Genomic DNA, 141997 nt, shown 5'->3' on the forward strand with positions numbered 1-141997 from the left:
GTCATCTAGACTGGTTGGTAACAGAGTTTACAAAAGGTACATTACTTACTGACTTATTGATTCATTAGCCCATTGATTCAACAACCCCATTTCTTACTAGCACTGACTTTGGGGGGAAAAAGCCTGATATGCAGTTGACTCTAAGCTGTATTGGATGAGTTTACACAGGCAGCCCAATTCTGGTCTTTTCACATCGGAATTAGTCTGCCTGTGTAAACACAGCCCTTAAGATGAATGCACCAACTGTAAGTCACTCTGGATAAGAGTGTCTGCTTAATGACTCAAAATAACGTTACATTTTTTTTAGAATAATATATAAAATGATCTGTTCTATAATCATGTCACTCAAACAACAATTTGAGGCCCTTATTACTACATGTGAAACAAATAGATTCAGGCAAGCCAGTATTTCATATAACTGACTTATAGAACTTAAAGCTGAAATATGTAACTTTTTGGGTGTCCTGACCAAATTCACATAAAAACGTGAGTAATAGATCTGTCATTCTCATGAAATGCAAGTCTAAGAAGCGGTAGATCTGTTCTATGTGGGTTATTTCTATGCTTCCATTTTTGCATCTTACTTTTGGTTTTGTACACCAGTACAATATTTTTGGTTATGGAAAAGATATTTCACAGTGGTTTAGATGGTACAATGATTCTCTACACCAGGTATTCCCAAACTGCGGTATGCGTACCCCCAGAGGTACGTGCAATGCCCTCGGAGTACGCCAAATAAAAATGTGATTCACATTTTAAAATATATATATTTGTTTTTAATGCTTCACATTCTCCAACGGGGCTATAAATTTGGGTGAGTTTTTTTTCCCTCACCTGAGTAGCCTTGTTTCACTGCCAAAAATAAAATTAAACCATCTAGTGTTCAGCAAAATAACAACACAATGTCAAATACAGGTAGCCTAGTCGAATAATTAACATCCAATCACCGTTACTCTCTCGCGGAAATTCCATTAACAGTCTGTATGTAGCCAAACGTAGCTGCTGCTCATTCTGTTTGCTCGAAAATTGATAAATGGTAAGGCCTGCGTCTATAGAGACACATACCAGCTCTACTGTTAGTACTGCTACTACCAGCAGTACTACACCTGCACCTGTCGACGACACAAGTCGTTCTGCTTCCACGAGCACATCCAATGTTAGCATCAGTAATTCTACATTTGTTGTTAGCCCAGCTAGCATGGACACTGACAGTTGTGAATCTGATGCAGCTGAAGAGCTACTGCCCCCTTACCCAGGAAAGCACCGAACAACAGACAGGGACGTTGAACCATCGAAGAGGTGTAAATATGATGAAAACTACATTGATTTATATTGGGAGTAGTGCCTTTCCTCGGCCACAGTGTGTTATATGTGCAAAAGTACTATCTCACAACTCAATGAAACCTTCACTCTTGTGCAGACATTTAGAAACAAAACATGCCCATTTGCAAAATAAGCTACGGGAGTAATACATGTATAAAAGCAACAAATACCATTAATAAGAAGTGGTTAGAAGCATCTTATATGGTGAGCTACCGAGTAGCTAGGACAGGCAAGCTCCATACTATTGTGGAGGACTTAATTATTCCTGCTGCCGCGGATATGGCTGGGACAATGCTGGGGGAAAAAGCCCAAAAAACTATACAGACAATGCCTTCATCAAACAACACTGTTTCACGATGCATCAGTGACATGGCAGGAGATTTTTGAAACAATTACTGCATGCAAGCCAGTGAATTATATGCGATACAGCTGGATGAGTCTGGCACAGCTCCTGGTATATGTCAGTTACGTTTATGGGGGGGGGGGGGGGGGGGGTCAATTAAGGAAGACATCCTCTTCTGGAAACCAGGAGAGGATATTATTAAAGTACTGGACCGCTTTGTGACATCAAATGGACTTTGGTGGTCAAGATGTTTTGGTATCTGTACTGATGGTGCAAAAGCCATGACAGGGAGACATAGTGAAGTGGTAACACGCATGCAAGAAGTTGCTCCCAATGCCACTTGGGTACACTGCAGCATCCACCGAGAGGCTCTTGCTGCCAAGGGAATGCCTGACAGCTTGAAAGACATTTTGGACACTACAGTGAAAATGGTTAACTTTGTTAAAGCAGGGCCCCTGAACTCTAGTGTATTTTCTGCACTAAGCAATGATATGGGCAGCGACCATGTAACACTATTACAACATACAGAACTGTTTTGGTTATCAAGGGGCAAAGTATTGACCTGTTTTTTTAAATTGAGAGAGAGGAGCTTAAACTTTTCTTTACTGACCATAATTTTCACTTGTCTGACCGCTTGCATGATGACGGGTTTCTCACACAACTGGCCTATCTGGGTAATGTTTTTTCTCGCCTGAATGATCTGAATCTATGATTACTGGGACTCTCCCTAACTATATTCAATGTACGGGACAACATTGAGGCTATGATTAAGAAGTTGGAGCTCTGCATTAACAAGGACAACACACAGGTCTTTCCATCATTGTATGATTTTTTTGTATGCAAATGAACTCAAGCTTACGGACAATATCAAATGTGATATAGCGAAGCATCTGAGTGAGTTGGGTGCACAATTACGCAGGTACTTTTCAAAAACGGATAACACAAACAACTGGATTCGTTATTCCTTTCATGCACTGTCTCCAGTCCACTTACCGATATCTGAACAAGAGAGCCGCATTGAAATTGCAACAAGCGGTTCCGGGAAAATTCTATTCAATCAGAAGCCACTGCCATATTTCTGGATTGGGCTGCGCTCAAGAGTATTCTGCCCTGGCAAACCCCGCTGTTAAGACACTGATGCCCTTTGCAACCTATACCTATATGATAGTGGATTCTTGGCCCTCACTAGCATGAAAACTAAATACAGGCATAGACTGTGTGCGGAAAATTATTTAAGTGTGAGACTCTCCAATACAACTCAACATTGCAGAGTTATGTGCATCCTTTCAAGCACACCCTTCTCATTAACCTGTGGTTAATTTTTGATTAAAAAATAAGGTTTTATATGTAAGATGGTTAAATAAAGAGCAAAGTTATTGATTGTTATTATATTATTATTTGTGCCCTGGTCCTATAAAGAGCTCTTTGTCTCTTCCCACGAGCCGGGTTGTGACAAAAACTAACACTCATTCTTACGTTTAATAAATGTATCGTATCTTGTGTGTGTAGCAGGCTTACAATGATGGCAAAAAACAACATTTGAGCATGCGCTGACCCTGGTGCTAAAGGGGGTACGCAGCTGAAGGATGAATGTTTGAAGGGGTACTGGACTATAAAAAGTTTGGGAACCACTGCTCTACACTATACTTGCTTGTTTTGTCACAAACTGAAATGGGGCGAACAATTCGAATTTTAGCAACCAGGAAATGGCAGGGCGATTTCTGCATATTGCATCTTTAAGGCTGAGCTCTATCTTAGTTTTTTTCTTATCTTTGTCTGTACCAGACCAGAGGAACATTAACATTGATCTTTCATTATGCAATCATCATAGAATTAAAAACTGATCGATAGTCAATCACCATAGCGACTATATCACTGCATGACTGTCATATCCCTATACCAAACACAGATTGGTAAGGCTAAGTGGGAGGCTTTTTCTTACCAATTTGAAAGATAACATTGAATACATTTATTTTGTAACTAATCTCAGAGCCATATACTGTATAATGGATCTGAAGAATATGTGACAAGACTGTCCCCTAGTGGTGATCAGAGACAGGATAACAATTCAACTACTGCTTGAATCACACCTGACACAAAATACTGCTCCTTGACAAACAGATTTGGGATGACACAGAAGCTGCAGTGTTGTCATAGTGCAAGCAGAAGCTAACCAAAGCATCAGGTATAACACTGTGTGTAATATGAGGATAGGCTGGCTCAGTATTAACCATTAGAGAGACCACAAAGAGGTCATTCATTGTCCTGGCCTATTAAAATAGCTTTTAGCTATGGCTTTTGAGTCCAGCATCCGGCCTGTTGTCTGTTTTGAATATTTATTTTGTACTGTTTATTTATATGCATGGATTTATTGTCATTTATCTGACATCAAACAGAACTACCATAATGTTCCCTCTCTTCCACACCCTTCCCATCCTCGCCATCAACTCCCACCATGGAAATTGCTTAGACGCTGCTGGACTCTGTTAAATTCGGTACTTAGAAGTTTACAGACTACGACAATGTATCAACATCCTTCAGCCGTGAGAATGTGTTGGTGAATTGATTGATAACATCAATACGATAAATCAAGGTTTACTTTGTGAAACAAAAAGAAACAAATCAAATGTATTTGTCACATGCTCTGAATAAAATTAGATTTCATTAGTTTATTTTTGTTTCACAAAATAAACATTGATTTATCGTACCTGAATATCAATCAAATACTTCCCTTGACCTCAGTCAGATGACTTGTGTGTTAATGAGCATTAAAAACAATCACATATGTACACACACATACAGTCAAAATCCTGCTTTTTCTGCCTAATCATTCAGCCAAGATTCTAGTTGGGTGCTGAGAGGAATGGCCCACCTACTCAGCCTCTGTGGGGGGGCAATGTGAAATCTATGGTAGGTCAAAAAACACGCCTCAGACAAGACCACAGATAAGACCCAGCAAGTCTTCTTCCTTACCTTCCTCAACCTTACATTTATCAACTCCACTGACGCACAATCAAAACGAGAAACAAATGAATTATTCAGCAAACCATAGCACATAGATCCCAACACCAAGTGGACACCCATTCTTGTAACTCAGACTTGTGCACAAATCTCCCACAAATCTTCAGTTCAATCAGGTTATGTGAGCCAGATCTTAAACCCATGAACGGTACCTGTGAAAAACGATGCACTATTCTGTTTTGGAATGAATTTAGCCGTTTCTATTTTCACATATCCTTACTTATGAGGTTAAGATGGTGGTTCAGAGGGACTCACCTTGGGCCACTTGGGGTTGAGTAGACAGGCCTTGACAGCGTCGTCCAGGGAAGCCTGGTAGCGTCCCAATTTGAGAAGGGCTGCTGAGCGGTTGCTGTAGAGGATGCAGTTCTGTGGGTCGGCTCGAAGGGCGTCGCCATAGAGACTCACGGCAGCCTGGAAGTCACCGCGTTGGCAGGCCTCGTTGCTCTGCTGAACTCTCTCCATGAACTCTGCCTTGTTGAGGCCACATCGGCCCCCTTTCTCTTCAGCTTCACGCTGCGCAGCTCTGCCCACTGTCCGGGAGCCGAAGATTGAAAACTGGAGATAGAGGGCAAAGAGGTGGAGAAGTTCCATAATGAGGAAGGTTGAAAATGATAACCTTATAGAGTGAGGCAGGTCAAAAGCAGTGCAAAGTGAAATCATTAAACAACATTTAAAAAGAGGGAGATGAGAGCAGAAATGAAATAGTTTTCTGCTTTTACAGAGGATTTGGGTATAATATAAACACTAAGACAGAACTTGTCCTATCATTGATTCAGCCCATTTCAAAGCCATCTTTGCAGACCAGCAGAAACCCCTGACTCAGCATTAAATAAACAAAGTCAATATCTTCAGGCAGTAGTTCACTATAAACCAACTCAAGATTTAGAATTACTCCATTACCATTGCAGATCCCCAAAATTCAGCTCTGTTTAGGTAGCAGAGGAGATCCAAGTCTTATTAGAAAATGACTAGTACGGAAATGTGTCAGCTGACCAGAGATGTTTTGTTAAGCATTATTCTATGACAAAACCCTCTGGGTTGTCCATCTGATGGAACAACTTCCACAATACTACAGTCATACCACACCTCCTCCAGCTGAATTCTGGGATAGCGCCGGCCTCCGGCCTGGTAATTACTTCCAGAGGTTGAGAGAGTGAAAGGGTAACACAGGAGGAAGGATAGACATTGGCTATGAGTGAACTACAGTCAACATCACACTATTGTGGAAAGTGTGGTTTTGCTATTCCTTACTTTACATCCTTTCCCTCTGAAAATGTAATTACTGCAATTACAGCATCACTTAGGGCAGTAAAAATGCAAGAGAACTCTGATCTGAACAAACCCTATGCTAAATAATGTCTGCTGTTATATGTCCTCCTTCGCTATGTGTTGTTTGTTTTGCATGCCGCCTTTGAGTGTTGGAGAGAAAGCATGTTGTAGTAGGATAAATAATGGGATTGGGGTAAATCTAGGCTAATTGGGAGTGTGCATAGCTGGTGCAGCCACCCACTGGTAAGGACATGGTTTAAGATAAGAGCTGGTTATGATCTAAGAATGCACATCAACCATTGGTAAATAACAGACTGGGTCCTGGTGTGGTTTGGGGGGGCTGTTTTTTTCATGTCTGGGTGCATGTCAATGCATTTATGTTGTGAGCTTGTACATGAGAGTGTTTCTCTGAGTGTCTAAGGGGAGGTGGACAACTGGAAGCTGTGGAGTCAGATTTAAATGCTTAGTCATCATCGGAGGAGGCGGATTGGCAGGTTTGCATTCAAATCTAGTGACATCAAAAATAATACTGATGACAAATAACGTCTGCTGTCATTCTATTCATATCAACCACTTTGGCTGATGGATGTGTGAGTGAAGGTCCCCTCTGTGATCTAGACTACACTCTTGCAAAAAAGGCTTATGTTGTCCCCATAGGAGAACCCTTTTTGGTTCAAGGCAGAACCCTTTTGGGACAGAAGAAAAAGGAAAAGAAAAAGGACAACAAAGTGAAACCTCTAAAGAAACAAGAGACCATAATACAAGAAACAGCACTATAGAGAGATAGAACAACAACAACGCAGCCACTGCCAGCTAGCCTACTTCAGCAGTACTGTATCATTTGAATTATTTTAGTCAATAAGATTCCTGCTACGTAAGCTTAACTTTCTGAACATTCGAGACGTGTAGTCCATTTGTCATTCCAATCTCCTTTGCATTAGCGTAGCCTCTTCTGTAGCCTGTCAACTATGTGTCTGTCTATCCCTGTTCTCTCCTCTCTGCACAGACCATACAAACGCTCCACACCGCGTGGCCGCGGCCACTCTAATCTGGTGGTCCCAGCGCGCACGACCCACGTGGAGTTCCAGGTCTCCGGTAGCCTCTGGAACTGCCGATCTGCGGCCAACAAGGCAGAGTTCATCTCAGCCTATGCCTCCCTCCAGTCCTCGACTTCTTGGCACTGACGGAAACATGGATCACCACAGATAACACTGCTACTCCTACTGCTCTCTTCGTCCGCCCACGTGTTCTCGCACACCCTGAGAGCTTCTGGTCAGCGGGGTGGTGGCACCGGGATCCTCATCTCTCCCAAGTGGTCATTCTCTCTTTCTCCCCTTACCCATCTGTCTATCGCCTCCTTTGAATTCCATGCTGTCACAGTTACCAGCCCTTTCAAGCTTAACATCCTTATCATTTATCGCCCTCCAGGTTCCCTCGGAGAGTTCATCAATGAGCTTGATGCCTTGATAAGCTCCTTTCCTGAGGATGGCTCACCTCTCACAGTTCTGGGCGACTTTAACCTCCCCACGTCTACCTTTGACTCATTCCTCTCTGCCTCCTTCTTTCCACTCCTCTCCTCTTTTGACCTCACCCTCTCACCTTCCCCTCTACTCACAAGGCAGGCAATACGCTCGACCTCATCTTTACTAGATGCTGTTCTTCCACTAACCTCACTGCAACTTCCCTCCAAGTCTCCGACCACTACCTTGTATCCTTTTCCCTCTTGCTCTCATCCAACACTTCCCACACTGCCCCTACTCGGATGGTATCGCGCCGTCCCAATCTTCGCTCTCTCTCCCCGCTACTCTCTCCTCTTCCATCCTATCATCTCTTCCCTCTGCTCAAACCTTCTCCAACCTATCTCCTGATTCTGCCTCCTCAACCCTCCTCTCCTCCCTTTCTGCATCCCTTGATTCTCTATGTCCCCTATCCTCCAGGCCGGCTCGGTCCTCCCTCCTGCTCCGTGGCTCGACGACTCATTGCGAGCTCACAGAACAGGGCTCCGGGCAGCCGAGCGGAAATGGAGGAAAACTCGCCTCCCTGCGGACCTGGCATCCTTTCACTCCCTCCTCTCTACATTTTCCTCTTCTGTCTCTGCTGCTAAAGCCACTTTCTACCACTCTAAAGTCCAAGCATCTGCCTCTAACCCTAGGAAGCTCTTTGCCACCTTCTCCTCCCTCCTGAATCCTCCTCCCCCTCCCCCTCCTCCTCTCTGCAGATGACTTCGTCAACCATTTTGAAAAGAAGGTCGACGACATCCGATCCTCGTTTGCTAAGTCAAACGACACCGCTGGTTCTGCTCACACTGCCCTACCCTGTGCTCTGACCTCTTTCTCCCCTCTCTCTCCAGATGAAATCTCGCGTCTTGTGACGGCCGGCCGCCCAACAACCTGCCCGCTTGACCCTATTCCCTCCTCTCTTCTCCAGACCATTTCCGGAGACCTTCTCCCTTACCTCACCTCGCTCATCAACTCATCCCTGACCGCTGGCTACGTCCCTTCCGTCTTCAAGAGAGCGAGAGTTGCACCCCTTCTGAAAAAACCTACACTCGATCCCTCCGATGTCAACAACTACAGACCAGTATCCCTTCTTTCTTTTCTCTCCAAAACTCTTGAACGTGCCGTCCTTGGCCAGCTCTCCCGCTATCTCTCTCAGAATGACCTTCTTGATCCAAATCAGTCAGGTTTCAAGACTAGTCATTCAACTGAGACTGCTCTTCTCTGTATCACGGAGGCCCTCCGCACTGCTAAAGCTAACTCTCTCCTCTGCTCTCATCCTTCTAGACCTATCGGCTGCCTTCGATACTGTGAACCATCAGATCCTCCTCTCCACCCTCTCCGAGTTGGGCATCTCCGGCGCGGCCCACGCTTGGATTGCGTCCTACCTGACAAGTCGCTCCTACCAGGTGGCGTGGCGAGAATCTGTCTCCTCACCACGCGCTCTCACCACTGGCGTCCCCCAGGGCTCTGTTCTAGGCCCTCTCCTATTCTCGCTATACACCAAGTCACTTGGCTCTGTCATAACCTCACATGGTCTCTCCTATCATTGCTATGCAGACGACACACAATTAATCTTCTCCTTTCCCCCTTCTGATGACCAGGTGGCGAATCGCATCTCTGCATGTCTGGCAGACATATCAGTGTGGATGACGGATCACCACCTCAAGCTGAACCTCGGCAAGACGGAGCTGCTCTTCCTCCCGGGAAGGACTGCCCGTTCCATGATCTCGCCATCACGGTTGACAACTCCATTGTGTCCTCCTCCCAGAGCGCTAAGAACCTTGGCGTGATCCTGGACAACACCCTGTCTTTCTCAACTAACATCAAGGCGGTGGCCCGTTCTTGTAGGTTCATGCTCTACAACATCCGCAGAGTACGACCCTGCCTCACACAGGAAGCAGCGCAGGTCCTAATCCAGGCACTTGTCATCTCCCGTCTGGATTACTGCAACTCGCTGTTGGCTGGGCTCCCTGCCTGTGCCATTAAACCCCTACAACTCATCCAGAACGCCGCAGCCCGTCTGGTGTTCAACCTTCCCAAGTTCTCTCACGTCACCCTGCTCCTCCGCTCTCTCCACTGGCTTCCAGTTGAAGCTCGCATCCGCTACAAGACCATGGTGCTTGCCTACGGAGCTGTGAGGGGAACGGCACCTCAGTACCTCCAGGCTCTGATCAGGCCCTACACCCAAACAAGGGCACTGCGTTCATCCACCTCTGGCCTGCTCGCCTCCCTACCACTGAGGAAGTACAGTTCCCGCGCAGCCCAGTCAAAACTGTTCGCTGCTCTGGCCCCCCAATGGTGGAACAAACTGCCTCACGACGCCAGGACAGCGGAGTCAATCACCACCTTCCGGAGACACCTGAAACCCCACCTCTTTCAGGAATACCTAGGATAGGATAAAGTCATCCTTCTCACCCCCCCCCCCCCTTAAAAGATGTAGATGCACTATTGTAAAGTGGCTGTTCCACTGGATGTCTTAAGGTGAACGCACCAATTTGTAAGTCGCTCTGGATAAGAGCGTCTGCTAAATGACTTAAATGTAAAATGTAAATGTGGTTCCATGTAGAACCCTCTGTTGAAAGGGCTGTAAATGAAACCCTACATAAAACCAAAAGGGTTATACCTGGAACCAAACAGGGTTCTTCAAAATTGTTATCTTATGGGGAAACCATAGAACTCTTTTTTTCTAAGAGCGTAGGGTACGTTCTGATCTCTGGCCTGTCACATCCTGAGGTATCTGTGTCGGCACTACACTGGGCAGGAAGGGTGGCGATTGAGGGAGAGAGAGCTGAGATAATGAAGAGCCTAAACTCCTAGGTGTCCCTATAGAGAAGATGGGGAAAACTCCCTAACATGTAATTCACAAGGACTGCAGAACAGAATGAGAGAAAACATACACACACACACACACACAAATGCACAACAGGAATCAGTGAGAGACATCTATTCAAATATCATGGTAAGTAACACCAGAGCACCAGTGTGGTGGTTTATGCCTTCTGACCAAAATAAAAACATGCCACATGCCAGCAATCACTTGATCCGCAACAAGTTACAGGGCATGAAAACTAGAGAGTTTATGCATTTTTTTGCCATTAGTATAAGAATAACATTTAATTTTAAGAGATTATGATAATTCCATAGCTGATAAATGTTGCATGTAGGATCAAAGGTCCCACATGCATATGGCTCACTGACACTATGTTTCTACATTTTATTAACATTGAAAGATATACAGTGTAAAAATAAATATATACATCTTGTAAAAATATATACATGTATAAATATACAAATCTATGATTATTAAAGAGAATAGGCCTACTTACAAATGTTACCTGCCTGGAGTTTCAGTACTTAATTTCAAAGATTTCCAAATTAACTCACAATAGGCCTACATCATAGTACAATACTGGGATAGTGAAATGCATTAAACTGAATTAGGTTTAAATGCATTAAATTTGTAACAATGTTTGTAACAATGTTTCCATGCATCATCCGTGTAATAACTTTGTAAAAAGCTTCTATGCACTGTAGTTAAAATACCACTGTATTGTAAAGTGGGACAGGTCTTGAATTCTGATTTGCAGCATTGATAGCGTCATTCAGGATGTTGTTCGATACCATCATTAGCGTTGACCCGGCATCCTTTTGTTTAAAAGCTGACTGTCGACTCGCTTCATCTGGAGCCTAATAGCTAAGCATGACTGGAAAATCGATAAGAGTTTATGACGTTCTTGCAGTGACCATATCCAGTCGACAGAGCAAAAGTGAACGTGATTATTATTTGAAAACGACTCACTAACAAAATTAACGAGTATGGTAGGCCATATATTTTTTTAAGTCATATCACTTTACAGCAGTTTTGTGCTCTGTTTGTTTACCTTTTCCTTTAAAGTTGCTTGCTTCTCCATCCTGTGTGTATGTAGGTTACTTGGCTTTTGCAACGGGCTTCTCTCATCCCATGATAAACGCCACTAAATGTAATGCAAAGTTAGTTTTTTCACCACCAACAAGTCTTCAATTCTTTCCAAAGTCTGTCGGTTTTAGTCAGATAGTCGAGAAACTGTAAAAATGTCACCTTAAACGTGGTTTGTTTGCGTTCAAGAGAAACTTTTCTCAAGGAAAGTGCGCCATGTTGTCAAATTCTTGTTCCTTTTTTTCTCGCCTTATCCCCTGTTGCCATAGCGGATTTCAGTGGAGCAGACGTATATTGAGCCAGTTTTATTGAATAGGCAGCCAGCCCAGCTAGCACATTTGGTTCCTTAGAAGTTGTAGGAACGTCAGTATTTGGTTTCCCATTTGTTCTGGGAACAAAGCCATATGTTTCTAACCGGTAAACCTGAACCTTTTTATTTTACATTTTGCCTGTTCTGGGAACATGCATTTGTTAGGTTGCAGGGAGATTCTGAGAATGTTTTACTATGGTTCCTTGAAAGTTTTTCCTGGGAGGTTTTATTAAAGTTCTGTGAATGGAAATGAATTAAATAACGTTCACAGAACATGTTTCAATAAGACTTAATAACACTGCTAGCTTAGTTTAACTGTTTTGAAATCCAAGCACAGATAGAACACATGGAATTTTATTTACTTAGGCATTAATCATGCAAACACATTCCTTTTTTATTGTGGCATAGCATCAGTGAGATTAAAACCTATGATCTTCTGTTCTTTAATCTCAGAATTATACAACTGCGCCACCAGGATGGACCTAGCATTCCATGTTTTTATTTTCTACGCATACAAAGTGTTCATTTTAGTCTATTCAAACAGATCCCAACAAGCACTCTTTAAGAACACACTTATATACATATATATTAACCTTTATTTAACTAGGCAAGCCACTTAACATGATAGAGGATAGACAGAGTTTTGTTTATATTGAGAACAGAATGTACGTTTTTAAATAACATTATTCTAACGTTCTCTGAATGTTACTAAAGCTTTCTTTAATTTTTTTAATGGAAAGTTGTCTTAATATCAGAACAATTTGGGAACATTACTTTAAATAGAACCTTGAGGAAACCTGTAGGAAAAGTTATTCTGAAGTATTGAAATTCCCACAGAAGAATGTTGCTTCTTAACGTTCTCATAACAATGTGAGAACGAGACCAAATAGAACCATGTGGAAACCTGTAGGAGACGTTATGCTGAAGCACTGAAATTCCCACAGAACAACGTTGTTTCTTAATGTTCTCTGAACTATTTGAGAACATTCCTAATGTGAAACGGGTTGGAGAAAGTTCCTAGAACATTACCAATATTGAAATTAAATGTAACCACGTTTGAACTTTTTGGAAACCTTCTGTTAAAGTAATGAAATACCAAGAAAATTCCTTAAATGAGCTGAGAATGTTCCAAAGCCAAGCAACTATCCTGCACCATTCCCAGACAGTTGTGGGAAGGTTGTAGGCTATGCAAAATAACCATAGGAAAACCACATTCTCACCAAGCTCTAAGAAACATATGGTTCTCAGAACATTATGTGCTAGCAGGGAGGCTACCTAGTGACAGTGGGGAGTTTGCCTACCATGTCTTCATTCCCTACACCTGTGTTTGTATTTGTTTAATGTGTGGTATTTATTCTAATCTAAACCACGTTGATCTTGAATATATAAAGAGTCTTCAAAACTCTGTGGAATGTTACTGCTTCCTTCTCACCCTTGATTGGCCTACCCTCAGTGGAAATGCTCTTTTCAGATTTTCTTCCATGGCCAGCAACACTTCTCAATACATACTGAATATGTGTTGAATTGTTCAATGTCCCCATGCATGCCGGACAGTTCGATACTTTCTGCCATTGCCTGTAGAGTTATTTGACAGTATAATATTGAGGAATTTCTATGCATATCGGCATAGCTAGCCTATAGCAGGGGTGGGGGTATTATTTTGGGGTTAAAAAACACTCCATTGTCACGGAAACCGAGCCCAGGTCACTCTTGAATGTCTACAACTATATACAAATTATGTAGAAATTATAATGGACCTAAAAGTTTTCAAATAGCTTCCCTTTTTCTGGACCGCAAATTGATTTTGACAAACAAATCATTCTGGGAAAAAATCTGTGCGGCCCACAGCTGAAATTTGAAATCCCGATGTGGCTCTCGAGACAGAATTATTGCCCACCCCTGCCCTATAGCCTACTGGCCTATGTTGCAGGAACCTACGGAGTCTAGAATGGACCCTTTCAATGTAAATAGCCTGCCACTCGAAGTTGTGCTCCTCATAGGAAATAGTCCATAGGCCTTTTTTCCTTTGTGTATTATCCTATATCATATTTTATGTTACACTTTAGTAGTTTAGCAAAGCAACTTACAGTAGTGAATGCATACAGTTATATGTAATGTTGTTGTCCACAATTGAAATGGTCTATATTTACGCATGCATAGCCTATTTGCTTTTGGGAATATTTGAGAAAAATCATGTTTATTTGGGTATGTTAAGTATATTCAACACACGTGGGCCTACGTGGTATGCCCATAATAAACCTACATTTGGTCCCACCAATACTGTCTCAGCACTCCGTTATTTAATCTCCAGTGGATAAAGTACACTGGCCACCAGAGGACGCTGCCAGAATACGTGTAGACCTGTCGTAGATGTCTCTGTCCTGAGCCTGGACTCCCTCTCTCAATGTGCCATCTTGTGTGTTAATTAACTGCACTGATACAACTTCAAGATAAAGATAGAATTGGGCTAAATGATAGTCCTAAACATTTATACAACAGGCCTAATATAAAAGGGCTTTGAATAAAGATATGCCTCCACATAGCCTGATTAAAAGGGTTTAAGGGTCAGCGTGCCACCTCAATGTAGTGGGTGTCTAACCCCTGGAAATGTTGCAAATTACATGATAATGCAGACAACGCACGCTGTGCGACCGCAACTTGCGCGCGCTCCAGGTAACACTATTATCTAAATCGTCACTATCTGTCCTAATAATGTCTTGTCGTAAACACTTGAGAAAAATATTAGTTTAACATATTAGTTTAGATTCAGATTATGACTCTGACCAGTTTAGTTCACAACGTTCAGATGTCTAGGCTACTCAGCTCACTGAGTTCAGACATTTAGGCTGCACATGTGCAGTCATACATTACACATAATAATTTTAAAGTAGACAAATCAGATTGAACATTTATTTTCATGAATTGTTCATGAAACAGTTTGCGATCTGTATGCTTCTAGACTTTCCTATATTGAAACCGATAGCCTATATGATGCGTGACACCGTTGGGTATTGCGCGCACTACACAATCATAGAGAGATCACAAAGAGATACATTGTAGATCGCGTTTTGTTTTAGGTCTATTGGTGTCATTACAAGTGTAGCCTATAATATACAATCAGTCAGCAACTTTTACACAGTCCTATTGTTTTATTAATGTCCTCACCATGGGGACAGTATTTGACAGAATGCCCATCATTGGCAGTGGTGGTTTATATTTTGTCCTCTGACCATGAACCTCTCCAGAAGCACGTGAAGTGTGTGACGTTTACCTAGTTCGAACTGCACATAACGAGTTGGGATTTTAGACATAGATCACGTTTCCAACAACATGTTTTTTTCTTCTTCTAGTTCATCGACAGAGACTCGTACATTTTATGCTGAGACAGTAAAGGCTTTGTAGAAGACTACAATAATGTGCGTAATCGTTGAATAGCCTAGCGTAGAAGGGCTGTAATTTCACCATTTGGACACTTTTCAGATGTTATTTGATATAATAACTATATTTCAATGTTTGTATTTAGATGTCCATGCATAACTTTAAAGATAATGCTTGGTCTAAAATATGTTGGTGCTATGTGTTTGAAAGTAGTTCAATAGTGTCCAGCAATGCATTTCTTAAGAGCATGATATATAGTCTATTTAACTTTGATATTTTGCAATGGGCTATTTTACTGTGAGTTGTCCATCCAGACAGCGATATTACGGTTCATACGGATCATTTATTCATTTATTGTCATCTAAAATGTCTGTGAATATACTTGTTATAATGCATATCCTTGCGGGAGCAAATGTCATGTTGACGACGATTTAAACCTGCCTGATCCGGTTTAGCGTCGGATCAGGCAGGTTTGAGTTGTCAACATGACATTTGCTGCCGCTGAGCAGATTCCACTCGTGGATATGTCACAGTCGAACCCGCCGCTTTTGGTAGTGCGGTGCAGAGTCAAAATAGTTGTGACTCTTTTGGCAATGCGGATGGTGTGGACCCCTGCAACAAGCCAGAGCAAAGGACACAATGTAAAAATTGTCTGCTTGCAACATTTATCTATAGATTGACTGCCCAAAATGTTGATCCCATGATTAAATTATTAGTGGAGTAGTCAATAACGTGCGTAAAATGTCAATAAAACTAAAGCAAGGGACATAAAAGCAAGAGACACAACCGTGCATTTGTGAATAAAAGCTTTCCTAATATAGGGAGTGGAAATAAGTCGAGGATAACGTTGTTTCCATTATACAAATTCTGAGCATCATAATTTCAGCATTAGCAATTTTGTATCTGTTTGATCTATTACATACTGTAGGCCTGGCATGATGTAAGTTCAGGTGCCCATTTAAGAGTTATGATACAGTTCCTATAGGCCCAGCAACTCTAAATATAATGTATCTTAATATGCAGGACAGTTACAAAATAAATTAATGTCCAAAGATATGTCTGTTTCATTATAATAAAACCCTATTTTGCTGTCATTTTGAGGTCAAGGTGATCAATTTTATGAAATTGACCACATCACCTTGGTATCTTAAATCAATACATTTGACAGAAATATACAATATATTATTTTGTCTTATACTTAGGCCTACTTATTAGAGGAAAAGGGGGTAAAATTCCTTATTCGGTGGCATAAGGTCTTACATCCCCACCTGTCTAGTCTAAAGGAATTCAGGGTGTTGTGACAGCGGAGGAGTGCCCAATGGTGATTGGTTACAGAGGGAGGTCGCTGCTGACTAGCCCTCTACTGTAGGTATAAATCCACCTACTAGTTCTCATCAGGGAAAACTCTACTGGAACTGTCTAGTACTTGACTTTTGAGAAGTTAGCATTTTACTCTAAAATAGAAGTCTATTAAGGTAAAGTAAAACGTTTTGAAAATGATTCTTGCTTTGATTTTCTTGGTCGTAAAGCCTGAAACAGATGTGCTTGTTTGAATGATTCATATTTTCTGTTTATAGGGTCAGTGATTTTATACATTGTAAGTGCATTGAAAGAAAATTATAACACAGAATGAATTTGTAGTAGGAAATAGTCATGTAATTAATTATGCTATTATAAGCACCTGTCTGGTTGTTATAAGACACATTTACCACCAGTTGTTTTTCAGTATTCATCCCTGAGTTTATATTATGTCTTAGATAGATTGGCAGTCTACTTCCTTGCTTGCTTGTATATAGGTTTATGTTCATCTTCTTTCTGTAGTGCTAATATAGTGATATTGAACTCAACCTTTAATGAGGGTGATGTTCATTGATATGGAGCTCTTCCTCTAATGCTTGTATCCACTGCTGATCATTTTGAATAAACACTAAGTGCACAAACTTAGTTTATTGATGTTAAGCTCTTCCTCCACAGTTATAGGGGGGTAATCCATTGTTTTAATTGTGTGTACGTATTCATTGTTCACACTTGGAACAGAGATGGAACAGAGATGTCTGTCCTCAGCTAGAGAAATGAAGAACCCACAGGAGAGAGCTCTTCACGTGGCCACCCCACTGAGAGAGAGCCTTGCCCTAACCAAAGTGGCAGGCACCTCTATCTATCTGAAGCTTGACTCATCCCAGCCCACAGGATCCTTCAAAATCAGGGGCATTGGACACCTTTGCAAGACAGTGAGTGAATCACCCATATCTACAGCTTCGGCTCATGAGTTAGGAGAGGGAAAGGATGTGGGTGGAGGGAGGGTAGGCTTGTGATAAGACTGGGGGATGGTGTTACATAATAGGTTGTGCTAGTACGCAGCAAATCAGTAGTGGGTTGGGGATGTGGATGGTGAGGGGGATTGTGTATATATATATAGCATGTTCCCAGTAGGACCAGTCCAGACCAGTTTGAGGTCAGTCCAAGTCTGAACACCGGGTTATCATGGCAATGCGGGGGGGAGGTAGTATTTGTAATGTGGGGTTCTTCTTCTTCTCGTAAAGGGGAACAGAACTGTGAGTCATGTCATGTGCTCATTGTTGTCTTTCAGTGGGCCAAGCGAGGCTGTGAGAGATTCGTCTGCTGTTCAGGTGAGCAACTGATCACAGGCTTGCCTTGAAATCACCATTAAATGTTTTGTCACAATACAAGAAGCGTAACGTTATCTCAGAATTCCATAAGCTTATGGGCTCTTTCAGACAAGCACTCTCTGTATAGTATCCATTTTCCTAAAGTGGCCGGTGTCATTGCTCCATCACAGGAGGAAATGCTGGTATGGCTGCAGCCTACTCTGCCCGTAAGCTTGGTGTACCTGCCACCATCGTCGTGCCCAGTGTCACACCCAAACCAACAGTGGAGAGGCTGAGGGAGGAGGGCGCCAATGTGGTGATTCATGGCAAGACGCTGAATGAGAGCATTGAATATGGACAACAGCTCGTGGCCAACAACCCTGGATGGATCTTCATCTCTCCCTTTGATGATCCTCTCATCTGGTGAGTGACAGATGCCATATTCAATACACTTCCACAACATCAGTGTTGCTCTATTCTCTGTGTGTGTAATCTTAGTCATAGTAAGAGTGTTTTCTATGAAATTATGAGGAAAGCTGATAAGGGTTAAGAAACATTCCACTCTATTCCAATCCAAATGAAACTTTGCATCAAGGTATATTTTGTTATGTACATTTATGATGCATTGTATCCTGAGTGTTAGCAGGCTTTACTGAGTAAAACGTGTACATCATTCTCTATGCTATGATAGGATGATTGGCAGAATGGAGCAGGATATCTTATCATGCAATTGTGTGCTGGTGTTAACAAGAGGAGGGATTTCAGATCATTTAATCCGACAAGGTTACTGAACCCTTTATGGCAGACAGATATTTCTGGTTTATTTCATAGCCAAACACTAATTATACACCTCAGCTGAATACACTTCATTGTTATCAGCAGCATTATAGTGGAACCTGCAGCCTATGTCTTTTCATTAACAATTTACAACGTAGATCAGTTTGAAAGATAGTGTTCCATTCCAACCAACATAGAACGCTGTATACAAAGCAGATTCTAAGTTTTGCAATGCATCATGACGTGCAATGTGAATGAACACTGAACTCACTTTTTCAATGTCTTTTCAATGTGTGTGTAGGGAGGGCCATATGTCTCTGGTGAAGGAGCTGGAGTCCGAGCTGCAGGAGAAGCCTGGTGCGATGGTGTTGTCTGTTGGCGGTGGAGGCCTCATGAACGGGGTTGTTGAAGGACTGCGCCGTGCCGGCTGGAACGATGTTCCAGTCATAGCCATGGAGACTGTGGGGGCACACAGTCTCAATGCTGCTATGAAGGCTGGGAAGTTGATCACTCTGCCTGAGATCACAAGGTAAGAGTCACCCTCACACTGAGAGACCAGAGTCACTGAAACATTACAGCCAAACAGTCATATTTTAGCACAAAAAGGCGATCCCTGTGCACAATAACAATTCTATCATTTTCATCTCCACAGCATTGCCACCACGTTGGGCCTGACAAGAGTATCTGCACAGACCCTGAAACTTGCTAGTGAACACACAGTTTACTCCGAGCTGGTCACCGACCAGGAGGCTGTCAAAGCTGTCGAGCGCTTTGTTGGTGAGTATAACATAACGTAGGCTACGGCTTTGTAGAGGGTCATATGATTACTATACCTAGACATGCCCACAAGCCTCTCTGACACAAAATTCCTCTTTCTCCCTCCTCCTCCAGATGATGAGAAGGTCCTGGTGGAGCCTGCGTGTGGCGCTGCCCTGGCAGCTGTGTACTGTGACATCATCCCCAGACTGCAGAAAGAGGGCAAGCTGGCGCGGGACCTGGGACCTGTGGTGATCGTGGTGTGTGGAGGCAACAACATCAGCATGAAACAGCTCCAGAAACTGAAGAAGCAGCTGGGCATGTCATTTAGCTAGACAGACAGACGGCTTTGCGTCCTGCTTATCCTTTCTCCATCACTCCATTCCTCTATTACCCCGATCCTTCCAATTAAAGCTCCCCTACTCCATTGGGCACTACCAATAAGGGCATCCGAACAGGAGTCATGAACTCCATGGGGCCAAATCATTCCAGTATAGGGCTACTCTTGAACTCCTGAAAGGGGCTGACTGACTGAAGGATTAACTGACTATGGATTCATCAATAGCCTAATGCTACGGTAGATACGTATTGATAGGCATACAGATAATCTACTACTCTGGCAGTAGTAGTCTTTGAATTGAATAACCTAGATCCACAGGCAGCTGGTGGCACCTTGATTGGGGAGGACGGTTTCATAGTAATGGCTGGAACGGAATCAATGGAATGGTATCAAACACATAGAACACATGGTTTCTATGTGCTTGATAACATTCCATTGACTCCATTCCATCCATTATTATGAACCGTGCTCCCCTCAGCAGCCTCCTGTGCCTCGATCCCTCCAACTCAAATCTGAACCTCGAAGCCAGTTCAACTGCTTTTATAAAATGATTATTCCCCTCTAATCAGAGATTGATTTAGACCTGGGACACCAGGTGGGTGCAATGAATTATCCAGTATAACTGAAAGCCAGCAGTAGTCCAGACCTCGTAGGTTAAGAGTTGAATACCCTTGACCTAGATGATTAACTTAACTAAGTTAACCAAGTAGAGTTGTATTGTTGTTTGTATTTAGAATGTTTTATGTTCATGCAAAATATACCTTAGGTTGTATTTTCTTCTCCCTCTTTTGTACTGTATGAGTGATATTTAAAAATAAATTATATTTATTTTTTCCTGAATATCCTGTCTGGAAGACCTTTTCTTATAATCTGTTATAATTAGATGCATTTAATTGGCCAGTCATATGGTTCACTGCAGGCCAGGGGATCAATCCTAAAAATGATATATTGAAGCACTCAGCATTTGAAGGTATGACATATCACCGACCTATCCATGACAACCACTGTGAAGACAAGTGTCTTTTTAAACCGTTTATCATTGATATACCAAAATAACACCATACCATGCCAGATTGACTTTGCTAATAACCATGGCAGGTGAAATTAAATTACAGTGTAATTACATTGTCTTCTAAAGAAAAATTTGGTGATATCTGGTCACAACCAGTTCTGGTATGACATAACAAAAGTGTCTAGTAAGAAGGCATGTTACGCTGCAAAACTATTTTGACAAGTCTAGCTTAAAAGTTATGATAATCAATATATCTTGGTTCAGGTGTCCTCTAAGATCCTGTCATGTTCGTTATAAAGATCGGACAAAGGCGCAGTGTGGTATGCGTACATTCTTATTTATCTAAAGAATGAACACTGAACAAACTAACGAAACGTGAAGCTATACAAACAAGTGCTGACAGGCAACTACACATAGACAAGATCCCAACAAACACCAAAGGGAAAATGGCTACCTAAATATGATCCCCAATCAGAGACAACGATAAATAGCTGTCTCTGATTGGGAACCATATCAGGCCAACATAGAATTACAAAACCCCCTAGACCTACAAAACCCTAGACATACAAAAACCCTAGACATACAAAAAACTAGCGTACCCACCCTAGTCACACCCTGACCTAACCAAAATATAAAGAAAACTGAGATATCTAAGGTCAGGGCGTGACAGATCCCTACATTTACAGGGTCATAAAACCCTTATAAACGACCAGCTTGAATGGAGAGTTTTCCTGATGCCCTTGATAAGCCAAATGTATCGAAATAGTGTAGTCTGCCCATTGAATATACAGTTGAAGTCGGAAGTTTACATACACCTTAGCCAAATACACTTAAACTCAGTTTTTCACAATTCCTGGCATTTAATCCTAGTAAAAATTCCCTGTCTTAGGTCAGTTAGGATCACCACTTTATTTTAAGAATGTGAAATGTCAGAATAATAGTAGAGAGAATTATTTATTTCAGCTTTTATTTCTTCCATCACATTCCCAGGGGGTTCAGAAGTTTACATACACTCAATTAGTATTTGGTAGCATTGCCTTTAAATTGTTTAACTTGGGTCAAACGTTTCAGGTAGCTTCCCACAATAAGTTGGGTGAATTTTGAACCATTCCTCCTGACAAAGCTGGTGTAACGGAGTCAGGTTTGTAGGCTTTGTGATGGCCACTCCAATACCTTGACTTTGTTGTCCTTAAGCCATTTTGCCACAACTTTGGAAGTATGCTTGGGGTCATTGTCCATTTGGAAGACCCATTTGCGACCAAGCTTTAACTTCCTGACTGATGTCTTGAGATGTTGCTTCAATATATCCACAACATTTTCCTACCTCATGATACCATCTATTTCGTGAAGTGCACCAGTCCCTCCTGCAGCAAAGTACCCCCACAACATGCTGCCACCCCTGTGCTCCACGGTTGGGATGGTGTTCTTCGGCTTGCAAGCTTCCCCCTTTTTCATCCAAACATAACAATGGTCATTATGGCTAAACAGTTTTATTTTTGTTTCATCAGACCAGAGGACATTTCTACAAAAAGTACGATCTTTGTCCCCATGCACAGTTGCAAACCGTAGTCTGTATTTTTTATGGCGGTTTTGGAGCAGTGGCTTCTTCCATGCTGAGCGGCCTTTCAGGTTACGTCGACATAGGACCGTACCCGTTTCCTCCATCATCTTCACACACTTTTCGCACTAAAGTACGTTCATCTCTAGGAGAGAATGCATCTCCTTCCTGAGCGGTATGACGGCTGTGTGGTCCCATGGTGCTATACTTGCGTACTATTGTTTGTACAGATAAATGTGGTACCTTCAAGCGTTTGGAAATTGCTCCCAAGGATGAACCAGACTTGTGGAGGTCTATAATTATTTTTCTGAGGTTTTGGCTGATTTCTTTTGATTTTCCCATGATGTCAAGCAAAGAGGCAGTGAGTTTAAAGGTAAGCCTTGAAATACATCCACAGGCACACCTCCAATTGACTCAAATGATGTCAATTAGCCTATCAGAAGCTTCTAAAGCCATGACATAATTTTCCAAGCTGTTTAAAGGCAGTCAATTTAGTGTATGTAAACTTCTGACCCACTGGAATTGTGATACAGTGAGTTAGTTATAAGTATCATGCAGAAATTATGTCAAATGTTCAGTTGGATCTGGATGGTTACACTTCGTGAGAATGTGCTTTGGCCAGGTCAATACGGACCTTGTTGCTTCTCTAATCCTATGTGTCCCTGCCTGAGATGACGGAATACGCTGGAAGTCAAACTTTTTCCCCCTCCCTCATCCAATTGGCCGGTCAGAGGGCTGTGACCCAGTTATCTTTCCTCATTGGCTGGCAGGTCGTTAAAAAGGAGGCAGCAGGCCCTGGGTCTTGAGGTGATCAGCCAACTGTGAAAGAGGCCCTCTGATGACAGGTTTCCTTCCCCCTTTCAAATGACCCAAACTACCTTAAGAGTCCCGGCACAAAACATTCTCAGAATTCCTAACATGCAGCCCAAGATACACGCAGTCTGGGCTTTATATAGCATGCAACAGAGCACAATATGTAGCATACTAAAGGGTGGAGTGGGGGTGACAGTTGTCAGACAGGCACAGATCCAGCTGGAACTGGCCTGGCACTTGCTGCTCTGAAAAGGTGTCTGGTTTATTTAGCAAGCTTGGGTGATGTAACACATGTTGGAGTTGGGACTAGATAGGGCCCTTAGATAAAACACACAGTAGAAGGATGGCAATGAGGAAGCAGAGTAGCCAGCTTCATCTGTCATGGTCAGCACCCAGTCTTTCACACAATGGTCTGTGGGGACATAAGATAACCAGATCCTTTATCTTTCAAAATGCTTGAGGTTTTGTTGATGTGTGAAGAAAAGCATCACAATTTATCTGACAGGCTATTCTTTGGCAAACACACATTTGAGCAAAGACTGTCAGATTAAGTGGATTTACACTGTGATTAAATGCCAGTGAATGTGGCTGGGGGGGGGAAACACTAAAATAGAAGAAATTATAATATATCAAATACGGACAAACCTTTTGACCTCCTTGGGAGCGTCGGGGCATCCACCATGGCTCTCCACTTCAACTTTTTCAGCGCGAGGGCTTTTGCCTCTTGCCAGGATGTTCTCTTTCCATGTGGGTTGACGTCCAGCGCCTGTCTTATGTTTGTTTAAATTTTCGTGTGTGTGTCCTGACAAGAGCAATAAGTCAACAAAACATGCTTACATCAAGACATGTTTTTATTGTGACACAGAAATCTCAAACTCCATCTTATCCTTTACCCCTGTATAGTCCATTTTAAAGATCTGTGTTATGTTTGATGTGCAGAGGTAAGACAGTAAAAGTTAATTTAATGCAACCATAAATAATTGTAATAAATATCAAGTAAATGTACAGAACACATTTTCTTATCTCAACACCTCTTCGTATGAATGTCCTTTGTAATGGTCTGTTCTACTCCTCCAAAAGAGGTCGGAATAGAAGGAGCGTCCTTGTTAGCAGCGATTTACCCTTTAAAAGAACAAAACCAAAACTAAATAGGCAAGCAATCCAAACATCCATCTCAAATATTTTGCGGTAAATGTCGTTGTGTTCTTCAGGTCCTGTCCAAGTCAAAACGGCTGTTTTACTCACACAAGAAAACATGTTTCACCATGGAGTAGAAGAGAATGAGTGATAGAATCCAACTGAGTTACAAGACATCAGGGCCGGACGACTGCATTTGGGGCCCCGGGGGAACCGACGTCCCCAAAAACATAATGCATTTCAACACAGTATGCCATGGTGCAGAGAAAAATGTGCAGTTTTATAATGATATTCTACACATTTTGTCATGAGGCTAAGATTTTTTTTGCAGTGTTAAAGCGAATTTCCTGCAATTCTACACATTTTGCCAAGGGGCTAAGATAAGATTTTCCCATTTTAAAGCTAATTTCCTGCAATTCTACACATTTTGCTATCATATGCTATTTTTTGGAGGGGGGGGGGGGGGGTTGCCCTGCGTGCCCGTTCGGTAATCCGGCCCTGCAAGACATTAAGGTGATATATTACTGGTAATTTCAAAATTGGTAAAAAAATTTAAAACCAACAAACTGTATATCCAATAAAGAATATCCTAGTTAGCTCATTCTTAAATAATATTTTTTCCCTGGAAGAACAGTGCAGAAAAAATAAATAATAACTGGTGAAGTGATGCAACAATTTTAAAAAACTGCCATCAAATATAACGTAGAAGTATATTTACATTTTTTCTTTACACAGCTAAATATTTTGGTTATGGGTAAAATAAAACCAAACAGAAATCCTGCTCATTCATCACAGGAAATCTATAAAAAGGCAAAATGAAAGTGAATTCGACCCCCTGGTGTGTGTATTGTGTGTTGGGCAAGGGGAGTCAGCCCACATTCAGTAGCAGTAGCACACAAGCAGCTCAGGAGAACATCTCTCTCTCATTTCACAAAGAAACACAGGTTTCACAACCTGAAATGCAAGTATAGGAGATCTGGAAACACAGAAGGCCAGATCTGGCAACCAGGTAGAGCTTTAGTCTGGTAGTCCAGCTTCAGTGTACGTGACCTTACCCTTCTGCCACAGCTACTAGGATACCTTAAACTCAAAACTGCAACTTAATAGATTAAAATGACTTTTTACATGACTTATATACCCTCTTAATAGATTTGAATAAAATATATTCACTGTATAATATAGGCAGATAGCTAGTTTTGTCCTTTAGCAGTCCAACTTTACAGGCAGTAACTATATAATGTCCTATACAGCGCTTGTCAAGGTTTTGAATGCAGAGAGCTGAACTGGTAATAAATAGGCAGCATCATAGTAGTCCACTTAATATCTAAAATGAACTCTAACATCAAACAATACTCAACTCTTGCTTCCAGAGGAATATTTGGGGTTCCCTTTTCACACAGAGCCTCCCTCTCCCCTTTTGGAGGAAGTGCTGCTTGTGGTAAAGGCATGCCTTAGAAAGATAGTCCCCTCTGGTAGTGAGTGGGAGGGGAACTGTAAGGACCTCTGAAAGAGAGGGAGGATAGGAAGAATAAAGAAAAGTGCAGGGAAATAAGGTGGAAGAGATTAACTTCCCCAATAAACAATAATGGTATGTGCCCTGTCACAGCTCCCTCCCACTCGGTGTAGTAATCAAAGAGTTACCTCAATGTCACTCTAAAACTCAGTGCAACCAGAAGAGACACCAACATCAGTGTCAAGGCAAGTGGGGCTGAACTCCCCTACATCAGGTCTGAAAACATGAGTCAAAACACACTCCTGAAAGGCTCAACCTGATTACAATGTTATTGAAATGAAGCGCTGGTACAAAGCCAAACATAAAACAAGCCGAGAAAGGAAAAGCTTCAGTGTGTTCTTGGTAAAGCAGGCTGGCCTTCTGTTCTGTGGGTAGTTCCAGCTGAAGGTCTGGGAGAGGGCGGGGGTAAAGGTGGGCGGGGGATGGGGTGATGAAAGGGTGGGGCTGTATGGGTAAGAAATAGTAGGGTTGGTGTTGAAGCTGCATTTATATGGAGGTGGTGTACTCCATCCATCAGGTCCCTTTAGCCGCTGAGAGGGTCCTCACGGTAGTGGATGGAGTAGCGCAGCTTCTCCAGCATCACATCCAGGGAGCTGTACTGGGGTAGCTTCACCATAAACATACAGGTCTCCACCCGGATGTAGCGAGAGTCTGGCGAACCTGGAAACCACACAAATAGGTAAACATACTGTAGGAAGAAAAAGCAGCTTAAACATTAAAAGGAGCAACATGTAATATTTTAGGCCTAAATTGTATTTCTTCATGGATTTTGCAGGTGGAAATGTCACATATAATATATAATAATAATAATAATATATATATATATTATTAATTAATAATATAACCTTTAACAAATGTAACATCTCAAGTGCACTTCTACCATGTTCAAATTAATCTGCAGAGTATTATGTAGTCTAGAACGTTATTTTCTATCAATCCCATGTTCTCCATGTCAATAATGGCCCATACCTCTAATCATTCATTTTTTATTCAACCTTTACTTAACTAAGCAAGTCAGTTAAGAACAAATTCTTATTTACAATGACAGCCTACCCCGGACAAACCCGCCCCTAACCCAGAAGCTACATGTGGTCTAATCTAAATGTGCAGTTCATACTGCTGTGATTGGAGTCTGACTTGGTGTAAAATGTTTTTGGGAGTCGTGTCCAAAATGTGGGGTAAAAAAGTCCTTTAACAGTTCCAAAAATCTTCATTGGAGCCTGATAAACTACAAGCCGATAAACAGTTCCCTTACTTGAAGTCTATACAGTAGACCTAATACACACAGCAGAGTTGTGAGGTAATTTGTTTTAAGAAAACCGCTCTGTATCTTCTCCCCATAGAACAACCCCTACTAATTTCCAGACATAATAAATCCAGGAAGGCTAAAAAATAGCAAACAAAATGTTCAATAATTCCAAGGTTTGAAGACAACAAATAGCAACACGAGTGACCGACTTGTATCTCTCTATGACACACACACACAGACTTTTCCCAGCACTTACCTGCTGCCCCGTCCGAAGGGGCGATCTTCATGGGGTAGGGGGGTACGTGGGCGGTGTCCGGGCCCCCGTCCTTGCAGGGGCAGGTAAAGGGGATGCGCTCCTGGTTGCAGGCAAACTTTATGAACTTGCAGAGCTCCTCCTGGGTGAACATCTCCAGGGCCATCCAGAAGAACTCAATGTGCTGGTCTGTCTCCATCAGACCCACCTGGTACATGGTGTGGGCCTACGGAGAGAGAGATAACAGGGGTTCAGGCAAAAGGGCCAATGATGAGACTCTCCTAGGTAAAGACATTCACTATTACTGCCGTCCAAAAATATAGTGATTTCTTCGCATTAATCTATACCGAGACCAGGGTAAAAAAAAATACAAATAATTGTAGCACTGGTGCTCCTAACTTAGAGAAGTTAGGAGCACCACAAAATGTAGGAGCACCAGAAAAGTCTTTTTTTTTTTTAAATTGATTGAGATATAGCCGACATTGGGCCTATATGAATCCTGCTTACTTTTAAAGCACATCTCCTGAGGAAAATATACATTTTTCTTTCTTTCTGTGCCACCAAAAGTTTGCATATACTTGTAAAAGTTACCAGCACTGCACGATATGGGCAAAAACAATAGAACAGATTTTTTTAACCAAATCTTGCGCTTTGATTTGCGATATAGATCAAAACACTTGGGTGAACTGTTGAAATCATAGAAATAGAATGCTTATTCTAATTCTATGGTTGGTGTTGTTTGGCATGACAACAAATGAAAAAGCCAGATAGGAGGGTAGGAACCAAAGTGTTGGTCAGTGTTTCCAGGGGGCTCTAAACACATTTGAATAGATTTTGCATTTAGACAAACATTTTAGAATAATCTATCAGATTCAGAACATGCCGTTGCACAAACACACTGATCTACACCACCACACTGATCTACACCACCACACTGATCTACACCACCACCGGTAGCAACCTGTATTAGAGGTAACATTTGCTTTGCACTAGCTAGTACATTTATCTAAATGGCATTTAGTTAGCCAAAAGCTAGTTAGCAATAAGCATTTGTTATTAGTATCATTTTAGGCACATGCCAACTAACAGAGATAGAGAAAACAGGTAGATTCATATTTAGAAGCAACTTGGAAAGCAGCATCATTCTTGTTTTGTCAAAATATACTGATTGCATGAATTGACAACATGTTTAGAAAACAAACAGTAAGGAGTAACTGTGCTGGCTGCTTGACTGCCATGGGGCGGGGCTCAGGTGTGTGGCCCGGGAACTGGAAGCAAGCAGCCATGGGAGGCAGCCTGTCTTTTTTTAGCAGTTTAGAGAAGAGTGTTGCGGCCAAAAATAGTTACGCATTGAATTTTTGGGGGACTTTCTGTAAGTCGCACTGGCGTCCCAAAATAAAACTACAGGTCGCACAGCAAAATATTTTGTCACATACGCAACCAAATTGGTCGCACTTTAGAGCCCTGGCTGTGACTATTACTTCTTACTGGTGGATAAGGATGAGGGCAGTGGAGTGTTGATTGGAGCGTCCTAGGGTTTCAGAAGGGGGTGTGTACAGCAGGTTTGAGGTGGCAGGTATATGCGTCAGCTACCTTGAGGAACTCCAGGTTGATGTAGGGCAGGCCACAGGTTCGTAGCTCCACCTCCAGGGGGCTGAGCATGGTGAGGAGCTGCAGGGGGATGATGGAGCCCAGGCCCGCTCGCACCGCTGTCATACACTCCACATTCTGAAGCTCCTGCAGACGCAGGCCCCGCACTGCTCGCGCATACACATCCTTATTCTCCCAGCTACACACACACACACACACAGTGTAGAGGTTAAACAGAGATAACACATTCTGTCAAAGTCAGAAAGTACTCTAGACTACATGAGCAAAATTATTTTTAGAGAAGAACTGATGGGTAAATGGAATCATAGTACATCAACAGAGACCCATGTGAACTGAACAAATCGCCTGGCCATAGAGGCAGAATGTCCCTGTACCTGACACTGAGGTTGTGTCCCCCTTGGCACAGCTCCACCTCCTCTCCGGTCATGGTGATGTAGGTGAAGGTGCAGCAGGGCCGGCTGGGGGAGTCGGGGCTTTCTCCTGAGTGGTGCTGGGACGAGATCTCTGCACACAGGGCCTCCAGATCATCCTCCTCACTCACCTGGGGGGCAGAGGGCAAGGGATGTGTAGAGGTCAATGGAACACTGACCTTGGGGACAAGAGGGGACAGTGGAATGGAGAAACTACAGTCTGGATGTGAACTGTAGAAAGCAGTGACCGTAGGGACAGTATAGAGTTACAGTAGAAAGGGATTGGTCAATAGGCTAGCTACTTGCTGAACCATGGAAAACCTGCTTCACCAGTTCTGATTAGTTGTTTAGATGATTATATGAAGACTAATCTCTTCAGTGGGTCATATGATGGAGTGTCGTCTGGCCCAGGAGTGTGAAGGTGAACGGAAAGGCTCTGGCGCAACAAACCGCCCTTGCGGTCTCTGCCTGGCCGGTTCCCCTCTTTCCACTGGGATTCTCTGACTCTAATCCTATTGCAGGGGCTGAGTCACTGGCTTACTGGTGCTCTTTCATGCCGTCCCTAGGAGGGGTGAGTCACTTGAGTGGGTAGAGTCACTGATGTGATCTTCCTGTCTGGGTTGGCGCCCCCCCTTGGGTTGTTCCGTGGCGGGGATCTTTGTGGACTATACTCGGCCTTGTCTCAGGATGGTAAGTTGGTGGTTGAAGATATCCCTCTAGTGGTGTGGGGGCTGTGCTTTGGCAAAGTGGGTGGGGTTATATCCTTCCTGTTTGGCCCTGTCCGGGGGTATCATCGGATGGGGCCACAGTGTCTCCTGACCCCTCCTGTCTCAGCCTCCAGTATTTATGCTGCAGTAGTTTGTGTCGGGGGGCTAGGGTCAGTTTGTTATAACTGGAGTACTTCTCCTGTCTTATCCGGTGTCCTGTGTGAATTTAAGTATGCTCTCTCTAATTCTCTCTTCCTCTCTCTCGGAGGACCTGAGCCCTAGGACCATGCCTCAGGACTACCTGGCATGATGACTCCTTGCTGTCCCCAGTCCACCTGGCCGTGCTGCTGCTCCAGTTTCAACTGTTCTGCCTGCAGCTATGGAATCCTGACCAGTTCACCGGATGTGCTACCTGTCCCAGACCTATTATTTGACCATGCTGGTCATTTATGAACATTTGAACATATTGGCCATGTTCTGTTATAATCTCCACCTGGCACAGCCAGAAGAGGACTGGCCACCCCTCATAGCCTGGTTCCTCTAGGTTTCTTCCTAGGTTTTGGCCTTTCCTAGCCAACGTGCTTCAACACCTGCATTGCTTGCTGTTTGGGGTTTTAGGCTGGGTTTCTGTACAGCACTTTGAGATATCAGCTGATGTACGAAGGGCTATATAAATACATTTGATTTGTTTCTGGTCAGAGCTTTCAAAATCACCTGTCCTTTTTCCAGAAAGAGGAGTCACTACATTACACGTATCAATGACACTGCCCATATGACTGTCTATATGACGACTGTCTCTTACACTCTCAATCTTCTTGACGTAGTTGTATGTGAGCAGATCGGCCTCCTGCAGGTCCTGCTCTGGGTCCAGGGGCTCACCCACCAGGCCCTTCCAGAAGGAGCCCAGCAGGTCCAGGGGCAGGGGCACGTCTGCTCGGATGGCGATGCCCAACAGCTGGCCAAAGAAGTGCAGCAGCTGCTCCTCCGCATAGCTGATCGGACAGGGCGTCAGAATATACTTCCCCTTTGGAACAAATCGGCACAAAAGCACCACAATCAAGTTAGACCCTTCTAGCCTATCAGTAAAGCTGTGATCATTGCCCATGCAGTGCTCAACTGGTTTGCAATCTAGACATGGTTCATACTCCTAGTATATACTGTGGCGAGCAGGATTAATACAAATGTACACAAACTATTTGGACATTATTTTCTCCCTGGTGTTAAAATGGTGCTGCAACCAGGGCATACTGAGGGAGAAGGCAGATTGGCGTGTCACTACAGTACCTTGTTGCGGTTGGCTGCTACACTGGGACAGGGGAGCAGCAGGGAGAGGGCAGAGCTCTGGAGTTCCTTACACACTTGCCATAAGAAATGACGGAAAGAGCCGCCTGGGGAGACACAGAGGTCAGGGATCAACAGACAATGTTTCACCTGCAGTCTGATCCAAGCGGACAAAGTTAGGGGAAGAAGGTTAATACTAACTGGTGCCGTGAACCTCCTCTCCAGTGAAGCGGATGTTGAAGGCATAGGTGGGGTCTCCTCCGCTGGCCAGCTTCACACACAGCTGGGACGAGGGCACACAGGCCAGCTGGCGTGCCGCCTGGCAGAAGTAGGTGTTCTCTGACGAAGGGATCTCTCCTGGAGAAGCACACACACCATCAACACACAAAGTAGAGGGCATAACGTGAATGAACGTAAAACAGGACTCTTGCACTATGAGCTCACCTCCTACAATCTCCAGGGGGTCCAGTGTGATCTCGGGGGCAGCGTGGTCTGCAGTCCGCTGTACTGTGGCGTTCAGCACCTGGTTCATCACTATCACTTTGGTATCATAGAACACCAATCCTGCATAGAGATAGGGTGGAGGTAGAATGGTGGAAGGTAAGCAAGCTTTAATCCAGTTCATATTAGATATTCAAGGTTTAAACAAACACGAAATTCAGAGATCCGACCCAAGACCAGAGCAGGTCCGGGTCATAAATTCAGAATTTTGTCTCGTATTTGGTCTGATATAATTACCATGAGCCTCGGGTATGTGCAAATCAAATTGATTTAACAACTGGACCCAATTGGCCCTGTACTCTGTTAATTTAGTGTTTGTGTGATGAGAACTGCCTTATTATCAGTGTCAGTCAATTGTAATTCAATAAAACATATAGCTTATGCCCAGCTGAAACTGGTTCCGGATGCTCACCTCATGTGTGCCTACTGCTGGGGGGGATAGAAAGAAGACTAAAAGGGGCCTTGGCCTAGGCTACTGTTGATTGCCAAGTGCTTTTTCATTGATGTAAAACCAAAAGTTAGAGAAGAAAGAGTAGAGTGAAAAGAAACCGACAAGGGGAATGTCCTCGGGGACGTTTTAATATTGTAGTGGACAAAGATGAGAAGAATATTGCTGCGGCCAAATGGACTGTGCACAACTCGCAATTCAGGTTTGATGCAATTTTCTACCTTTTATTTATTTTCTTATTTATTGTCAAATGTTTAGTCATTACTATCATCATCATCATTGTAAATCATTATTATTATAGGCCTATTTAATCATCTAAACCAGTTCTCTAAATAGCCTACGCAAAAAGTGTTTTGTTTCATTTTGCTGAGACATTTTCGTTGGCTAAATCATGTTCTGTCTTTTTAATTTTGAGCTTTGTATTTAGTTCAAGGTTAAAAGCAGGCTTGTTGTAAAATAAGTAGTAGTAGCCTATTGCTGTCATTTGTTAGGTAGGCCTACAGTAAGCAATCGCAGTTGTTGGTTATAGCCGCAATATAGGCCTAGCCTGTTAAAACTTTTTTGAAGGTTTTATTCTGTTGAGACATGTTGGCCAAATTAAGTTCCAGTTGTAATGTGTTTGCCGCAATATAATAGAATTACCAGTAGGCCCACTATGCTACTCGGATTCAAACCATGAAAAGGAAAAACCAAAAGATGCTAAACTTAATTGAATGCCACAATAAAATAACCTGTTCGTATTATATATAGTTAAGACACTTGGTGAAGGTTTGGTGTGCTATGGCTATCATTAGCCTTAGCTACTGCAGGCCTGTGAAGGCAATGCGTGCGCAACAGCACTCCAACTGACTCTGACAGTTTCCTTTAATCTAACAAGATAATGCTCTTTGGACCCCTTGACGTTTTCCATATTTTGTTAGGTTATAGCCTTATTCTAAAATGTACTAAATAGTTTTTTCCCCCTCATCAATCTACACAGAATACCCCATAATGACAAAGCAAAAACAGGTTTTTAGAAATATTTGCTAATTTACTACAATATTACACTTGCATAATTATTCAGACCTTTTACTGTTGAAGCACCTTTAGCAGCGATTACATCCTCAAGTCTTCTTGGGTATGTATGACACTAAACGCTTGGCACACCTGTCCCAAAACCACTCCTGGCTCGTGTTGGCTGTGAGCTTAGGGTCGTTGTCCTGTTGAAGGTGAAACTTCACCCCAGTCTGAGGCCCTGAGCGGTTTTCATTAAGAATCTCTGTACTTTGCTTCGTTCATCTTTTCCTCGATCCCGACTACTCTCCCAGTCCCAGCCGCTGAAAAACATCCCCACAGCATAATGCTGCCACCACCATGCTTCATGGTCAGAGTCTTTAGGTACCTTTTGGCAAACAAAAGCGGGCTTTCATGTGCCTTTTACTGAAGAGTGGCTTCCGTCTGGCGTACTGTACTCTACCATAAAGGCTTGAATGGCGGAGTGCTGCAGAGATTGTTGTCCTTCTGGAAGGTTCTCCCATCTCCACAGAGGAACGCTAGAGCTCTGCCAGAGTGACTATCGGGTTCTTGGTCACCTCTCTCAACAAGGTCCTTCTCCCTCGATTGCTCAGTTTGGCCGGGCGGCCAGCTTCAGGAAGAGTCTTTGTAGTTCTAAACTTCTTCTATTTAAGAATGATGGATGCCACTGTGTTCTTGAGGACCTTCAATGCTGCAGAAATGTTTTGGTACCCTTCCCCAGATCTGTGCCTCGACACAATCCTGTCTCGGAGTTCTACGGACAATTCCTTCGACCTCATGGCTTGGTTTTTGCTCTAACATGCACTGTCAACTGTGAGACCTTATATAGACAGGTGTGTGCGTTTCCGAATCATGTCATATCAATTGAAACAACTACAGGTGGACTCCAAGTTGTAGAAACATCAAGGATGATCAATGGAAACAGGATGCACCGGAGCTCAATTCCGAGTCTCATTGCAAAGGGTCTGAATACTTATGTAAATAAGGTATTTAATTTTTTGTATTTTTTTGCATACAATTGCAAAAAATAATTGAAACCTGTTTTCGCTTTGTCATTATGGGTTATTGTGTGTAGATTAACGAGGATTTTAATTTAAATTTATTCCATTTTAGAGTAAGTCTAACGTAACAAAAATGTGGAAAAACTCAAGGGGTCTAAATAGTTTCGGAAGGCACTGTATGTACAGCAGTAGTAGCATATCTGAAAAGTATAAAGAAATCTGTCGATGTCGGGAACATAGCGCTGGCATATCTCCATCTGTATTTCAGTCGCTCTAGGGCTATGCGTAAGCATGTCTCCCTTAACCCTTAGCCCCCGCGAAAATCTAACTAACATAAAAAATACCCATCAAAATCTGTCTGTTTAAGCTAGAGGTATGTTATTTTTTGCATGGGCCTGCGTCTCAATAAACCGCATCCACCGATATCGACCTTCCGCATCTGCGGTGAAAGGTGGCAGAGCAACTGTAGAGCGGTGTGTCAGACCTTGAGACATCTACGAAAATCGGTCTTCTCACAAAATCGCATGTAGCGTCCAAACAGTTTGGACTATTGAAAGTTTGGATTGAAAAACGAGACTCTCAAACACAATTGTATTCTCTAGGACGCCCACATGCCTCACAAGACTCGTCTGAAGGTCCCCAGTACCAGTTTAAAGTAATTATGGAAGTATATATGGAGATAGTTTAGAGTCTAAAATATGGGGATATTTCTCTTAGATATATGGCATACACATCAGAACAAACTTCCTTTAGATTTTGGGGGGGACTATCTGTTGTAGTTAATCTGTTATTCAATGTGTTTATGTTAGCTAATAGCAGTAATGCCAAATTCAATGTTTCATCCAATATTTGTTTTAAATATATATATTTTTTTTAGACCTTAGTGAGTCTTAAAATTCTAAATTAAATAGCTAAATAATCCTTGGTATGACCATCTTAAAACAATTCCATGTTCGCTTAGACCCCCCTCCCCCGGCTTAGACACTAGAGGGTTAATGCCCTGATGCATTTAGTGGTCAGATCTCTGACAGCTGAACAATGATTGTTTTAGGAAAAAAAACAATTAGACTAAAGTTTTTAATATGGTACACATCGAAACAAGTATTTTTTAAAGACAATTAACTATGGATATTTTGGCCAATATCATTTTTTTTTATTGATGGCGCTGGCAGCACCCAGTTGGAGGTTTCTTTCTCACACTTTTTCTACTCTCAGAGCCGAACAAGCACGGGTCTGTTTTCTGTGGTCCTTTTCGGAACATGTCGGACTGTCCTCGGGTCCATTTGGAACAGCTCTACATTTAACTTTATTTATTTATTTATGGGTATGGTGGGAAAGCTACGGATCCATTTTGGAACTTTTTGGACCCATGAAGACCTCTAGTTCATATGCCCCACCTAGACCCCCAGAGGCAGTCACAATGTAAAACGTTTTAAAGATTTATCAACAGGTCAATGCCCTGATACAAAACCAGTCCTTAATGACCCACATACAGAACACTGTGTGCCTTCGACCTGACAAAGCTGTGCTGAGAAGTTATTCTTATGTGTGTGTGTCACCTTTGGCCCCACAGAGCAGTGCTGCGATGCTGTTCTGGTAGGTGTGTGTTTGTCTCAGCTCCACCAGGGGCAGGAAGAAACTCTCCAGGGTGTTGTTGAGAGACTGCAGTAGAGCAAAGCGTAGACGCAAGCTCTCCACAGGCACATCTACACACACATCAGAGAGAAGGGAAATGTGAACACAGCAACACACATACCCACCCACCCACTAACCATGTAAACACACACACTCACAATCTCGTTTACTGACATTCGATACCATACAAACATGTAAACTGATGACGCAGTCTGTCAGTGAGTAGGTCACATACTGAGGAGACAGGCCACGTGTGGATCAGCGATGTCACTGGGGTCCAGGTAGGCCTCGTGGGGGTGCAGCCTGGCAGGTGTGATGGCCAGGTGACCACACAGCCTGTTGATGTACTGAACCAATGCTACGTCCATCTCCAGACTCCACCTCCTACAGGCCTTCTGGGCGTGACGCGTGTCTATACAAGTACACCTGAAAACAGAAGAGAAGGGGAACAGCCACTAGATATGAAAAGACCCTCTTCATACATATGTCTTAATCTTACCCCAGCTGACTTGGGGGGGGGGGGGGGGGTGTCACCAAGCTCACCTTTCAAAGTGGAGGTCGTAACCGCAGGCCAGAATGGCCCTCCACACGCTACGGATGTCCTGCTTGGCCCGGTCCACAGCAAACTTATGGAATCCCTCCAGAGTCAGGTACTTCTCCTCTGGGACTATGTCAGAGAGAGGGGCGAGGGAGGAGATAAGAAATATATAAATAAATGAATTTGCACATCTATATTATAACTTGAGGGAAATCTTAACATACCTTAAGGGAACATTTTGACATTCGCCATATGGTTAGTGAGAAAGTCCATATTGCAAATGTACGGTCCCTTACCAGACGTCCGAAAACGTTTGTAAAATTCGCGGACGGTGTCAGGCCGTGCCGGATCTACCGGGAAGTCAACAAACAAACTCTCGGACATTCGGTTTCCGTTTGATAAAATAATCAAGTTTTGGTCATTTTTCCGCTGTCCCGATAAATCCCACAAGAGGGCGAATGGAATCATATTGCAAATGTACAAAACATAACGAATCACGACGTGGCCTTATCTCCAAAACGGAAAAGACTTCAAAGACGAAACTTGGTGAGCGTAGGTTTGGCATAATGGGCAGTTGGCCCCGAACAAGATGGCGTCTAGGCCTCAACGTTTTTGAGTTATGGCCATTTTTCTGGGATTAAAGGTCCAAAATGAAAATAGAGCAATAATTTTTGGGGCATACCCCAATCTGGATATGAGTTTATTTATAGCTTCCTGTGCCAACCGGAAGTGCCTTAAATGGTGTCATAGTGGCTGTTTTGAAGGGTTAAAATGGTCAGACCTTTTCAAAGCTTCATATGTGTGATTAGGCAACCCCCCCATGAACTGTAAATCAGTCATGACTCCCATAAAATTTCTAAGAAAAACTAAATCACACACACACACAGCTTGGCAGGAGGGACCCATTGGGGTGCGTAGAGACAGACAGTGCCTGCAATAGTTACCTTTGTTCGAGCTAAAAAAGAACCGTCAGACCTAGAGTTCTGAAACCTGTTCTAGACCTCAGGTCGATAGTGCGTGGTGAGTTAGGTGGCTCTAGAAGGTTCTCGGACCGAGAAACAGCCTCGTACATTTGCAATGACTTCAATTCATTTGGACCATTACGAAAATGACGACATTTAGAAAAGTCTCAGAGACGCAAGACTAGGTGCATTGAAACCGGCTCGGCCCATAGAGACGGACCCCAATGTTTCTGTCCGATAGCTCATTCAAGGACCCCGTAGCAAGGCATGGAAAAAAGTGGATTTTCAGTGGATTTTCTCCAATTAGGATCTTGCTCGGGCACCGAATGACCTATCGAGCTGAAACTCTGGATTTGGGGTCGCCTCACATAGTCCTACACATAATGTCCGAACTGGACCCGCAGCTAGAACGTAACTATGTGTTTTACATTTTTATTATGTTTTAAACTGAAGGCGCTGTGAATTATGGGCCTGCTCTGAAATATGTGATAGTTGGCTTCTAAATGAGTTGGAAAAAGTGGGTTTGGTGTCAATTGGTATCAGTTTGGTATCAGAGTGACATCTAATTGACTGATGGACGGTGACTTGCTGGTGACTCTTGTCCATTTGCAATATGTTTAAACAGTGAGTTACCATCACCAAAGTGACATTCTGAAATCAACCCTAACGAGCGATGGAGAGGAACCAGAATCACTGCCCAGCCATCCCGAGTTCATCAGGCCAGTCAATTTTGCATTTCTGCAGGATTTTTGAGCATGACAAATTCGTGATGGTACATGCCCATTGAAACATATTGCAAATGCACGTGCGCTTGCAATATGACTCAACAGTGAAAAAAACATCACCAAATGGACATGATGAAATCAACACAACGAGTGATGGAAAGGAACAACTATCACTGCCCGGCCATCCTGTGTTCATCAGGCCAGTCAATTTTGCATTTCTGCAGGATTTTTGAGCACGTCAAATTTCTTATAGCATTTGGCCAAAGAAAAAGTGACTTTTGACTTCCTATGAAATCATATTGCAAATGGACAAAACATATGCCTTATGCACAAGTTTTTAAAAAATTGAAAGAATTTCGAAAAACAGTCCAGAAAGCACTTTAAGGGGATGATAAGTTTTTGATTTTTTTTCTCACTTTTTCAAAATGTTGCTTTTGGATGTTGAGACTTGTGTTGCATTTGCAATATGAAAAACCACGGTGGAGCGCGCTCGCCACCTGTTGGATTTTTAAAGTGTTACACCTGGCATTTGCCATATGGCATTTGCAATCAACTTTGAACGAAACAACGCCGAATTGAGTGGTATTGGACACCGTGTATATGGTTTGTCCAGTGCCAATGACTTCACATTCATTTTTGTCCATTTCAGGGGGGTGTTCCCTTAATTGTTGAGGATAGGGGGCAGTATTTTCACTTTAGATGAATTGCTTGCCCATAGTGAACTGCATCCTACACTGTCCTAGATTGCTAATATATGCATATTAGTATCACTATTGGATAGAAAACACTCTGAAGTTTCTAAAACTGTTTGAATTATGTATGCGAGTATAACAGAACTCATAGGGCAGGCAATCTTCCAAACAAGAAGTGAAATTCTGAATGTGGGTCAAATTTGACGTCATCGCCCCTTCCTTTCCAAACAAGATATGGATCTGGTAGCACTTCCTACGCCTTCCATTAGATGTCCTCATTCAGTAGAACTTGGAATGGAGCTTCTGGTGTGAACTTTGACCGAATGGGAGGGGAAATAGTCACGGTCTTGGCAGAATGCAATTCCCCTGTGGCGCATTTCTCTGTGGGTGCCACCGTCGTTCCATTTGGCTGCAGATGAAAACGTCCGGTTGGAACGTTATTGGGTATATATGAAAATAACATCCTGAAGATTGATTCTCTACTTAGTTTGACCAGTTTATTCAACCTGGAATATATATTTTTCAAGTTTTCGTGCGAGTTGTCCTGGACCAGCGTCAGCTTTTGGGCACGTGAGCTGAAAGTGCTAGCAAATGCCGCTAATTGGAGACTAGTATTGGACATTATGGAACAAAACAACAATTTATTGTGGAACTAGGACTCCTTGCACTGTATTTTGATGAAAGATCATCAAAGGTAAGGGAATATTTATGATGTAATTTCCTTATTTCTTTTGACTCCAACATGGCGGAGAAATACTTTTACGTCTGAGCGCTGTCTCAGATTATTGCATGGTAGGCTTTTTTGTAACGTTTAAAAAAAATCTGACACAGCGGTTGCATTAAGAACTAGTTAGTGTATCTTTAATTATATGTAGAACATGCATCTTTAGTCAAAGTTTATGATGAGTATTTCTGTTATCTGGCGTAGCTTTCTATAATTCCTCCGGATATTTTGGAGGCATTTCTGAACATGGCGTCAATGTAAACCGAGATTTGTGGATATAAATATGCATATTATCGAACAAAACATAAATGTATTGTGTAACATGTCATATGAGTGTCATCTGATGAAGATTTTCAAAAGGTTAGTGATTCATTTTATCTCGAATCCTGCTTTTGTGACTATCTTTGACTGGAATAAAATGGCTGTGTTTTTCCTTTGATTTGGTGGTGGTCTAACAAATATATGTTGCGTTTTCGCTGTAAAACATTTTAAAAATCGGACATGATGGGTAGATGAACAAGATGTTTATCTTTCATTTGCTGTATTGGACCTGTGAAAGTTAAATATTTCTAAAGAATATTTTTGAATTCCCTGCGCCACCTTTTCAGCTGAATGGGGGGGGTGGAGTTCCCCTTGGGGATCGCCTTGCCATAACAGGTTTTAATCAACTCAAGTGAGAGATACATGTAGGTAACATGAGAGGGAACAGAGCGTCAGTACCTTCAGGCTTCTTGGCAGGAGATTTCTCTGTGTCCTTCTCATCAGGCCTGGATTTCTCAGGGGACTTGGGCTTCAGTACACTCTTCTCACTCAGTGCAGTCCTGATAGAGACATGGAAAGAAGTCAGGGACAGAGGCCAATGGAAAATGTCTAAATGAGTACTGACAAATGTCATGGATGACATGGCAGCATACTGAATGAATCTTGATATGATGATTATGCATAATAAGCCAACTTTAATCACTCTCCATTTTCCTTCTGTAAGTGGATGAAGAAACCACAGGGTATAGTCTTTATTGCAATTCTGTGTTCCTAAATATGAGAAGTTAATTTGAAAAACTCGCTATTTAAGTAACACATTTGAGCGTGGGAAGCGTTGAGAAAAGCATCTTAGGGGGAGTATAATTATTGAAACCCATTACTTTCTGCAATTACAAAGCCTCTAATTTAAAAGTGTGGGTGGAAACTATTTAGGAAAATGGCTTTCAGGGTGGCATTGTGTGTGTGGCGAGGGCTAAAATTCACCTGACGCTGTTGAGCACAGACTTCTCCTTGCTGGGTGGTTTGGTGATGGGTCTCTTGGTGCTCACCACCTTGACTGCGTGCTGTTCCTTACCCACCTTGCTGTATTTGTTCTTGTTGGGCTTGGTGGTGCCATATTTACGCAGAATCTGTGGAACATAAAGCAATGCTCAGACAAACATGGCTGCAGATGCATATAGATGTGAGTATGTGTGTAATCATGTGGATGAGGCAGGGTCAATTAAGCATATAATATCTATATTTCAAGTTTGTGTGTTCAAGCACTCTCATGGGTGGTGTACCAACCTGCGTCAGTTGGTCCTCCAGCACCTTCTTAGGTGGCCGTATGTGAGTGAAGAAGACATGGAGGAGGTTTCCAGGGGTCTGGGAGTTGATCTGCTCCTTGCTCAGGTAGATGTCTGACACTTTGACAGGCTTGGCTGGCGTGAGGCTCAGCATCTGCTCTGAGTGGACACAACTCTTATAGATGTCCGTCAGTAGGTCTCGCGCACTTGGCACCAACTTGTCCCCTGGTAACACAGGAGGAGAAAAGATGATGACCACTTTAATCGGTATTGGTAGAGTACAGGTGGTTAAACATAGGTAGAGAGTATACTACTAACAACCTCTGAGAGACTTGTCCAGGAAGTAGTCCTCGAGGGCGGAGCTACCCTGTGTGTCAAACAGGCTTTGGTTGACACTGGAGGCTGTGAGGATCTCCTCATTAGTCAGCTCCATCAGCTCCTCCTCACCCTCCAGGGTGGATAAGCCAATTAAATCACTGCTGTTGAAGAGGCTAGCACGGATCTTCTCCACTTTGGCCCGGGCGCGAACCTACATTCAGCATATGCACAACAGAAGGACATGCAAGTCTGTCTCCATCAAAGCTCAAAAAAAGAAACTATAAACAATATATTGCATTTTCAGTGTAAAATGCACTTGCGACCCACCTCTATGACGGCATAGCCCTTAATGGGCCGGGCCAAGATGGCGTTGTTGTCCAGAGAGGTGACTGTGTACATGGAGCCCCCGTCTGAAACAGAGGCTGTTTCTGCACTGTCCAAAGGCTCCCCCAGGCTGCCCAGACTGCCCAGGCTCCCTGTGCTGCACAGGGAGATATCTAGGCTCTCCTGGCTGGACACCGTGTGGGGATCAAGTGGACCCTGCTGTGGGGAGGGGACAGCCGATGCTGCAGCCGCTGGGGTGAGAGGTGGGGCAGTCAGCAGCTCCTGGTCCACAGAGAGTTCACTGGCAGTGCGGGAAACGCCCCCCTGCAAGGAGCTGCAGATGGAGGTCTGGCTCGTGGAGGCCGAGGCTGAGACACTCATGGCTGGAGTCACGCTGCTGGAGCTGTCTGGGCTCTCGTTGCTCGGGAAGGGACGCTCAGGCCCGGGGGCTGCTTTGCCATCCAGAGGGGTGGACACCCCAGCTCCTGCCTTGGACTTTTTGGGCTCGTCCTCCTGCAGGGGGATGAAGATTTCATCCTTGAAGAGCCCCCCATGGGCGTTGCAGGCCCTGCGGATAGCGCTGCGCACCACAGCCTCCTCCAGGTGGGTGGGGATGCCAGAGAGAACCAGCAGACGGCTGTGAGAGGTAGGTCCCACCAGGGCCTGGCAGGCGTCAGTCACAGCATCATTTGTCACACTCAGCCCCTGGGGGTCCTTGTTGGCCAGGTGACGCAGGATCATGAGCAGGGTGAGGCCACGGTGGAACCACAGCATGTCCTCAGGTTTACTACCGGCCATGTTGAGCAGGGCGCTGTCGCTCTCTGACAGGCGAGCCCCTCCAGCAGAACCCCTCTTCCCTGAGGCCGCCGCCACTGCTGCTGCACGCTCTCGCTTCATCTTCACCTTCTTACGCTTAGAGAGCAGGCTGGGGCTCTGGGGGGTCTGGCCTGGGGAGGAGGAGGAGGATGAGGAGGAGTCGCTGAGGTTAGGGGCACTGGTGGATGACAGAGCTCCCACTCCTGAGCACCCCACATTGAGGGGGAGGGTGACCTCAGCTACAGCCAGGCACACCTCCATCAGGGCGTGGAAGTAGGTGGAGAACCTGCTCTGCTCGGCCCCCAAGGCTAGGACACCACCACCAGAGGAGCACCCTGCTCCGGCCCCTGCAGCCACCCAGCCCTGGGTCTCCCGGTCGTACAGCTTGCGGAGCTCCGTCTGCAGGGCCATGAGCACGGCCAGGCAGGGGTTGAGCAGCAGGGCGATGGAGCTGGACAGGCCTGCAGGGCTCTTACGCTGCTCCAGGTGATGAATCTTACGGAAGTGCTCAGCCAGCAGGTGGAAGGAGAGTTCCTTGATGCAGGGTGCCAGATCTGTGGTCCACAGCAGCCCACCTAAAACACCACAGACAGGGAGAGGGGTAAATTAAACTATTTGAAAATGGAGACCAACCTGTTGTCAAGCACAAAACAGGATGCAAAATTAGTCACAACAAGGGTTATGGAAATAATGAGGGTTATGGAAATAAATGTGCAGACATGTTGGACACCTAAAGCCATGGATGTAGACATTTCAAAGAGAAGAGATTTTCTGGAAGTGTAGCACTTACCCAGCAGCTCCACTACCTGCAGCAGCACAGAGGAGGGCACAGTGTCTAACTCCTCCTCAGAGCACTCATTGCTCTCTCCTAGCTTCCACGTCAGCAGCTGCTCAGCAAACGCCATGGCCAGGGGGAACTCCAGTGGCAGGGAGTGCAGCACCAGCACCGCACCAGGAGGGGGCGACACCCCTGAGAGACAGAGAGAGACGGTAAAACAACCTATTAGAAATACATGGTAATCATGTGAAACAGAAAGAAACCATAAGAACCAGGGCTGTGACGATCATGGAATTTTGGGTCGTGATTGTCATGGAAATGGCCACGGTTATTGTCATCATTTTGTTGCTTGTAATACATCTTTGAAAATGAGCTACGACACACCTAATGAACACAACACAGCTTTGGTGACACCCCAGTTTAAAAAACAAATAGTCTTGACCTTTTGCAACCTTTGGAAATCAAGCTTCTCCTCCCAGCCATGCCGTTCTGCTCGTAAAATTATGACCCACTTTACCCACTTAATGTAAAAATGTAAAACTGCTATTGGGTAAACAATATCTACTTGAATAAGGAGTTGAATCCCCCTTCGCCTAAAATTGATGTATTAAGATGATTATGTTCCCGGTTATTGTCCATAATTGTCTGTTACACGGTTACGCAATAATTGTGCCAGCCCTAATTAGAACATAGACAAGCTGAAAGAAGCTAATACTGTAAGCCAGGACTAAGGGAGATCAAGCACTTACCCAGTTTGATGTGCACTTTGTCGGTGGGGATGATGACAGTGGGGTATTGGTTGGTGGTGGGAGGGGGGGTGAGGCCTGTGTTGGAGGGCGAGGCATCCAGAGGGTAGCACACCGCCTCCATTAAATTGAGCTGGCCGTTCCTGCGCACCTTGTGACCCAGGCCATAAACCATGACCCGTGCCCATGGGGCTTTGTACAGGGAGGAGCTAGTGTGGGGGGGGTGGGGGGGGTAGAGAGGCAGAAAATGGGTCACTGTAAGGCATCTAGGGGCATCAAGGTTAATGGGTTTAACTTAGAACAAAGGTCATTGTGTTAAATTAGCTCACTCTTTACGACAGCCTAGTTGGGTCTCTTTGCAGGAGACGATCACGAAGGCAGCACCCGGGAAGTTGACATCCATGCTGACCTTTGATTCTGATACTGGGAAGTCCTCTGAGATGAACTGCTCTGGTGCATTCTACACAACGGAACAAGGGAAACCAAGATTAACTACGTTAAAAGCAAAATATCTTCGTCCCTGGGGAAACATACATTGAGCCACAGAATCGGGAGCTAACCTGTAGGAAGCAGCAGATCTGCTTGGTGAGCTCCAGCAGGCTCTCCTCCCCCTGGTGCAGGGCGCGGGTGATGGCCACGGTGAGCCACTCCCTGATGGGCTGTGCGTTGCCCTGGTAGAACAGGTCTGTGGGAGAGCAGCTCTGGCCCTGCAGGTTGTGGAGTAGAGACTGGGCCAGCAGGATGGAGCTGGAGCTGATGGTGCCATCTGCAGGACAAAGAGAACAACATAGCACACAGATCATGGAAAGAGCTCCTCCAAATCACAACATACACTTAAAAATATATTTCAGTGTAGACCTTCTTATTCCATTCATTGCTCTAACTTTATTCTATTTAAACCATTATTTTCTGTGGATTATCATCTCATCTGGAGAAAGCCCACTTACCAGGCAGAGGCGGAGCCAGAAGTTGATTGGACAACAGCTGCATGTGCTCCAGGGTGATGTCTCGAACGGCTGGGATATGGAAGAGGCGGGTGAAGGTGTGGGGGCTCTTGGGGGCAAAGATGTTAAGTAGAGCCATGCGACAGTAGAGCCTAGCCAGGGCACTCTCACAGCGCAGAAGCTCCCTGAAACACAGCAGGCCACGGAGGACGATTTATAGTTCTTAGCCGTGTTATTTCAGGATGTGTGTAGGAGTGTAAGTGTTAGCGTGTTACCTGTGGATCTGGATGTTACTGCTGTCTAGATTGACAAGGCCATTGGCAGCAGTACGGCGGGATCCAACAGGGGGGCGCTCCAGCATCTCAATGGGATACCAGTACCTCACCAGCACCCCCTCACTGCGCAGGTACGTCTCTACTTGCACCAGCTCATTCACCTGGACATACACACAGTAGAATGAGAGAGATCATTGACACACTGTCAAAAGAGACAAAGCTCAACTTCTCATCGCTTTGTTTCTATGAACTGTGAAGTTCAGCTGTTCTACACTCACAGAGTCCACGTCCAGAACCACTCCGTGCAGGCCGAAGGTTTTCAACATGCCTCGGATGGCAAACTTGGGCAGGGCTGTTCCACCTGTGGTGCTGTTGGTGTTGTTGCTGTCTGGAGAGCGGATGACCACGGTCAAACCTGAGAAGAGGACACATATGTAAGGCAAAGCCGGGTAACACTAGAGCATATCAGTGTACATAATGATAATGTTTAGACATCTATATTGCTAAAAATAAAATAGTGCTCTTTGTGGACCTGAGTGGCGCAGCAGTCTAAGGCACTGCATCTCAGTGCTTGAGGCGTCACTACAGACACCCTGGTTCGATTCCAGGCTGTATCACAACCGGACGTGATAGGGAGTCCCTTAAGGCAGCGCACAATTTGCCCAGCGTAGTCCGGGTTTGGCCGGTGTAGGCCGTCATTGTAAATAAGAATATGTCTTAACTGACTTGCCTAGTTAAATAAAGGTTGAATAAAAAAACATGTTTAAACCAGCTATCGGGAAAATTCCTGTGTTTACTAATGTATTTAAAGTAAGGGTCAAAGATAATGTTACATAAAGGCAGGGGTTTTTCTGCCATTGAAATCCTTGGGCGGGCCGCCTACGTCATTCTAAGAACAAACCGTGCAAACAGTTTTTTTTTTTTTTACTATTTCAGTGTAAACTTAAACAAGATATAAATTATGTAGAAAAGATAAATGGACCTATATATATTATTTTATAATAAAATATTTGAGAACTAAGAATCACTAAATAAAAGCTAGACAAATCAGGGAAAATGTCAAATTCCCAAAACAAGGAATTTAACAGTATTGACTTTGTTATTAAATTTGAGCAATAAAAAAACCCACTGCATTAGCCATCTCAAAATGCATAGAATTGCAGCTTTAAAACTGCCACATTTTCTCTGCGCTCCATGGAAAAGTGTAAAACTGCAGGAAAATTGTCTTAAAAATGAAAATAATTCTCTACATCTCCAAGATGAGGGCCTCTAAAATGTTCTCTAAAATTCACCCGCCGTACCACGCCCCCTGCCACGCCCGCCACCTAAGTCACTTTTTGATCCAGAAGAAAAACTGAAATGATTCAATAACTAAGGCCTCTAGCATTGCGTTGGGTGCAAGTGCAGGGGACCTTTGCGGACTTTGTCGATGGTGAACTTGTTGGCCTCCTCCTTGATGTCCTCGATGGTGGGGAGGTAGAGGTCCCGGGGGATGCCCCCGTTCTCTTCATACAGGAACTCCACTGTCTGCCGGGCTATGTCAACCATGCCTGCAAAACATTTACAATAAAAACACCACAAAAAAACGTCAAAAAACATTTCACTTTGTTTTAAAAAGGTCAAACAGTGGAGTCAATAGGGACTTGCTCTTTAAAATGGAGCTACATGGTTTCCCACCTCTTTCACCACCTAGTTTTCAGTGAATGTCCCAAACATTTCCCACGTTTTGTTGTTTTACAGCCTGAATTTATTGTGATACTGGCCGACACAAGTTGAACAAATTAATACAAAATGAAAAAGCTGAAATCTCTTGAGTCACGAAGTATTCAACCCCTCTGTTATGGCACGCTTAAATAAGTTCAGTAGTAAAAATGTGCTTAACAAGTTACATAATAAGTTGCATGGACTCACCATGTGTGCAATAAGTGTTTAACATGATTTATGATTTACTACCTCCTCTCTGTACCCCACACATACAAATAATTGTAAGGTCCCGCAGTCGAGCAGGAAATTTCAAACACAGATTCAACAACAAAGACCAGGGAGGTTTTCTAATGTCTCGAAAAAGGGCTGCACCTATTTTTTAATATATTTTTTTTTACCTTTATTTAACTAGGCAAGTCAGTTAAGAGCACATTCTTATTTTCAATGACGGCCTAGGAACGGTGGGTTAACTGCCTGTTCAGGGGCAGAACGACAGATTTGTAACTTATCAGCTCGGGGATATGAACTTGCAACCTTTCGGTTACTAGTCCAATGCTACCCTGCCGCCCCTATTGGTAGAAGAGGTAAAAATAAGCAGACATTGAATGTCCCTTTGAGCATGGTGAAGTTATTACACTACGGATGGTGCATCAATACACCCAGTCACTACAAAGATACAGAAGTCCTTCTTAACTCAGTTGACGGAGAGGAAGGAAACCGAGCAGGGATTTCACCATGAGGCCACATGACAGGGCAAGGACTAGGGAGTTTTTTATTTTTATAAAAAGAAACAGAATAGAGCTGACCACAGGCAAAACCCTAGAGGAAATCAAATTCACCTTTCAGCAGGGCAATAACCTAAAAACACAAGTCCAAATATACATTGGAGTTGCTTACCAAGACAAGATTGAATGTTCCTGAGTGACCTACTTACAGTTTTGATTAAAATCGTCTTGAAAATCCATGGCAAGACTTGAAAATGGCTGTCTAGCAATGATCAACAACCAACTTGACAGAGCTTGAATAATAAAAAATAAAATAAAATGGTACAATCTTGTGTAGAAAGCTCTTAAGAGACAAATCCAGAAAGACTGCCAAAGGTGATTCTAACATGTATCGACTCAGGGGTGTGAATACTTATGAAAATGAGATATTTTGTTTTCAATAAATCTGCAAAGATGTAAAAATAAATATATGTTTTCACTTTGTCATTATGGGGTATTGTGTGTAGATGGGTGAGGGAAAAAAAATATTATTATCACCCAGCTGCAGCGCTCCCTTGATCTGGTCCAGACCAGACTTCCTCTCTGCCTCGTTGCGAAAGCGTCGGCGGATGGTGGGGAACACCTTTGTCTCCCAGGACTTCACCAACAGGGCATAGTGGTCCTCCTGGGAGGGGGTGGACAGCAGTACATTCATGCCCACTGAAAAATCTGGATACCAAAAAGATAAGCAAATATGGTATTTGACTTTCAACTCACCCTTGGGACATCGTCATCATCTTCGTCATCACTCTCGTCATCAGCAATAGGCGGGGGGTGTGCGTCAGGCCCTGAGGTGACCAGGTTCTCGTAACTCAGTTCCACCTTGTAATGGCACGATGAGTCACTGTTGTACTCTGTCCCGACAGGGGAGGACAAACAACAAAGCCAGTTCTTACAAACGCTACCAACTGGGACGCACACATACACACAGACCAGACAGTGAGGAGGGTGAGGGTTAGCTGTAGTGGGGTTTACCAAACAGCAAACATAACAGAGGACTGAAATAACACCAGGTTAAGTAAAACAATATATTTTAGGTGACCGGATGAGACCAGAACATCAAGCACACCAAACCAGGTCAAAGGTTTAAACTAAGACACATTCGTTTGGTGCAGGAAGGGGGAAGGTGATAGGAACATACGTTGCTGGGCAACTGCTACTGCGGCGATCCGACATGGGGGTCCGTGGGAGCCAGAGTCAGATGCCACACTAGCACCCGCATCATTGTCGCTGTCAGATGCCATGGCGAAGGGGAGGGCCTCAAAGTTAGCGCTGATTTCTTCTGCCAAGTCAACACAGAGGTCAGCAGCGTTGCGGTGTGCTTGGCCCTCTGCGTACGCAAATGCCCGGCAACCGAAGTTGGCACGAATCTTTGTGTTCTAAACAAAATACAACACAAACCATGACAAACATAAGCTGCATTCATTGGACTTTAAATCTTACTTGACATGTCCAGGCATAAAGGCTCACCTTTTTCTGAATGTGCACCAGAGGCCACATGCCCCCTGCTACGTCCTCGAGGAAGGGGCTGAGGCGCTGGCCACAGTAGGTGAAGTAGACCCGCCCTTTAGGGGCCTGGCCGGGGGGTGGAGGGGTGCCCTCTGAGCGCTCCCAGCCAATGCCCGCAACATCCCCTATAGGCAGGAAGAGAATGTTCACCATCCAAGATACATTGAGTTCAAAATCAGATGTTTCACCAATATCTGTTAAATATGCAATACACATTGGTTGGTATAAGTGTAAAAAATAAATAAATAAAAAAGTAAAATGAATGACAGGAAAAATAGGAGGTAGGTGATATTATGAAATTAGATAAAAAGGACTGTTTCCTATCTCACCAGGAAGTAGGGCCACGTCCAGCCTCACACTCTTCCACTGCAGCAGACTCGAGCCATTATAGTGCACAGCCCTACCATTACTGAAAGGGTGAAAAACCGAGACAGAGGTAGGATGAAACAGAAAGGAAAGAGAGAAAGGTCAGCACTCAGTCAGAGACAAGGCAGTGGGAAACCTCTGAGATTACAGCTATAAAATCCATATGAACACATACTTGTGAAAGAGGCAGGTGCCAACAGGGTTGGTCCACGCTCCGTCTCTCTTCTCTGCTTCTGTGGCAAAGCCGAAAGACGCAATAGGACCACTGTCATCTTCTGAGTCTCCATAGGAGGCTATCTCTATCTCCCAGTAAAAGGAAGGCGCCTACAGGAAAAAGAGGGAGAGGAATTTTAAGACTCCAAATTAGTCAGCCTGCTTCATAAGCACGCAAAACTGAATTTTCATTCATATAAAACCCAGTGCCATTCCCAAGACATCCAGTTAGCGTAGCAGTGCCCACCTGAACAGGAACAGGTGAGGTGGCATAGATGAAGGTTCCCCTGGGCAGGCCTCCTCCAGCACTGGGGTCGGCCAGGAAGGTGACGGAGGTGAGACGGGATGAGAATACGCAGGCACGCACTGGAGGGAACCCCCTAGATGGACACCACGTCATCTCCTTGGGCTAGGGAGAGGTACAGAGCGGAACAGAGAGAGTTAGGAGACTGGCCCTACAAATCTCAATCGGAATCCCTTCATCAATCAAAAATTCCTAATACGGTTTTATGTCCGTTATTAAAATCAGTAGATAAATTAGTTGGAAGGCTACAGTGACACCCACCTGGCGCCTGTCTGTCTGGAGGGGAGGGGGTGGCGGGCAAGCGCAGTCTCGGTACAGCATCCTCACTCGCTCACACTGTGCTTCAACCATGCCGAGACGCTCCCCTGCACAACACAGACGCACTGTTACACACAGCAGCCCTACTTCCTTCCACACAATCAATACTACTGTCATATAGGAAAGTAAATCATGCTGCATTGCAGAAGTGGTCTCGTAATTGAGCACTATGCTACTGGGTGGTCACTCACCAGGACTGCACTCCTGGGCCACTAGGTTGAGCACCTCCACAGCAGCAGGACACTGCTGAATGAACTCCTCACAGAACGAGCTGTCCTCCAGGAGCTGGGCCATCACCAGACATGCCCTGGAACACACACATTTAACCCTCAATATTAACTAAACAAAACAAATATACAGTGCCGTCAGGAAAGTACTTTTTACACATTTTGTTACATTTCAGCCTTATTCTAAAATGGATTAAATAAAACATTTTCCTCAGCAATCTACATACAATAGCCCTTAATGATGAAGCAAAAACAGGTTAAGAAATTTTGCAAATGTATTAAAAATAAAAAATAGAAATGCCACATTTACATAAGTATTCAGACCCTTTGCTATGAGACTCAGGTGCATCCTGTTGCTATTGACCATCCTTGAAAAGTTTCTACAACTTGGAGTCCACCTGTGGAAATTCAATTGATTGGACATGATTTGGAAAGGCACATACCTGTCTATATAATGTCCCACAGTTGACAGTGCATGTCAGAGCAAAAACCAAGCCATGAGGTCCAAGGAACAGTCCGTAGAGCTCAGAGACAGGATTGTGTCGAGGCACAGATCTGGGGAAGGGTACCAAAAATGTCTGCAGCATTGAAGGTCCCAAAGAACACAGTGGCATCCATCACCCTCAAATGGAAGAAGTTTGGAACCACCAAGACTCTTCCTGGAGCTGGCCCGCCCGACCAAACTGAGCAATCGGGGGAGAAGGGCCTTGGTGAGGGAGGTGACCAAGAACCCGATGGTCACTCTGATAAAGCTCCAGAGTTCCTCTGTGGAGATGGGAGAACCTTCCAGAAGGACAACCATCTCTGCAGCACTCCACCAATCAGGCCTTTATGGTAGAGTGGCTTGATGGAAGCCACTCCTCAGTAAAAGGCACATGACAGCCCTCTTGGAGTTTGCCAAAAGGCAGCCAAAAACTCTCAGTTCATGAGAAACAAGATTCTCTGGTCTGATGAAACCAAGATTGAACTCTTTGACCTGAATGCCAAGTGTCCCGTCTGGAGGAACCCTGTCACCATCCCTACGGTGAAGCATGGTGGTGGCAGTATCATGTTATAGGGATGTTTTTCAGCGGCAGGGACTGGGAGACTAGACAGGAACGAGGCAAAGATGAACGGAGCAAAGTACAGAGAGATCCTTGCATGAAAACCTGTGCTCAGGACCTCAGACTGGGGCAATGGTTCACCTTCCAACAGGACAACGACCCTAAGCCCACAATCCACTCCTGCATTGTCTTGGCTTCGGGACAAGCCAGAGCCCAGATTGAACTCAATTGAGCAGCTCTGGAGAGATTTGAAAATAGCTGTGCAGCAACACTCCACATTCAACCTGACAGAGCTTGAGGATCTGCAGAGAAGAATGGGAGAAACTCCCCAAATACAGGTGTGCCAACCTTGTAGTATCATCCCCAAGAAAACTCAATGCTGTAATTGCTGCCAAAGGTGCTTCAACAAAGTACTGAGTATAGGGTCTGAATACTAATTTAAGTTTTTTTTTATAAATTAGCAAATATTTCTAAAAACCTGTTTTTGCTTTGTCATTATGGGGTATTGTGTGTAGATTGATGAGGGGGGAAAAAATATTTAATAAATTTTAGAAGGCTGTAACGTAACAAAATGTGGAAAAAGTCAAGGGGTCTGAATACTTTCCGAAGGCACTGTATGAAACACAGGTGCAGAGTAGGGCTGTTGAGGTGACCGTATTACCAGCAGTCATGAGTCATGACCGCAGCAAAATTCCACGTGACTATTGAGTCACGGTAACCTCCTCTTATGCACTCAGGACATGCGTTGGTCGTAGCCTACCCAACTCGCTAATGACCATCAGGTCGCTAATGGCCTGGTACTCAAGGCTCTATCGGAAAACATGGTCATTTTGGATGTTGTTTCAATGCCTAAGAAAGAAATTGACCGTGCTTTTTAAGTTGATGATTCATTCAAAACACCAATTTGCACATCTCTATCTATATACAGTACCAGTCAAAAGTAGACACACCTATTCATTCCAGGGTTTTACTTTATTTTTTACTATTTTCTACATTGTAGAATAATAGTGAAGACATCAAAACTATGAAATAACATATGGAATCATGTAGTAAGAAAGTGTTAAATCAAAATATGTTATATTAGCCTTGATGACAGCTTGCAAACTCTTGGCATTCTCTTAACCAGCTTCATGAGGTAGTCACATGGAATGCATTTCAATTAACAGGTGTGCCTTGTTAAAAGTTAATTTGTGGAATTTCTTTCCTTTTTAATGCGTTTGATCCAATCAGTTGTGCTGTGACAAGGTAGGGGTGGTATAAAGAAGAGAGCCCTATTTGTTAAAAGACCAAGTCCATATTATGGCAAGAACAGCTCAAATAAGCAAAGAGAAACGACAGTCCATCATCACTTTAAGACATGAAGGTCAGTGAATCCGGAAAATTTCAAGAACATTGAAAGTTTCTTCATGTGCAGTCGCAAAAACCATCAAGTGCTATGATGAAGCTGGCTCTCACGAGGACCGCCACAGGAAAGGAAGACCCCGAGTTACCTTTTTTTAACTGCATTGTTGTTCAGGGGCTTGGAAGCATTTCACTATTGTAGTCGGCGCATGTGACTAATAAAATGTTATTTGATTTTGATTTGATGCAAAGAAAACTACTAAAGGACACCAATAAGAAGAAGAGACTTGTTTGGCCAAGAAACACGAGCAATGGACATTAGACCGTGGAAATCTGTCCTTTCATCTGATGAGTCCAAATTTGAGATTTTGGGTTCCAAACGCCGTGTCTTTGTGAGACGCAGAGTAGGTGAACGGATGATCTCTACATGTGTGGTTCCCACCGTGAAGCATGGAGGAGGTGCGATGGTGCTTTGCTGGTGACACTGTCAGTGATTTATTTAGAATTCCAGGCACACTTAACCAGCATGGTTACCACAGCATTCAGCAGCGATACGCCATCCCATCTGGTTTGCGCTTAGTGGGTCTATCATTTGTTTTTCAACAGGACAATGACCCAAAACACCTCCTAGCTGTGTAAGGGCTATTTGACTAAGGAGAGTGAAGGAATGCTGCATCAGATGACCTGGCCTCCACAATCACACAATCTCATCCCAACAACTGCTGTAGAAACTTCTTCAAGACTGTTAGAAAAGCATTCCAGGTAACTACCTCATGAAGCTGGTTGAGAGAATGCAAAGAGTGTGAAAAGCTGTGAAGGCAAAGGGTGGTTACTTTGTATCTCAAATATATTTTGATTTGTTCAACACTTTTTTTGGTTACTACAGGATTCCATATATGTGTTATTTAACATTCTAAGGTTTGTCAACTAAAGTTGACAAATAACTCTAAATCTAGTGTATTGGACCAGTTTCAAATTATGTATTTTACGCACAACATAACCACTTCATATGTGCACCTGCTCCGGAATGGGAAAAATATCCTTTCTAAGTTCAATTATATTGTTCTTACTATAAAATCATATAATATTAAATAAAGGCACAGAACTCATAGGCATGTTTTGTCTGCTAAATGAACAAGCAAGCATACAGCATGGTGCATAGCCAGATAACACACAGTTGGCCAACTCATATTCTGTTCATTCTTCATATCATAATGTTTCTTTAGACCTGCCTAAAATAAATAATGGATTTATTGTGATGTGTATATTATTAAATTGATTTAGACTTTTTTAAAATTAAGATGTTCCAAACGCGCCTTCAGCGGCTTGTATGCTGCTTGTATGCTGCTTGTATGCTGCTTGTATGCTGCATACATGCGCGGAGGCCTGGAAAAGCAAAACGTGTTTACGTTAATTAACGGTCAATTACCATGAGACCGGCACTCTTTTGCACGACAATAACCGGCAAAATGTCACGACCGCCACAGCCCTAGTGCAGACACACACTTTTCGGAGCAGAAAAACATTATGACCAAGATAATGTCCTCGATAGTGATTTACCTGGTCCTGATTTCAGCCAACAGGCGAACAGCAGCCATAACAGGACTGGAGCCATCTCCTGAGGCGGGGAGGGAGGAGTGGATGGACAGACTGCCCTCCTGTGGCAGAAGCATGGACTGTACCGCCTGCACCACCTTCTCTGTGATGGACAGCTTGTAGAGGGGCATCGCCTGGGAGAGAGAGAGGGGAAGGGGAGAGGGACAGGGATGAGAAGAGAACATTAAATTAGCCTACTAGCGAACATTAAAGCACTTTCATCATTTCAGTCAAGTTACGTTATGTGTGTCTGACTTCCCTCACCCTCCCTGTTCTTACCTCAGAGCGGGGAGTGCAGAGGCGGGAGATGGGCACCGTCAGGATGTCTGAGGCCTTGCAGGCCTTCCTGTACTCGCAGGAAGGGAACCTCACCGTGGCAATGCCCTCCTGCTCGTTGATGGACATGACCACACCCACGCTGCCCAGCACTCCTTTACCCACCACCTGAGGGAGCAGAGGGACCATGATGAGAAACATGCACTGACCAATCACTGCTATAGCTCTTCCTGCCCACAGCACTGTTGGCCTGGTATAGTGTTGTAGGTACCCAGCATGTTAATTTCACCACAGAGACAGGTACAATGCATGTTGCTATGGGTGTACTGATAAGTCTTCTAATGGATCTATCAACTTGTGCTCCTCTCCTAACCAACCTGGACCTCTGAGCCAATCTTGATGGTCTCCTTGAAGCCTCCAAGGGCGCAGAGTGCCGCCACAGCCTGCCTGCCGATGGCCTGGAGTTTAGCCAGCTTCCTGCCGCTGCTGCTACCGTTCTCCAGGATGCTCTCAGCATACTTCCCCAGCTGTGGGATGAACATCAGTGCTCTGGACAGCACCTGGCACAGTCATCAGTAGTGGTAAGTCCATGTGTTATCACTATGATCTTCATATACAGTATATTCTTAGAATTACATGGCTCTAGCATCTGCAAGTAGACCTTAGAATGGCTGCAGCTGCCTCTAAAACCTACGCATTCTAATGGTGCTTTACCTTCTCTGCAGTGCTGGTCCAGATCTGGGCGGTGTTGGACTCAGGAGCTGTGAGCAGGCTGTGCAACAGGGCGATGACCTCAGCAGCCATACTGTTGGCCACATGTCCACTGATGAAGGGCCTGATCGGGTCGGACCTGAACAGTGGAGGGAGAGAGGAGAACCGTTCTCCGCTCTGGTTAACTAGAACTAGTGTAGCAGATTCAATTCCACTGGTATTACGGTTATACAAAAGTAATAATATAAATCTTGCACAGCTTGAGTGTCACACCAACCTGGCCAGTTCAGAGTTCCTGTCCCGACACACAGCGGTCTGAGCGCTCTTCTTCTTGTCCCCCGTGGTGACTCCTCCAGCAGCCTCTGGGACCAGAGCCTCCACAGGCGGGCCCACGCTCACTATCAGCCCAGACTGGGCCCACTTATTGGCCTTCCTCAGGGCGGCAGCAGCCTCCTCTGTGATCACCTCACAGCTACCACTCTGGTGAGGTGAATGAGAGGAATGGGGAAGGAGCAGATCAGCCAGGAATAAATGTTATTATTCTTGAACATATGCCTTGACTAGGTTTAATTCTTCACTATTCTTCTTTCACTTGGTGACACCTCAATGACTTTTGCAGCCACATGAAAACTTTAAAAACAGGCCTGACCTTGGTCATGTCTCTATCCATCTTCACCACCTTCTCCATGTTGGCTCCAGTTCCAAGGCGGAACGGCCGGCCTTCTGAGCTGCTGCAGGCCAACAGGGAGGAAAAACACAGGTGTCAGAGAGACTGCATGGATGGTTTGGCACACATGAAGTTAAAAGGTCTCAGGAGGTATTACGATGAGTCTTACCTGAGCAGTGGCTGTAGAACCTCATGAGAGGACTGGTCCTCCCGCTTGTGGATAAAGATGGACAGTTTGCCATCCACAGCCTCGCCCTCCTCCCCAGCGTCCTTATCTGACTTCAGGGTTCCCTTGGGGCTGGAGCGGCTCAGGCTGGTGTCTGGTTCTGAGGAGCTGGGGGACAGCAGGGTCTGGCAGCCTGGTGAGGGACACGGTGTTAGAGACAGCAGTATAACAGAAGCCAGATATCTCATGACCAAAATGATCAAAATGTCCTACCTGGTACTACATAGTCAGCCAGCTTGGCCAGCAGCAGAGCTGCGATACGCGAGGCGGGGTCGGTGGCGTCCTGCTGCTCAGCATCTAGGGTGTTGATGGAGTAGCTCCAGGCGGGCAGCGCCACGTTGCCACAGTCCTCTACACTCATCAGGGGCAGGGCAGCGCGGCACAGCTGCAAGATGATCAGCACCAGCTTGGGAGACGGCCGCTGGTCCAGCAGCAGAGACAGGAGCTTGGACACACAGGCTGGCTGGCTCAGGATAGCCTTCCCTATGTGGCTCCTGGAGGAACGCCAGACAATCATAGAAAATTAGAAGGCGACAACGGTCATTTCACAAACACAGAACAAGAAGACTGACGGTGATGTGTATTTGACCTGTTGTTTGCTAGTGGTTACCTGGACAGGTCGTTGAGCAGGCTGAGGACGTCCTGCAGAGCATCGTTCCCTGCTGCCTGGTTCCCACAGCACTCTGTGGCTCTGACCAGGTGGTTGGTCAGCAGGCTGGACACCTGCCGGGCCAGACCTGAGTGCACCGCATCTGTTGAACCACCTTAAGAGAGGGGGAGAGGGATTTCTGCAGTAGTAAGAATTATCGCACACTGTACTCTCTGTAGAAAACACAGATGTGAGGTTGCATCCTAAAGTCTGATTATCTATATTCAAAGGTCATGAAAATACCCATCTTTACTCTGGTTTCTGAATTATTGGCCTAAAATCTACTTTTGCCAAGCTTGCCTAACTTTAACCTCCAACTATTCTTCTGTGTTTTGTCCTCACTTTGTTAGTAGACCCTGAAGACATGAAGACAGCCTTTCATACCTTCCTCTTTAGCTAAAAGGCACAGCGCACTATCAAGACATTGGAAACGTCTGGGTGAAAATTATTCTCATAAGTTCTGCTTCAGCGTTGAGGTTCTCTTCATTTCTTGGAGTGGGCTACCCATTTCACAAGCTGATAAATTACCCCCCCCCCCCAAAAAAACGATCTTGCATACCTTCCACCTTCTCCCACTCAATGCAGCGGTTGGCAAGCACCTGGAAGGCAGCCCAGGCCATGGTGGCCACCTTCTGCTTCTTGGTCTGCTTCTCATTGGAGCTGCAGTCCCTCTGGCCACTCAGGCTGCACAGGCGGTCCATGAGCTGGACCAGACCACTGCGCACCAGGCACTGCTCCTCACTCCTACAGGAACACATGGGCAGACGTGTGGGGGTTTAGAGAATGGCAATTCTAGGAAGTCAGGCATTTTTGGGTGCCAGGAGAATGAGGTGAATTGTTTGTTCCTGATAAGAAACAAAGCCGTTTTCCAAGAGTAACACGAGGATTTCGGAAGATAGAGAATAATTGTCTTGCCTAGTATAGGGGATGGTGCAGAGCATGCCAATACTGTTGGAACAAGCGATGGGGAAGCGGGCACATAGTGACACTACAGACGTCATAGTCTCCCCAAAGGCCTCCTGCACCTGCTCCACCATTCCCCCACAGGTCAGCTCCTCGATCCTGCACAGAGGACACAGATACATTTAGAAAATTGAATTTCTCCTGCATTATACACTAAAATACATTTGGATATTGGACAGGGCTTTCAGAATATTTTTTAACTTATGTACAACGGTAGTCACTAACGGATTACAATCATCTCCATTTACAGTAGGGCGAAGCACGAAGGTCACAGTCTCTCACTATTTATTATAGCACTAGAACCATTAGCCGAAGCTATTAGGCTGCATCAGTCAAAGGGGTTACCATGGGAGGTTTGGAGAATAAACAACTGTTTTATGCAGACAATATATTACCATTAATGTCAGACCCGCCAACTCTCCATATTGCCTTTACTGGACCTAGTAAATACATTTTCATAGATAAAAGGTAATGCCCCTATCAAAACATTGTCTGAGAAGTGACCTCGTCAACTTGGGATTTCAATGGGTCCCTAAAAACCTAAAAGCTAAGAACTGGGATAATATACAAATGTCATTATGGGTTACGATACAGGTTACAAAGATGGTCATGGCTCTTAAACTCAATTACGTCATCAGCATGCTACCACTGTCCATGCCGGTCTGTACCTGTGGATTTAAAATTATTACTCCGCTTATTTGGGCCGGTAACACGGCCAGGATAAAACTAGTGAGATTACAGGCAAAGACTGAGGAGTGAGGATTAAAGATGCCCAACATGAAATTATATCAAGAAGCCTTTATAACTGCCCAAATAGGCTTTCTTTATTGAGACCTCTAAAAGGCCAATGTAGGTGGACATGGAAGACCTTAATGCCCCATTTGGAGCATCAGATTATTTGAGTCAACAAAAAGGTGGCACTACAGAATGACCCATACAAAAAAAATATATGGAGTCAGATTCATAAGAGGGGAAAAAAACGTCACCTTTCTTGACAAACTCTGCTTCGTTATAGAATAACCCTAAATTGAAAATAAGAGGACACATGGTTTTCTGGAAAGATTGGTATAGAAAGGGGATAAAGAACATTACGTGTCTATATCAAGAACCTCTTTTGAACAACTAAGGAACAAGTAGATTTTACAGAAACAAAACTTTTGGCGATATCTCCAGCTTAGAGATTGTATGTTAAAAGGATAGACAGAAAAACAACTAATTCCCTGTACATTCTAATATAAGTGTTAAGATAGAAATCCTCTGCAAATTACCACATACCACAGGAACTTGTAAGGGCCTAAAGGTTGTATGGGAAAAATACTTTGAAGTTACATTTTGAGAGGAGGAATGGAACAAAAAAGTACAACAGATGCTCCTCCCCGTGAGAGATGCCCAGTCCTAGCTGAATCTTCAATTTCATTCTTTAGAGTCTAAGACATTGGGGAAGGGAAAGGCGAAGCATGGCAAATGGAATTGTTTTAAGATTGTCATAATATGGGATCATTTAGCTATTTGATTTTGAGGACCCCTTTAGGTATATATTTTAGGGGGATCAAATATAGGTTTTGGCCTTCACTACGAAAGCCCATAGAAACGCATTGAATAACAAATGCGAAAAAAAAGACAGTAAAACACAATAATAATAATAATAATAATAAAAAGGTTGAAGTGATTGTCCTAAATCTACGAGATTTAGATATACACACACACACACACACAGTTGAAGTCGGAAGTTTACATACACGTTAGCCAAATACATTTCAACTCAGTTTCACAATTCCTGACATTTAATCCTAGTAAAAATTCCCTGTTTTAGGCCAGTTAGGATCACCACTTCATTTTAAGAATGTGAAATGTCAGAATAATAGTAGAGAGAATTATTTAGTTCAGCTGTTATTTCTTTCATCACATTGTCACTGTTGTCTTTCGGCCATTTTGCCACAACATTGGAAATAAGCTTGGGGTCATTGTCCATTTGGAAGACCCATTTGCTACCAAGCTTTAACTTCCTGACTGATGTCTTGAGATGCTGCTTCAATATATCCACATAATTTTTCTGCCTCGTGATGCCATCTATTTTGTGAAGTGCACCAGTCCTTACTGCAGCAAAGCACCCCCACAACAAGATGCTGCCACCCCCGTGCTTCAAGGTTGGGATGGTGTTCTTCGGCTTGCAAGCCTCCCGCTTTTTCCTCCAGACATAAATGGTCATTATGGCCAAATAGTTCTATTTTTGTTTCATCAGACCAGAGGACATTTCTCCAAAAAGTACGATCTCTGTCCCCATGTGCAGTTGCAAACCCAAGTCTGGCTTTTTTATGGCAGTTTTGGAGCAGTGGCTTCTTCCTTGCTCAGCGGCCTTTTAGGTTCTGTATATATAGGACTCATTTTACTGTGGATATAGATACTTTTGTAATTGTTTCCTCCAGCAACGTCACAAGGGCCTTTGCTGTTGTTCTGGAATTGATTTGCACTTTTCCCACCAAAGTATGTTCTTCTACAGAACATGTCTCCTTCCTGAGCTGTATGATGGCTGCGTGGTCCCATGGTGTTTGTACTTGCGTACTATTGTTTGTACAGATGAACGTGGTAACTTCAGGCATTTGGAACTTGCTCCCAAGGATGAACCAAACTTGTGGAGGTCAGACTTTTCTGAGGTCTAGGATGATTTCTTTGAATTTTCCCATGATGTCAAGCAAAGAGGCACTGAGTTTGAAGGTAGGCCTTGAAATACATCCACAGGTACACCTCCAATTGGAAGCTTCTAAAGCCATGGAATTTTCCAAGCTGTTTAAAGGCACAGTCAACTTAGTGTATGTAAACATCTGACCCACTGGAATTGTGATATAATCTGTCTGTAAACAATTGTTGGAAAAATTACTTGTGTCATGAGGAAGGAAAAGTATGTGCATGTAAACTTCTGACCCACAGGGAATGTGATGAAAGAAATAAAAGCTGAAATAAATCAATCATTCTCTCTCCTATTATTCTGACATTTCACATTCTTAAAATAAAGTGATGATCCTAACTGACCTAAAACAGGGAATTTGTACTAGGATTAAATGTCAGGAATTGTGAAAAACTGAGTTTAAATGTATTTGGCTAAGGTGTATGTAAACTTCCGACTTCAACTGTATATTAATGTCTGTCAAGTTATTGTTTAGTGTTAAATATAATTCAATCGCATTGTTATATTGTGAAAGGAAACAATAATTATAATTGTAAAATAAATTCTCCCAAATGTAAACATACCATGAAGATATATTAATGGTAGGTTTGTGTGAGAGTGTGTGTCCATGCCTTACCTGGGCCCTCCCTGCAGCACCATGGTAACAGGTCCCACCAGGTGAGTGACCCCACCTACCCTGACTGCGGCAGTGAGCAGCTCCCTCATGTGAACGAGGGCCTGCTTCCTCGTGCTGCCCCGCCTCCACCGTGTCTGAGCCGCAGACAGGAAACTGCTGCTGGACACCTGGAGGAGGCAGAACTAGGGTAAAATATGAATAGACTCAACTTCTCTAATTGTTTGGCACCAAAAACACAGAATTCAATGTGCGGTGACTGTGGCGGACGGCTACACTTACAGACTGGTCGGGCAAGGTCCCTATGAAAGCAAAGAGCTGCCCCAGCAGCACACTGTACGTTGGCTTGTCCCGGCTGTCCTCCATGGCTAGAGACTGCAGCAGGGTGAAGGAGCTGCTGCGGTGACTGGTGGGGTGGTGTCGCCTCCTGCAATAGAGGAGAATAACGTAGAGGGGTGAGTACTCTCTCCATCCATCATCAACTTAGTGTCGTTATGCTTGTGATACACTTTCTCTGTATCAAAGTGATTTTTGTGGACAGTGGAACCTTTGGCTGCTGTGTGGGAATTCCAGGTCCTGGTTGGCGATCATTTCCAGGTCGGAGGGCGCAGACATGCTGCGCAGGAAGACTGGCTGCTTCACCCCGGGAACCACCGTCTTAGTGTCTGACACAGACTTACAGGCTGCCACACGACAACAAAAAGACAGAATCAGTCACCTCTATCATACTACATCCAGGCAGCCAAAGTAAATCAGGAGAGGGGTACAGAGAAGCAGGTGTAAGCTAGGGAGGTGGAGTAGACTGGGGAGGTAGTTATGTGCGGCAGGGTAGCCTAGTGGTTAGAGCGTTGGACTAGTAACCGAAAGGTTGCAAGTTCGAATCCCCGAGCTGACAAGGTACAAATCTGTCGTTCTGCCCCTGAACAGGCAGTTAACCCACTGTTCCTAGGCCGTCATTGAAAATAAGAATTTGTTCTTAACTGACTTGCCTAGTAAAATAAAGGTAAAATAAAAAAAATAAAAAAATAAAAAATGTAAGGAAGTGTAAGCTGAGGGGTACCTGGCGTGCCAGCAGGCGTGGTGTTCAGGCTCCTGCAGTGAGGAGCGATGGTGACGTGGAGCAGCAGCTCTGTGCGGTTCATCAGGCTCTTCACCAGGGCTTTGGTTTTGGCCAGCGGCACACCACTCTTCAGGTGGACGGAGTTCACCTCCTGGAAGAACTTCTCCCTGTGGACAAACGTAGACCACAAACCAGAAGACAACGCGGAGGAAGAGATGTTAGTCTCAGCAGTCTTAACATCGGCATTGTCACGTGGCTCTTCTCCAATGTCTTACCTCAGTGTGAGGACAACATTTTCCAAATCACCCCAGTCCAGTGGGACCTCCTTTAGTGAACACAGCAATTCTAGTTCCTTCATTTTGTTCTGGGAAAACAAAAACTAATTATATTTGCTGAACAGTGTATAACTTTATGAGAATCGGAGGTGAAGGGATGTGTACCTCAAAGAAGTGATAGTCATGGAAGAAAGGAGCATTGTTCTCCAGCTTTCCCTGCTGAGCTTCCTCCACCTCGTTCTGCCACTTCTGCTCCAGCTCTGCTACACTCTGATGGATGGCAAAAAAACAAAGTTTATACACACACACGGAGAGGGAAAAGCAGACTATAATAGCCACTTGTGTACCTGCAGCTGGCGCTCCATGGCGTTGATCTTCTTGAAAGTCTCGGCCATGATCTTACAGAGCAGGTCGTACTCCTCAGCATGCTCCTCGCGGTACTGGAAGTTGACGAGCGACTGGAGAGCATCCACCAGCGTCAGGTGCTTTATCACACACGACACTATGACCTCCTCCATAACGTCTGGCCTGATCACCTCCCTGACACGGGCAAGTCAGAGAGAAAAGGGGGAGAGGATGGGCAGTAATGACTGGTTAAAATAGAATTGGAATGGCAGTTGAATATGTGGTATATATGGTCACCACTTCTTACTTGATGCTGGGACGAAACTGTGGTCGCCCCCTGCCGGACACCTCTCGTAGCCGGCTCATGATGCCTGGAGGCAGGCGGATGCGGGGCAGGTCAAAGTAGGCCCCAGGCATGAGGCCCGGGGGAGGGATGAGCACGTCAGAGGGGTAGGTGAACTCCCGGTCCTCCTCGATGGTGAGGGGTAGCGGAGAGGGACTGGGGGTTAGGGCTGGAGAGATTGCACCATTAGCTTCCACCTGCCATTGGCACCTGGAGGAAATGGATAGCATTTAGTCTCGGCTGTCCTGGTAACCGCTCTCTGCCACGGTGTCACCGGTGTTATTTTACTAGGGTGTTACTATTTAGTTGGTTATAGCTGTATATGACTGTGCTGCGACATTGCAGTGCATTCGTGCCATCTATAGTGTGTGCTCTGTATCATTCGCCATATATGCCGAGTCACCTTTGGAGCAGCTTGGAGCAGAGCAGGTCATGGCAGGCATCCTCCTCTCGGGTTACTTCAGGTCCGTTGTAGAGGATGCGGAGCATGGAGCAGGCCAGTACAGACAGACCCAACGCCAGGTCTGCCAGGAAGGGGAGACCCCCAGAGACATCCTCTGATGATTCCTGTAGCGGGAAAACAGAGACAGATCTACGTAACAATGTCTGGGTGTGTATGTCAAACATGGCAGCAACATACTGTATTCACAACAGTGCAGTGATCTAACTCCACAGCTGTGTGTACCTGTGCTCGGACAGTGCAGTGATCTAACTCCACAGCTGTGTGTACCTGCGCTCGGACAGTGCAGTGATCTAACTCCACAGCTGTGTGTACCTGCGCTCAGACAGTGCAGTGATCTAACTCCACAGCTGTGTGTACCTGCGCTCGGAGAGTGCAGTGATCTAACTCCACAGCTGTGTGTACCTGCGCTCGGACAGTGCAGTGATCTAACTCCACAGCTGTGTGTACCTGTGCTCGGACAGTGCAGTGATCTAACTCCACAGCTGTGTGTACCTGCGCTCGGACAGTGCAGTGATCTAACTCCACAGCTGTGTGTACCTGCGCTCAGACAGTGCAGTGATCTAACTCCACAGCTGTGTGTACCTGCGCTCGGAGAGTGCAGTGATCTAACTCCACAGCTGTGTGTACCTGCGCTCGGACAGTGCAGTGATCTAACTCCACAGCTGTGTGTACCTGCGCTCGGACAGTGCAGTGTTCTAACTCCACAGCTGTGTGTACCTGTGCTCGGACAGTGCAATGATCTAACTCCACAGCTGTGTGTACCTGCGCTCAGACAGTGCAGTGATCTAACTCCACAGCTGTGTGTACCTGCGCTCGGACAGTGCAGGAGAACCCCCACATGGCTTTGTCTGGGGTGTTGTGCTCACGCCCACTCCTCATCTCAAAGGAGAACGTCACTGTGTCCCCCTCCACCTTGACCAGGTCTTTGGGCCAACCTGTCCCTAGGACACTACGACTGCCATAGCCCAGAGTGTTGCCTCCATACTCGGTCACCTTGCGACTGTTAGTGTTGGGCCCGGCATACATCACCAACTGGAACATCAGCGAGAAAAGACCAAGTCAATATCTTCCTCATAGAGCTTTGCAATGATAAACTAGATTAGACATGTTATGACATAGCTTTAACATGGAACTGTGATGTGGGGTGGAGAGGTGCAGGGATTGGTCACCTTGTCGTAGTCGTACTGCGAGGAGCAGCGGGAGTCGAAGCGCAGGTAGAGGCAGCGTGCCCCTGGGATGTGTACAGTCTCTTTGAACTTATAGTTGTCTCGCACTGGGTGGACCGTCTCCACCGTCTTCCCAGCAGCCCACGGGGCAGGGATCTTCAGGCCTGTCAGGAAGCCTGGCTCCTCCCGCTCATCTAGGATTCTAAAGCTGGAGTAGGACAGAGGAAGTCAGTCAGTCATCAGGGAAAGAAACACAAACACACTTGGAAAACCAGGCTTAAGGTCCTGATAAATCTTGCCTACAGAGGACCGTGTGTACTCTTACCGGTCATCATCAGCAGCAGGCGCCTTTTGGCCCAGCGGCCCTCCTACCAGTGGAATGCTGTCAGTGAAGAGAGGAGACTGGGTCTTCAACAGCAGAGCAGTCTGGGAAATAATCAGGAGAAACCCATATTATCATCAACTTTCAATTAACAAGCACAACACGTCTACCCATCATCCACCACAGAAAGCAGAGACGACAGACAGACGTTCTAAACTAGAGAAGAATATCTACATTGAGGTGAGACCCCCTGTTTGTTTGAGAGCCCCCACCTGGCTGGTGTAGAGGACGAGCTGCACTAGCTGGGGCATGAGAGCGTCAGCCAGATTGAGTGTCTGCAGGTTGGGGTGCATCAGAGAGGTGAGCAGCACCGGCAGCAGGTGGCCCAGCATGGTGGCCTTGGTCATCTGCTCCAGGCCCTTCAGCCTGTGGACCGGAAGGAGAGAGGAAGAGGTGGGACGAGGAGGAGAGAGAAGTGGGATAAGAGGTATGTGGAAGAGAGTTCGAGGCAGACAGAGGGAAATGCATACAAGAGGAACATGCAGATACACAGACAAAAGGGGTAGGCATACAACACGTAAAATGACAGGTTGACAGGTAACAGGAAAAGCAATGGTAGAGGGGTGAGGGTCACCTGGTCTCTCGGTCAGTGATGTCACTGTTGATGAGAGTGGCGGTCACCTGCTGCAGGGTCTCCAGCACCTCGTCACAGCCCATCAGGATCTTGGTGGCCAGCGACAGGATGCTTGTCTGCAACTCCTGGGAACCACACACAGAGAAAAGGCAACGCTTCCGTAACAGTGCTAACTTTATTCTAACAGGAAAACGACCACACAACTAAACTTGTTTACAATCAACACTATAACAAAAGTTAAAAAAAAACAAGTTTAGGTGTTTGTAATAAAAAAAGGGCTTACTGTTGAACATGCTAAATACGGTGGCTATGCTGTCATGATTTAATATCCTTGCTCTATTGCTGCAGAAACTGAGGCACAAGACAGACACAGAGAGAGAGAGACACACACAGAAAGAGAGAGAGAGACAGAAAAAGAGACAGAAAAAAAGAGAAAAGAGAGACGCAGAAAAAAAGAGAGAGCGAGAGACAGAGAGAGCGAGAGACAGAGAGAGCGAGAGACAGAGAGAGCGAGAGACAGAGAGAGCGAGAGACAGAGAGAGCGAGAGACAGAGAGAGCGAGAGACAGAGAGAGCGAGAGACAGAGACAGAGAGAGACAGAGACAGAGAGAGCGAGAGACAGAGAGCGAGAGACAGAGAGAGCGAGAGACAGAGCGAGAGACAGAGAGACAGAGACAGAGCGAGAGACAGAGAGAGCGAGAGACAGAGAGAGCGAGAGACAGAGAGAGCGAGAGACAGAGAGAGCGAGAGACAGAGAGAGCGAGAGAGCGAGAGACAGAGAGACAGAGAGACAGAGAGAGCGAGAGACAGAGAGAGCGAGAGACAGAGAGAGCGAGAGACAGAGAGAGCGAGAGACAGAGAGAGCGAGAGACAGCGAGAGCGAGAGACAGCGAGAGACCGAGAGAGCGAGAGAGCGAGAGACAGAGAGAGCGAGAGACAGAGAGAGCGAGAGAGCGAGAGACAGAGAGAGCGAGAGACAGAGAGAGCGAGACAGAGAGAGCGAGAGACAGAGAGAGCGAGAGACAGAGAGAGCGAGAGACAGAGAGAGCGAGAGACAGAGAGAGCGAGAGACAGAGAGAGCGAGAGACAGAGAGAGCGAGAGACAGAGAGCGAGAGACAGAGAGAGCGAGAGACAGAGAGCGAGAGACAGAGAGAGCGAGAGACAGAGAGAGCGAGACAGAGAGAGCGAGACAGAGAGAGCGAGAGACAGAGAGAGCGAGAGACAGAGAGAGCGAGAGACAGAGAGAGCGAGAGACAGAGAGAGCGAGAGACAGAGAGAGCGAGAGACAGAGAGAGCGAGAGACAGAGAGAGCGAGAGACAGAGAGAGCGAGAGACAGAGAGAGCGAGAGACAGAGAGAGCGAGACAGAAAAAATGGAGAGACACATAAAAAAAATGGAGAGAGACATTAAAAAAAAGAGAGAGACACAGAAAGAGAGAGAGACACAGACAGAGAGAGAGAGACAGAAGGCTAGAGGTCATGATCAGATGAGCTTCTGCTTTTTTCAGCATTTTCTTAAAAAAAGATAGATTTAGATAAACTTGGATTTTTTGTCAGGAACATACAGTGCCTTGCGAAAGTATTCGGCCCCCTTGAACTTTGCGACCTTTTGCCACATTTCAGGCTTCAAACATAAAGATATAAAACTGTATTTTTTTGTGAAGAATCACAATCATGAAGTGGAACAACATGAAGTGGAACAACATTTATTGGATATTTCAAACTTTTTTAACAAATCAAAAATTGAAAAATTGGGCGTGCAAAATTATTCAGCCCCTTTAAGTTAATACTTTGTAGCGCCACCTTTTGCTGCGATTACAGCTGTAAGTCGCTTGGGGTGTCTCTATCAGTTTTGCACCTCGAGAGACTGAAATTTTGTCCCATTCCTCCTTGCAAAACAGCTCGAGCTCAGTGAGGTTAGATGGAGAGCATTTGTGAACAGCAGTTTTCAGTTCTTTCCACAGATTCTCGATTGGATTCAGGTCTGGACTTTGACTTGGCCATTCTAACACCTGGATATGTTTATTTTTGAACCATTCCATTGTAGATTTTGCTTTATGTTTTGGATCATTGTCTTGTTGGAAGACAAACCTCCGTCCCAGTCTCAGGTCTTTTGCAGACTCCATCAGGTTTTCTTCCAGAATGGTCCTGTATTTGGCTCCATCCATCTTCCCATCAATTTTAACCATCTTCCCTGTCCCTGCTGAAGAAAAGCAGGCCCAAACCATGATGCTGCCACCACCATGTTTGACAGTGGGGATGGTGTGTTCAGGGTGATGAGCTGTGTTGCTTTTACGCCAAACATAACGTTTTGCATTGTTGCCAAATAGTTCAATTTTGGTTTCATCTGACCAGAGCACCTTCTTCCACATGTTTGGTGTGTCTCCCAGGTGGCTTGTGGCAAACTTTAAACGACACTTTTTATGGATATCTTTAAGAAATGGCTTTCTTCTTGCCACTCTTCCATAAAGGCCAGATTTGTGCAATATACGACTGATTGTTGTCCTATGGACAGAGTCTCCCACCTCAGCTGTAGATCTCTGCAGTTCACCCAGAGTGATCATGGGCCTCTTGGCTGCATCTCTGATCAGTCTTCTCCTTGTATGAGCTGAAAGTTGAGGGACGGCCAGGTCTTGGTAGATTTGCAGTGGTCTGATACTCCTTCCATTTCAATATTATCGCTTGCACAGTGCTCCTTGGGATGTTTAAAGCATGGGAAATATTTTTGTATCCAAATCCGGCTTTAAACTTCTTCACAACAGTATCTCGGACCTGCCTGGTGTGTTCCTTGTTCTTCATGATGCTCTCTGCGCTTTTAACGGACCTCTGAGACTATCACAGTGCAGGTGCATTTATATGGAGACTTGATTACACACAGGTGGATTGTATTTATCATCATTAGTCATTTAGGTCAACATTGGATCATTCAGAGATCCTCACTGAACTTCTGGAGAGAGTTTGCTGCACTGAAAGTAAAGGGGCTGAATAATTTTGCAGGCCCAATTTTTCAGTTTTTGATTTGTTAAAAAAGTTTGAAATATCCAATAAATGTCGTTCTACTTCATGATTGTGTCCCACTTGTTGTTGATTCTTCACAAAAAAATACAGTTTTATATCTTTATGTTTGAAGCCTGAAATGTGGCAAAAGGTCGCAAAGTTCAAGGGGGCCGAATACTTTCGCAAAGCACTGTATACAGGATGCTACCCTCTACACCATAACCTTCACTCCAAATCAAAACTCAAAACCTACAACCTGATTTGGGATGGAATTACATAATCACCTGGAAGGTTTTCAACTACCAAGGATTATTATTATATACAGCAAATTCTCTGGAAAACAACAGAAACCTGAAAACACCATCCAACCTGGAACTGAGTGAGTAATGTTTAGTCTGAAACTATATTTTATTTCCAAAAGCCAAGAAGAAAAATACCCTACATTACTTTATAAGGACTGAACGCTAACATAATTCTGCCAATTCTGCCTTGATACAGTTTCAATTAGCACTGACGTGAGAGGTGTCAAAGCCCTTTAGCCCAACAATGGCAGGAGAGTCAAATAGTCTACTCCAACCAAATGGAGAGGCCTTAGAAGCTGCCTCCTGCTGTTCAGATGTAATTAAAATACAGTACTCTGTGTATGTAAAGAATGATAAGGCAAGAAAAGATTACAAAATGCTCCTTATGGAAAATCAAGACACACTTTTGGGAACATCAGCAACCTTATCTTCCACACAAACCATCCCCTGGCACGGCACAGCCCTATATTAGCACACTACCGCTTTGTTAAGAGAGGGGGTGTTAATGAGGGGTGGAAACTCAGGATACTTGACAACGAGGACTCTGAGTCCACTAATATAAATCTCTGTAAGTCTGGAACAGTAATGGTACAGTGTAACCCCAAACAGTTTCAGCTGGACTTTCACCTAATCAAAAAATTTGCCCAGCAGGTGAAGCTCTACCTTGAGAAAGATACCCCCACCCCGAGAGGGTCAGACCAGACCTCTTCATTACATAACCCCACAGACGAGCGACCACCAGCGAAAAGTCAACCTCCCAGCACAGAGTACTACCCTCTCATTGAAATGAAGGATACATTTACCCAGCTGGAGGTAAGGCAGGTGGAGCTGGAACAGCAGGTGATTACACTCCAGACAGCACAGACCCAGACAACAGTCCAGCACAACAACACTCTCTTAACCAGACCCGGAGAGCTGGAGGTAGAGAGATACATATCTGCACTCAGGACAATTGTGAGACAACTTCAACAGGAGAAAGAGCAGGAGTAGAACAGAGCACTAGAGGAGAGGATCAAATCGCTGGAGGAGAGGTTGAGGGGGATGGCGTGTGACAGAGAACAATCCACTAGAGAGGTGGCCACCCCCCGCAGAGAAGCCAGCAGAACAGCCCACCTCAGCACCCGACAAAAGTCTCGACACCACAGCAGAACAGTCCACACCAGACACTGACCAGAGTCGACATCACAGCAGAACAGACAAATGAAGAACCCCAAGCCGAGCAGCTCTCACCCCCTCTGAGCATTTCCTCCCCCATATGCCCCCCTAGGCACAACTATGACAACATAACCAATAAAAACGGGTCACAACTCCTGCAGCTCTGTCGCACGCTGGGTGTGTGCATAGTCAATGGTAGGCTTCGAGGGGACTCCTATGGTAGGTAAACCAAAAGCTAATCTCTTGGCAGTAGTACTGTAGACTACTTTATCACTGACCAGAGTCTCTAAGAGCGTTCAGTCAGCCCACTGACACCCCTATCAGACCACAGCAAAATCACAGTCTACTTGAACAGAGCAATACTCAATCATGAGGCATCAAAGCCAAAGGAACTGACTAACATTAAGAAATGCTATAGATGGAAGGAATGCAGTTTGGAAACCTACCAAAAAACAATTAGGCAACAACAAATTCAATCCCTTTTGGACTATTTCCTGGGTAAAACGTTCCACTGTAATAGTGAAGGTGTAAACTTGGCATTAGAAAATCTTAACAGTATATTTGACCTCTCAGCTTCCCTATCAAAACTAAAAATATCAAATAGAAAACTGAAGAAAATGAACAACAATGACAAATGGTTTGATGAAGAATACAAAAATCTAAGAAAGAAATTGAGAGACCTATCCAACCAAAAAAAGAGACTATGGTGAATCACTAAAACAATACAGAAATACACTGGAAAAAGAAGGAACAGCACGTCAGAAATCAGCTCAATGTAATTGAAGAATCCATAGACTAACCACTTCTGGGAAAATTGGAAAACACTAAACAAACAACACGAAGAATTATCTATCCAAAATGGAGATGTATGGGGTAAACCACTTCTCCAATCTTTTTGGATGTATAACAAAGAATAAAGAGCAAAAACATATACAGGATCAAATACCAATCTTAGAATCAACTATTAAAGACTACCAGAACCCACTGGATTATCCAATTACCTTGAATGAGCTACAGGACAAAATAAAAACCCTCCAACCCAAAAAGGCATGTGGTGTTGATGGTATCCTTGATGAAATAATCAAATACATAGACAACAAATTCCAATTGGCTATACTAAAACTCTTCAACATCATCCTTAGTTCTGGCATCTTCCCCAATATTTGGAACCAAGGACTGATCACCCCAATCCACAAAAGTGGAGACAAATTTGACCCCACTAACTATATGCGACAACAGCAACCTTGAGAAAATCCTCTGCATTATCATTAACAGCAGACTCGTACATTTCATCAATGAAAACAATGCACTGAGCAAATGTCAAATTGGCTTTTTACCAAATTACCATACAACAGACCATGTATTCACCCTACACACCCTAATTGACAACCAAACAATGGCAAAGTATTCTCATACTTTGTTGATTTCAAAAAAGCCTTCGACTCAATTTGGCATGAGGGTCTGCTATACAAATTGATGGAAAGTGGTGTTGGGGTAAAACATACGACATTATAAAATCCCATGTACACAAACAACAAACACACATTTCTTCCCACAGGGCCGTGGGGTGAGACAGGGATGAAGCTTAAGCCCCACCCTCTTGAACATATATATCAATGAATTGGCACGGGCACTGGAAAAGTCTGCAGCACCCGGCTTCACCCTACTAGAATCTGAAGTTAATGTCTACTGTTTGCTGATGATCTGGTGCATCTGTCACCAACCAAGGAGGGCCAACAGCAGCACCTAGATATTCTGCACAGATTCTGCCAGACCTGGGCCCTGACAGTAAATCTCAGTAAGACCAAAATAATGGTGTTCCAAAAAAGGTCCAGTCGCCAGGACAACAAATACAAATTCCATCTAGACACCATTGACCTAGAGCACACAAAAAACTATACATATCTTGGCCTAAACATCAGCGCCACAGGTAACTTCCACAAAGCTGTGAACGATCTGAGAGACAAGGCAAGAAGGGCATTCTATGCCATCAAAAGGAACATAAAATTCAACATACCAATTAGGATCTGGCTAAAAAGACTTGAATCAGTCAGAGCCCATTGCCCTTTATGGTTGTGAGGTCTGGGGTCCACTCACCAACCAAGACTTCACTAAATGGGACAAACACCAAATTGAGACTCTGCATGCAGAATTCTGCAAAAATTTCCTCCGTGTACAACGTAGAACAACAAATAATGCACGCAGAGCAGAATTAGGTCGATACCAACTAATTATCAAAATCCAGAAAAGAGCCGTTAAATTCTACAACCACTTAAAAGGAAGCGATTCCCAAACCTTCCATAACAAAGCCATCACCTACAGAGAGATAAACCTGGAGAAGAGTCTGGTCCTGGGGCTCTGTTCACAAACACACCCCACAGAGCCCCAGGACAGCAGCACAATTAGACCCAACCAAATCATGAGAAAACAAAAAGATAATTACTTGACACATTGGAAAGAATTAACAAAAAAAACAGAGCAAACTAGAATGCAATTTGGCCCTAAACAGAGAGTACACAGTGGCAGAATACCTGACCACTGTGACTGACCCAAACTTAAGGAAAGCTTTGACTATGTACAGACTCAGTGAGCATAGCCTTGCTTATTGAGAAAGACCGCCGTAGGCAGACATGGCTCTCAAGAAAAGACAGGCTATGTGCACACTGCCCACAAAATGAGGTGGAAACTGAGCTGCACTTCCTAACCTGCTGCCCAATGTATGACCATATTAGAGAGACATATTTCACTCAGATTACACAGATCCACAAAGAATATCTACTGGGTGAAATTCCAGTGTGCCATCACAGCAGCAAGATTTGTGACCTGTTGCCACAAGAAAAGGGCAACCAATGAAGAACAAACACCACTGTAAAAACAACCCATATTTATTTTCCCTTGTGTACTTTAACCATTTCTACATTGTTACAACACTGTATATAAAATATGACATTTGTAATGTCTTTATTGTTTTGAAACTTCGGTATGTGTAGTTTACTATAAATGTGTATTGTTTATTTAACTTTTGTATATTATCTACCTCACTTGCTTTGGCAATGTTAACACATATTTCCCATGCCAATACAGCCCCTTGAATTGAAATGAGAGAGAGAGACAGAGAGAGAGAGAGAGACAGAGAGAGAGAGACAGAGAGAGACAGAGACAGAGAGAGACACACACACCACATGGACAGACAGCAGTAGGGATATTTAAAAGGGGTGTTTACCTGTACCTTCATTGTTTCTCCTTGTAGGGAGCTGTCACTGTCGTCATTGTCGTCGGGGCGTATCAGAACAGTGTTGCTAAGCAGGTGGTTCTGAACGGCCATGAGGTAGCGCAGGCTTGATGAGGCCACCTGGTAGAGGGGAAGGAGGGAGGGGGACTAAAAGTCAGTATGGAACAGCTAACACACTTCATCTACTGCTGATTGCTAAACAGACAGTCTGACCAGACAAAGCCAAATACACATACTGGCACAGTGGAGAGGAGCTTCTGGAAGTCATCCCTTGCGACAGTCTGACATTTAGTGATAAGAAGGCAGGATTCACGGACAACGGTCTTCAGGATGCAGTGCAGGAGTTCATCACTTAGTCTGGAGGGGAAACACAGGCGAGATAATGAGAGTGATTCAGCTGAACAACCCTGTTATACCAGAGAGCAGAGTCATATTGCATTATTATTAATCATGGCTACATTTTATGGCATCAGATTACTCAGTGAAACCACTCAGCTCTGGTTAGGGGAGGAATTGAGAATTATTTTTCAAGCAGTAATACATGACATTGGAAAAACTGTTGAGAAAATGTCTGCAAAAGCTGGACTCTACCTGTAGTGGTCATCTTCGTCGCTCCCAAATCTATTTTTCTGCAGCTGGTCAGCCAGGTTGGTGAGGATGACATCGCGGAGCTGAGACAGACCACTGTTCCTCTCCCCTGAAGATCACACACACAACTCCTTCAATACTTCCAGTGTATCAGATATTTGAGATACACACTCTAATCATGTTTGTGTTAAGAGTGTTCATAAAACCCAACGAGTAGGTCGCAACTATCACCTTCTGTCAGGACCAGCCTCAGCAGGCTGCTGAGTTCAGACTCCCCCTGATACAAAGTATTCAAACCCGAGCTATAGAGAGGGATGGATAGACAGACAATGACAGTAGGTGTCAATCACATCTGTAAGATCATGTCTTTACGTGTGTCCTGTGTTTATGGTTTTGTTCTGTACGGAGTTGTGTTTACCTGATAGCCAGGCACACTTCTCCCTGGATCTCTGGTCCGATCTGATCCACAGGAGCCATGAGCAGCTGCCACAGGAGCAGACCTGAACGCCGCACGCTCTCCCTGTTCTGCTCCGACTGAGGGTTGAAGAACCTGAACACCACCTGAACAGCAAACACCAATGTGTAAAAATTTGTGATTTAGACACCAGTTGGACTCAAAAAATAAATGAATAAAATCACGTCTTGTCTTATCAGTGATAATGGTACATTTACATTACATTTAAGTCATTTAGCAGACGCTCTTATCCAGAGCGACTTACAAATTGGTGCATTCACCTTATGACATCCAGTAGAGCAGCCACTTTACAATAGTGCATCTAAATCTTTTAAGGGGGGGTGAGAAGGATTACTTTATCCTATCCTAGGTATTCCTTAAAGAGGTGGGGTTTCAGGTGTCTCCGGAAGGTGGTGATTGACTCCGCTGTCCTGGCGTCGTGGGGAGTTTGTTCCACCATTGGGGGCCAGAGCAGCGAACAGTTTTGACTGGGCTGAGCGGGAACTGTACTTCCTCAGTGGTAGGGAGGCGAGCAGGCCAGAGGTGGATGAACGCAGTGCCCTTGTTTGGGTGTAGGGCCTGATCAGAGCCTGGAGGTACTGAGGTGCCGTTCCCCTCACAGCTCCGTAGGCAAGCACCATGGTCTTGTAGCGGATGCGAGCTTCAACTGGAAGCCAGTGGAGAGAGCGGAGGAGCGGGGTGACGTGAGAGAACTTGGGAAGGTTGAACACCAGACGGGCTGCGGCGTTCTGGATGAGTTGTAGGGGTTTAATGGCACAGGCAGGGAGCCCAGCCAACAGCGAGTTGCAGTAATCCAGACGGGAGATGACAAGTGCCTGGATTAGGACCTGCGCCGCTTCCTGTGTGAGGCAGGGTCGTACTCTGAGGATGTTGTAGAGCATGAACCTACAGGAACGGGCCACCGCCTTGATGTTGGTTGAGAACGACAGGGTGTTGTCCAGGATCACGCCAAGGTTCTTAGCGCTCTGGGAGGAGGACACAGTGGAGTTGTCAACCGTGATGGCGAGATCATGGAACGGGCAGTCCTTCCCCGGGAGGAAGAGCAGCTCCGTCTTGTAGTAACCAAGTAACCAAAATGATGTATTATTTGGACCTCCCCATATTATAAATTGGAAGAGGAATTGTACTCTACCCTAGCCTATTAGCTAGAAAGGTAACTCCAAACACATTTTCGCTAATATCAGCTGTTCAGCTGGTTGAACAAAGGTTAACCATGTGTTGGCCAAATATATGGAAAAGTCAAGAAAGCTGACCAGCACCAGCCATTTGCCACACTGGTAGCCTATTCATGGGAGATTTTTCAACACCTGTGTCAGATACTCCAGCGAGAGTAATTTGCTCATATGGATAAACTGTATTGTATACTACACCACTGACAGTTAAACAGCAAACTCCAGTACATTACAGGCTGCTGCCTATAGACATAGATTATAAATCACTGGCCACTTTAATAATGTCTTGGTATCTGGCATTACTCATCTCATATGTATAAAGTGCACTCTATACTTTTCTACGGTATCTTAATCACTTTAATTGTGTGTAAATATTGCATCACCCATCTCATATGTATATATTCTATACTACGCCACTGTATCTGAGTCCAATGCCACTCTGACATACGTATATATTCTTAATCCATTCCTTACTTAGATTTACGTGTATTTTGGGTATATGTTGTGAAAATGTTAGATATTACTGCACTGTCGGAGCTAGAAGTACAAGCATTTTGCCACACGCACAATAACATCTGCTAAACACGTGTATGTGATCAATTCTCCAGCTCCACTGTACCTGGAACACCACCAGGATGCAGCGGATGATGCAGGTGTCCCTGTTGACCATGGCTTTCTCCATGATGTCGCAGATGCTGCTGAAGTGGCGAGCCTCGATGGGGTGCTGCTTGCCCATGAGGGCGCCCAGGGGAAAGCTGCTGCTGCTGGCTGCCAGAAGGTTGAGCTGGTGGATGCACATGGCGCCCACATGGTGAAGCAGCTGGTTGATCACCTCTCCGGTGGCCACGGTCTCCTCTGCAGCAGGGAGCGAGGGGTAAGTCAACTCTTAACGGTACGATTTGACTTAAAAGGAAGAAGCTGGTTGAGACACTCTTCAGACTATAATTCTGCAGCACATAATTTGAGGTCAGCGTTGTTTTCTAAACAAGAGTAAAACTGTTTTGGTTACCTTTGGGTTCCTTGATGACATGACTGACGCCAAGCCTATGGCACACGTGATGGAAGGCCTGGTTGCCAGGGTTAGACCACTGGTCCATGTAGTCACTGGAGCAGCTCCAGATTAAGTTGTTGAGGGCGTCATAGCAGGCTCCTACAACACAAATGTCACATAAGCTCTACTTTGAGAACAGTGCACTTATCTAGAAATACATTTTAAAAAGCCAAATTCCTGAACAGGAGCTTACCCAGCCCTGCCACCTGGGCCCCCCTGCCTAGAGAACTGCCAGGTGCGTCAATGAGATCTGCCCGGCTACTGAACTGACCGTCAACTAGGTTGAATGCCAGACTGGATGAGAGGACTGGTCGGGGGAAACAAAGGAAAGCAGTCAACAAATATACCACTAACAGTGAAAAGGAGACTTGCCTAAAACACAACAGAGAAAAACAGTGGCGAGGAACATCTGCTCTTACTCTTCAGGGAGGACAAGCCGCTGGTCCCTCCAAACAGGGAGCGTGTGGCAGAGCTGCCAGACACTCCGGGCGGAGATGCCAGCATCACCAGGGACGTCCCACACACATACATGGGAGTCTTCCTCAGAGTCTTTAGAGGGAGGCCACAGCTAGTGTTTACTGCTGTGGAAGAGGAGCACAGACATGAGGGATGTGAAGTGTGAATCGCACAATGAGCAATGTGATGAGGATAATGAAGATTCAATCATATTTTACACTGCCTGGATATCACACATTTAACTGGGGGTGATACAAAAACTGTTGTGTTAGTGCCTTCAGGAAGTATTCACACCCCGTGACTTTTTCCACATTTTGTTGTGTTAGTCGGAATTTCAAATAGATTCAATTGAGATGTCGTCACTTTGTGTTCAACCACAAAGACCAGGGAGGTTTTCCAAGGCCTCGCAAAGGGACCCTATTGGTAGATAGGTAAAAATAAGCAGACATTGAATGTCCCTTTGAGCATGGTGAAGTTATTTGTAACACTTTGGTGTATCAATACACCCAGTCACTACAAAGATACAGGCGTCCTTCCTAACTCAGTTGCCGGAGAGGAAGGAAACCGCTCAGGGATTTCACCACGAGGCCAATGGTTTCCAGTTAGAGTTTAATGGCTGTGATAGGAGAAAACGGAGGATGGAGCAACAACATTGTAGTTACTCCATAATACTAACCTAAATGACAGAGTGAAAAGGAGAAACCTGTACAGAATAAAAATATTCCAAACCATGCACCCTGTTTGCAACAAGGCACTAAAGTAATACTGCAAATAATGTTGCAAAGCAATTACCTTTTTCTCTTGATTACAAAGTGTTATGTTTGGGGCAAATCCAATAAATTACTGAGTACCACTTGCAATATTTTCAAGCATAGTGATGGCTGCATCATGTTATGGGTATGCTTTAAATTGTTAAGGACTGGGGAGTTTTCAGGGTAAAAAAAAGGTTTATATATCTAAATAGTGTGAGGTCATTACCAGACTGCTCCTCCTTGACAGTGTTGGTGATGGCAGAGCCGGTGAGAGCGGCCAGCGTTGCGGAGTGGGATGCGCGAAAGCGTGACATGCGGCTCAGCAGCAGCTCGTTCAGACACTTGGACGACTCGCCCTCCTTTCGTATCAGGATCACTCTCTCCTGCAGGACGTCTGCCACACACAATCCTGTCTCTGTCTGCACCAGAGGGAGGAGGGAGAGAGGGGTGAGAGATGGGAAGGAGGGAGAGCCTTGTTGAGCATGGTCGAAAGGCTTGGAGAAACATCCTCACCGATAGCTGAAAGACATCCATGAAGACCGAGTGGCCTTTCTGGGTCTTCTCGTTGAGGCTGGCAGGAGACCACACCCAGTACAGGTAGGTTCCATCTGAGCACAGGTGCAGCGTGGACATGCTGCTGCCCACGGGGAAGTGGTGGGCTGGCATGAGAACGACCTGGCACACCTGAGACAGGTAGAAAGGTCAGTCTTTTGGAAGAGATACAGTACTGGATCACCCAATGTGTGGTGCTGGCCTGAGTTAGTGTAATTGAGGCCTGTTGCTAGGTGCCAGCTGCCGTACCTGCAGGGTGAAGGGGTCGATGACCTGGCACAGCTGATGAGGCTTGGCATCAAAGGAGGCGGAGCGGTGAAGAAGGCGGCCACTGCTGAACACCACCCAGCCGGGCTCCAAGTCCTCATTTCGACAGTACACAAACCCCCTGCACAAACACACAAAATAATGATCTCCATTTCCTCTGATATTTTGCTCAAAAAGTGAAATAAATCAGAGGGGGAATACAGTAGGGCAGAGGGGTTTTGAAGTTCAGGTCAGAAGGAGGGAACAGGAGAGTTAGAACAGGACATGAGGTAGCCCAATGGCTCCCTACTTATATGTACAGTATATACACTACATGTCAAAAATATGTGGACATCCCTTCAAATGAGTGAAATCTGCTATTTCAGCCACACCCGTTGCTGACAGGTGTATAAAATCGAGCACGTTGCCACGCAATCTCCATAGACAAACATTGGCAGTAGAATGGCCGTACTGAAGAGCTCAGTGACTTTCAACGTGGCACTGTCATAGGATGCCAATCTTCCAACAAGTACGTTCGTCAAATTTCTGCCCTCGTCAACTGTAAGTGCTGTTATTGTGAAGTGGGAGTCTCGGAACAACAAAGCAAAGTCCATACAGAAAATGGTTTGTCGAGATCGGTGTGGAAGAACTTGACAGGCCTGCAGAGTCCTGACCTCAATCCCATCGAACACCTTTGGAATGAATTGGAACACCGACTGCGAGCCAGGCCTAATCGCCCAACATCAGTGCCCGACCTCACTAATGCTCTTGTGGCTGAATGACAGTGTACCCCTGCACATCGACTCTGTACCTCGTGTAAATAGAAAAGTTATCGTTACTCATTTATTCCTCATGTTATTCTTTTTCTATTAGTTCTCAATTTCTCTCTCTGCATTGTTGGGAAGGGCCCGTAAGCATTTCACTGTGAGTCTTCACCTGTTGTTTACAAAGCATGTGACAAGTAAAATTGGATTTGAGGGTATTTTAAGTGAGGCACTCTCACTCTTTCTCTCTGCAGATATAGGCAGGGGTGTCATGTTACCTCAGTGTCCCGTGCAAACCGGAGCCCAGCTTGCTGATCCCTCTCCCAAAGGAGTTAGTGGTGTAGAGATAGAGCCCATCTGTGGCCAGGCAGCGCCCTAGGTCTGTGTCTGCAACAGCAGGGAGGATATAGAAAGAGTGAGGAACAGCAGAAGAGGGGGAGAAAAATGGAAGGGGGAGCAAAAAAACAGGAACGGAGGGGAGAGGGAGGACAGTATAGAGAAGAGGGGATAACAGGAGAAGGGGTGTGATTAAGCTACTGAAAGATAGCATAGCAAGTGTACACATGGTCTCACACACCCACAGCATTGGCCAAACAGAATCAAAGGAGACTAGTCAGCCAATCAACAAGAAAGGCAGGGAAAAATTCTTTTGGCTGAACCTGCCTGTAGTTTGCACTTGGCAGGTGAGAGGGATAAGCCCCTCAGCCCACAGCCTGCCAGCTCTACTAGATTCTTTAGCTGCCATTTCTCTGCTTCTCAACTGGCTTCCTATAGGAGAGCTGATGAGGTCCTATCACCTTACAGGGCTCTCCAAGGTCAGCCCATCGATTGAAGGAATCAAGCCATCACCCACCCTCCCTCTTTCTCCCTCAAACTTCTGCTAGTCATTACCCTGCCCTATAACCAACACACGATGCCCTCCTCAGAAGACTCAGCCAATGAGACAGAAGGATGACTCCATGTCTGCCCTTGGCTTAATGTTGGGAGTACTAAGTGGCTCCAGACAAAGGATCAAATAGAAATGATCTAAAGAGGTGAATGAATAAATCATAATCCAAATGAGAGGAAGGATTATCAGAGCCAGCAGGACATAGGCTGGTTGCTGTTGTCACCAGCTAACAACTACACTTGCAGTGCACTCACATACACATGACTCTATAATGGTACTGTGAAAATGAGGTGGCCCGGTATATATATAAAATATGATCACTAGACTGGAATATATTTAGAAAAAAAAGCAACCTCCGTTGAAACCCCCCCAGGTCCGGTTCAAAGGAAGTTTGACCCTATCCCAAGACCAATGGAGCTCTTGTTCACACACATACACACACAGGCTTACCTTTGCTCTCTGCCCCTCCAGCGCTGCTGTCAGGTGTAGGCAGCATGTCTTCAAAGCCCCAGGAGACCCTGTGCTTGCCCCCGAGCAGACAGGACGGGGAGCCTGGGCCCCCCTCCAGCACCAGGAGTCTGGGTGGGACAGATCGGGAGAGAAAGAGTTCACAATGAAGACAACACAGAAAAGGGACAACGGTGTCTCACCAAGCACATCCAGACATAAGGATACTAGACTCACCTGTAGAGCACATCAGCCACAGGGAGCTGGCCCAGGTCTGTCTGTTTCTGCAGCAGGTGAACTGTGTGGATGAAGGTCTTCAGGGACCCTCTGGAAACACAAAACGTGGAATGGGAGGGAGGGAAAGTCAGTGAAGTTAAGGTACCAGGTAGACCTAATAGTGTTAAAGAAAAGTTCCACCCAAAAACGATTGTTTTGGTATTTGTTTCATTAGTCCATCGTTGATATAGTCACAAAATGTTTTGCATGTCAGCAATCAAGTTAAGACAAACTTTGGAAATACAAAATGTGTCGTACCGGCTGTATTTCTGTATCAAGTTATATACAGTACCAGTCAAAAGTTTGGACACACCTACTCATTCAAGGGTTTTTCTTTATTTTTACTATTCTCTACATTGTAGAATAATAGTGAAGACATCAAAACTACAAAATAACACCTGTACTAACATGAATAATGTACTAACAAAAAAAGTTTTAATAAAATATATTTTTTATATATTTGTTTATTTAGATTCTTCAAAGTAGCCCTTTGCCGTGATGACAGCTTTGCACACTCTTGGCATTCTCTCAACCAACTTCATGAGATAGTCACCTGGAATGAATTTAAATGACCAGGTGATCCTTGTTAAAAGTTAATACATTTGAGCCAATCAGTTGTGTTGTGACACGGTAGGGGTGGTATTCAGAAGATAGCTGTATTTGGTAAAAGACCAAGTCCATATCGTGGCAAGAACAGCTAAAATAAGCAAAGAGAAACGACAGTCCATCATCACTTTAAGACATGAAGGTCAGTTAACCCAGAAAATGTTAAGAACTTTGAAAGTTTCTTCAAGTACAGTCGCAAAAACCATCAAGCGCTATGATGAAACGGGCTCTCATGAGGACGTCCACAGGAATGGAAGACCCAGAGTTACCTTCTCTGTATACATCAATGATGTCGCACTTGCTGCTGGTGATTATCTGATCCACCTCTACGCAGACAACACCATTCTGTATACCTCTGGCCCTTCTTTGGACACTGTGTTAACTAACCTCCAGACGAGATTCAATGCCATGCAACGCTCCTCCGTGGCCTCCAACTGCTCTTAAATGCAAGTAAAACTAAATGCAACCGATCGCTGCATGCACCTACCCGCCCATCCAGCATCACTACTCTGTGCGGGTCGGACTTAAAATATGTGGATAACTACAAATACCAAGATGTCTGGCTAGACTGTAAACTCTCCTTCCAAAGTTACATTAAACATCTCCAATCCAAAATTAAATCTAGAATCTGCTTCCTATTTCGCAAAACAAAGCATCCTTCACTCATGCTGCCAAACATACCCTCGTAAAACTGACCATCCTACCGATCCTCGACTTCGGCGATGTCACTTACAAAATAGCCTCCAACACTCTACTGAACAAATTGGATGCAGTCTACCACAGTGCCATCCGTTTTGTCACCAAAGCTCCATATACTACCCACCACTGCGACCTGTACGCTCTCGTTGGCTGGCCCTCGCTTCATACTCGTCGCCAAACCCACTGGCTCCAGGTCATCTACAAGTCTCTGCTAGGTAAAGCCCCGCCTTATCTCAGCTCACTGGTCACCATAGCACCGTAGCACGCGCTCTAGCAGGTATATCTCACTGGTCACCCCCAAAGCCAATTCTTCCTTTGGCCGCCTTTACTTCCAGTTCTCTGCTGCCAATGACTGGAACGAACTCCAAAAATCACTAAAACCGGAGACTCTTACCTCCCTCACTAGTTTTAAGCACCAGCTGTCAGAGCAGCTCACAGATCACTACACATAGCTCATCCAATCTACCTCATCCCCATACTGTATTTATTTATCTTGCTACCTGGTTAAATAAAGGTGAAATAAAAAAATGAAATAAAAAACCTCTGCTGCAGAGGATAAGTTCAATAGAGTTACCAGCCTCAGAAATTGCAGCGCAAATAAATGCTTCACAGAGTTCAAGTAACAGTCACATCAACTGTTCAGAGGAGACTGCGTGAATCAGGCCTTTATGGTCGAATTGTTACAAAGAAACCACTACTGAAGGACACCAATAAGAAGAAGAGACTTGCTTGGCCAAGAAACACGAGCAATGGACATTAAACCGGTGGAAATCTGTCCTTTGATTTTTGGTTCCAACAGCCGTGTCTTTGTGAGACGCAGAGTAGGTGAACGGATGATCTCCGCATGTGTGGTTCCCACCGTGAAGGATGAAGGTGTGATGGTGTTTTGCTGGTGACACAGTCAGTGATTTATTTAGAATTCAAGGCACACTTAACCAGCATGGCTACCACAGCCTTCTGCAGAGATACGCCATCCAATCTGGTTTGCGCTTAGTGGGGGTATCATTTACTTTTCAACAGGACAATGACCCAAAACACACCTCTAGGCTATGCAAGGGCTATTTTACCAAGGAGAGTGATGGAGTGCTGCTTCAGATGACCTGTCCTCCACAATCACCCTAACCTCAACCCAATTTAGATGGTTCGGGATGAGTTGGACTGCAAAGTGAAGAAAAAGCAGCCAACAAGTGCTCAGCATTTGTGGGAACTCCTTCAAGACTGTTATAAAAGCATCCCTCATGAAGCTGTTTGAGAGAATGCCAAGAGTGTGCAAAACTGTCATCAAGGCAAAAGGTGGCTACTTTAAAGAATCTCAAATATAGATTATAATTTGGATTTGTTTAACTCTTTCATAGTTGATGTCTTCACAATTATTCTACAATGTAGAAAATAGTCAAAATAAAGAAAAACCCTTGAAATGAGTAAGTGTGTCCAAACTTTTGACTGGTACTGTATGTCTTGAAAACTTTTTGGAACTACACTGAGTGTACAGAACATTAGGAACACCTGCTCTTTCCATGACAGACAAGGTGAATCCAGGTGAAAGCTATGATCCCTTGTTGATGTCACCTGTTAAATCCACTTCAATCAGTGTAGATGAAGGGGAGGAGACAGGTTAAAGAAGGACTCCTAAGCCTTGGACATGGATTGTGTATGTGTGCCATTCAGAGGGTGAATGGGGGTTTTCACACTCAACAGTTTCCCTTGTGTATCAGGAATGGTCCACCACCCAAAAGACATCTAGCCAACTTGACACAACAGTGGGAAGCATTGGAGTCAACATGGGCCAGCATCCATGTGGAACACTTTTGACACCTTGTAGTCCATGCCCCGATGAATTGAGGCAAGTCCGGAGGCAAAGGGGAGTGAAATTGAATATTAGGAAGGTGTTCCTAATGTTTTGTACACAGTGTATATCAACAATGGACAAATTAAACAAATACCAAAAGAAAGTTCCCCTTTAACACAAAAGAGAATGTTGTGCCATGCTTCAGCTGTGTAGCCATTTCTTGATCTGCATTATTTATATAATCTTAGAAGTCACATTGAGATGTACATATCTTTTCCAAGTGAGCCCTGGCCAAGAAAGAAGCTTACATATAGTTCAACAATAGACAAAAATATATATAAAATGAATGGAAGATAAAATGGTGCAAAAGAGAGCAGGTTTAAAAACATGTGCAGTCTGGTCAGCAGCCCTCCAATCCAGAATTTAAAATCAATTGGAATAAAATGATCTAATTTTAAGTCCTTCTGGAAAGTGTTCCAGGACGATGGGACAGCATAGTTAAGCACTCTTACCAGACTCAGTTTGTGTGTTGTTTACAGTATAATATCACATGTACTTTCTGCTTTAGTGTCGTCATCATATAATATATTTGAAAGACATTCCATTTGTCATTGACGTTGTGTGTTTATATGCCTGTGAGTGTGGCGAGCTGGTGACATCACACTGACAAGAAACAGTTAAGCTACTTTGACCATAAAAAAAAGAAAGAACACAGTGATAAGGCACACCCGAACCATCAGGGGAGACAGAGGATAGCCAAGCTCTTTAACTTCCCACCACTGTTGGTGAAATAGAGGGCACCAGAGCTGGATGGTTCCCCAACACAATGGGCTCTATGCCTCTACAGAGGGCACACAAAGGGCAGAGGGTTCTGGTTAACAAGTGAAGCTCAGTTGTCAACAGCAGAAGCCGGGCTGCAGCCACAGGTGAAAGAAAAGAGTGCTTTCCTCTGTGACCTCGGTCAGGGGTTTTCTAACTGGGGTCCACGGATACCATGTTCATGACTCTGCGTCCAGTATGAAGGAAGTTAAAAAGGTCGTTTCACAAGCCAATAGCGTTAGCGCAATGACTAAGTCTTCAGGAACAGTGTAATGCTAGTGTGATGCTATTTACAGTCATTGTAGCTAATAACAGGGGTTTTTCTGTATACTGTTCACTTTTCGGGATGGAAAAACAGTGTGTGTCAACTTAAATAAACAACCAAAACCAAATAGAAAGCACGCAGAAAAGATAGAATTTTAAATATTCTACTGTTAGTCAATGCCACTCCGACGTTGCTCGGTTAATATGTGTAGGTATATATATATATTTTTTTTAACCTTGATTTAACTAGGCAAGTCAGTTAAGAACAAATTATTATTTTCAATGACGGGCTAGGAACAGTGGGTTAACTGCCTGATCAGGGGCAGAACGACAGATTTGTACCTTGTCAGCTCGGGGATATGAACTTGCAATCTTTCGGTTACTAGTCCAACGCTCTAACCACTAGGCTACCCTGTCGCCCCAAATATGTGTAGGTATGTAAATATGTGTAGGTGACCAGAAGATTAGATTGTATTTTGATAATAGCAATAGCATCTTTGAGAACTAACAATCAAATGAAAGCTAGACAGTCAGGAGGAATAGAACATTCTAATACCCCAGCATTCAGGGCACACCAATGATGATTGAGCATAGGAACACAGCAATAGCCATGGCAAAATGCATAGAATTGCAGGACATTATCTCTCAGCTAAAAGGAAAAATAGTAGCATTGCAAAAAGGTGCTTTACAACAGCTAAATGTTGTCTATGTCGCCACGATGCCTTTACATTTCTAGCTAGAATATGTTAGAGTTTACACTTCCTCTTTCAATGAACTGTGGGGAGGTTAAAACAATGAAACTGTCTTCCAAATCTATTCATTTTAAAATGTGGATTACTTCTACTTGCCATTATCATTCACCTGAGACAATACGGGATTATATATATATTTTTTGCTAAAATATGATGGGGGTCCCTGGGTTGCCAGTTTGCCTGGGCGGGAGTCCCTAGGAAAGAAAAGTCTGAAAACCCCTGACCTAGGTGACCAACAAGACCCCTGTTCAACAAGCATCACTGACATAGCAAACAAAAACTGAAAGGACTTTTTCAAATATAAAGAAAGAGAAGATTATATTTAGTGAACAACTGTGGCTAGCTAGGTCATTGAAAGTGGAAACAGAAATGGGATGACACTTGAGGGCTTGCCTAATCACCATTTGAGCAGTATTAGAAAGCTGGAGTAAATGAGCCAGACGGCTAAGCAGACTCAAGTGACCCGGCATACTATTCTCTCCTCTTTATGTGTGGTGTGCTCTGTTAAGCGTGTGGTCTCACCTGGCACAGGCGAGAGCTACCAGGGCAGCGGCAGCATTCTCCCTCTGCCTGTGTGCGTGGAGCACGTATGTAGGAGCCTGGCCCTGCTGAGTCTGTGCTGTCTGCTGGACCCCCTCCTCCAGCCAGGAGCAGAGCAGCCCTTCTAGGCCATTGAGGCAGTCAGCAGGCTCCTTGCTGAGGCTGAGGGGCTGGCAGTCACGCAGGCAAGACAGCAGTACCTCCGCCGTGACCCCACAGAGCGCCGGGTCACTGCGTGTCTGGGACTGCAGGAGGGGGAAGACCAGTAGCAGCCCCATGCGGGAGGTGAAAGGAGCCTGTTCAGGCTGCTGCAGCAGACCTTGTCGTTTTAGCAGGGCCAGGGCCTCCTCATCGCCCCCTCCAGCCCCCTCCCGGTCCTGCTGCTCCTCCAGGGCCAACTGACGCTGAGCCCCCCACAGGCCCCGCAGAGCATTCAGACGGTATTCCAACAGGCGGGCATACGCATTGCTTTGGTTACCACAGACTGCACGGAGACGCTCGGCTAGCTCGGCAGGGTTCTTTGTCTCGAATGTGAGGATCTAGAAGAGATAGAAAGGAAGAGTGTGAAAATGTGAGGGATACAGAAAATAGCCATGAAGATCTGTAACTAAGAGGAGTTGGTTTAATCCTTGGGGAGACAATGGGTGGAGATCTCAAAGCGATGACGGCATCCAGTATAGTGCACTGACTGTAAATCACCATCTAGCTGGGGTCTGGCAACCTCTAAAATACAATTTACAACAGAGCACTGCTTCACTATGAGATAATGTGTAGCTAAATTGAATATGCGGGAGGAAAAGGAGGTTAGACCCTTTAATTCTAATGATAGTCATTAAAGAATCAAAACACATGTGTGGAAATAACCTGGGATACTCCTTGTTGTATTTATAACCCACAGTCATTTCACATTTAAATTGTATTCATGGTGCAGATGTTCTTACCAAAAGAAACAGACAGATACAGCATTACATAAACAACAAAATAAGCAGTTTGAAAGAGAGATTGTGGGGTTATTTCAGAAGAGGTGTGCATCATCTGCACTTATGCAGCATTTCAACCAGGTATCGATTACAGTGTCTACTCTAAGACTCCATAACACCATTTAGCAGGCACGTTTTTTTCTTTAGATATGCGACTAATGTTACGGTAAAATCCCTTCATTGGAGACTGGGATTGTTCACCGACCCTCTCCACCTTACTCTGCAGAAAGGATGCTCCTCTACAGCTAGATTTCCATCCAATTGGAGAAAGATTCTAGAAGCTGCATAAAGAAAATATGCACATTTTTCCCAACAGTGGTGTTTCACCAAATGGACTTGTTGCAGATAAAAGATCAGTGCCTGACAACATAGGGCACAACATTTTCGTTTTCATGTCCCGAAAAACTCACATTTTCAATATGTTCCCAACACATTTTCAACTGCACCGATACATTTGTCACTAAAACTGTTACACGTTAAATACCAAATGTGACTACTCAGCAGCTCGCAGATACAGATATAGTGCGGGTAGGCTAGTCTACATTATTATGGATAAGAGCAAAAATATTTTATTTCTCAAAAGGCAGTCAAGCATCGATCATCATGTCACCAGAATAAGACCATAGATATTTATTGGAAAGGAGCATCAAGCTCATCACCGTGCACTTTCACCACCCTATGAAGTTCATCATAATGCATTTCATCTGTAGCATAATAAACTGCATGGTTTCCCAAGTCGTAGTGAGAGGTCCACACACCATATGATTGTGTGACTCCAAATTTACTTCGATATGATGGTTATTATATCAATATCTGCGCATAAAAGCGTTCCCACCGCCATTTTATGCATAATTAATTTTACAGACACAAAATGTATCCCACTATGTCGAACGAACAAATGATCTTTACAAAATTGTACCGAAACTTCCTGTTTTCATCACAGCTGTCATGTTTTTTTTTTTTAAACGGTATGACTTTACTCGCATAAAAAACTATGGATGGAAACGTGGTTAGTGATGCTGATAAAAATAGCCTGAATCGAAGCGCCCATGGGCTGCTGGATGAAATGATCAATCATGAGTTTGGCTACATTAACCCAAAAGAGACATGCATATGGAAACATTCCCACTGTGCTAATGGCCCCTGTAGATGGCCTCCATAAAGACCAGAGGAAGCTGCTTGGAGAGGCTGGAGGACTTAACCAAACCACACGTTTTAATGTTTCTACTACTCTCTGATAGGGAAATTACAATGTCCACAGAGCCCCTAATAACCCCAACACATCCTACAGCAATGAGTGTTGCACTACGTTACCTCCTCACATCATTTTTATTTAACTAGGCAAGTCAGTTAAGAACAGATTCTTATTTACAATGACGGCCTACCCCAGCCAAACCCTAACAATGTTGGGCCAATTGTGCGCCGTCCTAAGGAACTTCCAATCACGGCCGTTTGTGATACAGCCTGGAATCTAACCAGGATTAGTGACACCTCTAGCACTGAGATGCAGCACCTTAGACCACTGTGCCACTCGGGAGCCCTACATAAGAAGAATAAGGTTAGTGAGAGCAGGGGGAAGGGTGGATGGTGGTGACAGTACAATAACTAGAGGCACACTGCAGATGCTCAGGTTACATGCCATCCATCCTTCCACTGCAGAAAGGACAAGCAACACTTCCATGTCCTGTACTGCTATTGAACTAATGGTACCGGGCTATTCTGAGAAGTTACACGGGCAATAAGACCTTTGTTTTGACCTCCACCTCTCAGACCCAAAGCTAAGCCTGTTCCACTATGAAGCAGTAGAATCAGGATGCCAAACTACTGCACCTGGGGCACAGGGCTAGCTGGCACAGCTGCTCTATCCCCCCAGTCATTGCTCCACTCTTACAAAAAATAAGAAAACTTCACAAGCAGGAAATGTACACAGTAAAGTCTAGTCCTCTCAGGTTGATTGATTCTCTGTGTCAATCTGTAGCATGTAATCTGTCTGACTCACTCATTCACCATCCATCAATCTGTGACCCCTTTATTTATCTATCTACATCACTCTCCATCTGTGCACCCTCAGTTGCAAACCACAATTGACTTGTTCTCACCTTCTCTATTCCCCCGTTCCACCATTTTCTGGTTGTTAACACAATTATATTCCAGTATGAGTAGGTGGAACTAGAGAAAGTCCATATTCATTTTTTAAAAACATACAGGAGTAATTATAGGTTAAGTGCCTTGTTCAAGGGCACAATTACATATGTTTCACTTAGTCAGCTCAGGGATTCAAATCAAATCATTATTGGTCACATACACACAGTTAGCAGGTGTTATTGTGAGTAGCAAAATGCTGATGCTTCTAGTTCTGACAGTGCAGCAATATTTAACAAGTAATATCTAAAAAAAATTCTACAACAAATACCTAATACACACAAATCTAAGTCAAATCTAATCTGGAATAAGAATAGATAACCTGCAACCTTTTGAATTACAGGGCCATCACTCTTAACCACTAGGTTACCTGCCGCCCTAGTCTCTGATATGCCTAGCATACTTGTCAATGGATTCCTACAGCTAACGGGATTGATCATTCAAGCGTCCATTCATTCAGTACTTATTCTGAACCTTAATGTCAAGGTTGACCAGAAAAGGCCTTTTAAGAGTCAAGCACATAGGCTAGCTAGCTTAATAGTCAATATTTTTGTGTTTATGGTTGAGTAAAAGGCCACAAGGCATTGCACAGGTGTCAACACCAGATGAATATTGATCAAATTAAAAAAAAGACTGCCATTGAATTGTGGCAGTTCATTTAAATAGTGTCAAGTGTGCCAATGAGGAAGTATACTGTGCTTCTATGTGCTGAACTCTGAACGGTAAGACCCCCTGGCTACATACTGGTTTGAGAAGCTTGCAAGCATACCTTATTTACTTTTCCTATTGTCTTTGTTTAGTTTGTATGCCAATGTGCTTTGAAGAATGTAATGCATAAGTTGATGAACACAACAACCATAGCCAGCCGCCACTCAAGAGCACCCAATGTCTAGGCCAAAAAATGACAAGGGATTCCCCACAAAGGGTGGGGATTTAAAAGCCAGGACATGATAAGTCTACCTAACTACGTCGTGAGTCATCATGCCTATACAGTGAGATGCATAGCTAACGTTATAGCAGCTGGTTCAGATCAATCAGGAAAGGAAACAACGTTATCACCACATTGAGTATTAGCTGGCAATAAGAATTTCAATTGACATGAATAACGTACCTAGTTATAGCTAACTACCTCTTCAAAAGGTAACGTTAGACTGTCTGCTAACGTTGGCTAACAGTTAGCCTGCTATTGTTACTGTTAACGTCATGACCTGCTTGTCAAGCCGGGGTTGGCACCTTACTCATGAACATTATTAGCTAAAAATAGAATCCGTTTCTACAGCCAAATGTGACTTTATTCATATGGAATCAAATGTTGAGCTAGCTAGGTAACGTTAGCTTTCGGCTATTTAGTTTAAACTATAGTCGGTTAGCCAGCTAACGTTAACTACACTCTGTTGTTGCCAAGAAAACATTCGAAATGCAAACGTTGATGCAGAGTAGACTCACCTCCTGCTCAGTGTCCCCCTGCTCAGACACCCCGATTTCACTGGGAAGTTCAGCCAGATCCGTGACCCGAATCAGTCCATCGTGAAGGAAAATAGTCTCTTCCTTCACTGACAGCCACTGGGACGAATCCACGGCCCCGGAGCCCATCTCTCTCTCCCCCGAGAAAAATGCCAGAGAGGTCGAACATCAAAACAAATTCAATATCCGAAATGACAACAACACTACCCGACAGACATGCTGTCAGTCAGATGACAAACTCAAACGTAGTCCGATCCAGCTACGTTAGCTAACTAATGTCACTCGTACTGCTTTACTACAGTGGCTAGCTGGCTAACATAGGTCGGCCAGCTGATTGCACTGTGTGGGACAGGTTCTTTATCTAGCCGAGGCTAGCTATCAACCGTACTGTGCCGTCTTTACAGTGCAGAGTGGATGTGACACTCTGTAAACCGTAATATTTAGAGCGAAGTTTCATAAATGACTGCCTTCTCCTGCTGAACACAAAGTCTGAGCATAACCACAACACGAAAAGAAAGCAGGAAAAATGGCTCCGTTAATGGTCCAACCCCTGTTTATTAGTGACCGGATAGATATTCGAAATACCACAGCTGAGACGCCATGTTTCCTAGGCCAACAGTTCCCAGCATACACTGCAGGTTATCCTACAACAGGGATCTCTAACCTTTTCTAGCATGATAGCTACTCTTCCCCGGGCCCTTGGTGTACAACAGGTGTTTTATGTCAATATACCTGGTAAAATAATGGTTAAAACAACACAAAGTAGGCCCAATTAAATGTAGTATTTCCTGAACTCTGTTCTCTCACTAAAAAATGTCCTGGTTTTGGAAAAAAAACATTATTTAAATTGTTCAAAGAGAAACATCGAGAACTTATGTTCTGAATCCATGTTTTTTTAAGGTATAAAAAAAACTATATTTGCGTATAATTCCCCTTTAACTGCACATGTAGCAAGAGAGTAATTTGTCGGTCAATAGATGTTTCTGCTGGGCCTTATGGGAAACCGAGGCTTTCTGAAAGCTTCCGGGAAAGCTTCCAATTCCAAATTGTTCCGGGAAACGGTTCAGTACTTGGAGCGTCATTATCTGTTCACAATGCACATGACATGTGCTAGATAGCAATAGGTTTGATTATCAGATCGTTTTTTTTCTCCGCTGTTTTTATGTACATTTCGTGGCGCAGCGGTAAATCGTTGGCTTTAGTAGCCTACAATCAGTTGGAAGACCGGGTTTACATCATGCTTCACTGTTTTACCTTGATGTTTGCTATTCAAAACTGAATCTATAGTATTATTTCGGATGCACAAGACATAGGCTTATACAATACCAAACAAAACAAATTATTTGATCAACAGTGCCGAGACTGTGGTTTCACATAAAACCATTTCAAAATATTGTGCATTCGACCTCACATCCCTGAATGTTCCATAGTTCCCTACTCTACCTGCTAAATACAGTGAGAAGCGGAGTGGGCGGGACCGTTGGGGTGCGTGAACGTGGTCTGGGAGGGGGTGAAAAAGTTCAACATTTCCCAACTTTATGACCACTGGGCAATAACCAATCATATCGAGTGGTTCCCATGATGAATTTGACACTATGCGAACCATCGCCAGAGACTTTCTTCAATATCAGCACTGATCTGAGGACACATGATAGGTGTAGTATTTCATCAAATGAGAGACTTAATTTCAACCAAGTAGAGAATGTGGACCCATTCCAGTAGATAATGTGAATTGCTTTATTGAAAGAAGTTCATTATCCAAGTGTTATAAATACATAATACATGCATTATAAATATTTTAACTATAATATATTATACATAGAAGTTCAATTTTTACTTCAATGCACATCTGGTGTGCATTATAAAATCTGAGGAAGAAAGAGGAGGTAGGGAGAGAGGTGTGAGTGTAAAATACAAAAAGGGAAAGAGGTAAGAACAGGGAAGACAACATATGATTAATTAATTATAGTGCTAGTAAACTTAATATTCTCTCATGTCATTACAATTACATAATACTGTATCTAGCTGTGTTTCCTAATCAGCCTTGAGCCGAAGGTTATCTTAAGAGCTGGTGAGGTGGCGATGACAGGACTGGGGGTTGGCATCCTCTCTCACATCAAAACATACCTGCAGACGAGAGGCAGATGGAGAGAGTTTTTTAAATTTTATTCTAACACTCTCAGTCATCATAATCATCAGGAGGTGAAATGCTAAACTGACCTTGGATCATTAACTCTGGGACTACTACATCTCTATCTGTATTTCAATGTAAAGCATCTCTTTAATAATACTTCCTGTTGACCCGACCAAGTGACCTCTCACCTCTAATCATGCTGTGCCCTCTATGTCTCAGCCAGTTCAGATGCGGGAGGGTTTTAGATGCGGAAGGGGTTCACCGACACGGCTAGTATAATTTAGGGAGAGACTGTCCATTTAACTACCTTATTTTCTCAATAACAGTGTTCAACAAGAATCTGTGTGTGGAAGGAGCCACAGCTACACACCTGAGCCTGCTTTCTGATTAATGCACCAGTATGTAGGTGTGGGTTATGGGGTGTCTAAATGTTCAACATTTTTTCAATATGGGTGACTCTTAAAAGAGCCTGTTTGGTTTTGTATACACATCAACCTTACCTGAACAGCACCCTCACCTGACAAGTAGAAATCAAAGGGAAAGGAACTGGGAATTTAATGACTGGAAGAATATTCCTATTGATATGTGGATGGCTCTTAAAAAAGTATTCTGGTGGTGCATAGTGTAGTCTGTTGTTCCCGGGGAATAGCACCCTCTTTGAAAAAGTAGGAGGTGAAGATCTCGCGCACCCGGATTGCCTCCTGTGTTGCATTGTTGGCCCCCATCCTGGCAACATCCTACAGAGCAGCAGACCTCTCCTCTAGCACACATCTGCAAAGCTGTAGATGCCATCCTGGTCCTAGTTTCCATCCTCAAGAAGTTATGCAGGACACAGGTAGCCTTCACACACACCTGAATGCCCCCAGGAGGCAGTCCCAGATGGCCCTGGTCACCCAACCGTGCAGTGCCCTACACACTAACTGTAGGCAATCGTTTTGAAAGGATCTCCAGTTGCAAGGTATCCGTAGGAATATGGAAGATAATGTAATTATTAGACTTCCATCACCAGGTCATTGTGGATTACTGTCACGACTTCTGCCGAAGTCAGTTCCTCTCCTTGTTCGTTTGGTGTTTGGTGGTCGACGTCACTGGTCTTCTAGCCATCGCGATCCATTTTTCATTTTCCATTTGTTTTGTCTTGTTTTCCCACACACCTGGATTTTCATTCCCTCATTACGTGTTGTGTATTTAACCCTCTGTTCCCGCCATGTCTTTGTGTGGTATTGTTTGTTTGTAAGTGCTTGTGCACATGTTGACTGGTGCGCGTCAGGTTTTTACCCAAGTTGTTTTGGAATTAAACTGCTATTACCCTATTACCTAGTTCTGCTCTCCTGCATCTGACTTCCCTGCCACCAATTACAATTACTAAAGTATAATATCTCTTATAACAAATCAAGCTAACGTTGTATAGATAGATGCATGTGTAACGAACACGCTGAGAGTCAGGAAGCAAGTACAGTTGGTGAGTTTTAAAAAAATGAACAAGAGTAATACAAAACAAGAGAAGCATCTGGACAGGAAAACAGAACCAAAACTGCATGAAGACTGATCCTGTTTCCATTGATCATCCTTGAGATGTTCCTACAACTTGATTGGAGTCCACCTGTGGTAAACTCAATTGATTGAACATGATTTGGAAAGGCCTACACCTGTCTATAGGTCCCACAGTTGACAGTGCCTGTCAGAGCAAAAACCAAGCCATGAGGTCGAATGAATTGTCTATAGAGCTCAGAGACAGGATTGTGTCGAGGCACATATCTGGGGAAGGGCACCAAATAATTTCTGCAGCATTGAAGGTCCCCAACAAAACAGTGGCCTCCATCATTCTTAAGTGGAATAAGTTTGGATCTCCAGAGTTCCTCTGTGGAGATGGGAGAACATTCCAGAAGGACAACCATCTCTGCAGTACTCCACCAATCAGGCCTTTATGGTAGAGTGGCCAGACGGAAGCCACTCCTAGGTAAAATGCATGACAGCCCGCTTGGAGTTTGCCTAAAGACTCTCAGACCATAAGAAACAAGATTTAACTATTTGGCCTGAATGCCAAGAATCACATCTGGAGGAAACCAAGCACGATAAGTACGGAGAAGCATGGTGGTGGCAGCATTATGCCGTGGGGATGTTTTTCAGCGACAGGGACTGGGAGACTAGTCAGGATTGAGGGAAAGATGAATGGAGCTAAGTACAAAGAGTTTCTCGATGAAAACCTGCTTCACAGCGCTCAGATCCTCAGACTGGACAACGGCCCTAAGCACACAGCAAAGACAATGCAGGAGTGGCTTTGGGACAAGTTTCTGAATGTCCTTGAATGACCCAGCCAGAACCCGGACTTAAACCCGATCGAACATCTCTGGGTCAATACTGGGGCCCCTCCTGTTCAACCTGTACATTAATGATCTGCCTTCTGTCTGTACTGGGTCTGAAGTTCAAATGTACGCAGACGATAGTGATATATGTGCATGCAAAGAGCAAACAACAAGCTGCACAAGAAATCACTACTGTAATGGTCCAGGTTACAAAGTGGCTCAGTGACTCATGTTTGCATCTCAATGTGAAAAAAACTGCATGTTCTTCACAAAGAGGGCAACAGATGCTACTGAGCCAGATGTCTATGTGTCAGGGGAGAAGCTCCAGGTGGTATCTGATTTTAAGTACCTTGGCATCATACTTGATTCCAACCTCTCTTTTAAAAAGCATGTGAAAAAGGTGATTCAAATAACCAAATTCAACCTAGCTAATTTACGATTTATACGAAACTGTTTGACTACAGAGGTAGCAAAACTGTACTTCAAATCTATGATACTCCCCCACTTAACATACTGCTTGACTAGTTGGTCCCAAGCTTGCTGTACAACATTAAAACTTATTCAGTCTGTCTACAAACAGGCTCTCAAAGTGCTTGATAGGAAGCCCAATAGCCATCATCACTGTTACATCCTCAGAAAGCATGAGCTCCTGAGTTGGGAAAATCTTGTGCAATACACCGACGCATGTCTTGTATTCAAGATCCTAAATGGCCTGACTCCCCCTCCACACAGTACCTTTGTTAAACAGAAAACCCAAACATATGGCAGCAGATCCACAAGGTCTGCCATGAGAGGTGACTGTATAGTTCCCCTAAGGAAAAGCACCTTTTTGTAAATCCTCTTTCTCTGTGAGAGCTTCCCATGTCTGGAATACACTGCCATCAGACACACATAACTGCACCACATATCACACTTTCACAAAATGCATGAAGACATGGCTAAAGGTCAATCAGATTTGTGAACATAATCCCTTTTCCATGTTTTCTGTTGTCTGTAGCTTTTGAGGTGTGGAAACACTTTGTTGCTTTTATGAATTTTGTCTTGCTGCTCTTTGTTCTATGTTGCTCTGTCTGCATGCTGTCTTGCTTGTCCTATGTTGCTCTGTCTGTATGCTATGTCTTGCTTGTCCTATGTTGCTCTGCGTGTGCTCACTGCTCAATGATTGTCTATATTGTAATTGTTTTTAATAACCTCCCCAGGGATTGCTGGCTGGCTAAAACCGGCACTTTTACGGAAACGTTGATTAATGTGCACTGTCCCTGTAAAAATAAAATCAACTCAACTCTGGAGAGACCTGAAAATAGCTGTGCAGCGACCCTTCCCATCTAACCTGACAGAGCTTGAAAGAATCTACAGAGAAGAATGGGAGAAACTCCCTAAATACAGGTGTGCCAAGCTTGTAGCGTCATACCGAAGAAGACTTGAGGCTGTAATCCCTGTCAAGGGTGCTTCAACAAAGTATTTAGTAAAGGGTCTACTAACTTGTTTTTTTTTTATACATCTGCAAAAATTACTATTAACCTGTTTTTTCTTTGTCATTATGGGGTATTGTGTGTAGATTGATGAGGGGGAAAAAAACACTTTAATCCATTTTAGAATAAGGTTGTAACATACAAAATGTGGAAAAAGTCAAGGGGTCAGAATACTGAGTCCACTGTAAATACCCCTTGAAGCTTGATGATGAGTTGATCATTTGAATCAGCTGTGTAGTGCTAAAGCAGAAACAAAACGTATGCACCCCTTTGAGTCCCCAGGACCAGGACTGAGAACCACTGCTCTTTATTGGGACCTCTTCATCTGCAGACAGGCTTTCACAGCCCTCTGAGGACAGAAAACAACACAATAAACAGACTTCATTATACTCAAATTAGATAGCACTGTCTATTACGTTAATATTATCTCTGTCCTCACTTCAAGGAACTGGAACTACACAAACATACCTGCCCTATCCAAAATAGCCTACTCTCTCCCTTATTTGACAGTTGGAACTGCTATCCTTTCACCCTCCTCCATGGCTGTTAGCTGGTTACCAACAAATGCATTTGGAGTTTGTGTTTAGCTAGCTAATATGAAGTTAGGTAGCTGGTGATACTGAATTCACTTACCTAGCTATACAGTATGTAGATAAATGAGCTGCTAATGTAGCTAGCTAGCTGAGTTAGCCTGCACTGTTGACATTTTCAAAACGTATTTACTTATTTCAAATCAAAATGTATTTGTCACATGAGCCAAAAAGTGAAATGATTACTTTCCAAGCCCTTAACCAGCAATGCAGTTAAGAAAAAAATAGAAGTGTTAATTATATTATTTACTAAAATAAACCAAATATATATTTTACATTTTTTAAAGAAAAATAACTAATAATTAAGGAGCAACAATCAAATAACAGTAGCGAGGCTATATACAGGTCGTACCGGTACAGAGTCAATGTACCGCCTGGTATAGAGGTCCTGGATGGCAGGTAGCTTGGTCCCAGTGATGTACCGGGCCGAAAGCAATACCCTCTGAGCAGTTTCCATACCAGGCAGTGATGTAACCAGTCAGAATGCTCTCGATCGTGCAGCTGTAGAACCTTTTGAGAATCTGAAGACACATGCCAAATATTTTTCGTTTCCTGAGGGGGAATAGGTTTTGTCGTGCCCTCTTCGACTGTGCTTGGACCATTGTTAGTTTGTTGGTGATGTGTTTTGGGTTCTGTTGTTTTGGGTGTGTGTTGTGGATGCCGCAATAAAGTCCGGTTTCCCCCATTATCCTCTGCTCTCGACTCTGCACCCACCACTCCAGGCTGTGTGACACTTCCGGGTTAGAGTCCCGCTCCTTAAAAGCTGCAGCTCCATGGCTTCTGGTTGGGGCATGTACTCGAGGTCGACCGATTATGATTTTTCAACGCAGATATTGATTAATCGGACGATTTTTATAAATATATTTGTGATAATGACATTTACAACAATAGTGAATGAACACTATTTTATCTTAATATTATACATTAATGAAATCTATTTAGTCTCAGATAGATGAAACATGTTCAATTTGGTTTAAATAATGCAAAAGCACAGTGTTGGAGAAGAAAGCAAATGTGCATTATGTGCCATATAAAAAAGCTAACGTTTAATTCCTTGCTCAGAACATGAGAACAAAGCTGGTGGTTGTAGTTATTTTTAAAATTATGACGCATCGACTATTTCTCTCTATACAATTTGTATTTCATATACCTTTGACTATCAGATGTTCTTAGACACTTTAGTCTTGCCAGCCTAGTCTCGGGAGTTGATAGGCTTGAAGTCATAAACAGCGCTGTGCTTCAAGCATTGCTAAGAGCGGCTGGCAAAACGCAGTAAAGTGCTGTTTGAATGAATGCTTATGAGCCTGCTGTTGCCTGCAACCGCTCAGTCAGACTGCTCTATCAAATCATAAACTTAATTATAATATAATAAACACAAAAATACGAGCCTTTGGTCGTTAATACGGTAAAATCCAGAAACTATCATTTCGAAAACAAAACGTTTATTCTTTAATATAACGAGCTGAACCTCTATCATTTTCCTGTCTTGCCACAGCACTGAACCGCGACACATTAAAGCATTTAATTGGTCTAGTTATGTAAGGGATCAAGGGGATTTGATGTTTTGAAGAAATGCCCCTCAAAATTAGTGGAGTTGAATGGAGCGAGAGAACGTTCTCTGCGGAGTTTAGAAGACTAAAAAGAGTAGCATGGTAGCGCTGTTTCATGTACAATGTTGTCAACAAAAGTAGGTTGCTGTTACTTCAGTGTTAAGGTTTTCTGTCGAAGGAGAGGACCAAAATTCAGCGTGGTTATTTGTAAACATCTTTAATAAAGATGAAAATACAAACAACATACAAAAACAATAAACGTCGACTAGGCCGCCGACCTTGGCCTAGTAACCCTAACAAAGGGTCCCACGGGACTGAGGGGTAGCTCGGGACTGAGGGGTAGCTCGGGACAGGCGGGAGACTCTGGCGGCTCATGACAGGCGGGAGACTCTGGCGGCTCATGACAGGCGGGAGACTCTGGCGGCTCATGACAGGCGGGAGACTCTGGCGGCTCATGACAGGCGGGAGACTCTGGCGGCTCATGACAGGCGGGAGACTCTGGCGGCTCATGACAGGCGGGAGACTCTGGCGGCTCATGACAGGCGGGAGACTCTGGCGGCTCATGACAGGCGGGAGACTCTGGCGGCTCATGACAGGCGGGAGACTCTGGCGGTGCGCAAGGCTGGTGCGCAAGGCTGGTGCCATGTAAGCCGGACCAATGAAACACACTGGAGATCAGATGCGTAGAGCAGGCTTCATGACACTTGGCTCGATGCCCACTCTAGCCCGGCTGATACGAGGAGCTGGTATGTACCGCACCGGGCTATGCACCCGCACTGGAGACACCTTGCGCTCCACAGCATAACACGGTGCCTGCCCGGTCTCTCTAGCCCCCCGGTAAGCACAGGAAGTTGGCGCAGGTCTCCTACCTGGCTTCGCCATACTCCCTGTGTGCCGCCCCCCCAAGAAATATTTGGGGCTGACTCTCGGGCTTCCATCCACGCCGCCGTGCTGTCTCCTCATACCAACGCCTCTCCGCCTTCTCCGCCTCCAGCTCTTCTTTGGGGCGGCGATATTCTCCTGGCTGTGCCCAGGGTCCTTTTCCGTCCAAGATTTCCTCCCATGTCCAGAAATCTGGATTTCGCTGCTCCTGCTGCCGCTGCCTGTCACCACGCCGCTTGGTCCTGTTGTGGTGTGTGATTCTGTTAAGGTTTTCTTCTGTTGAAGGAGAGGAGGACCAAAATGCAGCGTGGTTATTTGTAAACATCTTTAATAAAGATGAAAATACGAACAATATACAAAAACAATAAACGTGAAAAACCCAAAACAGCCCTATCTGGTGCAAACAAACACAGAGACAGGAACAATCACCCACGAAACACTCAAAGAATATGGCTGCCTAAATATGGTTCCCAATCAGAGACAACGATAAACACCTGCCTCTGATTGAGAACCACTCCAGGCAACCATAGACTTGCCTAGACTACTTCACTAAACCACAATCCCACAACCTACAAAAAAACCTAGACAAAACACACCACATAAATACCCATGTCACACCCTGGCCTGACCAAAAGAAAAGAAAACACAAAATACTAAGGCCAGGGCGTGACATTCAGTCCATATTGCTGAATGCAGCCTTTTGACAGCATGTACTAAAATCAATTTAATCCACTTGCATTAGTCCCTTTGTTTGGTGATTGGCATTTAGGCTGTGACAACAAGGCAGCAGATAGACCTACGTTTTAGCAGGGAAGTTTGGTACGGTGGCCTGATTTGTAACTATGAAATCAATTTGTCAAAGAGATAGTGAACCGAAAAGTGTACGTTTGATTTTAAAGGGACAATTAATATAACAATTATTTGGTTAGTGTGTAGGGGCAGATTTATATAATTAATTATTCAATTTCATTAACTATTTATTTATTCTGATCAGTGGAACAATTATCATTCTTAACAATGGGCTAAAATATAGGGTAATTACAGTTCTTGTCAGCAAGAACACTACGGTTATTCCACTTTGTGTCCTTAACTTGAAAGCAGTATATAGACAAGTAGACTGCAATCTATTATTTGGTTACCCAATGCCAACAACCATTATTATTATTATTATCTCCTGTGCAGAGACTTGGCGTAGTGGTAGATTGTCGCATGCAACTTTCACCTGAGAACAGGGAACAATCCCGGGTTTCAACCTTCCCACGGTTTCTAGCATTTGCCTGTCTCCCCACATTTAATTTTTGTCTAAATAAAGTGTCAAACCACCTAAACATTTATTTTTGTAAATATTATCATTCTTTAAAATTGATCCCCCAAAAATCTCAAAGTAACAGTGTCGTCAAATTGAGTGTTCATTTAATGTTCAAAATACCCAGAATACACCTGACCAGTGTCATATGCCTAAGCCATGTGAAAATATGTAGAATTGCAGGAAATTAGCTTTAAAACAGTACAATTGTACATATAGGGGTTGTGCCAGGGGGCAAAGAAATTCACATAACAAATCTCACTCCAAGCTTTTTTCAAAAGTTGGCAGCCCTGTTTAAGCTAGTAGTGGCTAACCAGGGATGGGATAATGTCAAAGTGTCTTTGATTGGATAGTAGCAGGAGCTCTATGTTTATGACAGTTTACAATGGAACACATGAAAAAAATGCATGTACATTTACATTTTACATTTAAGTCATTTAGCAGACGCTCTTATCCAGAGCGACTTACAAATTGGTGCGTTCACCTTAAGACATCCAGTGGAACAGCCACTTTACAATAGTGCATCTAAATCTTTTAAGGGGGGGGGTGAGAAGGATTACTTTATCCTATCCTAGGTATTCCTGAAAGAGGTGGGGTTTCAGGTGTCTCCGGAAGGTGGTGATTGACTCCGCTGTCCTGGCGTCGTGAGGGAGTTTGTTCCACCATTGGGGGGCCAGAGCAGCGAACAGTTTTGACTGGGCTGCGCGGGAACTGTACTTCCTCAGTGGTAGGGAGGCGAGCAGGCCAGAGGTGGATGAACGCAGTGCCCTTGTTTGGGTGTAGGGCCTGATCAGAGCCTGGAGGTACTGAGGTGCCGTTCCCCTCACAGCTCCGTAGGCAAGCACCATGGTCTTGTAGCGGATGCGAGCTTCAACTGGAAGCCAGTGGAGAGAGAGGAGGAGCGGGGTGACGTGAGAGAACTTGGGAAGGTTGTACACCAGACGGGCTGCGGCGTTCTGGATGAGTTGTAGGGGTTTAATGGCACAGGCAGGGAGCCCAGCCAACAGCGAGTTGCAGTAATCCAGACGGGAGATGACAAGTGCCTGGATTAGGACCTGCGCTGCTTCCTGTGTGAGGCAGGGTCGTACTCTGCGGATGTTGTAGAGCATGAACCTACAAGAACGGGCCACCGCCTTGATGTTAGTTGAGAACGACAGGGTGTTGTCCAGGATCACGCCAAGGTTCTTAGCGCTCTGGGAGGAGGACACAATGGAGTTGTCAACCGTGATGGCGAGATCATGGAACGGGCAGTCCTTCCCGGGAGGAAGAGCAGCTCCGTCTTGCCGAGGTTCAGCTTGAGGTGGTGATCCGTCATCCACACTGATATGTCTGCCAGACATGCAGAGATGCGATTCGCCACCTGGTCATCAGAAGGGGGAAAGGAGAAGATTAATTGTGTGTCGTCTGCATAGCAATGATAGGAGAGACCATGTGAGGTTATGACAGAGCCAAGTGACTTGGTGTATAGCGAGAATAGGAGAGGGCCTAGAACAGAGCCCTGGGGGACGCCAGTGGTGAGAGCGCGTGGTGAGGAGACAGATTCTCGCCACGCCACCTGGTAGGAGCGACCTGTCAGGTAGGACGCAATCCAAGCGTGGGCCGCGCCGGAGATGCCCAACTCGGAGAGGGTGGAGAGGAGGATCTGATGGTTCACAGTATCGAAGGCAGCCGATAGGTCTAGAAGGATGAGAGCAGAGGACTTTACTGTAGATGTACTTTCAGAATTGATTGGCAAGTTACTCATAGGTGGGCTGCGAGCAACTAGTAGCTCACGATCTACCTGTTGGAGACCCCTGACCGACAAACAGTTCAACAAACATACTTCCTAGTAATGCCGAGGTTGTATTAGGGTTTGTTTAATACTCATGGTTTAATTTGTTTTCTTAAAAATATTACTGTACTTTTTCTGATTGTAGTGACAAGGTAGGTAAATGATGATCATCATGACACAATATTACAATTTCAAGCCTTTAGGTAAGAAGTGAAAATCCCACACTGTTTACTTCAACATGATCAATTCACGACATACTAAAACTAAGAAAAATAACAAATGAGTGTGTGAATGTCAATTACCTTACTGTTAGAGGTAGAAGGGTGCCACCTCTTGAGCAATTTTAGAAATGCTATTGGCTAAAAAAATACTGCATTACAAGGGAATCTTGTAATGTGAGACAATGACGTAACAGAGACTGGTAATATTCAAGGGTTTTAATCTAGAAGTACAAAGACTCAATATAAATATATAAAATTGTTGTCAGAGATCATAGTACCCTCAGCAGGAGAATTCTGTACAACTCTTGTTGTGGATCATTATTTACAGTTGAGGTCAAAGATTTGGGGAAAAGTTGGAAGGTATAAGGAACTCCCTCCTATACTGAACAGCAGCAAATCAAGTCCTTCTGCCACATTTATCATCTTAAGGCTTAAAAATCTTTAAAAAACACAATAGAGGGTGATGTTGGACAGATGCATTGCATTCCCATTCTAGTAACTGGTACTTAAGGGTGCTGATGTTTGGGAATCATCAGTCAAGGCTTCTTGGACTCAATGATCCTCAGACATCGCTTGTAGAGGTGAATAGGAGTCCCTCTTTTTGAGTCTTTACTTGTGCTCTGAGCATTAAGTCTTCCTCTTTCCTCCATGCTTTTAAGGACTTGAATTAGGTCAGTGGCTTGGGAAAATCCAGCAGTACAGCTACAGCAAGAGAGCAAAGAAAAATATATAAATACTTGAACCGACAGGCATATGCACAGTTATTGTGCATATGGATTATTGTTATTAGATTGACAGTAGGTAAGACACTGACACATTGCATGTAATGTAACAATGAACAATTAGCCTTGTGAAGAGATCCATTGAAAAAAGTTGTGGCTCATTGCAAATCTATCATCCTTTGAATTTGAGCCACCAACCTTTTCCCTCCATGACAGTCTTGCACACTCGGCATGTTGAAGCAGGATAGAGATACAAAGTCCTGCAGGAGGGATTGGAGTATTGTGGTCTTCTCCAAGTGTCTGATCTGATCACCCAGCCTGAAATGTGATGGAAAAAGATAGAGGGACAGAGGAGACCAGCGCTCCAGGGAGAGAGCCAGTGGATGAGGAGAAAAGGTTAAGAGAAAGACAAACACTATCAGAAAGGAAATATGTGAGACTGTGTGTGTGTGCGCGCATGTAACATGTGCGTCCATCTTGCGTAGTTATCTAACCCAGCAGGCCCTAACCCTCTAACCCTTAGTTATTTAAGGCAGCTGCAAAAATACTTTAACACATTCCATTTGAGTTACAAAGTGCTCAGGATACATTGTACCAGTGGAGGCTCCTCAGAGGAGGAAGGGGAGGACCATCCTCAGTGAATTCCATAAAAATAGAAATAGTAAAACATACGAAAAAGTTATGCTTTTTAGATAAAACTAAATATAAAAAACTAAGTATAAAACTATACTAAATATATTCATGTCACCAAATAATTGATTAAAACACACTGTTTTGCAATGAAGGACTACAGTAGCCTTAACAGCACTGTAGGGTAGCACCATGGTGTAGCCGGAGGACAGCTAGCTTCCGTCCTCCTCTATGTACATTGTAGGGCTGTCCCCTACAACAACACACATCTTGGTGACCAAAAGTCGTCTGTTCTTTCGATTGGTTGACTTTTTTTTTTAAACGTGTATTTTTCCATATATAGACCTACCCTGTGTTTTAAACAAATCAACTATATGCTTGTCTGATGCTGTTTGATGAAATAAGACACAAATGACTCAAGAGGGAGCAGAGATCAAGATCATCAGAAAAGAAAAAGCTGACCAGATCAACCTCCTCTCGCTCCTACTGGCTTTCGCAGGTTCTGCCATTACTCTCCTGAAGTTGCCGGTAATAGGCTACACTAGGAGTCTGCAACTATTTTCATGTGAAATGCAAATTTGTCTTACAATTTCTACCGATCAGCATGTCAGTTATGGTTTTCATATGAACATTTTCGTGATATAGTTTCATTTAGTTGATAAATAATGTCTTTATATCTCAAATTCATTGGGATGTGGTTAATCAAAATTCTATCCAACTAAATTAAAATGATACAAACCTACATAAAGGAATCAAATAAAGACATTGCAGGCTGCAGGTAGAAAATGTCCTAATAAAAATAGATCTCCTATAAATCACATAGGCCAATATTAGCCTGTCTGCAACGAACTTTAAACATTGTATCAACTATCAACTTGGGTCCAACCCGAAGCTCACACTAGCAGACTTGCAACATAAAATATTCTGGGCACCCAGAGTTTCCCACACCAGTAAGCTCGGGACAGACTCATCAGGTCGACCTATTTTATGACTGTTTCCACTGGATCCGAGCATAACATTTCCCCTTTCACGCGGACTGGTTATCGAAAGCTCATTAGAGGTGGTGCGTTAAGCCAATCAGAAATATTATTTGATCCCCAAATCGGTACATTTATATGCCTATAGGCCTACTTCTATGCGTAATCAGTGCGCGTCCTTACTCAACATTGACAGTAGCGCTCCAAACAAAAGACAATGAGTAAATTGACAAAACTTGTAAATGGAATGAAACTTGTTTCCCACAAGTGTAGCATAGGTTGTGCGCTCCGCAAACAACTTGTCCACTCTGAAAATGAGAACGGTAAAAGACTGGAATAATAATGTATTGAATGCATTAACAGAAATTAACATAACCAAACAAACATTGCAGATTAGAGATTATAGGAACTAACAGTAAATGTAGGCTACTACTGGTGATATGCGTCATGGGGAATTGATAGACAATAAAAATCAAGCCAAACAATTCACACAATGAAGTTATGAAACAATGATTTTGCGCATTCTGGAGGGTGAGGAACATTGTGCATTTTAGCCACTCTGACCTTCTTCTAAAACTGTGCCCCCCCCCCCCCCCCCCGGCCTCCGCAATGGATTGTGTGCCATAAATAAATAAATACATATTTGCTACTGCTCAAAATATAATAATATTGGTCGACCAACAGCCTACCGACTAAACAATCGACCAGTCCACTACATTGACTAGCACATTGACTTCAATACAAAACCTAGGAGGCTCATGGTTCTCACCACAATTCCATAGACTTACACAGTAATTATGACAACGTTCTCCAACCAATCAGAGCTCTTGCAGCATGAACTGACATGTCCACCCAATCAAAGGATCAGAGAATGAATATAGTACTGAAAGCATAACCTACAGATAGCTAGCGCTGCAGTACATACAAAGTCGTGAGTAGTAGTTGACAAAGAGAGAAAGACAATAGTTGAAAAGTTTTGAAGGAGAAGCAAGAGAGAGCTAGCTTTATTTCATTGTTTTTTATTCATCTTCACTTAGCTAGTGAATACAACTTGCTAGTTTAGCCTATTCAAACACCTGGCTCAAACAGAGAGGGATGCAATGTTAGCTAGCTAGGTATGTCTATCCAACACTGGAACTCTTCTAAGTCAAGATACATTTTTGGTTTTATTAATTTATTGTCACCGTGGCCCACCAGTGTAGCTGCTAAACTGCTTGCTGACTGTACTGTTCTGCATGAATGTAGGGGCTTTACTAACACGTTAGTTATAGGAGCTATGTTGACTAGGTATGACGTTAGCTAATATGGTGACAACGATGTAGGCTGTGTGTAGTGGTTAGCGGTTATGATATGTTTGGGTTGGAAAGGTTTTTTCGCCTGGTCACAGACAGCTGATGTGTTGTGCACTGAAGTCCACAAGTGAAGGGAAAGGTGAAAGGAGGAGAGCGCATAGATTCAAAAAGGAATTATACAATGAGCAAAATTATAAATCTGTTTGTATGTGGCTGCTATGAAAGTGAACGGTTAGCGTGTGATCAGGTGTGTATTTATTCCACCCATTCGGTTGAAAAAAATGTTCTTAAAACAGAAGCAAACGGAACGGGGATAAACATACCTGAATTTGTCCAATAGAAACTTTAGTTTGCAACTGTTGGACTAATGATTACACCCTAGATCAGCTAGATGCAGGTAAGAGTGTGCCAGGCAGTATTTAATGTGTCACTGTCTGTCACCTTGATGACTCAAATGTTTCTCTCGCCCTGTGCACCTACGTTGAAAACTTTCATAGGCTAGGTTGTAGCAACCTCATGATAGGTATAGTTTTAAAAAATTGTATCATGTAGTAGCCTAAACCTATCGATGTTACATTGAGCTGGGTGAATGGGATATGAATGACAGTCATCCAATATGCTGTAATAGAAATAAGGCCATGCTCATAAAAAATAAGCATCACTGCATTGTACTGTATGGATACTTTCTCACCTGTGGGTGCAATCACAATGGTACACAGTCTTTGATCCCATGTTGTGGAGATCATATCTCTTCACTAAAGGGGGAATTTTGTATTTACATTCATCCAAATGCTTGAGAGTGCCACAAAGAAGCATATTATCTGTAACACAGAGAACAAAACAGAACATAATGAAGCTAGCTGAGTCATGACATGCAGTAAGTTAGTGTCCTTTGTAATTATTGGGACAGTGAGGCATTTTTCTTCTTTTGACTACATCAAGCTTGTGACTCTACAAATGTGTTGGATGCATTTTTTGTTTGTTTTGGTTATGTTTCAGATAAGATTTTGCCCAAGATAAATGAATGGTAAATAATTAATTGTGTCATTCTGGAGTCACTTTTATTGTAAGTAAGAATAGAATATGTTTTCCAACACTTCTACATTAATGTGGGTGCTACCATGATTACAGATAATCCTAAATGAAATCATGAACAATGAGTGAGAAAGTTAGATCCACAAATATCATACCCACCCCCCTTTAAAAAAATGCTACCCTCCCCCGTTATTGTAATGGTGAGAGAATGTCTTGGGGGTATGATATTTTTGCGTCCGTAACTCACTCAACATTATTCATGATTCATTCAGGATTATCTTTAATCATGGTAGCATCCTTATTACTGTTGAAGTGTTTAGAAACATATACTATTCTTATTTACAATAAGTGACACGAAAATGACACTACATTTTTCCATTAATTTCTATTGGGCACAAAACAATCTGAAACAACCAAAACAAACAGAAAATGCATCTAACACATGTATAGAGTCACAAACTTGATGTAGTCATTGCGCACTATGAATATGGAACCAAATTCTTAACTTTTGACTACTTTAATACACAAGTGAATTTGTCCCAATACTTTTGGTCCCCTAAAATGGGGTAACTATGTATAAAAGTGCTGTAATGTCTAATTAAAGCTGACAGTCTGCACTTTAACCGCTCTTGGGTAGGGGGCAGTATTTTCACGTCCGGATGTAAAGCATGCTCAAAGTAAACTGCCTGTTACTCAGGCCCAAAAGCTAGGATATGCATATAATTGGTAGATTTGGATAGAAAACACTTTAAGGTTTATAAAATAGTTAAAACAATGTCTGTGATTATAACAGAACTGATATGGCAGGCAAAACCATCCCCTCCAAAAACAATTCAGCCTACCACTATTTTCAATGGCTGTCACTTTTATTATAAGTTGAAGTCCTCCCAGATTGCAGTTCCTAGGGCTTCCACTAGATGTCAACAGTCTTTAGAAAGAGGTTCAGCCTGGTTTTTGAAAAAAATAAGCCAGAATTTTTTTTTATAGGTGGCTCCCATTTTGGCTGTAGTGGTTCCAAGCGTGTGAATGAGAGATAATGACGATTCTCCATCTTAAATTGTATTGTTTATTTACGTATTAGGGTACCTAAGGTTTGATTATAAACGTTGTTTGACTTGTTTGGAAAAGTTCATTAGTAACGTTTGGGATGCATTTTGATGGAGGGAAACTGGGTGGATTATTGACTGAAGTGTGCCAGCTAAACTGAGTTTTTATGGATATAAAGAAGGACATTATCGAACAAAAGGACCATTTGTGATGTAACTGGGACCTTTTGGAGTGCCAACAGAATAAGATCATCAAAAGGTAAGGCATTTTTTATATCGCTATTTCTGACTTTCGTGTCGCACCTGCCTGGTTGAAATGTGTTTTTCATGCTTTTGTATGCGGGGCGCTGTCCTCAGATAATCGCATGGTGTGCTTTTGCCGTAAAGCCTTTTTGAAATCTGACACAGCGGATGGATTAACAAGAAGTTAAGCTTTATTTTGATGTATTACACTTGTGATGTTATGAAAGTTAAATATTTATAATTAGTTTGAATTTTGGGCTCTGCAATTTCACCAGATGTTGGCCAGGTGGGACGCAACCGTCCCACCTGCCCATAAGAAGTTAACCTCACAGTCATTAGATAATTTCTTATACAAAGTGCTGGAGTACTGAGCCAAAATAAAAAATAAATGCTTCACTGTCCCAATAATTACAGAGGGTTCTCACTGTATATCTAGAATGGTATCATCAAGCTTTTCCTAAAAAGTCCAATTAAAGCTTGGGGCAGTTGCAGGCTGGCCAGTTACCAGACTGATAGTGGGCTCATGGAGAAACACAAAACTACTACCTGTTGTCATAGATGGTGCACTCTCAGTAGGGGTTTGTATTAGAGGTGTGGTCCTTAGCTTTGAGGAGGCGGTCCTCTTAGTAATTGTGTTCTTCCAAAGGGTAGATGAGGTCATCACAGTTGCAGATGTTGTTCTCTTATTTGAGGGCATTGTTCTCTGAGTTTGAGATATTCTCCTCTGGGTTGGTGATGCAGTCTTGTTTGCTGAGGATATGGTCGTTGGTGTTTTAGTTATCTGTTCCAAACAGGCTTTGCCTCGTTCCCCCCTCCAGCGGCGAGGCTGAAAGGTATCTCCTCTTGGAGGGCCACAACGGTGAAGTTTCCTAAGGACCTTTGGGAGTTTGGGACTTTTGGGTATACGAGTTGTGGTTGTTAAAGTTGTTGTCTGTGGATGAGGTGAAGGCTTTGGTGTTGATGTTGTCCTCTGTCGTGACCGTGGTTTTTTCTTTGTTGTAGCTTGATTTTGAGGTGAGATCGTTTTTTCAGTTCTTGATCCAGTCTTTTGTGTAGCAGTTTTCATTTTTACCTGTGATGTGGTTGTAATAATTTTCGAAGCAGCTCTCTGAGTTGTGCGTGTGGTTTTCTGTTTTTGTGATGCACTCCTCTGTATCAGGGATGCAGTTGTCTGTATTAAGGGCGTGCTGGTCTGTGTTTGACTTGTGGTTGTTTGAGTTGTGAATGTTTTCTTGCCCCTGCTGCATCCTTTCCTGTGCTTGATCTGAAAGGTGTCTCCTCTGGGAGGACCTCTTGGAACACAGTCCCGTGAGGGGGAAAATAGCTTGGGGCGGTTCCCTTTGGGGATTAACCTGGTTGGGCTAGACAAGGGTCTCACTGTAACCAGGTTTTCCCCGGAGCCTGCTGAGGTTTGGGGGTCACTGCTGCCACCATGTTTACTTGCCGTGCGGTTGATGGTGTAATCTTTGGGATTTTTGAAGACTGCATATGGGGCCACCTTGGCCACCTTGCACCTGCATAGAGCAAAAATTGATTTATTAGACAGGCCAAACATGCCAAGAGAGAATCCTTTCATAAACTCATAGGCAGTGTTGGGGTCGTTACTTAAAATAAGTAACGTATTACGTCCATCAACAGTAACATATTACTTTACTTTTCACTCCCTGGGAAAAGTAACCACTTACACTACTATATTACTTTTGTGTTACACCCCAAAATATTGTGCGCCCTCACTCAATGTAAATGTTATGTTACTTAGGCCTATACACTAACACAAGTAACCTAATAATGACAGACACAAAATCTACAACATACCAAGCTACAAGCTTGTTCACCTCTCCCTGGGCTAAAGCCTGTCATCCTGAACGATTATAATCAAGCCTGGGTTGTTTGGAGGGGGTAGGCCTACATAGTCATCTTCAGCAGCAGTGATCAGGCCTTGGGGGTTTTCCGCTATGAGTTTTGTCTTGGCGTGTTGCTTTTGCAGGTGCTTCAAGAGATTTCTAGCAGTGAAGTGTTTTCTCATGCCTGGGCACAGTTTATGTTTTAAGGTTATATTCTTGTAATTTTGTCCTCACACCACATCAAAGTTTACTTTAGTTGCACAAATAGAAAGACAGTTTGTTTTTTACTATTACAAACTGTGTGTGGGAGGGGGGAAAAAGGCCACAAGTAATGGGAGTACTTCCCCACTGAAGCTCAACGTTTTAGATGCTTCTGCCATTTTTCATTGCCCTCACTAAAGCAGTTTGTAGTAGTGCGTTCGTAAACAGGAACTTGGTGCGAGGACGTCAGACTTAGGAAGAAAACAATAATGGGAGGGGGGAGTAAAAATGGCGCCAACAGAGAGGGAATAATAATCACAAATATTTATTTGGATCCATAACTGTAATGGGAAGGGTAACAAAAGTAACAACAACCTATCTTTGATCAGTAACTATAGTATTATTACTTAAAATTGGAACAGTATTTTATTATATTACTTGTTACCGCAAAATAATATTATTATAACGCTTTACATTGTAACGTGTTACCCACAACGCTGGCAATAGGTCTCTCTGTATTTTTCACAACATTTCCCAACATCTCACAACATTTTTCTAATAATGTATACATTAGCTTACTGGTTGTATTATTTGTAATTTCAGAGTCACTGTATATTTCATATGGGGGGGGGGGGGACATACAGTAATTACATTATCTAATACAATCTAAAAAGTTTCACTGCGTATTTTGAATACAGGGAATTACTTTTAATTTTCAATGTTTTGCTGGGATGGACCAGGGCAATGTGGTGTTGTCTGGAGGAAGAGTGAGGGGGCTGGATATCAGGCAAGTTATCACAAGCATCTCAGTTAAAACTGGAGAGTTTCTGCTGCAGTTTCAATTGCCCATCATATGATCCTTATTCCATTTTTTGATGAAACAATAGCATGTCCCATATTACTATCCTTATCACAGTATTATAGAACAAAGTCCATCACACACTACATTATTTCTGACAGACAGTACTCACATTCCCCACCAATTAAGCTCAGTACATTGACTCCTGGGAGTGAACTCGAAGCAGGGCATCTTGAGGAGATTGAAGAAGCTGAAGCCCACCATATTGGAGATGGTATCATTTACACGCTGGAGGCACTGGCGAAACCTGATGACAACAGAAAGAAGGGTAGGTAATGCCAAGACCGTGACATTAAAGGGACATTTCTAAAATGTTGAACTTCATATTCATCATATCCAGCCCCACCCCAACATATGTGAAAATTGTGTTTCTTTGTGTTGTAGTAAAAAATATTTAAAAAAGAGGAATATAAGCGTTTCCAATGACAATCAATTAGTAGCCAATGCATACACACAATTGCTTAAAATTACATGATACACACCGATGATGTCATTGGAAACACTTATCTTCATCCATCTTTTACTACAAAACATAGAAACGCGCTATTTTAACATATGTTGACGTTGGGGTGCTGCTCGAAATAATGACTGAAGTTTAAGATGATAGAAACGTCCCTTTAAGTCGTCAGTTTTCCTAAGTTTACCATTGCTGTTTTAAGCTCAAACAACAAATCAGGGATCTCTCACCCAAGGAATAGTTCAAATAGGTTGGCAAACTTGGCATGTTGTCAGCCAGAGCAAATCACACTGTGTTGTATAACACTTATTATTATTGAATAGTTGATGTTTCCCATCATTTCTTTAATGCCAGTGTGTCCAACAGAGCCACATATCGTTGTTGCTTGGTATTCACAGGGAGAAGTGACAAGTCAAAACATGACATTTTACAGGAAGATTTAAATTGCTTACGAGGAAACATGAAGTGACGTGCTATACATCGGTTTAGGGCCGGGTAGGGAATGTTGATTCATAACTAGGGAACAGGCAGGGCTCGGGTATCACTCAATTGATCACTAACATTTTGAAGCCGAGCCATGGACGTGCTCTGCTTTAGAGCCCTTCACAGGCGTGGAGTTTAAGCCTGAGCCCGACCCATGTCCGCGACGTTCAGGCACCTTACTGTGGAATGAATCATGTGTATGACCTTGTCAGTTAAACCTGGGAGGAGAACGAAGACTGCATCGTCTGTCTGGCATTCATGCATAAAGGAAATTAATCAGAGTATAAGCGTACTACAAAAACATCGGTCTTGTGTTCTGTGGGAACTCAGAGCTAGGAGTTGACACCTCACTTAGATCTCCAAAGTGTCTGATTAGGAGTCCTGAAAGAGACGGGCAATTATTGCTCACCCTAAAAAGGTTCTAAATAGAACCTTCTAGAGTTCTTTGGTTTATTACCTAAGGGGAACCCTTTTTGGTGCTAGGTAGAACCCTTTGCAGAAGGTTACCTAGAACATTCTATGTATGGTTCTTCATAGAACCTCCTGTAAATGGTCCTACCTAAAACCCTCTGACAGGTTCAACAAAGAATGCTTTTATCTTTGAAGGTTTTTTTCCTAGAACCCTATATGAATGGTTCCACCAACCTTTATTAGCCTTTAAAATGGTACTTTGTATAACAATACATTACATAAATCATAAGGTATTTCTTTGAGGGCCTAGTTAGACCCTAACAGGAAACACCTGCTTTACAGGCCAAATCAAATTTTATTTGTCACATGCGCCGAATACAACAGGTGTATTTCACCTTATCGTGAAATGCTTACTTACAAGCCCTTAACCAACAATGCAGTTCAAGAAATGGAGTTAAGAATATTTACTTAAAAAAATATTTGTTTAAATAAAAGTACAAATTCAAATAAAATGTAATCACAATAATATTACATAACAATAACGAGCATATATACAGGGGGTACCGGTACTGAGTCAATGTGCAGGGGTACAGGTTAGTGGAGGTAATTTGTACTTGATGGTAGGGGTAAAGTGACTATGCATAGATAATAATAAACAGTGAGTAGCAGCAGGTGGGGGGGCGGGGGGGGGGTGTCAATGTAAATAGTCCGGGTGGCCATTTGATTAATTGTTCAGCAGTCTTATGGCTTGTGGGTAAAAGCTCTTTAAGGAGCCTTTTGGACCTAGACTTGGCGCGCCGGGACTGCTTGCTGTGCGGAAGCAGAGAGAACAGTCTATGACTTGGATGACTGGGGTCTTTGACACCGCCTAGTATATAGGTCCTGGATGGCAGGAAGCTTGGCCCCAGTGATGTACTGGGCCGTACACACTACTCTCTGTATTGCCTTGCAGTTGGATGCCAAGCAGTTGCCATACCAGGCGGTGATGCAATTGGTCAGGATGCTCTCCATGGTGCAGCTATATAACTTTTTGAGGATCTGGGGACCCATGCCAAATCTTTTCAGTCTCCTGAGGGGGTCTTGGTGTGTTTGGACCGTGATAGTTTGTTGGTGATGTGGACACCAAGGAACTTGACGCTCTCGACCCGCTCCACTACAGCCCCGTCGATGTTAATGGGGGGCCTATTCGTCTCTCCTTTTCCTGTAGTCCACGATCATCTCCTTTGTCTTGCTCGCATTGAGGGAGAGACCGTTATCCTGGCACCACACTGTCAGGTCTCTGACCTCCTCCCTATAGGTTGTCTCATCGTTGTCGGTGATCAGGCCTACCACTGTTGTGTCGTCAGCAAACATAATGATGGTGTTGGAGTCGTGCTTGGCCACGCAGTCGTGGTTGAACAGGGAGTACAGGAGTGGACTAAGCATGCACCCCTGAGGGGCTCCGGTGTTGAGGTTTAGCATAGTAGATGTGTTGTTGCCTACCTTTACCACCTGGTTGCTGCCCGTCAGGAAGTCCAGGATCCAGTTGCAGAAGAAGGTGTTTAGTCCCATGGTCCTTAGCTTAGTGATGAACTTGGTGGGCACTATGGTGTTGAACGCTGAGCTGTAGTCAATGAACAGCATTCTCACATAGGTGTTCCTTTTGTCTCAGAGGGAAGGGGCAATGTGAAGTGTGATTGAGATTGCATCATCTGTGGATCTGTTGGGGCGGTATGTGAATTGGAGTGGGTCTTGAGTTTCCGGGATGATGGTGTTGATGTGAGCCATGACCAACCTTTCAAAGCACTTCATGACTACCGACGTGAGTGCTACGGGCGGTAGTCATTTAGGCAGGTTACCTTGACATTCTTGGGCACAGGGACCATGGTGGTCTACTTGAAACATGTAGGTATTACAGACTCTGTCAGGGAGAGGTTGAAAATGTCAGTGAAGACACTTGCCAGTTGGTCCATGCATGCTCTCTCCTTTTCCCTGATAATGCATCTGGCCCCACGGCCTTGTGAATGTTGACCTGTTTTAAAAGGTCTTGCTCACATCGGCTACACAAAGAGGGATCACACAGTCCAGCTGGTGCTCTCGTGCATGCTTCAGTGTTGCTTGCCTCGAAGCGACCATAAAAAGGCATTTAGCTCGCCTGGTTGGCTCGCGTCACTGGGCAGCTTGCGGCTGGATTTCCCTTTGTAGTCCGTAATAGTTTGCAAGCCCTGCCACATCCGACGAGTGTCAGAGCCGGTGTAGTATGATTCAATCGTAGTCCTGTATTGACACTTTGCCTGTTTGATGGTTCATCTGAGGGCATAGCGGGATTTCTTATAAGCGTCTGGATTAGTGTTTGGCTCCTTGAAAGCAGCAGCTCTGCCCTTTAGCTCAGTGCGGATGTTGCCTGTAATCCATGGCTTCTGGTTGGGATATGTTCGTACAGTCACTGTGGGGACTACGTCTTTTTTATGGGGGAGTGCGACTTTCTTTTCAGTCACCTTATTTTATTGGTGCATGCATTGTGGTAATCCAAATTGGGGTGCCATTTAACAATGCACTATGCAGAAATCACACCTCCATTTCCTTGTTGCAAAAAACAACTTGCTTTATGTGACAAAACAAGCAAGCATAGTGTAGAGAATCATTGTTCCAGCTAAACTGTGTTCCATCTAAACTGCTGTGAAATATATTTTCTATAACCCAAAATATTGTATAGTCAGCTGTTTGAAGCAGGTGTACAAAACCGTAAGTAATAGATACAAAAAGAACTTCAGAACGGGAAGCATAGAAATAGCCCACATAGAACAGATATAGAGCTTCTTAGACTTGCTTTCAATTAGAATGAGAGATCTATAACTCACATTTCGATTTGAATTTGATTGGGTTGCCCAAAAAGTTACATATTGCAGCTTTAAGTCTATAGCATATTTACAGTTTTACTGAGTGGGAAAAAAACATAGATCTTTATCCTGACTCTCAAGTTAGACTACAATTTGTACTCTAAAGCACTGAATAAAATGATCTGATATAGTATCATTGGTACAATGGCACACTCTACCCGACATTCCAGAAAAGAAAAACACCTATCAGTTAGCAGATGAGCCATGCACCATACCCCTGAAAAATAAAGGTCAGCATAATGAAGTCTGTCTTTATTGAACATTATTGAGTTATAGCTCTAACGTGTTCCCCTTCAGGGGACTGGAATGTATGTCTGTGTCATACCTGGAATGTGATGGATGCTGCCCAGGGGCTACACATTGAGGCTCACCTTTTGTCACAGTCACAGTGTGAGATGGTGAAGAAGTTGGGATTGAAAACACCATAGTTCACTGTGAAGGAGGGGATAGTGTTACTGCAGTGGTCATGCTCACGGCAGCACCCGTCTGCTCGCTCAAACATTCCTACAACAAGAAACAAACAGTGGAGAGACTAAATAAGTCTCTCAGATCATTAAATAAACATTTCAAGTGTAATGACACATTGCTACTAGAGGTCGACCGATTATGATTTTTCAACACCGATACCGATTATTGGAGGACCAAAAAAAGCCGATACTGATTATCCGGCCGATATACAGTGGGGCAAAAAAGTATTTAGTCAGCCACCAATTGTGCAAGTTCTCCCACTAAAAAAGAAGAGTGAGGCCTGTAATTTTCATCATAGGTACACTTCAACTATGACAGACAAAATGAGAAGAAAAAAATCCAGAAAATCACATTGTAGGATTTTTTATGAATTTATTTGCAAATTATGGTGGAAAATAAGTATTTGGTCACCTACAAACAAGCAAGATTTCTGGCTCTCACAGACCTGTAACTTCTTCTTTAAGAGGCTCCTCTGTCCTCCACTCGTTACCTGTATTAATGGCACCTGTTTGAACTTGTTATCAGTATAAAAGACACCTGTCCACAACCTCAAACAGTCACACTCCAAACTCTACTATGGCCAAGACCAGAGAGCTGTCAAAGGACACCAGAAACAAAATTGTAGACCTGCACCAGGCTGGAAAGACTGAATCTGCAATAGGTAAGCAGCTTGGTTTGAAGAAATCAACTGCGGGAGCAATTATTAGGAAATGGAAGACATACAAGACCACTGATAATCTCCCTCGATCTGGGGCTCCATGCAAGATCTCACCCCATAGGGTCAATATGAAAACAAGAACGGTGAGCAAAAATCCCAGAACCACACGGGCCTAGTGAATGACCTGCAGAGAGCTGTGACCAAAGTAACAAAGCCTACCATCAGTAACACACTACGCCGCCAGGGACTCAAGTCCTGCAGTGCCAGACGTGTCCCCCTGCTTTAGCCAGTACATGTCCAGGCCCGTCTGAAGTTTGCTAGAGAGCATTTGGATGATCCAGAAGAAGATTGGGAGAATGTCATATGGTCAGATGTTACCAAAATATAACTTTTTGGTAAAAACTCAACTCGTTGTGTTTGGAGGACAAAGAATGCTGAGTTGCATCCAAAGAACACCATACCTACTGTGAAGCATGGGTGTGGAAACATCATGCTTTAGGGCTGTTTTTCTGCAAAGGGACCAGGACGACCAATTCGTGTAAAGGAAAGAATGAATGGGGCCATGTATCATGAGATTTTGAGTGAAAACCTTCCATCAGCAAGGGCATTGAAGATGAAACGTGGCTGGGTCTTTCAGCATGACAATGATCCCAAACACACCGCCCGGGCAACGAAGGAGCGGCTTCGTAAGAAGCATTTCAAGGTCCTGGAGTGGCCTAAGCCAGTCTCCAGCTCTCAACCCCATAGAAAATCTTTGGAGGGAGTTGAAAGTCTGTGTTGCCCAGCAACAGCCCCAAAACATCACTGCTCTAGAGGAGATCTGCATGGAGGAATGGGCCAAAATACCAGCAACAGTGTGTGAAAACCTTGAAGACTTACAGAAAACGTTTGACCTCTGTCATTGCCAACAAAGGGTACATAAAGTATTGAGATAAACTTTTGTTATTGACCAAATACTTATTCTCCAACATAATTTGCAAATAAATTCATGTGACAATGTGATTTTCTGGATTTTTTTTCTCATTTTGTCTGTCATAGTTGAAGTGTACCTATGATGAAAATTACAGGCCTCTCTCATCTTTTTAAGTTGGAGAACTTGCACAATTGGTGGCTGACTAAATACTTTTTTGCCCCACTGTACATATATGTTTGTATATGTAATAATGACAATTACAACAATAATGAATGAACAATGAACACTTATTGTAACTTAATATAATACATCAAATCTATTTAGTCTCAAATAAATAATGAAACATGTTAAATTTGGTTTAAATAATGCAAAAAACACAGTGTTGGAGAAGGAAGTAAAAGCGCAATATGTGCCATGTAAACGTTTAAGTTCTTTGCTCAGAACATGAGAACATATGAAAGCTGGTGGTTCAGTATTCCCAGTTAAGAAGTTTTAGCTTGTAGTTATTATAGGAATTATGACGCGTCGACTATTTTTCTCTATACCATTTGTATTTCATATACCTTTGACTATTGGACATTCTAATAGGCACTTAGTATTGCCAGCCTAATCTCAGGAGTTGATAGGCTTGAAGTCATAAACAGTGCTGTGAAGCAAGCATTGCTAAGAAGAGCAGCTGGCAAACGCCGTAAAGTTTGAATGAATGCTTAAGAGCCTGCTGCCGCCTACCACCGCTTAGTCAGACTGCTCTATCAAATCATAGACTTAATTATAATATAAATAACACAGAAATATGAGCCGTTGGTCATTAATGTGGTCAAATCCGGAAACTATAATTTCGAAAACAAAACGTTTATTCTTTCAGTGAAATACGGAACCGTTCCGTATTTTATCAAACGGGCAGCAACCCTAAGTCTAAATATTGCTGTTACATTGCAGAACCTTCAATGTTATGTCATAAATATGTAAAATTCTGGCAAATTAGTTTGCAACGAGCCAGGCAGCCCAAAATATTGCATATGCCCCGACTCTGCTTGCACTGAACGCAAGAGAAGTGACACAATTTCCCTTGTTAATATTGCCTGCTAACAATTTATTTTAACTAAATATGCAGGTTTAAAAAATATACTTCTGTGTATTTATTTTAAGAAAGGCATTGATGTTTATGGTTAGGTACATTCGTGCAACGATTGTGCTTTTTTCACGAATGCGCTTTTGTTAAATCCTCCCCCGTTTGGCGAAGTAGGCTGTGATTCGATGATAAATTAAAAGTCACTGCATTGATTATATGCAACGCAGGACCAGCTAGTTAACCTAGTAATATCATCAACCATGTGTAGTTAACTAGTGATTATTTTTTATAAGATAAGTTTAATGCTAGCTAGCAACTTACCTTGGCTCCTTGCTGCACTCGCGTAACAGGTGGTCAGCCTGCCACACAGATTCCTCGTGGAATGCAATGTAATTGACGTCTAAAAATGACAATTACCGATTGTTATGAAAACTTAAATCGTCCCTAATGAATCGTCCTTGTCAATGAATCGGTCGACCTCTAATGGCTACAGTGGGTGGTCAGTAGTAGCACCAAGCACTAATGTTATAGATCAATAAGTAAGATGTGATATAGTACTTGCTGGAAAAGAAGTAGGCCTAAAGTACACACATGGCAACTCCAAGGAGTTGTCCTGATCAAATAGGCTACAGACAAATAGGGATAAGGAATGATAAAGTGAAGAGTGCATACATACATGCAAACTATAAATGAATGAGAGAAAAATAATGATTAAGGTTAAAGAAAGATATGAAATTGAGAATTAAGATACAGGTAAAGCACTCAAATTTCCTTCAAGTCTGGGCAACTTCACCTCATAAATCTTTGTGCCCAATTTGAGGCTAAATATTTTTTGTGTTATTAACTCTGTCCTCTGTGTGTGACTGTCCCATATGTTGTCCAGAAACAGCTATCCTTGTGGCTCTTGTTTTCACTATACATTACATTATGAAGCAGCCCAAATATGGTTTTAAGAACAGAAGGCTTTCCCAACTTTGAAAAACTTTGATACAGCATGACAAGGTATTGTAATGAAACAGCAGAGCGCAGGTCTCGAACCCTCGACCTTCTAAGCCCGAGGTCCAGCGCGCTGTCGACTGTGCCGCAAAAGCATGCTCGTGCGGCAGGGTCGATTTCCGCGCTTATAAACCCAGGGTCGCTACAGTATATACTATTATGTGCTATTTCATACAGAGTATAATATTCACTCTTTTCACTAACAAAAAGTGTTTGTGAATTACAGAATTACAAATGTATAGATACATTTATACTGTAAATAGCCTACTGTATTTTGAGTCTATTGGACACATCTATCTGAAAAACATCTCTGGGGATCAGCATGTGTGAAGTGTAAATATTATTCTACTCACCTAACTGCTTGTAGTCAATCGCTTTGCTTCCAGTGCCACACCAAAGTGTCCCAGGAAATACCCACGCGCGTTTCCTACGGGATTTTGCACCCGAAATATGTTGTTGCTCCAATGGGTAATTTTTCGTCTGTTTGATAAATCCATCGACAGGACTCAGTGGGCACAGGTTGTCTGGACTCAACAACGCCCTGATATTGAAGAGGGATAATTCCACGAGGCTCTCCGGGCGCGTTTGGTGGCAACGAAACAGGTAACTGGCAGTGGCTACAGGGTCGTTGTTAATTGAGCATTTTACAAGCTGCTTCTCTGACCATTCGCTCACATATAACATCAATGTATGAGTCCCGACCATATTTCGGAGGAAGCTTAGGCGCGTGTGTCCTAGTCCAGTGAAACTCGTCCTGTGGCAGAAGTTGGCGTTTTGCGCGTCGGTCCCTGCTGACATCTTCACATCATGTGCACTTAGCAAACTGAGCAATGACAAGCACAGAACAAATTGCAGTAAACGTTTGTTTATCATATCAAAAATAGACTAAATTATATTAATACATAAATTTAAAAAGTAACAGCCGTCTCAATTGAGCTCTCCAGTTTGTAGTCCTAAAAACCGGAAATTAGTTGCCTCTAGTTCGTTCAGTCCGCCACAGTGGACGCGTCATAATACCCATAAAAACACCGACATGGTTCCAATGTTTTTTCAGACATTCATTTTTCACACCGTGAATTGTATAAACACTTCAAATGAAGTGCGTGTTTGGTGTAGGCTTACCTTGGCATGACGTTTTGTCAACCGCGTAATTCTCTCTCAGACAAGGTGAGATTTATCAATACATTCGTCTCAATTTACTCAAAAAAATTGAAACGCTAATTAGCAACAAAGCCTTTCGCAAGACTCTTAATTCCTGCAAGAAGCTCCTGCACACAATCTCTAGCCTACACTGTCAGCTACCGACCAGCGCGATCAGAGACCTGTGCCTAATCCATGATGAAATCTTCAGTTGTATTGAAATTAATTGAATAAAGTTTTGAACTTCTAAGGTCCGCTTTCAATGGCTTAGCTAGCCACTGACTACACTTTAGCTAGCTACTTAGCAGAGAAGCAGATCAAAACATTATTTTGTATTACAAGTGGTGTAAAAAGTACCCAATTGTCATACTCGAGTAAAACTAAAGATGTTGGTGTCTAAAAACATAGGGATCCGGACTGTAAGATTCATAGTATTACTCTCAGTAATCATGCCCCAGTATCTATAATGTGGGACATAGAAAGGAATACCTCAGCAAATCGCTGGAGGCTCAACACCTCATTGGTAGGGGACACTGGCTTCCAAGGCTACATCAGGACAGAGTTTATGAAATTCCTTGAATTCAATGATACAGCAGATATTTCTCCTACAACCTATGGGAGGCGTCTAAGGTGATATTGATGAGTAAAATTATGTATTTTCTTCAACCTTGAAAAAGCTAGTGACCAAATGTTTAGAACTTGAGAAGAAAATAGAAGGTCTAGAACAATCACAGATGGCCATAGCTGAAAATCTAACACAGCTAAATGAGGCGAAGAGAGTACTGGATGGATTGCTGAGAGAGAACGTAGAAAGAAGCCTATGATTTTTAACACAGATACTATGATCATGGGAGTAGAGCCAGTTGACTTTTGGCATTTCAATTCAGGAAACAGTCTGGGTTGACAATTGTACAGAAAATTAAAAGCACTAATTAAGACAAACCCTTTCTGTACAAACCAAAATAAATATCTGATGCCTTTGCTAAGTTCTGTAAGATATTGTACTCTAACACAGACATGTGGGGATGTCAACAGAATTGATCCCTATTTGGATTCCATTAATTTACCCAAAATAGATCAAGCTGCCTCAAAAAAAACATTGATGTTCCCATAACAAGGGAAGAGATTGAGGACACTTAAGATATTGAATAATAATAAAAGTCCTGGATCAGATAGCTACTCAAATTAGTTTTATAAAAATTGTATTGACCTCATTTGCCCACTGTTGGAGAGGGCCTATTCCCATGCTCTCCAGAAGGGGGAGCTCCCGCTATGCTGGAAGAAGGTGATTATATCTGTCATCTTCAAAGCACTTAAAGATCCACAGAATGCTCCCCATACAGGCCAATTGCACTTCTGTAAAATCTCGTCCTCCATATTGGCTAAACGTTTGGAGGCAGTGATAACAACAATAATACATCCAGACCAAATAGTTTTCATTCCTGGTTGTCACCAACCTGACAACATACGTAGATTGCTTAACATTATGTCCCACCCAATTCCCCAACTAGTGCCACGCATGGCATTGGCACTGGATGCTGAAACGGTCTCTTCCGAACATTTGAAAAATGTAATTCAATGGATTCCGTCATTATACTCATTATACTCTGCCACACAAGGCATAGTCCGAGCTTCTCTCAGTCTATCCGGCTGGAACAAGGATGTAGGCAAGGTTTCCTTCTCTCGCCACTCCTGTTTGCTATAAGCATTGAACTCTTATCTCAAATAATAAGTAACGATGTTAATATCAAAGGAATAAAGTTAGGAGATTCAATATTTTGATTTGTTTAACAATTTTTTGGTTACTACATGATTCCATGTGTGTTATTTCATAGTTTTGATGTCTTCACTATTCTACAATGTAGAAAATAGTTTTTTAAATCCTTGAATGAGTAGGTGTGTCCAAACTTTTGACTGGTACTGTATACAGTGGCTTGCGAAAGTATTCACCCCATTGGCATTTTTCCAATTTTGTTGCCTTACAAACTGGAATTAAAATAGATTTTGGGGGGGTTTGAATCATTTGATTTCCACAACATGCCTACCACTTTGAAGATGCAAAATATGTTTTATTGTGAAACAAAGAAGAAATAAGACAAAAAACAGAACTTGAGCATGCATAACTATTCACCCCCGCCCCCCCCCCCCCCCCCCCGTCCAAGTCTCAAATCTCTGGAAGACTGAAACAGGTTTTCCTCAAGGATTTCCCTGCATTTAGCGCCATCCATCATTCCTTCAATTCTGACCAGTTTCCCATTCCCTGCCGATGGAAAAACATCCCCACAGCATGATGCTGCATACATGCTTCTTTTAATGAAGGGAAAAAACACTAAACAAAGAAATGAAAGTGAAGCTATATAACACCGCGTGCTGACATGCAACTACACATAGACAATAACCCACAAACTATCCAAGGAATATGGCTACCTAAATATGGTCCCCAATCAGAGACAACGATAAACAGCTGCCTCTGATTGAGAACCAATCTAGGCAACCATAGACATATAAACACCCAGACAAGAAAACCCCATAAACATACAAAAACCCTAGACAAGACAAAAACACATATACCCACCCTCGTCACACCCTGACCTGACCAAAATAATACAGAAAGCATAGATAACTAAGGTCAGGGTGTGACAGGTGAAGCATGGTGATGGCAGCATCATGCTGTGGGGATGGTTTTCAGCGGCAGGGACTGGGAGACTAGTCAGCAAAGAGGAATGGAGAAAATTACAGCGAGATCCTTGATGAAAACTGGCTCCAGAGAGCTCAGGACCTCAGACTGGGATGAAGGTTAATGACAAAGCAAACTGTTTTTTTGCTTTGTTGTTATGGGTTATTGCGTGTAGATTGATGAGGGGAAAAACAATTAAATCCATTTTAGAATAAGGTTGTAACGTAGCAGCCGGCTCCCAAGTGGCACAGCGGTCTAAGGCACTGCATCTCAGTGCAAGAGGCGGCACTACAGTACCTGGTTTGAATCCAGGCTGTATTTACATCCGGCCGTGATTGGGAGTCCCATAGGGCAGAGCACAATTGGCCATCGTCGTCCAGGTTTGGCCAGGGTACGCCGTCATTGTAAGTAAGAATTTGTTCCTAACTGACTTGCCTAGTTAAAAGATTTTGGAAAAGTCACAAGGTCTGAATACTTTCCGAATGCACTGTATTTATGCAGTGTCAAGTAGAAACATAACCAACCCTGTTGCATGTACTTGCTTTACCCTGTAATTTAGAATAAAGTCAATTAACAGCAGTTTGTGGGAGAAATTGCTGCCGGTTGGAGAAATCAGAGAAGCCTGCCGACTGGGCACAGACGTCAATTCAACGTTGTTGGACACCTGTTCGTCGAACATCTCATTCCAAATTTATGGGCACTAATATGTAGTTGGTCCCCCCTTTGCTGCTGTAACAGCCTCCACTCTTCTGGGAAGGCTTTATACTAGATGTTGGAACTTTGCTGCAGGGACTTGCTTCCATTCAGCCACAAGCGCATTAGTGAGGTTGGGCATTGATGTTGGGCAATTAAGCCTGGCTCGCAGTCTGCGCTCCAATTTAGGCTCTGTGCAGGCCAGTCAAGTTCTTCCACACCAATCTCAACAAATAATTTCTGTATGGACCTTGCTTTGAGCACAGGGGCATTGTCATGATGAAACAGGAAAGGGCCTTCACCAAACTGTTGCCACAAAGTTGGAAGCACAGAATCGTCTAGAATCGTCCCAGACCATTATTCCTCCTTCACCAAACTTTACAATTGGCACTATGCCTTCGGGCAGGTAGCCGTCTCCTGGCATCCGCCAACCGCAGATTCGTCCGTCGAACTGCCAGATAGTGAAGTGTGATTCATCACTCCAGAGAGATAGTGAAGTGTGATTCATCACTCCAGAGAACGTGTTTCCACTGCTCCAGAGTCCAATGCCTGCAAGCTTTACACCACTCCAGCCGACGCTTGGCGTTGCGCATGGTGATCTTAGGCTTGTGTGCGACTGCTGGTCCATGGAAACGCATTTTATGATGTTCCCGACGAACGTTATTGTGCTGATGTTACTTCCAGAGGCAGTTTGGAACTTGGTAGTAAGTGTTGCAACCGAGGCGCTCCCGTTCTGTGAGCGTGTGTGGCCTAACACTTTGCGGCTCATTGTTGCTCCTAGACGTTTTCACTTCACAATAACAGCACTTACAGTTGTCTGGGCTGCTCATTCATTTGATGAACTGACTTGTTAAAAAGGTGGCATCCTATGACGGTGCCATGTTGAAAGTCACTGAGCTCTTCAGTAAGGCCATTCTACTGGCAATGTTTGTCTATGGAGATTGCATGGTTGTGTTGCAGTTCTTGACACACTCACACCGGTGCGCATGGCACCTACTACTACTATACCCCGTTCAGAGGCACTATTTTGTTTTTAATATTCACTCTATGAATGGCTCACATCAATACCATTATCCCAGAAACCCTAGACCCACTCCAATTTGCATACCGCCCCAACAGATCCACAGATGATGCAATCTCTATTGCACTCCACACTGGCTTTTCACACCTGGACACATGGAACAGCTATGTGAGAATGCTATTCATTGACTACAGCTCAGTGTTCAACACCATAGTGCCCTCAATGCTCATCACCAAGCTAAGGACCCTGGGACTAAACACCTCCCTCTGCATCTGGATTCTGGACATCCTGATGGGCCGCCCCCCGGTGGTAAGGATAGGAAACAACACATCCGCCACGCTGATCCGCAACACGGGGTCCCTCAGGGGTGCGTGCTCAGTCCCCTCCTGTACTCCCTGTTCACTCATGACTGCATGTCCAGGCACGACTCCAACACCATCATTAATTTTGCTGACGACACAACAGTGGTAGGCCTGATCACTGTCAACGATGAGACAGCCTATAGGGAGGTCAGAGACCTGGTAGTGTGGTGCCAGGACAACAACCTCTCCATCAATGTGAGTAAGACAGAGGAGATGATCATGGACAATAGGAAAAGGAGGGCCGCACAGGCCCCCATTAACATTGACGGGGCTGTAGTGGATGGAGCAGGTTGAGAGCTTCAAGTTCCTTGGTGTCCACATCACCAACAAACTCACATTGTCCAAGCATACCAAGACAGTCGTGAAGAGGGCACGACAAAACCTATTCACCCTCAGGAGACTGAAAAGATTTGGCATGGGTCCTCAGATCCTCAAGAAGTTCTACAAATGCACCATGGAGAGCTGACTGGTTGCATCACCGCCTGGTATGGCAACTGCTCGGCCGCAAGGCACTACAGAGTGTAGTGCGAACAGCTCAGTACATCACTGGGGCCAAGCTTGCTGCCATCCAGGACCTCTATACCAGGCCGTGTCAGAGGAAGGCCCTAAAAATTGTCAAAGACTCCAGCCACCCTAGCCATAGACTGTTCTCTCTGCTACCGCACGGCAAGCGGGACTGGAGCGCCAAGTCTAGGTCTAAGAGCCATAAGACTCCTGAACAGCTAATCAAATGGCAATTGAATTGCACCCCCCTTTTACGCTGCTGCTACCCTCAGTTTATTATCTATGCATAGTCACTTTCACTCTACCTACATGTACATATTACCTCAATTACCTCAGCTAACCGGTGCCCCTGCACATTGACTCTGTACCGGTAGCCTCGCTATTGTTATTTTACTGCTGCTCTTTAGTTATTTGTTACTTTTATTTCTTATTTTTTACTTAGCAATTTTTTTTATTTTGTATTAGTTTTTTTGTTTTTTGTTAACTTATCAGGTATTTTTCTTAACTACGTTGTTGGTTAAGGGCTTGTAAGTAAGCATTTCACTGTAAGGTGAAACACCTGTTGTATTCGGCGCATGTGACAAATACAATTTGATTTGATTTGAATTGAATGGCACACATACACAATCCATGTCTCAAGTCCTAAAAATCCTTCTTTAACCTGTCTTCTCCCCTTCATCTAGACAACAAGTGACATCAATAAGGGATCATAGCTTTCACCTGGATTCACCTGGTCAGTCTATGTCATGGAAAGAGCAGGTGTTCTAATATTTAATACACTCAGTGTTTCTCTAAACATTAAGGGCCGAGGAGGTGTGGTATATGCCCAATGGGCTGTTCTTAGGCACAACGCAACATGTAGCATCAAAACCACACACACACACAAAACTATCTCCCCACAAAGACCATAGACGGTACACAAGATAATGATCTCACAAGTCTGACCTTGCTTTTATTGATCTGTGTAAACCTAACTCTTTGTAAAATCTTTACATGCAAACATACACAGGTACTTATAATTTGTTTCTCTCAAGTCCATGCACTAGCTATTTACAATTGACATAAATAAAACCAACAAACAATTCATTTAAATAGAGTAGGCAGAACAAAACGGAGAACAGTTGTATCCTCTTTAGGTTTAGCGATACTTACTATCCAGAAAAGAGAATAGAAACGAATTAAGATTAAAGACCACTAAACTGGTCACAAAACAGAACAGGTAGGCTACAATAGTACCGTAGTAGAACCAGTGAAAACCAAGTGCATACGCAACAAAATAATGTTGAAATTGTGGCTACTGGTGGACAGCAAGACAATACAGTTCAGCAGAGGCTCTCATTGGCTGTGGGAGCCCCTGTTTTTACCCATCAAAGGAGGAGACCGAGCACTTGGTGAAAATGCATCACTCTATAGATGAGATGAATCTCCTTTAATCGTCTACCTTCAGGAACTGGTCGGTGAGATCACCGTGCTTGACTGTTTACACACAGTAATCAGCCCTCTAAGCGTTATCTGAGCTCTGTGTACAGGGTCCTAGCTTTTGCTCTCATCCCTGTCACATTACCAAGCTGAGGATGCTCTGAAGAGGGTCTAAAGTAGCGCGCTACATCAATGAATTTATCCATTGTTAGCCTAATGATAATAATAGTCCTGATATTCATGCTGCATAAATACATGTATGTTGCTGTGTACTTCAGTGTTTTAAAAAAAGCATTTGGACCAATATTAAGGGGTAGAGACAAATCATCAAATTACAATATAATTTGTTTCTTAAGTCAATGTATATATCATGAACCACAAGATCTCTCATGCATAGTTTTTTTTTGAGAAACTTGCAAACAGCTGTATAAATTGAGGTCATTCCATGGTATAAAATGTGCTTTCTTTGAATTACGGTAATTGGTCAACAGCCGCCCGCCAAAACTTTGAGTGAATGGTGCAGCAAAAAAGGATGACGCATTAATGGAGGCGGCCAGAGTGGGTAAAGGGGGGTGCATTGTGGGGAGGAGCCGGTTGGGGTGTGTGACTGCTCCAGCCACAAAAAACACAAGGGTCACGAGCACAGTGCATGCAAGCAGCTCCTTTACTGATGACATAGCCTTACCCATGTTGTCTTATTTAATGTGACTAAGGTGGAGCAGGCTTTAAGTGTCAGTGGAAAATATGATCATGTGCATTCGATTCTAAAAATGTCAGTCAGTAAAAAACCTCAGTAAACATTCATTTAGACCACACCTGTCATAGTATACTTCTCATTACTCGCCAGGGAAATAAGGTTTTCCTGTCTCCTCTCTCCCTTCACCGTAAACAAAGAACTGAACCAGATTTTCAACTTTTCAGTGCAAACATTCTCATCAAAAATTGAACATGTTCCCACTACCTCTATAAACATGACTCAAATAAGGACAAAGTGAACACTTGGCATGAAGTGAGCACAGTTTCTTCTAGTAGGAGTGCTATCATTCAAAATATTTAAACTGATTCTGAAATAAATACAAATATGATTTACATGAATTGCCTATTTAGTATGTAATATATTAAAAAATAATAAATATATGTTTTTTGTCAAGTTCTTTGTGAATCATTCCCAGAGTCCAGATTATTTTTTATCTTTAACTTCAGAAATTCTGCAGCATATAAACCTTCTTCATGAGAATGCCATAATATTCATTAGATATCATTAAATAAACATGTGACTTTTGGAACATTTGAAATAGTTCAGAGGGCAGCTGTGGGTCCTCGGTGTGTTTTCATGTGGTTTTGCATGCTCATACAAGTGGTAATAATACTGCATGATGTCATTTGACAAGAAATCAAGGATTACAACCTGCCAGTCTAATGAACTTCATACGGGTTCAACGGGTGCTTGCAGCTGTAATCCCACATAGAATTACATATTGCTTCAACATCTTTTGTGCTAGTGCATTTCAATATTGGTTTTCTTAAGGATGTGTCAAATTCAATATATAACATCATCAACTGCTATGATTATCTCAATGCAACCGTATAATGCAATGTCAAGCTGTTGTTTTTATTATCTTCAAAAGTATTTATTTATGTATTTTTTTGCCTTAAATTGTTGAATCCCTAAGTTGTTTTTGAAGGATGATTTTAAAGTATACCATGTTTTGCCTCTGGAGGAGTATTTCCAGATAAGTCTCAGTAAAGGGGGAGAGACATGAGATGGGAATATCACATCTGGGACAACAGGGGAGGATGGAAAGGTGCATGTGGCGGGTTGGGTTGAGGGCAGGAAAGAATGCAGACAGCCAGACAGGAAGACTACTGGTTAGTCCAATATTAAAGGTTATTGGGAAGGGTAGAGAAGGTATTAAAGGTTATTGGGAAGGGTAATGTGAGAAAGGAGAGGGGGATGAGTGTTGAGGGAGAGGACTTTGCTCATTCTAATAGGGGTTAGTTGCTGTTGACAGGATTCTCATTCAACAGGGTGTGCCAGCGCTCTATCTTCTTGTCCTTGTTCTTCAGGCACTCATACCAGTGCTTCAGCCTCTCCCCTTTGGCTGTGATGCCCAGCTGGCACCCACCTACAGCAGACCAACAAGGAGGGAGAGGAGGGTGAGAGGGCTGGCACAACCGATGGAAACTTCAACAAGGTATAGTAGATCTCAAACAGATCTCCTATGGATCGTACCGATGTAATCGTTGGATTTCCCAATGTCGTAGTCCCACACTGAGATGTCCAGGGTCTTCTTAGCCAGGTCGCTGTGCTTGATGTCATAGCTAAATTCCTGTAACACAACAACGGAGAAATCATCCCCCTCACAATATCCAATAAATGTAATTTACTTCGATACACAAATCAATACATTGATGTTTTCACAGGCATTTAAACATTAAAAGCACAAACAAAGTACTGCTATCAAATGGTTACTTTCATCTTCTATTATTATTGCAAGGGACCAACAGGAGGCTGACCTCATTGTACTCTGGGTTTAGGGTCTTCTTCTTGATATTTGTTTTGTTCTTGGCCTTCTTCCCCATATCAGGTCTCAGGCATCTAACACATCATATAATAGATCATATTAGTTTGATGTTGTCATCCTGCATTTGGGGATAGGAAAGTCAATTGCAAAACAGATATATTCTGCTATGCAAATGAAAAACTTTGACATAATTCCATTTGTATTGATTTTTGTGAAAAAATTATACTAAACACTGGAAATGTTTTGTTTTGTATTCACGCCTGATAGGAAACACAGTGAAACAGACTGACATTTCGACAAATGGGTCAGAGTATCCATTGGCATCCATGGCGGCCAGGTGAACACAGCGCACCACACCCACGAGGAGACGATTCTGCTGGGTGCTGTACGTGAGGGAGATCAAGATACGACCACGCTCCTCCACATCTCCAACCTCCTTCCCACCCTGGACGAGAGAGAGAGGAGGGAAGAGTAATTTTTTTTTAAATCATATCATGAAGACATGATTTGCATATGAAGACACGTAGCGGTAATCTACATGCCCACACATGCAGGTCAAACACCAATACCTCATCTTCGTAGAGCGAAATGCCTCGAGCCCCTCCAGCTGTTGCAGTCTTCTTTGTCTGTGGAAAAATATGGATAAGGGTGGTCCAATCAAACATACAAACAAATGGGACTTTTACTGTATATTTATCTAATGTGTGTAGCATGTTAACGTACTCACAGGGACAACTCTCTCGAGACACACGTTGAAGTTTTTTTTCTGGTTGATCTTCAGTTTCTTCAGCGCAATGCGAGTTTCTCCGATAAACTCATTATGCCCAAACTTGTCCTCATCACAGACAGAGATCCTACATCAAACAAGATAGTACATCGATAATATTGGATCATCACGTCTATGGAGAAAATCATGTAAATTAAAACAATTAAGCCTTTAGATAAAACCACGGTAACAAATGTAGACAACGAGACAGGTTATCCTGATGTTTAGTGAACAGACGTGTGTTGTTTCTCTGCTTCAAGTATCCACCTGAGAGTCTTGCGCTGCATGTCCTCGTCTGTGAGTCCGTGGTAGACCAGGGTCTCGTTCCAGGCAGGGTTACGGGTGTTTCTCAGGGTCTTGGTGCGTAGCTTGTTGGACTGCAGCACGAGTAGATACAATAAATAAAGATAAGGAACTCAATCAACTGGTCTAAAGCACTTCTATATCTGAGGCTGGATAGAGGCAAGGGACCTTTATGTGTAGTACAATGGATCATCCTTATGGTGGCAGGCTTGAGCTAATGGGCGTGTATCCTAGCATTACACATTTGTCTGAATATTAACACATACCATAACAAATACACAAACATATATTAACTCCCAGGTTGAAAATAAGGAAAGTGAATTCTATCACCTTACTGGCCCCTGGCAATAGATGCAGCTTGACATAGGGATCAGCCAGTCCATTGGAGTCCATGGGCTTCAGTCCCTGAGGGAAAGACAAGACTCTTTATGTCACCAGACAGGACAGCAGGGACCAGGAGCCCCTATTCAAGATGGAAAAGTAAACTACTGCAGCAGCAGCTTCTTAACACAGGCCACTTCAGTGTAATTGGCTCAGAGTGAGTGAGTGAATGAGTGCAGTAGGTGATACCTTGGCTTTGAGGATGCTGCAGTGGAGACTGTTGTTCTCCTGCTCATAAAGCAAGCTGAACTCCAAGCCGCCCAGAGTGGCTGAAACACACCCAGAACAGTCATTAGATCAGACAACAAACAGTGGAACACAGACACTAGTAGTACATCTTATATAGAGAGCACTGGGTTGTAAATAGAGTCTAGACTAGGATTGATTCTCAGAGTATCAGAAAATATTGAGAATGTCTACAACCCTTTTCCTAGACAGCTACCGTCCTGTAGGTTTTCACTCCAACTCTAATGTAGCGCACTTGATTGTAATAATTAGCTGGTTGATAAACTGAATCAGGTTAGTTACAACTGGTGTGGGAGTGAAAAACCTACAGGAGGGTAACTCTCCAGGAACAGGATTGGAGAGGCCTGGTCGACAGTAAAAGAGACATGAGCTTCACGCCAGACGGCAGACCAAACAACAGAAAATCAAGTGATGAACTGATAAAGGAGAAATAAATCAATAATCCAACAGTAAATCTGCAGACTAAATGGACTGTAAACAGATGAAATAGGTTATGCATCCGTCCAAAGAAACAGGAAATTCCATTAAAAACCAGCAGAATATCACTGTAATATCAACTAAAGAAAAATATGACTCACAAAGGAATACATTTAGAAAATATCCCACTTCAAACGTTCCGTTTGAAAACAGAGAAGTTAAATGGGATTCTATGCATGGATGTTTAGGGAGGGTGAAACTGGGATGATACTAATAATCAATAGGTTTAAATCTATCATCCCCCTCATCTAAAACAGTAAAACCCCAACAGCTCCAAACCACCACATTGCTGAGTAATGGTTGGGAGGCTAGCTTTTAAAGCCTGTAGTTCTAGTGGCCTGTGTACTTAAATCTCTCTGACTCCAATCAGCCTCTAGCTATTAGACATCACTGAGCTAATACGTAACATTTCAAATGGCAGGAAAACATAAAGCACAGGAAAGTTGAATATTAGATTAGGGCGAAAATGCACACATTTAATGTGTGTAATATAATGCTATCTACAGTAACTAGATGCAAACACATAATGTACTTGTTTAATCCATTAGGCCTACAGAACCAGGACATCTCTGAGTAGATTGAACACTGATCTAGTCAGCAGCAGTTGAGCTATTGAAACCAGTCTGTACCACAGAACCTGGCTGTCCTAGCACTGCCAACTCCATAGAGAACCAGAACCAATGCTATTTCTACCATAACATTAGGGAACTATTGAAACGCAAGGGAAATCTAGATCCCGTCAGCGCTCTCTTATCCCAAATAATGTGTTCTGTTCTAAATTCCCGGACCTCCATGAAGTAAATGAACGCCTCATCCCCCAGGGAGCAAGGAAATTTGAGGAATGTAACATGGCGTACGACTGTCATGACACGATTCCTATCACACAAAGGAGACATGCAGACAAATTGTTCCATTACAGAGTTTGTCTCACTATTGTTTTACATTCTCTTCTACTTTACTTCCAAGATATTGATTCACATGCTTGGATAATATACGGTCGTTATCGTATATCATCTCCAATACATCTCCATGAATTCTAGTAGAAGGATGCATGCTGGCTGCTAGTATTATTAGATGATTGATATGCTTAGAACGCTACAAAGGCCATCGACTCAAAGGGGTAAGAGATCAAGCATGGAGATGCTACAACAGACTGGATAAAAGTGTCTGCTGAATGAATACGTAAACAAATAGAAATACAAAGAGCAGACCCACAGGGCAAACACCGGTTCAATCAACATTGTTTCCACGTTATTTCAATGAAATTACATTGAACCAACGTGGAATAGTTATATTGATGTATGTGCCCAGTGGGGAGTCTTTATACACTGAGTGTACAAGACGTTAAGAACATCTTCCTAATATTGAGTCTATTTAAGCAATACGGCCCGAGGAGGTGTGATATATGCCCAGTAAACCACAACTAAGTGATGTTGGTACACTCAGTGTATGTTGACTTAAAACTGTCTGGAAGCCATCGAGAGAGAGATCACTGAAGTCTTGAGTAAGGTGGAAATCCAACAGTAGACACATAGCCCATATTGAAGAGGTCTAGCTGGAAGGACAGGCTGGTCACTTACTGGCCTCATCTGAGTCATAGCTGTTTGCATCCTCCTCCTCAGGCGGAGGGGCTTGTTGTCGAGCAGGAACGGGGTTGTAGGTGGTTGGCTGTCTCCTCTCCTCCCGCACTGCAGGAGGCACTCTCTCCTCCACTGGAGCACCGCTAGTGGAGTAGCCACCTCCCTCCGTCTCCAGTGGAGCTACAACCATAACCATGATAATGATTAGTGTGTTTTTATGTGCTGATGGACACTACATATTTCTATCCTCTATAAATGCTAAGTGTGTGTCAGTGTCAGGGCTGGCCTGGTGATGTGGGTCCATCTTTGCCATACCCTGCTGGGCCGATGCTGCTGGAGGGGGCCTGAAGCTCTGGACTGGAACAGCCTTCTGCAGCGCCACTGGGCTGTTCTGAGCACCTCCCTCATTGTAACCATGACCAGTCCCACCAGTGGCCATGCGAACATCTGACGGCTTAGGGGCCACAGGTGGTTTGCCAGCATGCCCCAGTTCCTCTGGTCCTGCTACACACATTAACAAACACACACACATCACTTAGACTGCCCTGCAGTGGAATCCATATGGCTCCCTAGTCTCTGTGAATCCTTTTAATGTTGAAGATTTTCCATTGCACAGGCATTGACCTACATACAGTACAACAAACTGGCAGGCAACCTTGATCACTTCCTAAAGCCTGGATTTTTTCTCTCTACCTTTTCCCCCCCAGCTTTCTTTTTTGAGGATATCTTACTGCGATTCTAATGGCACTGCTGCAAGTGGGAGCAGATTCTATGCCACCTCTCTTTTCAGAGCCCCCTGGAGGTGCCAGCCTTGCCCCAGAATGTACTTCCCACTGCTCAAGTCAACCCACCCACCCCTTGATCTGGCTGTCTGAGAGGAGGAGGCAGTGCTCATTCTGGGAAACAGACCTGGGCTTTTATGCTAATGCTGAAAAATGAATCATTCAAATAAATGTTAGGAGTGACTGGGAGCCAGTGGAGGGCCCAACATCTGGTGATGTTTGTCTGTTTAAACTGGTGAGACGGTGCATTGAGATGGTGGCTATAAGGTTAATGACTGAATGACTCACCTGCTCCCTGCTGGCTAGCACTAGGAGACTGACTCTCCTCTGGACCTGGGAGACAGGCAGCACCGGACATTGATTCTCTCTCACACCTACACTCTTTTATTTTTGCCCCGTCAACTGTATTGTTTTGTATAAGACTTCAGTCATATTGAACGTGGTACATGTTCATGAATTAAGACCTCTCCCGAGTGTGCATGGCCCACTGAGATATGTTCCCAACAAAACAGTAGTACTATATTCATAGTCGACAACATCAGTAAAGAACAGTACAAAAGATAAAAACAAATAAAACATTGTAGATACTGTTCGGGGTTTCCATCACTTTTATCTTTTAGAATATAATATTGACTTCAGGACAACATCATTCCCATTTAGCTATAATTAGTTAGCTGAATGGGTTTTATTCTGCCTGGCCAGCTACTGAAAACAGACCATGTCTATATCTGCTTTGCCACTCTCACAAGCCAAGAAAGCAATCAACCTGACACAACCCCCATTCCCACTGCTCCGTGTGGCCTGCTTACCTCTGGCCTGTGATTGGGGATGACCAGCTGCAGCCCTGGGGTCAGATGATGCTGGCTCTGGGGCTCGCTGGGCACTTGACTCTTTGGACTTGGAGATGGGCATGGGCGAGGGCAGGAACTGCTTAGGAAAGCCTTTAAAGAACCAGGCACCAGATCGCTTCCACACCTAAGAGATGATTTAGAATCTTTCATCTTTATTTGGATCCCCATCAAGCTGACGCCATGACAACAGATAGTCTTCCTGGGGTTCGTAAATAATGGCCTGCGTCATATAAGCTTTAACCTTGACACCAACAGTACACTCACTGTTAATCTCCCTGATCCCTCTGTCTCACAGAAAGTGAATCATCACTCTGTATCTTTCACCAACCACGTCCTTTAATTCACTATGACACATAGTGTAACATATGTCATGCTATGACATATCCCTGTCACCCTGTGTGTCTCGCAGAAATACTCACCTCTCGCTGTTCGCTGCAGATCTTGCAGAGCCACACAGAGCGCGACCGGCTGCCGTTCTGCACTCCACACTTGGTGCACATGTGCTACAGGAGAAAAGACACAGGTTCACAAAGAGGTATTAATGTTTACAATGTCACAGATATATTACCATTTCATTTCTCAGAGTCAATTGTGGCCTAACATGGTCCGTAATGGTTCATCACAGCAAAAGCAAAGCGTCTTTGCCATCTAGGAAGGGGAAAAAAACCAATCTTTCCAACCCCCCTACCTTTTTGCAGTCCTCACAAACCACTGAGCTGACCCCTGGAACACCCAGCTGCTCCCCACACAGCAGACAGCGGTTCACCCCGTCCCCACACACCGTCTTCTTCATGTCATCTAGACGGTTCACCAGGCGCCTGTAGCAGCCAGGACAACTTTCATTTACAGCCAATTACCAGTAGAACATCCTTGCTCAGTTGGGTAAATGTGGTATTAATAGTCCAACTGATTGAATGACGTGTGTGTAATTCTATCATCTTGTCCAGTATTTTTGGTGAGATTTAACAACACTGAGGTGGGCCGTGCAATGGAGTTCCAATCCATTAGCTCAGAATGTCTCTTTAGTCCTCACCCAATTCTCTCCTGCTCCATGGCCTCCATCTTCTCAGCACGGGCGATCACACCGTTAATGATTTCCTTCTCCTCGTCAGTCAGGTCCGGAGCGTCGGGACCTGGCCTGGCCTGGTTGGTCCAGTTGCCCCTGACAACCACACAGGAAAACTGTCTGAGGCTGAGGCACCCATGCTGCATGCATGCATTTTTAGCACGTCAGGGTCACACACTCAGACATACAGTGAGAAATCAAATGTATATGCAAAATAACACTCAAACACAAGAATTGACAGAGGTATACAATAGACAGAGACAAAGTAGACAACGTAATACAACAAATACCATAATGGCCTAATGCACATGTGAACATTGTGCAAACACCCTTCATTACCTGTGTCCAAAACATATGTGAACATACAATAATTAAGGAGAGAATATACATTTACCTGTACATAGCCTAGACACACTCTAAATACAATCAAAAAGTAGAATAGTAGATTGAAACAGTGGAGAGGGTGGGGGGATAAGGTAGACGGAGAGATGGAGGGAGAGCTGTACTACTTACTGTTCCTTATCACTGAGTCCCAGCCATGGCAGAGATTAAAAGGAAGCAGACAGGAGAGGAGAAAATAAGTTGGTGCCTGGGAAAGCATGGAGGGGTTAACAGCACCATGCAGCAGGCAATTGAACCACACAAAAAAAAATGCTGGGTTGTTTGGATGACCCAACTGCTGGGTTGCAGGCATTGGGTCTCTTAGTTGGGCTGTTTTCTTTTAAAAAGTGCAAGGTAGGGTTTTTGATGCTGGATTATTGAGATATGTCCCAGTGGGTTAGATCATAAGAATGGAGGCGTGGCTTAGCTTTCAGATGTTAAGTTATTTTTAGCCACCCGTGAGAGCAAATGTCATTCCCGTTCATCTGTTCAGTTGTATTGTTATCACGTATTAAGGTTGGACACTGCCAGCTTTAATGAGGCTTACACACGTGTAGAAGTCACATAAGGAGTAGGAGTCACGCAAATCCCAATGTTGGGATAGTTACCACTTTAGTATATAATGTAAATAATCATGTTATATTATGATATGTCATGTTTGAAAAATATACATTTGTAATGTACAAACATTTTATTTGTATTTTTGTTACTCTTTTTCTCCCCAATTGGTAGATACAGTCTTGTCTCATCGCTGCAACTCCAGTACGGACTCGGGAGAGGTGATGGTCGAGCGTCCTCCGAAACACAACCCAACCAAGCCCCACTGCTTCTTGACACAATACCCACTTAACCCGGAAGCCAGCTGCATCAATGTGTCGGAGGAAACGCCGTAAACCTGGCAACCTTGTCAGGGTACACTGCGCCCCGCCACGCCACAGGAGTTGCTGGTGCACGATGAGACAAGGACATCCCTGCCGGCCAAACCCTCCCCTAACCCGGATGAAGCTGGGCCTATTGTGCAATGCCCCATGGGTCTCCCAGTCGCGACAGAGCCTGGACTCGAACCCAGAATCTCCATTGCGCCACTTGGGAGGCGCTGCAGTGTACAAACTTAACATGATGAATAGGTATGACATTTGCTCTCATGGATGGCCAAAAAATAATGTAGAAAGCCACACTACTAATAAGCCCCGCCTCCTGAAAATTACATTAAAAAGAACCAGCTGCTGGGTCAACCCAGCATGAAAGTGAATAAAAACTAAATTGATGGTTAAATGAACCCATGTTTTGGTAATCCCAACAACTCAACATGTTGGGTTATTCACACAACCCAACTAGCTAGGTCAAAATAACTCAAATAAATAAAACTCTTTTTTTTTAGAGTGCAGAGATAACAGCATGGTGCTTGGTGTACCCTGTTGTTCTGCCACCCGTGCTTACTTGGCATGCATGCTCATCTGCCTATCGTTGGGCACCCAGCGGTCCGCGCTACCGCCCATCACTGCGTTCGTCATGGCTGCTGCACTATTGCACTCTGCAGGTGGACACGCAGATAAAGACGAGACACACACACACAAAGTTACATGATAAATTATACATATAAGAAGGAATTGTTAGCTACAGATACTCTTTGCCCTAAATCACTTAGGCTAGGTTTTAAGATGAGCATTTACATTCTCTCATTCCTTCATTGGAAACAACATGAACAATTTTAATCTTGTTCCTCACTATGTAATCAATTTAGTCACACATTAAATTATTATGAGTTAGATAATCATAATGAGTTGTTTACTAAAAGTGATCTTATCCCATCTTTACCACAACTCAAATCAATACATCAAATCCATGCAGGAAAGCATAACTAACTGTCAATTGATCAAATTGACGGTCACATTTAATCTTCCCTGCTTAAGCAGCACTAACTTCCAATCAAATCAAATGTTACTGACTTCAGCACTAATATTGCTGCCCTCTCAGCAGGCAGAGCCCTCTGTATGCTAAGAGTGTGGGCCAGGAGATTCACTGACCTCAGATTGGCTTGTCATCAGACATACTTATTCTATTTGATGTAAGAGTCTGATACTGACACAGTACATTACAATAACAATAAGGGCTATGAATAAGGACAATATCAACAGTGCCTTTATGTGATCTGTGTAAAACTTTACAGTAACGATCGATAAACCATGTCTCCCAATGTCTAGACAATTTTTACAGACCAACTAATGTTTGTGATGCAACCACTGAGCAATTTAATCGAATGGAACAATGTGACAGGAAATTACAGAAATCAATAGGAGTGTAGAGAACTGAACGTACCTCTATGCGCTCAAAGCTCCCGAGGGCCACCACCAGGCAGAGCGGGGAGCGACACCCAACAAGCAACAGGGTGGGTCCTCAGGGAATGAGCAGGGTGGGTAGGGAGGGTCAACAATCCTCTTTCCACAGTAGCCTGGCTCAGATAGAGGCTCCTCCGTCCAAATCTGATGATAGCAGGGAACTGAGACATGTTGTGGCATGATTGGAGAGAGTAAGGGGGTAAGACAGAAAAGGAGGGAGAGAAAATAAACTGTGAGGAGAAAAAATCTATAAATCTCATTTGTCTTCAGTTTGCTACAAGCAATCACTCCACAGTAGCACTCCAGAACATAGCTAGAAGTGAGAGAGAGGGGGGAGTGGGGAAAAAGAGAGAGGGGGAGGGGTAATTCTGATCTACAGTATTAACTCCTGTATTAAGACTTACATTTATTGGTCATTCAAATTACCCGCAGAATGCACAACAAACAATGAGTACTATTGTATATAAACTGTAGGAGGATGCCTTTATAGTATTGGCCTGGAACCTGTCTCACTACCCTGCTGGAAAAAAACAGCATGACGAGCATAGGCTGTGTTTTGGACACTGATGACCAGCATGGTATGCTAGTGACCAGCCTTCTCTGTGTTTTGGACACTGGTGACCAGCATAAACTGGTCACCAGCATCAAAGTGCTTAATTATTAAAGACAGTACATCACGTAGGTCTTACTTTAAGAGTTTCTCCCTAATACAGTGAACCCCTCAGGCCTTCAAGTCACATTATGCTGGCTTGCAAAGGTATATTTAATTCCTATTGGAATCCAGCCAGAGTAGGAATATCCAACTATTGGAATTTCTATTCACCCCAAATCTGCATTCAGAAAGACTGCCAGGATTAGAATTATGAATAAATGAGACCATCTAAACTGGAACAACCATTTCAGTAACATTTACCCTTATCCTACTCCTCCTCTGTTCCTCTGGTGATGTAGAGGTTAATCCAGGCCCTGCAGTGCCTAGCTCCACTCCTATTCCCCAGGTGCTCTCATTTGTTGACTTCTGTAACTGTAAAAGCCTTGGTTCCATGCATGTTAACATTAGAAGCCTCCTCCCTAAGTTTGTTTTATTCACTGCTTTAGCACACTCTGCCAACCTGGATGTCCTAGCCGTGTGTCACGCCCTGACCTTAGAGTTTCTTATTATTTTCTATGTTTGGTTAGGTCAGGGTGTGACTCGGGTGGGAAAGTCAAGGTTTTCTATTTCTTTGTCTTTGGCCGTGTGTGTGTGTGTGTGTGTGTGTTACGAATCCCTTTTGGCCCGACAGTCTAGGGGGGATGGTAATGAGACCCGCAACATAACTCATGCAAATTATTATTGTGACAAAGTAAAAGTGTGCACGAAATAACCACGACAACAGAAATCTACCATCAAACTCTAGGTTTATTTATAAACACACGGTAATGGGGGGAGCAGGAAAAGGGGCTGAGCTGGACCCAAGGAAAGAAACAATAAGTATTCAAAAACACCCCTAAGCTAGACTAGCCTACTTTAACAACAGCTAACTAACTAACCAAAAATACAGTGGGTGGTCCGCCCAGTTCTAACTAGTGTATTTAACAAAGTTCACCTACGGGTAGTGTATGCCCATGGGCGACTTGTCTTGGTTTCCCCTTTTCCCACCAGCAACAAACAAACACCATAACCAAAAACAATACTCACAGGTGATGACAAAGTGCTATGAGGTGCTTAAACAAACGAGAGGTTAAGACACAAAGCGAGAGTGAAACACAGAGACCTACAGACATGGCATTTACAGAGAGATTGCTAGAGATTGAGCTAGA

At 43.7% G+C, this 141997-nt stretch overlaps 4 protein-coding genes and 1 long non-coding RNA gene across 7 annotated transcripts; 1 reads left to right on the forward strand and 4 right to left on the reverse strand.

The window, feature by feature from the left end:
- The first annotated feature begins 16444 nt into the window (after nucleotides 1–16444).
- Nucleotides 16445–20383, forward strand: LOC115111045 (L-serine dehydratase/L-threonine deaminase-like). Its single transcript, XM_029636927.2, has 7 exons — nucleotides 16445–16534; nucleotides 17097–17290; nucleotides 17650–17689; nucleotides 17860–18091; nucleotides 18747–18974; nucleotides 19098–19222; nucleotides 19337–20383. Exons 2-7 carry the CDS (start codon nucleotides 17099–17101, stop codon nucleotides 19534–19536), a joined length of 1017 nt encoding a protein of 338 aa, XP_029492787.1. The 5' UTR covers nucleotides 16445–16534; nucleotides 17097–17098; the 3' UTR covers nucleotides 19537–20383.
- A 3374-nt stretch (nucleotides 20384–23757) lies between these two features.
- On the reverse strand, nucleotides 23758–91887 carry LOC115111617 (probable E3 ubiquitin-protein ligase HECTD4). Of its 2 annotated transcripts, none has more exons than XM_029637863.2 (75): nucleotides 91249–91887; nucleotides 86663–87219; nucleotides 81173–81262; nucleotides 80939–81066; nucleotides 79878–79986; nucleotides 78839–78977; nucleotides 78551–78721; nucleotides 78264–78456; nucleotides 77249–77410; nucleotides 77023–77136; nucleotides 76788–76928; nucleotides 76398–76633; nucleotides 74550–74692; nucleotides 74363–74433; nucleotides 74135–74240; nucleotides 73780–73900; nucleotides 73541–73663; nucleotides 65858–65982; nucleotides 65496–65649; nucleotides 65227–65327; nucleotides 64905–65109; nucleotides 64543–64767; nucleotides 63676–63839; nucleotides 63237–63482; nucleotides 62932–63124; nucleotides 62750–62854; nucleotides 62585–62673; nucleotides 62310–62476; nucleotides 61797–61932; nucleotides 61532–61676; nucleotides 61253–61419; nucleotides 57903–58049; nucleotides 57547–57731; nucleotides 56949–57102; nucleotides 56552–56832; nucleotides 56282–56471; nucleotides 56095–56176; nucleotides 55723–55925; nucleotides 55449–55584; nucleotides 55112–55294; nucleotides 54738–54902; nucleotides 54423–54592; nucleotides 50443–50558; nucleotides 50195–50298; nucleotides 49877–50038; nucleotides 49592–49740; nucleotides 49380–49459; nucleotides 49012–49175; nucleotides 48683–48920; nucleotides 48259–48395; nucleotides 48040–48166; nucleotides 46486–46623; nucleotides 45352–45488; nucleotides 45074–45234; nucleotides 44802–44983; nucleotides 44415–44620; nucleotides 44184–44314; nucleotides 43858–44063; nucleotides 43121–43300; nucleotides 41518–42905; nucleotides 41194–41401; nucleotides 40874–41097; nucleotides 40571–40716; nucleotides 40046–40146; nucleotides 36228–36351; nucleotides 35920–36110; nucleotides 35609–35755; nucleotides 31530–31649; nucleotides 31287–31442; nucleotides 31089–31192; nucleotides 30607–30828; nucleotides 29062–29228; nucleotides 28670–28865; nucleotides 27080–27302; nucleotides 23758–26234 (listed from the first exon to the last, which is right to left on the reverse strand). In XM_029637863.2, exons 1-75 carry the CDS (start codon nucleotides 91393–91395, stop codon nucleotides 26098–26100), a joined length of 13341 nt encoding a protein of 4446 aa, XP_029493723.2. In that variant the 5' UTR covers nucleotides 91396–91887; the 3' UTR covers nucleotides 23758–26097. The 2 variants fall into 2 exon arrangements, with proteins under 2 accessions (XP_029493723.2, XP_029493722.2); XM_029637862.2 differs by having other exon boundaries at nucleotides 73535–73663.
- Nucleotides 91888–97269: 5382 nt separating this feature from the next.
- Nucleotides 97270–98479, reverse strand: LOC135565199 (uncharacterized). The gene is made up of 2 exons (XR_010461383.1): nucleotides 98121–98479; nucleotides 97270–97527 (listed from the first exon to the last, which is right to left on the reverse strand). It is a non-coding gene; the product is annotated as an uncharacterized LOC135565199 (long non-coding RNA).
- Nucleotides 98480–103501: 5022 nt separating this feature from the next.
- LOC115111046 (uncharacterized) lies at nucleotides 103502–121657 on the reverse strand. 2 transcript variants are annotated; one of them, XM_029636929.2, is made up of 7 exons: nucleotides 121038–121657; nucleotides 116949–117009; nucleotides 112460–112594; nucleotides 109990–110957; nucleotides 107811–107940; nucleotides 104419–104538; nucleotides 103502–104200 (listed from the first exon to the last, which is right to left on the reverse strand). In XM_029636929.2, exons 1-7 carry the CDS (start codon nucleotides 121555–121557, stop codon nucleotides 104035–104037), a joined length of 2100 nt encoding a protein of 699 aa, XP_029492789.1. In that variant the 5' UTR covers nucleotides 121558–121657; the 3' UTR covers nucleotides 103502–104034. The 2 variants fall into 2 exon arrangements, with proteins under 2 accessions (XP_029492789.1, XP_029492788.1); XM_029636928.2 differs by having other exon boundaries at nucleotides 103503–104200; nucleotides 116949–117081.
- Nucleotides 121658–128018: 6361 nt separating this feature from the next.
- LOC115111618 (rabphilin-3A-like) lies at nucleotides 128019–139388 on the reverse strand. Its single transcript, XM_065011561.1, has 17 exons — nucleotides 139299–139388; nucleotides 137991–138002; nucleotides 137445–137573; nucleotides 137100–137229; nucleotides 136831–136914; nucleotides 136370–136535; nucleotides 135094–135282; nucleotides 134779–134958; nucleotides 132665–132744; nucleotides 132425–132499; nucleotides 132059–132168; nucleotides 131753–131879; nucleotides 131595–131651; nucleotides 131316–131470; nucleotides 131018–131099; nucleotides 130734–130830; nucleotides 128019–130626 (listed from the first exon to the last, which is right to left on the reverse strand). The coding sequence occupies exons 1-17, from the start codon at nucleotides 139370–139372 to the stop codon at nucleotides 130496–130498; spliced, it is 1878 nt and encodes a 625-aa protein (XP_064867633.1). The 5' UTR covers nucleotides 139373–139388; the 3' UTR covers nucleotides 128019–130495.
- Nucleotides 139389–141997: the final 2609 nt, after the last annotated feature.

The sequence above is a fragment of the Oncorhynchus nerka genome, linkage group LG27, assembly GCF_034236695.1.
Source record: "Oncorhynchus nerka isolate Pitt River linkage group LG27, Oner_Uvic_2.0, whole genome shotgun sequence".
NCBI classification, from domain to species: Eukaryota; Metazoa; Chordata; class Actinopteri; order Salmoniformes; family Salmonidae; genus Oncorhynchus; species Oncorhynchus nerka.

What these genes read in the sequence shown, in the direction of transcription:
- LOC115111046 (XM_029636928.2), bottom strand. Translation starts at nt 121,557, where the DNA reads ATGATAAACAAACGTTTACTGCAATTTGTTCTGTGCTTGTCATTGCTC. An exon ending in CACTGTGACTGTGACAAAAG is followed by an intron (nt 112,595 to 116,948) that starts GTGAGCCTCAAT and finishes TGTTGTCATCAG; the next exon opens with GTTTCGCCAGTGCCTCCAGC. An exon ending in TGCACCATCTATGACAACAG is followed by an intron (nt 107,941 to 109,989) that starts GTAGTAGTTTTG and finishes TCTGTGTTACAG; the next exon opens with ATAATATGCTTCTTTGTGGC.
- LOC115111045 (XM_029636927.2), top strand. Translation starts at nt 17,099, where the DNA reads ATGGAACAGAGATGTCTGTCCTCAGCTAGAGAAATGAAGAACCCACAG. An exon ending in TTTGATGATCCTCTCATCTG is followed by an intron (nt 18,092 to 18,746) that starts GTGAGTGACAGA and finishes ATGTGTGTGTAG; the next exon opens with GGAGGGCCATATGTCTCTGG. An exon ending in AGCTGTCGAGCGCTTTGTTG is followed by an intron (nt 19,223 to 19,336) that starts GTGAGTATAACA and finishes CTCCTCCTCCAG; the next exon opens with ATGATGAGAAGGTCCTGGTG.
- LOC115111618 (XM_065011561.1), bottom strand. Translation starts at nt 139,372, where the DNA reads ATGACGAACGCAGTGATGGGCGGTAGCGCGGACCGCTGGGTGCCCAAC. An exon ending in TCTGCAGCGAACAGCGAGAG is followed by an intron (nt 136,536 to 136,830) that starts GTGAGTATTTCT and finishes ATCATCTCTTAG; the next exon opens with GTGTGGAAGCGATCTGGTGC. An exon ending in TTTCGCTCTACGAAGATGAG is followed by an intron (nt 131,471 to 131,594) that starts GTATTGGTGTTT and finishes TCTCTCGTCCAG; the next exon opens with GGTGGGAAGGAGGTTGGAGA.
- LOC115111617 (XM_029637862.2), bottom strand. Translation starts at nt 91,395, where the DNA reads ATGGGCTCCGGGGCCGTGGATTCGTCCCAGTGGCTGTCAGTGAAGGAA. An exon ending in CATCGACAAAGTCCGCAAAG is followed by an intron (nt 45,489 to 46,485) that starts GTCCCCTGCACT and finishes TCCTCTTCTCAG; the next exon opens with GTTTGACCGTGGTCATCCGC. An exon ending in AGAGGAGGTTCACGGCACCA is followed by an intron (nt 31,193 to 31,286) that starts GTTAGTATTAAC and finishes GTGTCTCCCCAG; the next exon opens with GCGGCTCTTTCCGTCATTTC.